General features: G+C 44.2%; 1 protein-coding gene and 1 long non-coding RNA gene across 2 annotated transcripts; both read right to left on the bottom strand.

Moving 5' to 3' along the window:
- Nucleotides 1–24,450: 24,450 nt before the first annotated feature.
- Nucleotides 24,451–85,160, bottom strand: LOC126268140 (serine/threonine-protein phosphatase 6 regulatory ankyrin repeat subunit C-like). Its single transcript, XM_049973671.1, has 3 exons — nt 85,031–85,160; nt 30,670–31,518; nt 24,451–25,501 (listed from the first exon to the last, which is right to left on the bottom strand). The coding sequence occupies exons 2-3, from the start codon at nt 31,509–31,511 to the stop codon at nt 24,979–24,981; spliced, it is 1,365 nt and encodes a 454-aa protein (XP_049829628.1). The 5' UTR covers nt 31,512–31,518; nt 85,031–85,160; the 3' UTR covers nt 24,451–24,978.
- A 16,790-nt stretch (nt 85,161–101,950) lies between these two features.
- On the bottom strand, nt 101,951–137,202 carry LOC126268139 (uncharacterized). The gene is made up of 3 exons (XR_007549100.1): nt 137,115–137,202; nt 118,266–118,368; nt 101,951–102,246 (listed from the first exon to the last, which is right to left on the bottom strand). It is a non-coding gene; the product is annotated as an uncharacterized LOC126268139 (long non-coding RNA).
- Between the last annotated feature and the right edge of the window lie 6,977 nt (nt 137,203–144,179).

The following is a 144,179-nucleotide window of genomic DNA, read 5'->3' as shown; positions in this document are numbered from 1 at the left end:
TTTGCCTGGCCTCTCAACAGATACCCCTCCGTTGTGGTTGCACCTACGGTACGGCTATCTGTATCACAGAGACACGCAAGCCTCCCCATCAACGGCAAGGTCCATGGTTCGTGAGGGGGGGGGGGGGGGGGGTAGGATAGACCGTAAGCGCGCACTTTATGTAGCAAGGGACAGTGCGGAACTAAGTCGAACGCCTTTCGAAAGCCGAGAAATATGGCATCAACTTCGGAGCCGGTATCTAGAGCCTGTTGTATATCATGCACAAAGAAGGCTAGCTGTATCTCGCATGACCGCTGTTTCCTAAAACCGTGCTGGTTTCTGCAGATGAGGTCCTCAGAGTCTAGAAAGGTCATTACGTCTGAACCAAAATATGTTCCATGATTCTACAACAAATCGATGTCAGTGAAATTGGTCGGTAATTATGTGCATCCGATTCTCTATCCTTTGTATGGATTGCAATGACCTGGGCCTTCTTCCAGTCCCGTGGAACTTGATCTCTGATAGATGACGGATAAGAATGGTTATATATTTGTAGCATAGTCAACATAAAATCTTACGGGGATACCGTCTGGGCTAGATGCCTTCCTGGTGTCTAAGGATCTTAACTGTTTTACAATCCCAGATACACTAAACACTATGTCAGCCATCGTTTCGTTTGTTCGATAACTGAAAGGGGTAACGGTGCTGCAGTCCTCTACCGGAAACGAGTTTTTGAAAGCTGGGTTTAGAATTTCGGCCTTCTCTTTATCATCATCAGTTACATTACCCGTACTGTCAGCAAGAGAAGATATTGAATTATTTGTAGCGTTCATAGATTTTACGTACGACCAAAATTTTTTGGGGTTATTTTTAGAATCTGCAGAGAAAATATTGCTTTCAAATTCGTTAAAATAATCTCTCGTTGTCCTTCTGACAGCTGCTGTCATTTCGAATAATTTTTGTTTGTCACCGGGGCAGTGACTACGTTTAAAACGACTGTGCAAAGTTCTCTGCTTTCTCAGCAACTTCCTAATATATCTGTTGTACCAAGGTGGATCCTTACCCTCCCCTTTACTTTTGCTAGGCACATATTTCTCTAGCACATGAATCTTAAATAAAAACATTGGTCCCGTGCGAGCGTGACTGCAGATCTGAAGGTTCTGTCAAAACTTAATTTTGTATATCGACAGATGATCCGTCCCAGGAATTGATAATCTCGACGACTTTGCGTGCTATCGTCATTCATACTAACAAGAAATCTGTCCCGGGAATTCCAAGAATTTCGAGAACGTTTCCATTTCAAGTTGGAAGCCGGATAATTAAAAAAAAATTTTCACGTGCAATAATTAGAAAACAACAACCTTCTGATTTTCTCCTTCACGGGGAGTACAGTCTAGGTTCTCGACTATCAAAACATGTGACATAAAAGGCCATAACTTTTGATTGCATAGACTTAGAAACTTCAATGTTTCATACGACGAAGGAACCGTAAACCTTAGCATGTGACATGAATTTTAACTTGATATGTCTATAAGTTTCTGAGATAAATGGTTTCTAACAGTCGGACAGACAGACAGAGAGGCAGATGGAGAACAATGTGATCCTATAAGGATTCCTTTTCTACTGATTAAAATACGGAATCCTAAAAAAATGACGATCAGTAAATACAAAAACAACTGGTGTCAGAACGTCAGACGTAAAGAAAAGAGTTTGTTCTGAGAAAATGAAGGTGTTTTGGAGAAGATGAAGAAAAAGAGAAATAAATAGTGGCCTTAACGTGGTTCTTAGTCGGCCTATAACGATACAACAAAAATAGAAATAGCAACGTGTGGAGCAACATGGCAAAAATAAATCTCCAGAAACGTACGCATCAACCTACATTTCTCAGAAAAAAATATATCGGAAGTGATAGGTTACACAGTTCAACATTTTGTTATCATACACGAGGGGCAGTCGAATGAAAACAAACACCCGACAGACCACAGAATTATCCCATTCAAAAGAATTCACCACACGCGTTCAGACAACTACTCCATTGGGAGACGAGACGATCAATTCCTATTTTGTAGCACTTGGTCGGCCGCTAACGATCCACAACCGCGCCCGCTCCTGCACTTCCTCCTCCGACTGAAACCGACGTCCGAGCATGTCTTTCATCAGGGCGCCAAAGATGTGAAAATGACACGGCGTGAGATGCAGGCTGTACAAGGATGCTGCCGTATCTCCCAACCAAATCGCTGAAGCGTAGCCATTGCCCGATTGGCAGTGTGGGGGCGGGCGTCATCGTGCAAGAGGATGGTTCCGTCCGAAAGCCAGACGGTAAACGGCAAACCCAACGGTGGAAGCAACCCCGTCTCCCGCGCCAAAGAAACAGAAAGCTCTCCAGTTGAAACATCCGGGCTGACAGGGCGTGGTCGATGTATAAAATTCTCAGCTAACGTTTCGTCTCCATCTGAGGGAGACATGTTCTGAGGTCGTCCAGCTACTGCCACTGAGGCTCCAGGTACTCTCGCATTTATAGAGCGCATAGAGGGCATATATAGCAGTTATTTTTCCGACTGACATAGTGGCTTTATTTAAACACTGCCTGACGACGACTTATTTCCGGTACAACATCGAGTTTTACGAACAGATCGACGGGTTGGCGATGCGAAGCTCTCTCAGCCCAGCTGTTGCCAATTTATTTATGGAGATCTTCGAACAGCGAGCGCTGCAGACTGCCAGTAAAAAGCCTGCTAAATGGTACCGCTATGTTGATGACACATTTGTAGTGTGGACTCATGGTGAAGAAGAGCTGGGTGGTTTCTTGGTGCATCTGAACAGTATTAACCCGAAGATACAGTTTACGATGGAGAAAGAGAGCAACGGTCAACTCAATTCCCTGAAGGTGTCGGCAATTAAACGGGCCGATGGGACGCTGGGCCACAAGGTATACAGAAAGAACACTCACACGGATCGATACCTCCACAAGGATCATCCTAGGCAAAAAAGAGGTGTCATGAAAACCTTGGTGGACAGAGCCAACAAAATCTGCGAGCCGGCTTGCTTACAAGATGAACTAAATCATTTACGTTCAGCCTTCTTGAAAAACGGATATACCAGCAAGGAAATTGATCGAGCCCTCCATCAAAGAAGAAAAGAAGCCAGAAGTCCAGAGCAGCAACTGTCACCTACTTGAAAAGTTTTCCTACCGTTCATTAATAAAGTCACGGACCGTATCGGGAAAGTTCTGGCCAAGTATGGGATCGAAACAATCTTGAGACCCACCAAGAAGATTAAGGAATATTTAAGAACTGCAAAAGACGCCCGACACCCCCTAGCAACACCTGGAGTTGTGGACAAGTATATATTGGAACAACGAAAGGAAGTTTAAACACCCGCTTAGCCAGACATAAAAGAAACTGTCGTTTAGGACACATCGAAAAATCGGCCGTAGGTGAGCATCTTTTTCGAGATAGGAATCACGAAATTAAATTTAATGAGACAAGCGTTCTAGCACGAACATCCCATTACTATCCGCACATGTATAGAGAAGCAATAGAAATTCACAAACAACAATTTCAATAGAAAAGAGGAAGTTTTAAAGTTGGACAAAACATGGATGTCGACGTTGCGCCAGCAGAATGACAATCGATTACTCTTAATCGAGAATGATGACGCCCTCCAAAGATAGGCATACCGTCGACATCAAGTGACGAGTGGTGGTGCCCTCTACGCGCTCTGTAAATGCGAGAGTACCTGGAGCCTCAGTGGCAGTAGCCGGATGACCTCAGGTGTCTCCCGCAGATGGAGACGAAACGTCAGGTAGAAATTTTATACATCGACCGTGGCCTCTGAGCCCGCAAGTTTCAACTGCAGACAACACCGGCCGTGAAAGCCTACATTGCATGATTAAACAGAAAGCTGTTCACAAAGTATCCGGTAAGGTCATGACGACCTCCTTCTGCGACTGCAGGGGCCCTCTGCTCGTCGGGTTCCGCGAGTGTCGGACCACAATTGATGCGCATCGCTATGAAGACACTTTGCAGAAACTGCGACACGGCATACAGTCGAAACGACCAGGTAAGCTGTCGGACGGAACCATCATCTTGCACGATGGCGCCAATCATACTCAGGCTACACTTCAGCGATTTGGTTGGGAAACACCGCAGAGTCATTCGTACAGCCCGCATCTCACGCCGTGTCATTTTCACATCTTTGCCGACCTGAAGAAAGACATGCTTGGTCGTCGGCATTCAGTCGGACGAGGAAGTGCAAAACTTACTGCAGTTGTGGATCCGTTAGTGGGCGACCTTGTTCTACGAAACAGGAACTGATCGTCTCGTCTCCGAGTGGCATAAATGTCTTAATACGTTTGGTGATTAGTTCCGTGGTCCCACTGGGACATGTGTTCACTTTTGAAAAAAAATTGTTCAAATGGCTCTGAGCACTATGGGACTTAACATCTATGGTCATCAGTCGCCTAGAACTTAGAACTACTTAAACCTAACTAACCTAAGGACATTACACAAAACCCAGTCATCACGAGGCAGAGAAAATCCCTGACCTCGCCGGGAATCGAACCAGGGAACCCGGGCGTGGGAAGCGAGAACGCTACCGCACGACCACGAGCTGCGGACTGTTCGATTTTCATTTAGCTGGACCTTACAGTGCAACAGCCACACCACTGTTATTACTGGGCCGGGTTCATTCAGTTTGCAGCAGATATTTAACAAGGAATGCCAAACCACAATAATAAATACACTGGCGGGAAAATATCGTGACACCATAAAACAATTAATCTGGAGTAGTGAAGTTTCGGCGATACACTTGCCTTATCAGTGATTAATACTGCAAGATCACAGGTTAATGTAAGCGCGAGGTAAGCCATTGCAAAAGTGAAATGCTGGTACATTAATACCCGGTATAACTGCCAGAATGTTGAATGAAAGAATGGAAACTTTCGGCGATACAATTGCCTTATCTGTGATTAATACTGCAAGATCACAGGTTAATGTAAGCGTGAGATAAGCCATTGCAAATGTGAAATGCTGGTACATTAATACTCGGTATAACTGCCAGAATGTTGAATGCAAGAATGCAAACGTGCTGCACTGTGTTGTACAGGTACTGGATGTCATTTTGTGGGGTGGAAGAGGAGGTTACGGGCGCTCAACGGCGAGGTTGTTGGGTTTAGCTCTATGCCTGTTGCAGTTGGTCGGTCAGTACAGGGACGATTAATGCTGTTTGCGGATGACGCTACAGTTGTCGTTCTACGGCGTCCCGTATGTGCTTGACTGGAGACAAATGTGGTGATCGAGCAGACCAGGGCAACAGGTAGACAGTCTGTAGGACATGTTGGGCTACAACAGCGCTATGTGGGCGACCGTCATCCCGTTGGAACCCCCCCCCCCCCTCCCCGACCCCTGGAATGCTGTTCATGAATGGCAGCATAACATGTCGAGTCAGCAGATTGACGTACAAATTTGCAATCAGAGTGGGTGAGATAACCACAAGAGACAGTTCCCGCTGTTATATGAAATAGCACTCAGGAGTAGGCCCAGCGTCCCTGACACACAGACAGGTTGGTTGCAGGCCCTCAACTGACCTCCTCCTAAACATGACACGGCCATCCCTGGCACCGAGGCAGAACCAGCTTTCATCGGAAAACACAACTGATCTCCAACCTGCCCCCAAATGAGCTCTCGCTTGATACCTCTGATGTCGCAAACTGTGGTGGTTTGGGGTCAATGGAGCGCACACTTCAGAGCGTCTGGCTCGTGGCTGTCCTTGAAGTAACAGATTTGTAACAGCTAGCTCGTTGTCTCGCTGCCTCAGTTGCAGCACGATGCACCAAAGCGCCACGCCAAACACGGTGGTCGTCCCTCGCGGTCGTGCCACGTGACCGTCTGGAGCCCTGGAGCTCTTCTTGCGACGTATATTCTCGTGACCGCCGTTGCCAGCGATCATATACAGTGGCTACCCTCCTACCAGCCCTTCTGCAGCATCGCAGAACAAATATCCATCTTCTCGTGGCCCTATTACACGACCTTATTCAAACCCAGCGACGTGCTGATAATGGCATCTTTGTAGCGTCGAAGGCATTCTTGACAAACATCAGCTCATCATGGCCAATCTCGAAGTTAACTGACGCGTATGTTTAAAGCCAACCTGATTTACATCCTCATAGTGGCGTTACTGGCGCCGCTCTTGTACGACTCGCGCGAATTTTGAATAGGTGTCATCTGTCAGATGTAGAAACACGGCTGCCAACTTTAATTTATATCGCACAACTCGCAGCATCTCTGTTTGCTGTCCCACCAACGAATAAATGCTGTTAGTACTGGCCCAGCTTGTAACAGCCTTTCATTTTAATTACACGTTTGAGAATCAAGAACACCAGGTAAGTTTAACCTGGATCTCAACTACAACTATGAGGACAACCTTTTGCCATAGCCCGACTCATGTTTCGGCATAATATGATTTTAACAGCGTCAAAGAAATACGCTTACTGTTTTTGCCTTTACAGTTCTCTTTATCGGTATCTTTGGGACTCACCGAAAGTCCATCTCCTTATTCTGGTGTGATCCACATAACAGAAACTTGAAGTACCAGCTCCTGTTGACAGCTCGCTACCCGTCATCCGATTCACGTCATTCCATGTGACGTTTGCAGCGTTTTATTACTGTTTATGAGAAACGTCAATTAACATGTCTACACTGCAGCATCTCTAGTCGTGTCAGTCCACTGATTGTACCTGACAGCGATGTAGAGAAGCCTGAGCCAGTCGTGAAGAGCTCATAACACTTGGAAAAAATAAAACTGCGAATCAGTTCAATCCGTTTATGAACCAGACATCATGTCATACAAAAAACCGCTCATCAAGAAGAACGTCGATACTATTGACTGTGATGCTCGTAAATGACTCCGCCCCCACTGTTTGTGTTTAAATTATACGGCCGTTTCTACGAATCCGTCTTTGTTAAAAATTCGTATTTCATTACCTTCTACTTTGGATACCAGTTGGCATCAAACTTTTTGTTTTCTGTAAGGTACACTAGAGGCGCATGAAGTTCGAAAGTATATTGAGAGCATTGATTCTCCTGAGATGTTATGCTGTGGCAAAGACATTAAAGCTATGCAAGTCTAGCATAATGATAAGGTCTAACGAATTGTGTCACCAACTGTACATACTCAAGTAAGAATGCAGTTTTATGCCTACATCAAGTGTTGAAAACTCACACACAGTTCCACGTACTGGTGTGGAAAACTCATTAAAATATGGGACTGCAGTTTCTTCCTCGGGATTCAGAGTTTGCTGCAACAGTTATAGTAAGTTGATCCATAATATTTCATAGAAGCTATAAACGAAAGGCTGCCAACTCGATATTTGCTCGAGCATGTGTTGTACGACCTAACTACAATACATTAAATGATCGAAGGCATGCTCTTGCATGCGAGTGTATTCTGCTTCATTATAAAGCTTGATTGTTCGTTGGATGTCGCCTGCGCTGATCTTATGATCACCCACAAAAAATGTGAGTGATTCAGTATTTCTGGCAAATATGCCCATAATTGCTATCGAGTTACTTGGGATCACTCTGTAGGGGACAACAGTCTTATAGAGCCACAATAATGCAGAGTTCAAAAAACCTCAGATGATCAGACATTTTTCTAATTCTGAGACTTGTATATTGGCTTGAATTGAAAATGAAATAAGTGTTTAAAACTGAAATGTACTTATGTACTTGAGATGTCTTCGGTAGTGGTTACTCCACAACATCATACAGAAACAAAAAGAACCACTTGGGGTGGGGGGGGGGGGGGGCGGCATGCACAGTCCACATACAAAACTATCCATAGGCACACGACAATACTTACAGGGTGTTTCAAAAATGACCGGTATATTTGAAACGGCAATACAAACTAAACGAGCAGCGATAGAAATACACCGTTTGTTGCAATATGCTTGGGACAACTGTACATTTTCAGGCAGACAAACTTTCGAAATTACAGTAGTTACAATGGTCAACACAGATGGCGCTGCGGTCTGGGAAACTCTATAGTACGATATTTTCCACATATCCACCATGCGTAGCAATAATATGGCGTAGTCTCTGAATGAAATTACCCGAAACCTTTGACAACGTGTCTGGCGGAATGGCTTCACATGCAAATGAGATGTACTGCTTCAGCTGTTCAATTGTTTCTGGATTCTGGCGGTACACCTGGTCTTTCAAGTGTCCCCACAGAAAGAAGTCACAGGGGTTCGTGTCTGGCGAATAGGGAGGCCAATCCACGCCGCCTCCTGTATGTTTCGGATAGCCCAAAGCAATCACACGATCATCGAAATATTTATTCAGGAAATTAAAGACGTCGGCCGTGCGATGTGGCTGGGCACCATCTTGCATAAAACACGAGGTGTTCGCAGTGTCGTCTAAGACAGTTTGTACCGCCACAAATTCACGAAGAATGTCCAGATAGCGTGATGCAGTAATCGTTTCGAATCTGCAAAATGGGCCAATGATTCCTTTGGAAGAAATGGCGGCCCAGACCAGTACTTTTTGAGGATGCAGGGACGAAGGGACTGCAACATGGGGCTTTTCGGTTCCCCATATGCGCCAGTTCTGTTTATTGATGTAGCCGTCCAGGTAAAAATAAGCTTCGTCAGTAAACCAAATGCTGCCCACATGCATATCGCCGTTATCAATCCTGTGCACTATATCTTTAGCGAATGTCTCTCGTGCAGCAATGGTAGCGGCGCTGAGGGGTTGCTGCGTTTGAATTTTGTGTGGATAGAGGTGTAAACTCTGGCGCATAAGACGATGCGTGGACGTTGGCGTCATTTGGACCGCAGCTGCAACACGGCGAACGGAAACCCGAGGCCGCTGTTGGATCACCTGCTGCACTAGCTGTGCGTTGCCCTCTGTGGTTGCCGTACGCGGTCGCCCTACCTTTCCAGCACGTTCATCCGTCACGTTCCCAGTCCGTTTAAATTTTTCAAACAGATCCTTTATTGTATCGCTTTTCGGTCCTGTGGTTACATTAAACCTCCATTGAAAACTTTGTCTTGTTGCAATAACACTATGTTCTAGGCGGTGGAATTCCAACACCAGAAAAAACCTCTGTTCTAAGGAATAAACCATGTTGTCCACAGCACACTTGCGCGTTGTGAACAGCACACGCTTACAGCAGAAAGTCGACGTACAGAATGGCGCACCCACAGACTGCATTGTCTTCTATATCTTTAACATCACTTACGGCGCCATCTGTTGTTGAAAATTGTAACTACTGTGATTTCTAAAGTTTGTCCGCCTGAAAATGTACTGTTGTCCCAAGCATATTGCAACAAACGATGTATTTCTATCGCTGCTCGTTTAGTTTTTATTGCCGTTTCAAATATACCGGTCATTTTTGAAACACCCTGTACATAATGACAATGAAGCTTGATGCCTCATGGTGGCGATGTTAATTATTTGACTGCTGACTGAAATCACCATTTATTGCAAGTATATACACAATTTTTGTAATGCAGTGTGGATAACTTAGTAAAAAAACGCGATACAGTTAGCTGGGGGACTTACGTTTGAATCTACAAAGTGAACCCATTACTGCTATGACTATACCAACTGCACCTCGCCGACCATACACCTTTATGAACACAAATGTGAATGACGGTCTAAGAAGAAGGCCATTAATGTGTGACCGCCATTTTCAAGTTTGTTTATTCTCTCGTTGAGTTTCACCAATTTTGCATCAATGTGTACTTTCTGTATTATATCAGGTTTGCCAACTCTACATATTATAGATGAATCGTCTTGCACTGAGCTCTGCCAAACCTATCCATTGTGTATGGAGTAACGAAACTCTAAATTCTCTGATGCCAGGAAGTATGTCTCCACATTACTAGCGAGTGAATTTTCGTGAGGAATGTAGGCCATCTATAAATACAGCTAGAAGTCCCTACAGGACTCTGTAGGTGAGAAACAGCATATCCAAGTGTGCTACTATATATCGGAGGGATATCTATGGTGTAGGAGGGAAATGTACCAGTAACAGCTCATCTAACAACGTTTTCGAGTTGGTATGTCCTACAGCTTTCTGCCAGAAGAGAGAAAATATGTTTGTGTTACTTATCAATAGTCCAGAATACAGAGAACCACAATAGTCTCAGATCTGCCAGTGATCTGAATCTCATGTGCAAACACCTGTGGATGCTTCAATTCATGTGGATGCTCACGATTATTTGCTACCTAACAGTCGGCACTGGAGCCATTGATGGGACTTGGTACATGGTGATCTATGCTGAGGTATCAACCATTTGTTGGACATCACACAGTGCATGGTGCAAGGGGGGCATGAGGGTGCATTGGTATTGCTCACTGGTACTTGCACCACTGGCGCATACGTAGCAGCCTGCTCTGCTGGCTATGACAGAGTGACTTGTGGCACTCGCTGAATGGCGCAGTGACTTGGTGGGCCTCTATAGCTGGCAGTGCACCTGGGGGTGCATGAGGCGGTGGCCCATGCAGCTGCTCCAACTGCAGAAGGGAGCTCTCCCTCTCATATTTTGTTTAAAGAAAGACAAACATTTATACTCTATTCCTGTGATAAATATTTGAACTTAGTGCAAGGCAGCTCTTAGGTTCCAAATCTAGGGTGGCAGTCACGCAGTATGTGACATTAGAGGGATGAGAGAAAATGTTTGAACACTACATATGAGCACAGCACAAGTGGACTGAGGGGAAAATAATTTTTTTTTTGAATTTTCTGTTGTTTCGCGCTTAGGGCAGGATTCTAGAGTTAGAACTAGTGTCCTGGCAGTCATGCATGCTGTCCTGGTAGCCAAAAATTCCCCATTTTAGGTTTGGACGTCATAGGGCTGACAAAATCTGGTAACCACACAGGCTGCCCCTATACCTCAAATTCGCCACCTTGGATTTTATACTCAGGACAATTGAACTCACAGGGGGTGGGGGAAAACCCAATGTTTCTGTACTTCCCACTATTTTATACACAGAACAGTTGACTTATGATGACAGAGTGATGGCGGAAAAATCTGATAACATTACATTGATGACATCGTCAGAAATCTGGTAACAATGCAGGCTGTCCCAGAACATACACAGCTATACTGCTAGAATATTTTCACAATAGGGTGAGATGTAAAAGAAGACTACTCACTATTTGTAAAGTGTGTCGTGGATAAGGTTCCGTTATTTTCCATTGTTCTGGTATGGCTGTGAGAATTTGTAGTGGTGCACCTTTTCAGAACATTATCCTGGCCCCTGCGAGGATTTCAGTATATATTTGTTGGTGTAGAGTTCATCTGTAATTATGTCACTTATACCCAGTTGTGAAGTGCTCACCAAACTCATGACGCTGCATTCACAAAACACTTTTTAAAGGACATACGACATGTTGACAAAGTAACCTCACGCAGTGGTTGCAGTTTTGGTCAAAATGGTGGCAATCTGTCCTGAAGGGCGATGAATAAAATCAGTCTTGATTTCATGCTATCATCCAATGTCGAACCCAGCTAACTGTAGCATGAAGCATTTAGGAAAGTTTAGCTAGTATATTGCAATAAACACCACAGTTGTTGGGAAGTGTTACTGGGTTACTTTCGGAGTGTAATGAATGACTTGTCCCAATGATCGACTAGGCAGTCCTCCATACAGTCTTAAACCAAATGGCATATGAGAGTTTGTAAATTTTCTGATCACTGGAAATGACAGGCACACAGAGGTTTTGTGATTCATGACTCACCATATCAGAAAATAAACAGCTAGCAGGAATTGTAGGCAGAAGGGACAACTGTGACGATGAGATCTAAAAATAGGCGATATATGAAGCATTGATATCTGTTCAACAAGTGTTTACATATCTAAGCTGAGCAATTTCATGTGAGGAGGGTTGTGTATGAAACTGTAGTTGAGATAGAGACTTTAAGCACAAAGATATAATAACGCTTATACACAAATCAAAAAAATGTTTTGAATCACCCCGGTTCCCAGAACTCCTGAAGATAGACGTTGACTGTGGATATTGTATCAACGACACAGTCCCTGTGACTGTTCAGAGATATCACTAAACCCGCCCAAAGATGTAAACAGCCATGAATGAGCAGCGCCTATTAGACGGAGTGGGTCCGACAGCCGATCAGTTCGAGTCATTCCACCAGGAAGGAGGTAAATGGCTAGTGTTCAACCATGCCTAGACGGTCAATACCGCGGTTCGATCGCGTCCGCATTGTTACTTTGTGCCAAGAAGGGTTCTCAACAATGGAAGTGTCCAGGCATCTCGGAGTGAACGAAAGCGATGTTGTTCGGACATGGGGGAGATACAGAGAAACAGGAACTGTCGATAACATACCTCGCTCAGGCCGCCCAAGGGCTACAACTGCAGTGGATGAGCGCTACCTACGGATTAAGGCTCGGAGGAACCCTGACAGCAACGCCGCCATGTTGAATAATGCTTTTCGTGCACCCACAGGAAGTCTTGTTACGACTCAAACTGTGCGCAATAGTCTGCATGATGAGCAACTTCACTCCTGACATCCATGATGATGTCCATGTTTGCAACCACGACACCATGCAGCGCGGTACAGGTAGGCCCAACCACATACTGGATGGACCTCTCAGGATATGCATCACATTCTCTTCACCAATGAGTGTCACATTGCCTTCAACCAGACAATCGTCGGAGACCTGTTTGGAGCAACCCGGTCAGGATGAACGCCTTAGACACACTGTCCAGCGAGTGCAGCGAGGTGGAAGTTCCCTGATGTTTTGGGGTGGCATTATCTGGGGCCGACGTATGCCGCTGGTATTCAGGGAATGCGAAATTTTCCGACCGATAATGCAACCATATCAGCAGCATATTGGCGAGGAATTCGTCTTCATGGAAGACAATTCGCGACCCCATCATAAACACCTTGTGAACGACATCCTTCAGGATAACGGCATCGCTCGACTAGAGTGGCCAGCGTGTTCTCCAGACATGAACCGTATCGAACATGCCTGGGATAGATTGAAAAGGGCTGTTTATGGACGAAGTGACACACCAGTCACTCTGAGGGATCTACGCCGAATCGCCGTTGAGGAGTGGGACACTGTGGACCAATAGCGCCTTGACGAATTGATGGATAGTATCAGTGCAAGAGAACGTGCAACTGGGTATTAGAGGTACCGGTGTGTGCATCAATCTGGACCACCAGCTCTGAAGGTCTCGCTGTATGGTGGTACAACATGCACTGTGTGGTGTTCATGAGCAATAGAAAGGGCGGAAATTATGTTTATTTTGATCTCTATTCCAATTTTCTGTACATGTTCTGGAACTCTGAGAACAGAGGTGATGCGAAACTTTTTTTGATGTGTATATCATACCGAATCTCAGAATAAAAAAATAAAAAATAAACAGTTTTGTCGATTTTCTGAAAGTGGTTACTTTTGAATTATGAGTGTCACTTAAAGTATCGGTTAGTTTGTATCATTTTTGTCATATCTGTGTTAGAACGTGTATTAGCCAAGACAAATATTGCCCATATTGTGTATAATTGTGCTTGTGTTCTCAGTCCACAGTTTTATTCATACTGTAAATTGATATGCTTGGGAGGTTGAACTTGATATTTTTTTTAGATATGTACATAATGTGTTAATTGATTTCTTCTGTTATATCTGTTTGTGAGTAAAAACACTAAGCGACGATCCAGTGCAAGGATGTAGTCAGCGGTCCGATTTCTTAAAGAGGGCCATAAAAGGTCTCTTGTTTTTATTTATTCTGAAAACAGATTTATTTATTCCTTAATTTCATGTACACAACCTAATTTTGAGACGCCTTCATACAAACTGTCTTTGGTCTCTAAAATTAAGCAAGAAATTTTTTTCTTAAAGAAGTGTAACTTATAGTCTCAACAGTATATACGAGGGTCACTCCAAAAGAAATGCACACTATTTTTTAAAAAATACAGTTTTCATTGTGCATGCGTGAAAGTTTTACTGTGTGTAGATACATCCTTCCACCTTGTTTTCAAACTTAGTTCAACCTGTTCCCGTGAGTGGCGCTGTCACAGCATGTCTTCAAGATAGCTGCTACACTTGACGTTCCTCAGACGCAACGTGCTGTCATAGAATTCCTGTGCTTTGAAAACGAGACAGTGGGAAACATCCACAATAGGTTTAAAAAGGTGTATGGAGATGCTGCCGTCGATCGCAGTACAGTTAGTCGGTGGGCAAACAGGTTACGTGATGAAAGCAGTATTGAGGATTGTCCTTGCAGCGGCAGGCCTCGTACTGCACACACTCCAGACAATGTGCAGAGAGTTAACGAATTGATGACTGTTGACAGACGCATCACAGTGAACGAATTGTCACGCTACGTTGGGATAGGGGAAGGCAGTGTTTGCAGAATACTGAAAGTGTTGGCGTTAAAAATGGTTTGTGCGAGGTGGGTTCCCAGGATGTTGACAGTGGCTGACAAAGAAACAAGAAAAACGTTATGCAGCGAACTTTTTGAATGGTACGAGAATGGTGGAGATGAATTTCTTGGAAGAATTGTGAAAGGTGATGAAACAGGGCTCCATCATTTTTCACCAGAGACGAAGAGGCAATCAATGGAGCGGCATCATGCAAATCCACGCAAGAAAAAAAAAATTCAAAACCACACCTTCTGCTGGAAAAGTTGTGGCTACAGGGATTTTCGATTCCGAAGGACTCTTGCTTGTGGACATTATGCCAAGTGGAACCACCATAAATTCTGATGCATATGTGATGACACTGAAGAAACTTCAAGCTCGACTGTGTCGTGTTCGATCACATCATATCGGCAAAAGCAGGATGTTTTGCTGTTGCACAACAATGCACGGCCACATGTCAGTCAAAAAACCATGGAAGCGATCACAAACCTCGGACGTACAACACTGAAACACCAGCCTTACAGTCCTGACCTGGCTCCATGTGACTATCATCTGTTTTGGAAACGGAAAGACTCTTTTCGTGGAACAAGGTTTGAAGATGATGACTCACTTGTGCACGCTGCCAAACAGTGGCTCCAACAGGTTGGTCCAGAATTATACAGTGCGCTGGTTCCAAGATGGCGTAAGGCAGTTGACAGGGATTGAAATTATGTGGAGAAATGAAAATATTGTTCCTTAACGATGTATCTACACACTGTAAAACTTTCAAACATGTAGAATAAAAAATGGATTTAAAAAAAATAGTGTGCATTTCTTTTGGAGTGACCCTAGTATATTTTCTTATTTGGAAATACGATGACTTCACTTTATTGTCAGACAAATTAAAACTCTAATACAATGTACTGCCTCTTTTCTAAGAGAACATAGCTCTGTCTTCTAGTATAAGCTTCACTATCGCAGAGCAAAAGAATCTTTACGTTGGGCCCAACAGCTTATATTGTTAGACGTTTCAAACATCTTTCGAAAATAGCTGTCTTTCTCCTACTACAATCTTGTGTTTGTATTTCCAACTTTTTCCTTCATCACATCAAAGCATTCCAAGCTCCTCAACTGTCTCAAATTAAATTAATTTCTTCAGTTTCCTTACGTGATCCAGAACTTCTTTTGAAATTATTAACCCAACAGTCAACATGAAATTATAGCGACCAAATTTATTGATAAAAGAAAACGGAATAGAAACATATTATGAGATACAGTTTTGGGATCTTAACATTGATTCACTCATTGCTTTGAACTACACTCCTGGAAATGGAAAATAAGAACACCGTGAATTCATTGTCCCAGGAAGGGGAAACTTTATTGACACATTCCTGGGGTCAGATACATCACATGATCACACTGACAGAACCACAGGCACATAGACACAGGCAACAGAGCATGCACAATGTCGGCAGTAGTACAGTGTATATCCACCTTTCGCAGCAATGCAGGCTGCCATTCTCCCATGGAGACGATCGTAGAGATACTGGATGTAGTCCTGTGGAACGGCTTGCCATGCCATTTCCACCTGGCGCCTCAGTTGGACCAGCGTTCATGCTGGACGTGCAGACCGCGTGAGACGACGCTTCATCCAGTCCCAAACATGCTCAATGGGGGACAGATCCGGAGATCTTGCTGGCCAGGGTAGTTGACTTACACCTTCTAGAGCACGTTGGGTGGCACGGGATACATGCGGACGTGCATTGTCCTGTTGGAACAGCACGTTCCCTTGACGGTCTAGGAATGGTAGAACGATGGGTTCGATGACGGTTTGGATGTACCGTGCACTATTCAGTGTCCCCTCGACGATCACCAGAGGTGTACGGCCAGTGTAGGAGATCGCTCCCCACACCATGATGCCGGGTGTTGGCCCTGTGTGCCTCGGTCGTATGCATTCCTGATTGTGGCGCTTACCTGCACGGCGCCAAACACGCATACGAGCATCATTAGCACCAAGGCAGAAGCGACTCTCATCGCTGAAGACGACACGTCTCCATTCGTCCCTCCATTCACGCCTGTCGCGACACCACTGGAGGCGGGCTGCACGATGTTGGGGCGTGAGCGGAAGACGGCCTAACGGTGTGCGGGACCGTAGCCCAGCTTCATGGAGACGGTTGCGAATGGTCCTCGCCGATACCCCAGGAGCAACAGTGTCCCTAATTTGCTGGGAAGTGGCGGTGCAGTCCCCTACGGCACTGCGTAGGATCCTACGGTCTTGGCGTGCATCCGTGCGTCGCTGCGGTCCAGTCCCAGGTCGACGGGCACGTGCACCTTCCGCCGACCACTGGCGACAACATCGATGTACTGTGGAGACCTCACGCCCCACGTGTTGAGCAATTCGGCGGTACGTCCACCCGGCCTCCCGCATGCCCACTATACGCCCTCGCTCAAAGTCCGTCAACTGCACATACGGTTCACGTCCAGGCTGTCGCGGCATGCTACCAGTGTTAAAGACTGCGATGGAGCTCCGTATGCCACGGCAAACTGGCTGACACTGACGGCGGCGGTGCACAAATGCTGCGCAGCTAGCGCCATTTGATGGCCAACACCGCGGTTCCTGGTGTGTCCGCTGTGCCGTGCGTGTGATTATTGCTTGTACAGCCCTCTCGCAGTGTCCGGAGCAAGTATGGTGGGTCTGACACACCGGTGTCAATGTGTTCTTTTTTCCATTTCCAGGAGTATATATTTGTAATATGTATGCAGTGTCATAAATGAGTTTCCTTTTATTGGTGATAATGCGGTTATACAGAGTGGAGAGAGAGAGAGAGAGAGAGAGAGAGAGAGAGAGAGAGAGAGAGAGAGAGAGAGAGAGAGAGAGAGAGGGAGGGAGAGGGGTGAGGGGGGGGCTTATAGAGCGAGTGAGAGAGAGGGGGAGAGAGAGAGAGAGAGAGAGAGAGAGAGAGAGAGAGGGGGAGAGAGAGAGAGAGAGAGAGAGAGAGAGAGAGAGAGAGAGAGAGAGAGAGAGAGAGAGAGAGAGAGGGGGGGGGTGAGGGGGGGGGCTTATATTCGCTAAACTTCGAGGTTACCAGCGAATGTGGTTATACAGTCTTTGATGCTAATACACTCCTTTTTGATGTACAACATACGGTATCGCTTTTGTAACGTTTGTTTACAAATACGTTAGTGCTGTGACGATTGACCACACTTTTCCTGTGATATTACGAATTAGACGTTTCACAGTAGAATGTCTTTCTTGAAGTAAAACTTGAAGCTACGATATAGTGCCATTCCACAAGTGAACCATTTTTATGCACAAGTACATGACGATCGCTAGCTACCCTCCAATGTAAATATCGCTGAACTATGCATATTGTCGAAATCCTAACCAAAACCACCATTAGAATTAAATACTGTGTGCCCGAGAAGTAAATAAGTATTCCCCAAATCAAGATACTACTGGTATAAAAGTAATGATAAAATATGTTTTAAAAAATTGTTACTACAAACTGAAAACATTATAGTTTGAAAATAGTCATAGATTATCTGAATACGCTTCAGTTATTACAGTGCTACAGGAGTGTAAATAGACTATCGACGAAAGAGTTGTTGGGAGAGGGGAGAGTGGGGGCGGGGATACAGGGTGCACTCGGCTCAGACGAATTCAAGCAGCCCATCAAAAATCATTTAGAAACGAATGAAGTATAGAATAGGCTGTCATCGCATACTCCATCCACAGTCCACAAACCCCTGCCCGTCGTTCCGTATTGGGACTGATTTTCGTAACTGAGTAGCGCCCTGATGACCATATTGGGTGATATTTTGCCATTTGGGCTACTAATGATAGAATTTTGACCAAATTTTTTAAAGAAATGTAATCATCGCTGTTGGGCAATATTTTTGTCGATTAACACGATATTTTGGCAAAACAGGGAAATCCTAATATATTTTTATGCTGTGATTTTAATTTAATGTTATTTGTAGCTATGTTACCACCCTGTGAAATACTGAAATTTTGCAACCCCAAAGTTCTGCCAGTCTCCAAATAACTATTTCAGCTAACATTGTACTGCTACAGATAGGAAATTAGGCTATTATAGCAGCGTGTTTCCTAATTTTTAACTTACCATAACACTAGTTCCTCTTTTTCTCCTCTTTTTTGTTACAAACTTACCAGTAGTTAGAAACTACCGCAACGTAGAACAAAAGCCATAAACGGCAGCTCTTATATTAAATTCAACTGCAAATAAGAAGTGAACTGATTATAAAGAAAAAAAACGCAGTGAGCTCAAGTAAAGCCAACAATGTGCAGTAGTTGGTCTCCGATCAAGTATGGATGGGCGATAGCTGAGAGTCCTGTCATTATATCGATAGTATACATTTATCGATGGCCTTTGTTGACAAACTAAAGTGCTTATACCTTTTCCGTCGTCTGCTTGAAAATCAAATACTTTTCAATTTCAACATACATCAACTAGGTCATGTATGATTTCAATCGGGGTCTGGATTCCCTGCAAACAACCCCCCCCCCTCCCCCCTCCGGCTACGTACTGGCGCTGTAGCACCTTATATAGGGTACATGGTGATTATAAACTTTCACCACTCGAGCCAGTGTAGTTGGAAAACTACCTACTGTATGGGTATCAAACGTCATAGGTGTTATGTTCAGACTGTGTGCTGCACGATTTACATTGTTAATAGTGATAGTGTAATGACTTTGCCGCTAGTTGCCAGCAATGGTAATGGTGCAGCGATGTCACAAGCATCAGAGGGCACTTCAGTTTCAGTCTGTCACCTTGGGTCTGGACATGGTAAGAAGGGCTTTACTCATAAAGCTATTTTATCGAAACAACATCAATACTGTTGCTGCTCTTTGGAGTATAGCTGAATTAAAGGAGTGTGGTGTCGTCGTCTTTCTGCTCTGCGGTTGAACGACCCTATTCGAAAATTCGAATTAACTGGTGATTTACGAATTGCTTCTTGGAGAGGCTGACAGCAACTGCACGACACATTGGTGAAGTTACTGTGGCCATAGATGAGAATGCGGGACACAATGTGTGGTCTTTGGGCGGTGCCCGGGCTGTGTCACTACAGCTGAACATTCCATGGTCCATTATCTGGAAAGTGCTGCGAACAACTGTGAAATGGTATCTCTAGTGAAGTTCCAGGCTGTCATTGACGCAGATCGTCGTGCATTGAGAATTATTTACAATCTGGAAGGTAAACACGGCATGCATGTAACAAATGTTACCCTGTCACATGGAAATTAAAATGTGTTGTTTCTACCAAGTTTCGCTGTCCTACATTCACTCGTTTTTCACAGAGGTCCTCTTAAGCAGCAGAAGTTTAGTTGTATTACCCTGTAGATTGACGCACATGAGTTAAAAATTTACTAGCTCAATGTTTTTTTATTTTTTATAAAATGCATTTTTTATTGTATTGCTCTATACAATGGTTACTCTGATTGTGGACCTGTGATGCCAGAGATAACATAATTTTGTTTGCTTGTGAGCTATTCACAGGCACTGTATTCTAGCACTATAATTCTTGAAAACAGTGATATGGATGTAACGTTGTCAAAGTCATGAGTCATTGTAGATAGGAATGGTATTAGATAGGTTTAACAAGCGGTTGAGAGAGTTGTAGTAGTAGTAGTAGTAGTAGTAGTAGTAGTAGTAGTAGTAGTAGCAGCAGCAGCAGCAGCAGTTCCCACTGGGAAAACTCATCTTGAAAGGTGTATACAGCATGTTGTAGAATAGATATATGTAGTCAGCACTTTGATTGTATGAGTGTGATGATAGAGAATAGGAGTAGTGTTGGTTAACCTCACCTTTGACCTTCACCAATATTTCACATTGCACAATGTGAGGCACTACTTTAAGTATCTTGTCTTTTTCATACGAGTCATACTTATGTAAGAAAGATGGTTAAGACTGAGATAGTGATCTGCTCCTTATGTAAAACTATAATGGAGACTGGTGTAGAAATGACTGTACCTAAAATGGATACATATTTTCTAAAATGTAGTAGGAATGATTGTCTGTAGAACTGTTATGACAATTGTGATGTTGCTGAGAGACTGAAATAAGTGTTAGCAGTTGAGGTGGACTTCCAGAAGCCCTCCTTGCTGCCGTCACTGCCTCAGTTACAGACAGCTGCGCTGAGGTGCCGTCCCTTCTTCTGGCGACACCAGCCCATTTGTCAGAGGGGACACATCACACTGAATATGGCGCTGTCATGAACATCATGCCAGGTATGCTGATAGCTGAGCAGCTGGGCCTACCTACTCTGAGCTCACGTCAAGGCTCAAGCGTTCACCTACCTAAGTGATGTAGAAGGAAGGCGACACACCCCTCACAGTTCTTGGAGAAAGTTAGATCAAACACGCACTGACCCCTGCATGGGGCTATCATGCAGGGTGGCGCCAACCTCCTCACACAACCACTGCCTGTTGCACGTGCCATGATCTCAAATAGTAGCCTGTCATTAAAAGAAATGAGACTATCTGCATGTTTGTCTGGTATCATGCATTACCATGTTGCGCCATTTGCCTGTACACATATCACGAAGCCGTATGGACTGAGCACAAACTCCCAATGCATTCATTATCTTATAACACGAGACAGACAAGTTGGCATTTTTCCCACTACCAACTGATTTTACCTGTGACATCTCATGCACTATATCGAGCTGGAACACACCTACTGCATGTCAACCTCACACTACACGACTCCGTAATGAGACAGAGCCCTGGACACACACTCCAAATGATTGGTCCTGTGATAGAGAATGTAGTGTACTACCCATGCAGCAAGAGGCGGTAAAATGTAGCGACATGCTGAAGGCATCCCTGTAGATCTATGAATCAGTCAGAGGGGAGTGGGACTGCCACTGGAAAACATTATCTCGTCAGTGAGAAATGTTAATGCAGTTTCCCTTCTTAGTAGCACCTCCGAGTGTTTTGGAAGCAAGTTCTTCTCCATGAATGCCCTAGAACATGACCTGTGATCTTGTGCTACGTGCCTAGTATTGAGTGAAATGAAAGCAGTGTTCACAACTGCAACTGCCAAAATGACTTCTTTCGGCAGTAAACCACTATATTTTGTATGTATGGCAGTGAAGGATCACATTTATTTGATCAATGCATTATCGGTGAACAAATTTTGATATTTACTTACTAATGATGATTGTTGAGTGTTGACTTTTATCTAATAATGTTCTTAGGATGTTTTTTATACTGTTTATTTTGTTAATTACATTATTGGAACTACTACTCCAGCGAGATCCTCTTTTGAAATACACTATGATCACAAGTATCCGGACACCCCCAAAGACAAACGTTTTTCATATTAGGTGCATTGTGGTACCACCTGCTGGCAAGTACTCCATATCAACGCCATCGGTAGTCATTAGAGAGAACTGAATTCGGCGCTCTGCGGAATTAAAGGGCTTCGAACGTGGTCAGGTGACAGGCTGTCACTTGCGTCATACGTCTGTACGCGAGATTTCCACACTCCTAAACATCCCTAGGTCCACTGTTTCCGATGTGATAGTAAATTGGAAACGTACAGGGACATGTACAGCACAAAAGCTCACAGGCAGACCTCGTTTGTTGACTGACAGAGACCACCGACAGTTGGAGAGGTTCGTAATGTGTAATAGGCAGACATCTATCCAGACCATCACACAGGAATTCCAAACTGCATCAGGATCCACTGCAAGTACTATGACAGATAGGCGGGAGGTGATAAAACTTTGATTACATGGTCGAGCGCCTGCTCATAAGCCATACATCACGCCAGTAAATGCCCAAGGACACCTCGCTCGGTGTAAGGAGCGTAAACATTGGGCACATTGAACAGTGGAAAAACATTTTGCCGAGTGACGAATCACGATACACAATGTGGCGATCCGATGGCAGGGTGTGAGTATTGTGAATGCCCGGTGAACGTCATCTGCTAGAGTGTGTAGTGCCAACAGTAAAATTCGGAGGCGGTGTTATGGTGTGGTCGTGTTTTTCATGGAGGGGGCTTGCACACCATGTTTTGCGTGGCACTATCACAGCACAGGTTTTAAGTACCTTTTTGTTTCCCACTGTTGAAGAGCAATTCGGTGATGGTGCTTGCATCTTTGAACGCGATATAGTACTTCTTCATAATACATGGGCTATGGCGGAGTGGTTACACGACAATAATATCCCTATAATGGACTGGCCTGAACAAGTTCTTACCTGTATCGTATATAACACGTTTGGGATGTTTTGGACCACCGACTTCGTGCCAGGTCTCACCGACCGACATCGATACCTCTCCTCAGTGCAGCACTCAGTGAAGAATGGTTTGCCATTCCCCAAGGAAGTTTCCAGCACCTGATTGAACTTGTGCCTGCGAGAGTGGAAGCTGTCATCGAGGTAAGGGTGAGCCAACACCATATTGAATTCCAACATTACCGATGGAGGGGCCACGACTTATGAATCATCTTCAGCCAGGTGTCCAGCTACTTTTGATCACACAGCGTATGTATTAGATGTCAAGTTATTGTTACCTATCAGCGATAATTTGTGTGTATAAACAAGTGGATCTTTTTGATTGTATTTGAAATGATCCAAAGAGAATTTATGTTTCTGTACGTTAATGGTATTCCTTCCATAACACAGGCTGATTGTTTTTGGAACCTTGTTGGTACCCGAATGCAAAATCAGTGCACAGATTTTATCACGTTATGTTCCATCTATTGCAATATTAATAAGGATTCCTGAATTTGATCAGTTACGTTAGTTAGATGACCTGTGAAGGACATTTACCGAATTTTATCCAAATGTTATGAACGTGGTTGAAGTATAAAAATCTTACAAATTACAAATACAAAATATTCACAACACAGAGACTGCTGCACACATCATGATGCGAGATTCAGCACCAGAGCAGGCTACAGCATCGCACGCAAGACTCCAGCTGTGGCCACTGGCGGATACACGACATCAGGCACAAGGCTCAGTTACTGCATCTAAACAGACACTGTCGCCATCAATAATAAATCACACCTGGCGGGGCTAAAGTGACGATACAAACGAACAACAATGGTCTCCCAATGCTTAGTCTCACAGAAGTGCAGCCTTTGGGTTGAGACTGGTGACATGTGAAAGTTTGCACCAGTAGTGATCTTGACAAATGGGAAATCCATGTTAGAGTCCCAATCTGGTACCGATTTTCATTTATTACAAGTAGCTGATGCGAATACATTGACAGAAAATAATCACAGCATCAATGAGTAATGAAATTTCTGGAATACATTTGTATAGGTAACATACTTAGGTGATTAACTTTGCAAGATCACAGGTTAATGTAAGTGCGAGATAAGCCATTGCAAATGTGAGATGCTCGTACATTAATAACCGGCGTTAGCTCTGGAATGTTGAAAGCAAGCATCCAAACATGCATGCATTATGCTGTACAGGTGCTGCATGTCAGTTTACGGATGGAGTTCTGTGCCTGTTGCCCTTGGTCAGTCAATGGAGGGACATTTAATGCTGTTTGTGGATGACGTTGGAGTTGTCGTCCGACCATGGCCTATACATACTCGATTGGAGGCAACATGTCGACAATCTGTAGAGCACATGCTGCGTTAATATAGAGGTATGAGTGCGAGCGTTATCCTGTTGGAAAATACCCCTGGAATGTTGTTAGTAAATGGCTGCACAAAAGGTGGGAATCACCAGACTGACGAACAAATTTTCAATCAAGCTGCTTGGAATGACCAGGGGAATGCTCCTGCTGTTGTACGAAAATGTATCCCAGAGCGTAACTCCAAGTGTAGGTCCAGAGCATCTAGTGTGCAGAGAGGTTCTTTACAGGTCCTGACCTGCCCCATTCAACAAACGGCTATCACTGGCGCTGAGACAGAACCAGCTTTTTCAGACATCAGTTAGTGAAAAAGACAAGTTCTCTTGAGGTATCTTCTTCGGTTGAGCATTCAGGTATCTCTGAGTGTGATATTGTAACTCGTGGATGTACTGAACCCATTCCGTGTCAGCTTGGTTATATGAAGAACTCAGCTGTAAACAATTGTGAGGACAATGTGGGAGATCACAAACACTAAAATCATTTGTATGCCTTTATTTGAGCCTGACACACTTGCATGCAGCTTGGAACAGGTATATGCACGACTTAATGAATTCAGTCTAACAGATTCACAGAGGTAGACACAAGGTAGTAATTTAAAACAATACATGGGAGGAAAGTTAAAACATTTTGCAAAGTTGTTCCAGCAGATTTCTCCAATAGGACAGCAACTTCGTTATCACATGGATTTAAAAATTTCTCTCATCGTCTGTTTTAAACTACTCATGGAATCACTAGCAATTTTCAGTTTTCTTTTCCATAAATAAAACAAATGGTACATGGTGGAATGAATAGACAGTTGACCAATTGTTTACGCAGAGCTGCAGAGGATGCATTCCGGAAGGTGCTTGTCCTTTATTTGACAAGAAGAAATGAGTCTTTTTGCCCCTTGCCACTTTTAACATGCTGGCACCTATCTTCTAACTCGTCACCTGCACCAAATGTTCCTTCCCTGGCAACGCAGGTCTGCCGCTCCACACCTGCCACGGCGGCACGACGCAGCACGCATTACTCCGTGTGGTGCACCGGCTCCTCCTCTGCCGAGTAGCAGCGCAGGACGTCCACGACGGCGTCCGCCTTGTAGTAGACAGCGCACGCCAGCGGGGTCCAGCCCAGGAAGTCCCTGACGTCGGTGTCGGCGCCGTGCTGCAGCAAGTTGAGCGCGATGGCGGCGTGGCCGCGCGTCGCAGCCAGGTGCAGCGCCGTCTTGCCGAAGTTGTCGGCGCGCTGGCGGAAGCCGTCGTGGCCGAGCACGACGGCCACCGTCTCCTCGTCGTCGCTGAGCAGCGCCAGCATGAGCGCGTCGCGGCCCTTGTGGTCGGGCGTCCACGCCGAGCCGCCCTCCTCCAGCAGGCGCTTCAGCAGCCGCGGCAAGCCCGCGCGCGCCGCCCAGTGCAGCGCCGTCATGCCCACGCGGTCGGCGGCCCGCTTGTGGCGGCTCGGCGCGTCCAGCAGACAGGTGGCCGTCGCCTCGTTACGGGCCTGCAGCGCCCGCAGCAGCGGTGTCATGCCCGCCATGTCTTGGTGCCACCTGTACGTAGGGGTGGGTGACAGATTACTACTAACCACAATTACTTTGGTCATACATTATAGATATAGCAACGGCCTTGCCGCAGTAGATACACCGGTTCCCGTGAGATCACAGAAGTTAAGCTCTGTTGGATGTGGCTGGCACTTGGATGGGTAACCATCCAGCCACCATGTGCTTTTGCCATTTTTCAGGGTGCGGCAGCCAGCTGGCAACGAAAGTTGTTCGTAGTGGTCCCCTAGAGTGAGAGCGTAACCCACACAATCAGCAACCATCGAACCATCAGCGAAAACAACGCCAGAGCCCTGATACGGGAGGAGGATGGAAAGAAAGTGGTGGTGGAAGGTCTCCAGTGGGACAGAGTCCTTAGGCCCTGTGCCAATTCAAGCCGAATGCAAGGGCAAGGCACCCACCATGGGGGTGTACACAGAGGGGCCTGGAAAGGAGGTGGAAGAGGGAAAACCCCAAGCCCGGAGAGAAGCTCTCTGACACAGACCGTGATTGTACAACCCAACTGGGGCCGACATACAGGGAGCTAGACGACCGACTGCGGGAACAGGAGACGATAATTGGGATGCCCAGGCAAGCTACAAACATGCGTAGCATAAGCAGCCAGTAAAAGTTGGCGCCGTAACCACAGTGGAGGTACACCTGCCTCCAGAAGTATGCTGCCCACAGGGCTGGTACGGAAAGCACCAGTGGCAAGTCGGATCCCACTGTGAAGGATTGGGTCCAGCACCCACAACACAGACAGGGATGCTGAACCATAAGCCAGGCTCCCATAATCCAGATGGGACTGGATTAATGTCTGGTAGAGCCGTAAGAGGGTAGTTGGCCGGCTCCCCAGCTAGTATGGCTCAAGCACTGCAGAGCATTAAGATGCCGCCACCAACACATCTGCTTAAGCTGCCGAATATGTGGGAGCCAAGTCAACCGGGCATCAAAAACTACACCCAAAAACCAATGTGTCTCCACCACAGCAAGAAGTTCGCCAGCAAGATAAAACCGCGGCTAAGGGCGAACTGTTCGTTGCCAGCAGAAATGCACAACGCGGGTTGGAAGCCGAAAACTGGAATCCATGCACTACAGCCCAAGACTGCGCCTTGTGGATAGCGCCCTGCAGCTGACGTTCAGCAGTGGCAATGCCAATGGGGCTATAGGAGAGGCAGAAGTTGTCAGCATACAACGAAGCGGAGACAGATGTTCCTACTGCCGCAGCGAGCCCGTTAATTGCAATTAAAAACAGGCAGACACTTAAGACTGATCCCTGTGGTACCCCACTCTCCTGAACTTGGGAGTAACTATGGGACGCCGCGTCCTGCACGCGAAAGCTAAGATGTGACAGAAAATTTCGTATGAAAATCGGCAGCGGACCCTGAAGACCCCAATCATGAAGTGTACAGAGGGTGTGATGGCGTCATGTCGTCTCATAGACTTTCCGTATGTCAAAAAAAGACAGCGATGTGGTGCTGACGGCGGGTAAAGGCCATACAGATGGGTTACTCTAGGCTCGCCAGGTTGTCGGCAGCAGAGCGGCCTTTACAGAACTCACCCTGAGATGGAGCTAGGAGGCCCCAAGACACGGGTACCAAACTAAGTCGCCGGCTCACCATCCGTTCGAGCAACTTGCAAAGAACGTTGGTGAGGCTAATGGGGCCGTAGATGTCCACCTCCAAAGGGTTCTTGCCAGGTTGCGAAACAGGGATCCGTTTGGTCCTTATTTCCTGTATTTTGCGTTCCTCAGCGAAAACAGGGCAGTCTTGGCTCCAGAATGGGTGGTTCCAAGAGCAGTTGATGCACATTTCTGGAGATGGGTAGTCAGTCCCAGCGCCATGAGCGGTTTTTTTGCACTTCCCATGGATCGCTTCACCTCCGAAACTCCTTGTTGTATGGCCAAAATGCTGGCATTTATAGCACCACATAACATTTGGAATGCAAGGCCGAACATTAACGCAAAGGAACCCTGCAATAATATGTTCAGGCAGCGTCAGAGAATTGAATGTGACTACGAAAGTTGCAATCTTTTCAGTTTCTCCATTATTCCTTCATGTTCGTTGCTTCACATTGACTTTCCCCTGGGATGCCCGTTCTTGCTTCAGTCCCACTATGTCCATGTTCATGATATGTCAGCATGTGACAATGCCGTTACTGGAGTTGACAGAGGTGGTCCATCTTCGTTTGCTTTCGCCTTTTTCCCGCACTTGTTGCAGGGTCGGCGTGTTTACAGTCCGATATGGCATGGTTAGTGTGAAGGGGTAGCCGCATGCCCTTCCTGCCGACAGCCCATACCCACTGCGTTGGAAGCAGTGTATTCCAGCTGACTGTGTCTAGCGTAATTCATGAAATAGTGTGAACATGTTTCAGATGTCTGCGAGACGTGTAACTGAGGCGGGACAAGGTGACCAGCCCAGTATTCACCTAGGGGGGGGGGGATGTGTGAAATCGGCTAAAAACCACATCCAGGCTGGCCAGCACAGCAGCGCTCTTCATTAATCAACTGGGCGGATTCGATCTGTTGCCAAAATCCTACTCGAGTCCAGGAAGCAGCGCATTAGCACTCTCGGCTGACCTGGCGGGTCGAGGTGTGCATCTCAACAATGATATCGTATTCACCAAGTTTCTGCGATTTCTGAAGAAGTTCCACCTGATTTGACCTGTACGTTTCGACCAACAATGAGCCATTACACAGTCATTTTATAGATTTTTAACGTCCCAGCTAGATCTTCCAAACCCTTAAGGACATAGAAAGGGAACGCTTTCTCAAATGTCCCCTCCTTCCTCTTTATTACCAGAAACATTGTTATTCCTGACTCCATGGGCCCTGTTACTCAAGTCCAAAATATTCTTATTACCAGGTGGAGTAGCCCCTCTCGTTCTTTTGGATGAATGGGTGTGGATACTAGGAGGCAGTAGACCCTACCCCTGGGAGGCGATGATGATTTCAAGGGTCTCATATTGGTCCCACGACTAGCTAGGGAAATAAGGGTCCACTCAGACAGAGTCCCACGTGCTTGAGTAAGCGTTATACAATTGAGATGTGGCACGGCCTCAGAGGTTGTCCACTAATGACTGTTCCACATTAATATCCATACACCCCACAAGCGAGTAGCACACCTTGAGATTCAGAGTTATTTGTTATAGATGTTTATTTCGTCCTCGTGATCTGGGCAGTCAAACCAAAACCCCCATTCCCTGTGACACACAATATTCCACAGTCATGCCGCACAGTGGTCGCTGAAGGATGCTCAGAGCTTACGGTGATGAGGTACTGGCAGGGGTTACTAATCCCCAGCTCAAGAACCCCATTTTTGCCAAGTTTGTACACAGAATATCAATGCTGAGCTCCTGAGGGCGATACAATGCAGAAAGCTTTGGGGGAAAGAAGTACGGTTCTGTGTGAAATTGGGAAGGGCTTCCAAGGACAAGGACCGCCTCACAACTGGGAAAAGAAGAGAACAAAGTACCGGGTGATCAAAAAGTCAGTATAAATTTGTAAACTTAATAAACCATGGAATAATGTAGATAGAGGGGTAAAAATTGATACACATGCTTGGAATGACATGGGGTTTTATTATCACAAAAAAAATGAAGTTCACAAAATGTCCGATAGATGGCGCTGGACAGCAAAACGTCAGTGACTGCACATGACAATCGTGTATAAAAGGAGCTGTAATATGAGAGAGAGAGAGAGAGAGAGAGAGAGAGAGAGAGAGAGAGAGAGAGAGAGAGAGAGAGAGAGAGAGAGAGAGAGAGAAAATCAGATGCACCAGCAATCGCAGCATGTTGACGTTACCAGAAAAGGCGCTTTTAGTGAAGCTGTATTATCAGAATGTGGAATGTGCTAGTTCAGCATTGTGATCCTACCGCCATAGAAAGGGGATTCGAACGGGTAAAGGTCCATTGACAAATGCAGCTGTGGCGAGAATGATTTCGAAGATCGAAGCCATGGTTTGTTTAAATGATAAACCCCGTAGTGGCCGACCGAGCACAAGATGTAATGCTGCTGAGACAGTTCAGGAAGAAATGGATACTGTAGCGGGTTCGTCTATGCACGGGGAAGTTAGCGCTCATGCAGTCGCACGTCGCACCGACATTCCATACACTACTGTTTGGTTGGCACTGAGGCGTACCCTCCTATGCTATCTGTACAAAATCCATTGGCATCAAGAATTGTTACCTGGCGATTTAGTGAAGCAGAGGGCATTTGCGGTGTGGGAGTTCCAAAGATGGCGGAAGATGACTGGTTGAGTAACGTGTTGTGGATCGATGGAGCTCATTTCAGACTCCAAGGGTCTGTCAAAGTCCACAACTGCAGAATTTGGGCTACCGAAACTCCTAGGACTATCGCGGTAACTCCATTGCACGACGAGAAAGTCACGGTATGGGTTGGATTTACCACATCTACCGTTATCGGGCCTTTTTTTCTTTGAGGAAATTCGTGTTTCTAGTTTTGTAACTGCTACTGTGACAGGTGAGAGGTACGCCGATATGTTACAGAATCGCATCATCCCCAGCCTGGCTGATAAACACCTGCTGGAATGTACAATGTTTATGAAGGATGGCGCTCCACCCCATATTGCTAGACGCACGGAAGATCTATTGCGTGCATCATTTGGTGATGATCGTGTGCTCAGCCACCACTTTCGTCATGTTTGGCCTCTCAGATCCCCAGACCTCAGTCTGTGCAATTATTGGCTTTGGGGTTACCTGAAGTCGCAAGTGTATCGTGATCGACCGTCATCTCAAGGGATGCTTGAAGACAACATCCGACGACAATGCCTCACCATAACTCTGGACATGCTTTACAGGGCTGTTCAGAACATTGTTCCTCGACTACAGCTATTGTTGAGGAATGATGGTGGACATATTGAATATTTCCTGTAAAGAACATCATCTTTGCTTTCTTACCTTGTTATGCTAATTATTGCTATTCTGATCATATGAAGCGCCATCTGTCGAACATTTTTTGAACTTTTGTATTTTTTGGTTCTAGTCAAACGCCATGTCATTCCAAGCATGTATGTCAATTTGTACCTATCTACATTATTCCGTGATTTATTCAGTTTTCAAATTTATACTGACTTTTTGATCACCCCGTAGATACGATTAATTGATTTGTTTAGCGCAATAGGGCAAGAAATTGACTGTGGCTTATAACCGCCGTTCCCTACCTTGGCGGCCCGAAGCTGAGCAACCGCTGCACGATATCCGCCGTGCCGTTGGCCGCTGCCCAGTGCAGCTCCGTGCGGCCGGTGTTGTCCACGCGCGGGGTGTAGGCGGCCGTGGGCAGCAGCAGCCGCGCCGCGTCCAGCCGCGAGTGGCGCAGTGCGTAGTTGAGCGCCGTGCGGCCCGCCTTGTCGGCGGCTTCCGCCCGCGCGCCGCGCTCCAGCAGCAGCCTCACAATGTCGGCGGTGCCCGCGGCCGCCGCCAGCTGGAGCGCCGTCCTGCCGGCCCTGTCGGCGGCCGCCGCGTCGGCCCCCGCCGCCAGCAGCGCGCGGCACTGCGCCACGTCGTCCCACCTGGCCGCCTTCATCAGCGGCGTCTGGCCGTCGATCTCGCGGCAGTCGACCGTGGCCCCCGCCTGCAGCAGCAGGTGCGTCGCGAACGAGTTGCGCGTCACCGCCGCGTAGTGCAGCGCCGTGAAGCCGTTCACTTCGGCCGCGTCCAGATGCAGCCGCGGGCCGCCCACACCACCGCTGCACCTGCCGAAGGCCAGCAGGCTCTGCAAGACGACGCCCTCCTCCACGAGGACGGCCCAGTGCAGGGGCGTCTTGCCGCCGCCGTTGGGGACGTTCAGCCCGTCCTCCGACTCCACGAGCCGGCGCATCGCCTCGCGGTCGTCCGTCGTCACAGCACGTACCAGTGGCGGCGCGTGCTCCATCAGCGGAGCCGGGACGGAGTCCGTCGCTGACCTGATAGCCGCCACCAGTGCTGCCAACGCCTCAGCCAGAGCCTCGCTGCTCGAGGAGACCGGCGGCTCCCCACTGGACGGAACCGTCACCAGGGAACCCATGTTGCCACTGCAATAGTGCAGCTGTCCTTCAGACTTCTCCAGCTTTTCAGAAGGAAACCTAGGATTTCTAAGCTAATTTATTCAAACTACTGTAAATTTTGGAAACTAGCAACACCAACGGATATTCATATGTCTAGATGAGTATAATCACTTCACTATTCCTTTAAACAAGTACTTTTCTTCCAGTTTCTGAACTGCTTTCTGCTCTTCATAGCACAGGGATGAGAACAGAACACCTGGGGGTGATGTTGTCTACACAAGACTGTATCATGTTTCATAAGCATTTTCAGATAGGCAACTATTTCAACAGTTTAACTGGTTGACTAATGGGCTTGAACAATGTAAACCTACTAACACATGAACTGTATTCATTGTTCCTAATATGGACAACCATCAGCTATATAATGGAACGACAATAAAATTATGTGCGAGACCAGTACTCTAACCCGAATTTTCTGCTTATCACTTACTTTCAATTAAAATGTTTCCCTGTAAGGGAATGGACGTAATGGATATACAATTGCAGGTTCTAGACGTATAGGCTACAACTTGGAAGTTTGGATCTGGCTATGATACATGTTCGCATAGCCTTACAGCAAGGCGACTGCTCATTGGAAGTGGAAAATCCAGGTTGTGTCCCAACCTGGCACAAAGTTTCGTTGTCATTCCATTATATGACTGATCGTTGTCCCTATTCGCAACTGAAAATACATTTAATGTATTTCTTCACAGCTGTAGCCGCCACAGTGCCTGTTCCAGCAGACAAGAATGCATGTATGAAGGAACATTGCATTGTACTTCTGAACAACCCAAGCTCTACAGTATCATATAAGCCTTCCAAACCGCTTAGCCCCTTCAGATCCCTGATACTTAAGAAATATTATCCCTCATATACTCCACTGATGTGTACATAGTAAACCTCCAATTCTTTAAAGAATGTGTAAGGTGGCAGCATGAATGAAGGTTAATTATGCACCTTACACGAGAATTTATACATCATAAATTGTAGATGGATATGTCACCTGATATACTTAAGTGAGCAGATTTGCCTAACAAAATGTACAGTATGCAATGCAAAAAGGTATGACACGCCATTCGACAGTATTAACACACCGAATCCCAATCCTGCGTGTAAATGAGCAAAAGGTGAAAAAAGCTGGAAGAAACGCTTTAGTTTCGGACAGACTCGAGTTGCACAGCCACACCTCACACACAACGAAAGGTTTCTAACAGGGTTCAGTGACCTGTGGTGAAGGAGACAACGAATTGCACCAAGCGATACATCAAAGGGAGCAGGTAATGGCCCACAGCTGCCAGCAATGGAGAAATTCTTTAGAAAACTGTGTTCGGGAATTTCCAGATGGATACAAAGAGGCTGAAAACACAGTAGTAGTAGTAGTAGTAGTAGTAGTAGTAGTAGTAGAGGGGTTTTTGGGGTGCATGACAGCAAGGTCTTTAGTGCCCGTTCAACAACAGAGTGAGACAAGTGTCAAGAAAAAAATTCAGAACAGTTATATAAAATGGAACATAAAACATGGGGAACAATCATTGAAAAATATGTGCTCACCCACATCAAAGCGTGGAATGAAGCAGGGCATCAGCAGTAAAACATGTACAACACAGAAAGAAAGTGGTAGAGGGAGCTAAAACAATGGAGCAGATTGAAGTGGCTGGCTGACTGTCCAAGGAAAAAAGGGAGGAGTCAGCCACTCTGCAATGGACTAAAACCTCCAGCCTAAAAGTTTAGGCCAGAGTCCAGACACTTCACAAAACTTAAAAACCCTAGACACACACATCTCATCGTTAGCTAAAACACAAGCCAGATCCCCAGCAACTTGTGCTTCTGCCCTTGCATAACAGTATAAAATGCAGTCTGTTAAAATGTGGCGGACAGATGTGCACACCACAAGCATCACAAAACGGAGGATCCTCCCACTGTAATAAAAAGCTGTGTGTGAGAGGACAGTGTCCGATGCGAAGACATGTGAGGGCCACCTCTTCCCACCTGAGCAACCAGCAGGAGGAACGCCATGGCCAAGTGGTTGACTTTACCAACCGCAGTTTATTGGCCGTCACCACCAGCCATTCGTCCTCCCACAACTCCATGCACTTCCTGTGGAGAGCAGCGATGACTGACTGCAAGGGGATAGGACACTGGACCACATCCTGCTCTCTGCAGGCCTCCTTGGCAGCCCGATCGGCCTGTTCATTGCACCATATGCCGACATGACCAGGCACCCAGCAGAAGAATACCTCTTTACCCCGCCATTGGAGCAAGTACAGTTGGTGATGTATCAGCCGGACCGTCTCCTCAGTTGGGTACAGGTTCTGCAGTGATTGTAAGGCACTAAGAAAATCGGAGAAGAGAAGAAATCGATCGCCCCGAACACGATTCATCTGCTCCAGTGCCTTCAGGATCGTGTGGAGCACCACTGCGAAAACGGTAAATTCAGCAGGGAGGCCAATCCGGGTAACCTGATCAGGGAACACTACAGAACAGCCAAGAAAATTCTCCTGTGTGGAGCCATCAGTGTAAACGACAGTGAAACCGTGATGCACATCTAAAATGTTAAAAAATAGAGATTGGAATGTAAAATCTGGTGTACTATCTTTCTTAAAATTAGTCAAATCTAAAATAAGTTTGGGTCTCCGGAGGAGTCAAGGTGGGGATCTGCTCCAACCGCGACATAAAACACAAAGACCAGCCATAGATATAGCAGCAAGGAAATCCTGTGCGCGAATCCCATAGGGCTGCGTTGCCGATTATGGAATAACCGTGCCAGAGGAGACTGAGCAACGGTATGGTATGCAGGTGTGAATGGTGTGGACAAAGTTTTATATGCCTGTCGTACTGTAAGTAGCCGTCGCCGCATATTAAGTAGCGGTTCACCAGCCTCTGCAGAAGAGGCTCGGTATGGGGCTAGTTCGGAATGCCCCAGTGGCCAACAAAAGCCCTTCATGGTGCACAACGTCCAACATCTTTAAGTAAGAAGGCCTCGCAGACCCATACACCATGCACCCATAATCGAGCCGAGATCGCACAAACGCCCTGTAAAACTGGAGCAGACAAGTCCTGTCAGCTCCATGTACTGTGGCTAAGACATTTTAAAATACTTAAAGTCTTAAGTGACCGCCGTTTCAGGTCTTTAAAATGAGGTAACCACGTAAGCTTTGAGTCAAAAATGAGCCCCAGAAATCGCACCGTGTCTTTAAAAGTAAGAATAGTGTCCCTCATCCTGAACTCGGGAAAGGTTAAAATCGAACGAGAACGGTTAAAAAGAACACATACAGACTTCTCGGTGGAAAACATAAAACTACTCGCCTGCGCCCATTCATCCAAACGTCTAAGACTAAGTTGCAACTGATGCGTTGTCGTTGCAAGGCTTGAAGACGAGCAAAACAAAGAGAAATCATCCACAAACAAGGAACACTGGACAGGACTTTTCACTATGGACGTAATGCTATTAATAGCGATGGCAAAGAGTCACACTTAAAAAATGCTACCCTGAGGGACACCGTTCTCCTGCTCAAAGCGATCAGACAGGACGTCACCAATTCGGTATCTAAAATATCGTGGCGAGAGGAAAGACTGAATAAAAAGAGGAAGACAACCACGAAAACCCCATTCGTGAAGCTGCTCCAGGATGAGACGCCTCCAAGTGGTATCATAGGCCTTCTCGATGTCGAAAAATACACCTAGAAGGTGATGACGGCGTGGGAAAGCTTGTTGTATAGCCGCCTCCAGAAGGGCAAGGTTATCGAAGGTGGAACGAAACCTCCTGAACACATACTGAAAGCTATTAAGGAGTTGCCCGAATTCTAACATCCAGACAAGGCGGCGGTTGACCATCCGCTCCAAAGTCTTCCCCATGCAACTAGTGAGGGCAGCACTACGGTAGCTACTTGGGCTCGTGCGATCTTTCCCAGGTTTTAAAAAAGGTATTAAAACTGCCTCACGCCACCCATCAGGAAAGTGACCCGATGCCCAAATGGCATTAAAAAGTGCGAGGAGGATTTCTCTGTTGCGCATTGTGATGTGACATGGCATACTGTAATGGATCCTGTTGTGACCAGGGGATGTGTCACGAGCTCCAGACAATGCAGAATCCAGCTCTCACATAGAAAATGGGCAGTTTAAGCTTCATGAGAGGTGGACTGGAAGTCCAGATTACATCTCTCAGCAACCGCTCTATGGCGCTGGAAACCTGGATCCTGACTGGTTGTTGCAGTAACTGTGGCAAAATACGCTGCCATAGTCTGGGCAATGTCTCGCGGATCTGTATGGAGAGTGCCGTTATTCATTACAGCAGCTATGGGGCACCTCCCCCCTCTGCCAGAAAATTCTCCTGGTGGTCTCCCACACAAAGGAACTATTGGTGGAACGCTTAATGGTGTTCAGAAACTTTTGCCACGACCTCTTCTTGCTCTCACGAATAATGCGGCGACATCTTGCCCTCGCCACCCGAAAGGCTGCAAGATTCTCAGCAGTTGGTCGACACTTGAACCGATGCAGAGCTGCACGCCTGGTCCTGATTGCAGAGCGGCATTCGGCACTCCACAAAGGCACAGGTGGTCTCTTCCGGTGGCCTGTGGACTGTGGAATGGATGCTGCAGCGGCATTGTGGACCATTTTGGTAATATGATCCACCCACACCAGAACATTCGCACAGTGTTCGAATTGGGCCAACTGGCTATAAAGTGTCCAGTGAGCTCCAATGAGTACCCATCGTGGTGGTCTCCTTTCAGAGCCCACGCCATCTGGCAGGTGAATCCAGATTGGGAAATGATCACTGCCGTGCAAGTCAGCGACCACTTCCCAGTGAGCACTGGAGGCAAGAGCTGGAGAGCAAAGCGAGTGATCAGTGGCAGAGAACGACTCAGTCGCTGTGCAGAAATGAGTACTCTGTCCTCCATTGAGCAAGTAGGCACAGGATGAGAGGAGAAGCCTCTCAATTGCTCTACCCCTGGGGCAGGTAATTGCAGAGCCCCAAAGCACATTGTGGGCATTAAAATCACCGCAAATAATGAATGGCTGGGGGAGCTGTGTAAGAAGGTCGGTGAGGGCCGCTTCATCAAGAGCATCATGTGGGGGCAAGTAAAGCAAACATACAGACAATGGATGACGCACGTCCACAGACACAGCGACAGCCTGTAAAGTTGTAAGTGAGAGAGGCGAGAAGTGGTAGTCCATCCTGACGAAGATACCTACACCTCCTCTAGCTTTCTCTCCACGCAGGTCGTCCTTTTTGTGGAGTGTATAGCCTCGTAGCTCAGGGGAGTATGAGGGATGGAAATAAGACTTCTGGAGACAGAGTTTCAGTGGTCTACCCTGAGAGAGTAAAAGTTCCTCCACATGCGTCCTGAACCCTTGCAAGTTCCACTGAAGTATGGGAGCCATCTATGATGGGGGCAGCAGCTTCATCCTGTCTCTCCGACAGGGCGGGGAGACTGCAGCCGGTGGAGGGGCAGGCGTGGGGCGCGATGATTTCCCCACACATACATTGGATTCCATCAACTCCGGAGAAGAGTTGAAGCCTCATGTAAAACATCATCTGCATGGTCAGACGGTTTACCACAGGATTTGGCTCGCTGTTGCTGCTGTACAGAAGCATTCTGCGGTTTGGTGGGCTTTGCGGGAGCCAATGTGGCAGTGGTAATGGCCATACTGGACCTTGGAACCGCCTTAGCTGTTGGAGGCGCCAGGGGCTGGCCCAAGTTCACCACTGTACCCTTGTCTGCTGTTCGAGTAGGGGCTACCGGCTCTGAAACACTGGCTGCATTGCAAGTGCACTGACAGCTGCAGGTATTAGTACCAATACTCACCACCTCTGTCTGTGTTGAGGCATCGGCTTTTGGAGAAGTCTGGTGAACCAGGGATGCAAAAGATGTAGCAAATGTGGGAGGCTGCAACGACTTATAGAACTTCTTGGCCTCACCATATGGAATACGCTGGGTTGTTTTTATTTCCTGGACTTTGCGTTCCTCTAAAAATATTCGGCAGTCCCTACTCCAAACAGGGTGGTTTCCAGAGCAATTGATACATCTGGCTGGAGACGAGCAACCAACTCCTTCATGAGCAGCCTTACTATAGTTGCCACAAGTCGCTCCGCCTTTACACTCTAAAGTGGTATGCCCAAAACGCTGGCATTTAAAACAACGCATTGAGGATGGGAAATAAGGCGAAGGAAGCCAGCTTTAATATGTTCTGGAAGTTTCGTGCTACTGAAGGTCAGAATAAAGGAGTCGGATTTCACAAGATTGCCATCAACCCTCTTCATGATGTTTGACATCAACGATACCTTCCGGAGCCCACTCACGTTGCAGTTCGTCTTTGGGAATGTCGACTAGATCCCGGCATGTCACAACACCTTTGCTATAATTCAAGGTGCTGTGCAGTTCTGTGACTATGGCATACTCCCCAAGGCACGTAGCAGCTTGAAGGTTAGTTGCTTGCTGGGAAGTGGAAGTTTCCACGAGCAAGGTCGCATTACACAAACGCTTCACTGATTTTAAGGAGCCACAGATGCCCTCCAAAACCTTTTGTATACAGAAGGGCGAAACTTTCTCAAAACTACCCTCCTTCCGTTTTACAATGAGAAACACGTTCTGATTTCCACAATGCATTCTGTTACTAAAGACCTGACTGGGCAAAGATGTGCTGCAGTCAGGGGGACTGACTGCACGAGCCCTCTTCAGAGACTGGGGAGGAACCTTCCAGCAGCCCACCCTTTCCGCTGGGAGGAGGGAAAGAGGATTTCGAAGGATCCATCTCGGTCCCACGAGCAGCAAAGGAACTAGAAGTCCACCTAGACAGAGCCCCACATGCCTAGGTAAGCCTTATACAACTGGGGTGCGGCAGTTGCCCCAGAGGTAGCCCGCTTGCGACTGTTCCACCCCAACAGCCATGCATCTTATAGGTGCGCAGCACACCGTAAGATTGAGGGTTTTTATAGAGGTTTACCTTCCTCGCAATCCAAGCGGTCAAGCCAAGATTACCATTCCCCGCTGCACACAACATTCCACTGCCGCGCCATGCGGTGGTCGCTGAAGCATGTCCAGGGGTTACAGTGACAGGAGACTGGCGGCGCTGACCAGTCCCCAGCTCAGGACCCCGGGGTCGCCAAGCCCGTGCTCAGCAAACGAAGTATACACGCTGCTCCATCTATGCACCTGTATATCGCCGTATTTTCCAGATTAGGGATGAGTGCATGTTTTCTCGCCTAACGAGACACATAGGGCAGTTTCAGGTGAAAAAATTAGTAAAGATTTTGATTAGCTTTTTATAGGATTTTCAGAGGGCGAGAGCAGCCATGCAGCCGATAACACATCGTAGCTAAAGGTAAAAGCTGGCAGAAGTATAAAATTATTGGATCACCAGCTTGCATCCACTGTGAACGTGAGTAACCTTTAGTAATCTTTTGCATATCTTGTCACAAAAACTAACCATTTTCTGTAGACTTAATTATCATCCTAAATAGTATCCAACTGAGAGCCGTACTTGGATGAATTGACGTAAAATTGGCCACCTCAGTGCTTCCCTTTCTAGACGTACGAAAAATCCTTTATATAACCTATTTAAATTTTAATATTGTTGTGTTCAATATTATATCTGCTAACCAAAACGTAATATGTAATATTTGAAACTGTCATGTCACAATCTGTGTAAACCAGTGTGCTTCATAGACAACAATACAGAAATTAAATTTTGTACCCGTGGTCTAGGGGTAGCGTCTTTGATTCATAATCAAAACGTCTTCGGTCCTGGGTTCGATCCCCGCCATTGCCTAAATTTTGATAAGTAATCAGCATTGGCGGCCAAAGACTTCCGGCATAAGAAGTAAGCCTCATTCTGCCAAAGGCCTTGTCAAAGAGGGCGGAGGAGCGGATAGAGGTTCAGGGCACTCTTGTCCTAGTGGTGGGAAATTGCCCCTAAAGGCGGAAGAATCAGCAATGATCAACAACATGAGGATGCAGAAGGCAATGGAAACCACTGCATTAAAGACACATAACGTGTATCCACAGGACATGTGGCCTGCAGTTGACGAAGTGTCACGATGATCTCTTCATTGGCAAAAGATTCCGGAATAGTCCCCGATTCGAACCTCTGGGAGGGGACTGCCAAGGGGGAGGTTACCATGAGAAAAAAGATTGAATAATCATCGAAAGGATAATGTTCTACGAGTCGGGGTGTGGAATGTCAGAAGCTTGAACGTGATAGGGAAACTACAAAATCTGAAAATTGAAATGCAAAGGCTCAATCTAGATGTAGTAGGGGTCAGTGAAGTGAAGTGGAAGGAAGACAAGGATTTCTGGTCGATTGAGTATCGGGTAGTATCAACAGCAGCAGAAAATGGTATAACAGGTGTAGGATTCGTTATGAATAGGAAGGTAGGGCAGAGGGTGTGTTACTGTGAACAGTTCAGTGACCGGGTTATTCTAATCAGAATCGACAGCAGACCAACACCGACAACGATAGTTCAGGTATACATGCCGACGTCGCAAGCTGAAGATGAACTGATAGAGAAAGTCTATGAGGATATTGAAAGGGTAATGCAGTATGTAAAGGGGGACGAAAATCTAATTGTCATGGGCGACTGGAATGCAGTTGTAGGGGAAGGAGTAGAAGAAAAGGTTACAAGAGAATATGAGCTTGGGACAAGGAATGAAAGAGGAGAAAGACTGAGTTCTGTAACAAGTTTCAGTTAGTAATAGCGAATACCCTGTTCAAGAATCATAAGACGAGGAGGTATGCTTGGAAAAGGCTGGGAGATACGGGAAGATATCAATTAGATTACATCATGGTCAGACAGAGATTCCAGAATCAGATACTGGATTGTAAGGCGTACCCAGGAGCAGATATAGACTCAGATCACAATATAGTAGTGATGAAGAGTAGGCTGAAGTTCAAGACATTAGTCAGGAAGAATCAAAACGCTAAGAAGTGGGATACGGAAGTTCTAAGGAATGACGAGATACGTTTGAAATTCTCTAACGCTATAGATACAGCAAAAAGGAATAGCGCAGTAGACAACACAGTTGAAGAGGAATGGACATCTCTAAAAAGGGCCATCACAGAAGTTGGGAGGAAAACATAGGTACAAAGAAGGTAGCTGCGAAGAAACCATGGGTAACAGAAGAAATACTTCAGTTGATTGATGAAAGGAGGAAGTACAAACATGTTCCGGGAAAATCAGGAATACAGAAATACAAGTCGCTGAGGAATGAAATAAATAGGAAGTGCAGGGAAGCTAAGACGAAATGGCTGCAGGAAAAATGTGAAGACATCGAAAAAGATATGATTGTCCGAAGGACAGACTCAGCATACAGGAAAGTCAAAACAGCCTTTGGTGACATTAAAAGCAACAGTGGTAACATTAAGAGTGCAACGGGAATTTCACTGTTAAATGCAGAGGAGAGAGCAGACAGGTGGAAAGAATACATTGAAAGCCACTATGGGGGTGAAGATTCGTCTCATGTGATAGAAGAAGAAACAGGAGTCGATTTAGAAGAGATAGGGGATCCAGTATTAGAATCGGAATTTGACAGAGCTTTGGAGGACTTACGGTCAAAGAAGGCAGAAGGGATAGACAACATACCATCAGAATTTCTAAAATCATTAGGGGAAGCGGCAACATAACGACTATTCACGTTGGTGTGTAGACTATATGAGTCTGACGACATACCATCTGACTTTCGGAAAAGCATCATCCACATAATTCAGAAGACGGCAAGAGCTGACAAGTGCGAGAATTATCGCACAATCAGCTTAACAGCTCATGCATCGAAGCTGCTTACAAGAATAACATACAAAAGAATGGAAAAGAAAATTGAGAATGCGCTAGGTGACAATCAGTGTGGCTTTAGGAAAAGTAAAGGCACGAGAGAGGCAATTCTGACGTTACAGCTAATAATGGAAGCAAGGCTAAAGAAAAATCAAGACACGTTCATAGGATTTGTCGACCTGGAAAAAGCGTTCGACAATATAAAATGGTGCAAGCTGTTCGAGATTCTGAAAAGAAGTAGGGGTAAGGTATAGGGAGAGACGGGTCATATACAATATGTACAACAACCAAGAGGGAATAATAAGAGTGGACGATCAAGAACGAAGTGCTCGTATTAAGAAGGGAGTAAGACAAGGCTGTAGCCTTTCGCTCCTACTCTTAAATCTGTACATCAAGGAAGCAATGATGGAAATAAAAGAAAGGTTCAGGAGTGGAATTAAAATACAAGGTGAAAGGACATCAATGATACGATTCGCTGATGACATTGCTATCCTGAGTGAAAGTGAAGAAGAATTAAATGATCTGCTGAACGGAATGAACAGTCTAATGAGTACACAGTATGGTTTGAGGGTAAATAGGAGAAAGACGAAGGTAATGAGAAGTAGTAGAAATGAGAACAGCGAGAAACTTATTGATGGTCACGAAGTCAATGAAGTTAAGGAATCCTGCTACCTAGGTAGTAAAATAACCAATGACGGACAGAGCAAGAAAGACATCAAAAGCAGACTCGCTGTAGCAAAAAAGGCATTTCTGGCCAAGAAAAGTCTACTAATATCAAATACTGGCCTTCATTTGAGGAAGAAATTTCTGAGGATGTACGTCTGTAGTACGGCATTGTATGGTAGTGAAACATGGACAGTGGGAAAACCAGAACAGAAGAGAATCGAAGCATTTGAGATGTGGTGCTATAGACGAATGTTGAAAATTAGGTGGACTGATAAGGCAAGGAATGAGGAGGTTCTATGCAGAATTGGAGAGGAAAGGAATATGTGGAAAACACTGATAAGGAGAAGGGACAGGATGATAGGACATCTGCTAAGACATGAGGGAATGACTTCCATGGTACTAGAGGTAGCTGTAGAGGGCGAAAACTGTAGAGGAAGACAGATTGGAATACGTCAAGCAAATAATTGAGGACGTAGGTTGCAAGTGCTACTCTGAGATGAAGAGGTTAGCACAGGAAAGGAATTCGTGGTGGGCCACATCAAACCAGTCAGTAGGCTGACGACCAAAAAAAACAGCTAAACATTAATGTGCTCTGTCGTAGAATAAGGGTCCACTCCTAACCCCAGTAATTTATTCTAGTGACGCTAACGCACTCACAGGGTGGTTATGCTGTTGTCTGACGAATGTGAAAAGGAGTGGAGTGTCAGAAATCCATCTCATACACAAATGGGCTTCAAACTTTTGATTGCAAATGGATTAGTATGTTAAACATTTGATGTTAAACATTTGATGTTAAACATTTGATGTTAAACATTTGATGTTAAAGAAAAAATTTGGGAAAGGTTGGAAATTATGTTTGAAATTTGTTGGAACAATTTAAATGCTCCTTATGAAATACTAGTTGAGTGCTGTCTGGGTACCTTGCGCTCAGTTTTAAGCAAAAACTTAGTGTTTCACCGATCTCAATGTTTATATAATATTTCCTGAACGATGTGCCATACAGTAAATTTTGCATGTACATTTGGTTACATGTGTGGACACTTGCTTCAAGTGTTGCAAATAGAGTTAGTAGTAAGGAAAAAAGTAAAAGTAAGTAAGCAAGTCTGGAACATCATGCCTGATGCAGTAGTTTTATAGTATGAACAGCAAAAATGTAGTAAGCAATGAACTATTTCCTTTCATCATCTTTGTAGAGGGTGGCAGTGTGAGAAATTGTAAAGGTTTGAAATTGTGAAAAGTTTGTTGCATGTCACTAAGTGGTCTCATTCTCAAATACTTGAATGAAATTTAGGTATTTTTAAATGGTATGTTACGCTACCTCTACACGCAAGTTTTCTAGCTAATATCTGTCTTACTGTGCCAAAATTATTAAAATAAAATTATACCTCTGAATGAGCAGAAGATGACAGCATTTCAAACTTTTAAAGTTAGTCAACAATTACATTAAATTATGAAAATTTAATTTCTGTTACCCTAGAAAAATATCAGATAGGCAACCTGCAACATACTATCAACCACAAGCCAGATTAGCTGCATGTGATTTCATTATTCTGTGTGTGTGTGTGTGTGTGTGTGTGTGTGTGTGTGTGTGTGTGTGTGTGTGTGTGTGTGTGTGTGTGTGTGTGTGTGTGTGAAGGAGTTTTTCAGCATATGTGATTCATTTTGCAAAAACCCTCAGCATGGAATTTCCTTAACCTCTAAATGTTTGTGCATAAAGGTAAAAGGATTATGTGGATATTACAGCCTATGTATAGTTCTTAAGATGGCGAATTTGCGCATAACTTCATTCTGACTAACACTGTCTGAATGGAGTAGTAGGTTCGTTGTAATTTACATTTGATAGCTTGTATCTTCTTGGATATAGATTAAAAGCCTACAACTTTATGTATGAAGGGGTCGAACAGAAACAATCCATAAATTCAATATTCATTCACAAACACAATTATGGGGTGGATGTATTAATGAATAATCAAAACTTGTAATAATTATCTCTATTCAAATTTGCATGAAGATTAAATGGAAAAGAATGTCACTCATCTTTCAGTTAAATGACTTCTTTCCCATGTAAAAATTTAGTCTCTCCAAATGTTCAACGATAACTGACAGCTATTTAATACTGTAACTGTGGATCGGAACAGCCACTTTAAGTTACTGGCTGAAAACGCTGACATCAACACTTTCATTACTATTCTTTCTGAAGTCTTCAAGCACGAAATCAAATTGACCTACACTGCCAGTGCTGCGAATTATGCTCTGCAGACATGCTGGCCCCTTCGTGAAGATAGAGTCACCAGCACTTTGAAAGACGTGGCTGACTTACCGTGTTACTACGCCAAGTCAATCAGAACACCAAGGCGTCCCAACCTAAATTCGATTGTACCAGACTGTGCCTCTCTTGCAAAACTTATACCCTCCATATTCCTCGCTATGAAAACGTGCCAGTCGCCAATCGCAAAATTACGAACCACTGGGGTCCAGTCACGCGAGTTTTCTCCAACCGAGAATCTTGGCAAAAATAAAGCGTTCCTTCCAGCCTCCAATGAGATGAAACTCTCCCCTGCTAACAAGAAACATTCATTTCAACGTTGCAGCCTGATGTCACACATGTTCACACCAACTGCACGTTCGCCCACCAATGTTCATAGCCTCTTAACTGGGCTTGAAAAATTCAGTGAGGACCTTTATGAGACCAGAACGTTTCCTGTGTCCTGAGCTTCCTACAAACAGCAGATATTAATCTTAAAAAGAAGTCGGGAAACATCCCCGACTCTTGCACAGGGCGCCATACCTTCGTCCTTGGCCAGACCATAGCCACAAGGAATAGTGTGGGAGAACGAAGCTTGCCGCCCCCTGCAGGTTCCGGGCTGACCTTGCTTCCAAGAACCTTCCACTGCCCAGACCGCAATATATGTCCAACCGTCACCTGACCAGGTTGGGCCAAGCATTTCTTTTGCTGTCTCAAGTCTAATGCTTGTACATTCACATGCACCCTAGAATCATTTTAATACATTAAAAACCGTCAACAATTTGATAAAGAGACACGAAAATGATACAATGAACCCCACTGCCAGTCGTCATGTTTTATGATACAAATAGCTTTTTATACCGTTTTACCTGTTATCAGCCTCGGAAAGATAAATATACTCTAGCTAGCTGTTACCCACTGCCTCACTCGCATAGCAGCAGTTTTGTTATGAGGAGTCGGTTGGATGGATGATTAAAGGAACCAAACTAATAGGTCATCAGTCCCTTTTTCCTCTAACAGACAGGTCTAATACGACTAGATCAGAGCAAGCCTACTGCACAAAACCCAGAAGAAGAAAACCCCAAGTTCTACCAAATGTTAATGAAGCTGAGATAAGGGCAAAAAGAAGAAAGGGAGATAAAGAAAGGCAGGCAGGCAGGCAAACTGCTCCATCTACAGAGCAGCCAGAAGCCTCTGAAAGTAGAGTGAACTGAGGAGAAATACATTCCCCAGCCCCCACCACTTACCAGATGTACTCCACTCAGAGATTGCCTTGGAAGAACTAGCAACACAGACGGGGCAAGAGCAGCACAGAGAGACAAAAGATGAACAAGTCTAACAGACCATATGAGTGGGGGAAGAAGAGTAAAAGATCAGGTAGGGCGAGAAATGGGGTGGATCACCAAGCCCAGACAGCCACAGCCCACACAGGGCAGAGGAGGTGAAAGAGTGTTCTGTCAACTCCTCAATGGACCAACAAGGCTGAGGAACTTTCCCTTAAAGAGAATGATAAAAACGCCCTTCATGAATAAACCATACAACCAGGTCAGTCATTGAGGCATCATCTATCTTCAGCAGTAGCAAGTCACAGACATTAGGAGTCTGCCACAGGGTTGCTAGGTGGCTAGGTTGCGCAAGTCCAGCAATGATCACCATCAAATGGGAACCACAACAGTGAAGTGGGTCCTCAAAGATAATATGACCATTAGTCAGGCAAGTATGGCTGATGCAGAGTCAGCAAGGGACAATAGAGTCCTTGTGAGAGGCCTGTATGGAGGAGTGGCACAGATTTGCAGTCTCCTTTCTCACCCACAGTTAGTTTGGTAAAGTCAGAGTAAGCCATTCCGTATTCCAGTGTCCTAATCCCGTTAGAATGTCTGTTCCCAGAATACCAATCTGAAGAGTCAGTTTACTAGTACCCAGTTTGGCCAGGCTATCAGCGAGATCACTCACTGGGGTCCTGATGTGACATGGGGTCCAGACGAAGGTCGCTGAGATCCACACTGTTGAAGAGAATACAGGTTATTCTGGATAGCAATGACTAAGGGATGGCATGGCTAGCACTTGTCATGAGTTTGAAAACTGCTCAAGGAGCAGGTTGACAATTCTCACATGCTGAGGTTCGAACGTAATGCACAGCAAAATGTTCGGCGACGGCATCTGGGTCAATGAAGACAGTGCCATTCAAGGTAATACCAAATACACCTCCAGGTGTATCTGTGCAGATGCCTGATTTTAGCCCAGATTTTCAAAGGTGAGGTACATGGTCACATGCCTGAAATGTACTGTTCTCAGATTCCTCACTTCTATTTTACTAGTTGTAAATTGGGCAAGAAGCTGCTTAAAGGCAATTAGGTGCTCCATCGATAGGTGCCACGTACGGCGTTGGAGGGCCCATCTACCATCTCGAATGGCATCTACGATTTCTTGTGACCACCAAGTTATGTCACTAGTTGGGATGGGCCTGAAGACCAGATTTCATCAAATCACTTGCCAAAAGAATGGCTGTATTTGTATTCTTGACTCCCTCATTGATATCTCCATGCAGTAGGTATCCATGAGCGACAGCAGAGGCGAAAGACCCCAGCTGACACTGTTTAGAGCCCATCTGGCCAGACCTCCATGGGACATGGGAGTTACACTGAGGGAGGGACAGAAAGATCATGATGAAGTGATCATTACCACAAAGGCCATCGTGGACTCTCCAGTGGATGGATGGGAGAAGACAAGGGCAGCAACTGGAAAGGTCAATGGCTGAGAAATTTCTGTGCACCACACTGAAGTGTGACGGCATACCAGCATTCAAGAGGCAAAGGTAAGGTTTTCGAGGTCTTTACCACATCCAGTGATCGTGGGTCCATCCAACAGACAGTAGTTGGGTATCGGTATCACTCAAGATCAGGAAAGATGGGGGGAGCTGAGAAATCAGTGCAAACAATATATTCTGAGATACATCACCCACAGGAGTGATATAAACACTGAAGACAGTAAAATCCCGCAAGACGCTTACTGAAACAGCCACAGCCCCAAAAGGTGTATGAAGAGGCAAACGTTTGCTGGTTTGCTGTATAGATGGTCCAGAACATATGCTCAAATTCCACCTAACACACTGTCATAGGTAGCACGATTCTTATACCACCAACAGTCTCTGCAAAGAGCTGGGTTCTGTGTTACTGAAATCTAGGTCTCCTGAAGGGTCATGCAGCAGGGAGAGGAAGCGTTATATGTCTTAACTTAGCCAGATATTGGAAAAAAACCACTACAAATCCACTGGAGCATAATGTCGATGTACTATGAGGCTATAAACGTCCCAAGGAAGCAGGGTCACCACCTGCCACTGGTTGCGGATTTATGGCATCAATACATACAGGTTCTAGCTTCCATTGTGTGATGCAAACCAGGGCCTCAGGGGCTGTTGGAGTAGCTGTCTTGGCCACAGGAGTTGAACAGGTGGAATCTGGTGGCTTGGACATCAATAGAATTTTCTTCTTTGATTACGTTTTCTTATCTTTCCTCTCCTGAGAGGATTTCAGTGATTTCAAGGGTTTCTCTGTATCAGTTTCAGGGAAAGGTAATAATCGCAAACCCCTGCAACTAGCAGTCTTCAGCTGCTGACCGGTTACAGATCAGCTGAAATCTTAGAAGGAAGGCCCAAGGGACTCCTTCCTGGTAAGAGAAGCTTGAGGAACGCGATCTGTCTCTGGTTGGGAAGGCATCGATGCCAAAGTATGTGTAGGGGAAGTAGCAAGAGGAGTCCCCAATCATCAGGAGAGCTGCCATAATTGAGCAACCCTGAGGGCCCACTGTAGGAGATGTCATGGGCAGGAATATCGTCGTCATAGGGGTGACATTGTCATAGATGTAGCATATGACATTGTTTGGCATGCTGTGTGCAACTGCTCGTACTACTACTTGGCCTCTTGGTAATTTACTTTGCCCGAAGTGCTTTCGACAGTTGACACATATGGAGCATTCACATGTACTTCTCATACATAATCTCTTCTCGAACTCAAAAACATGCCTTAGAATTTCATAACTTTAAACACCACATGGAGAAGGGGAGGGACACACACACAGTTTCACACGCATTGGTATACCATCACCTTGATATTTTTAGGCAATGACTCACCTTCAGAGGCCAAGATGAATGCACTGGTAGCAACCCCATTGTCCTTTGACACCCTATGTACATGACTGACAAAGTGTACATCCTGCCGCTCAAAGTTGGTGTGTGGCTCATCAGACCGTAAGAGCAGGTCTCTATGGAAAATGACGCTCTGGAACCATATAAAGACTTTTATGATGAGTGACCACCATCAGTGTCACTTAGCTTGTTTCATCTGAGCAGTGCCCATGACTGGTCAGAGGATGCTGTCTTGATCAAAACTGATCAATTCTTCGTGTTAGATATGGCCATAACTTCCCCAATCTTGTCTAAGGTCTCCACAAAGAATGAGGGCTTTGCGGCCAGGAAGGAATCCCCATCAGTCCTTTTGTAAACTAAGTATTGGGGAGGGGGGGCTACTTCCCTGCTTGCCACTTTGCCTTTCTGGAGATTTCTGAACATTGGCGGCAGGTAAACCGAACAATGGGGACCATGTGTTTTTGTTCAATGAAAAGTTGTAGTAAATGCTGGAAATGGAAACTCTAGTTCCAATCAACCCAGGTCCAAGCAGGGTTTACACCAAGAAAACCATATGATGGGGAGGCACAGGGGGAAAGGGATAGTGTAAGCGTAAGTTTGCTTCACAGACAGTAAGTAATGCTGCAAGGGCTGGGGCCCCATGGTAGCCAAGCATAAACTCACAAAGGAGTTGTGAGCCCCCTGGGAGGGTGCAAAATTCTTGTCATTTCTCAATTTTTTTCAGTTAAAGTAGCGCCCGTGACAACTGTTTCGTCTGTTCGTTGCTTTCAATGTGCATGTCATGTCTGGATACATAATTTATGCGAGAATAGCCTGAAGTATACTAATATTAATATTTTATGTATTATAACCTAAACAGCAAGTTACAAAATTATTTACACAATGCCATTCAAAACTGCAGGAGTATATTGGTATCTGAATTAAAGAATAGAAATTCTGGGAAAGATAAACTATAATTAATTTTCTAAACATCTGTAAGTACTAGATATTAGGAATCTAATACTGTAACTTGTACAAGTGGGTGCATAAATTGTATTACTCTAAGAAACTATGTCTCTGAGGTTTAAGATATCTTCTAATCTAAAGAAAATTCCGTATTCTATCGTCACTTGTAGGCATTGCAATATGATTTTTTTCCTCTTTCCTCTAACCCTGCACACTTTGAATGAGTTCATATTTTGCATTTCATGCAGGATGTTCCTTTCTTCCACTAGATCTTCTTCGCACAACTCTGGCTCCAAAACACTTTCTTTTGACAGCTGGAGTGTAGTTCTAGATTTCTTATGTTTTGGTTTACACTGTGTGTGCCTCAGCTCACAGGCTCCTTGGCCAGATCTTTGAAGTTTTGTTTCGAGCTTACATCATTTCCCTCGGATTCGGTGATATTTCTTGGATGGACACTTTCAGCACACTTGCTGGCCGTAGCTTTTTCTCCATTTTCAAATGCACATTTTGTAATGGTCAAATGGCTAAGAGCACTATGGGGCTTAACTTCTATGGTCATCAGTCACCTAGCACTTAGAACTACTTCAACCTAACTAACCTAAGGACATCACACACATCCATGCCCGAGGCAGGATTCGAACCTGCAACACAGCAGTTGCGCGGTTCCAAACTGTAGCGCCTAGAACCGCTCGGCCACCCCAGCCGGCGTTTTGTAATGTATGACTTGCTTAAGCCGAACATCCTTCCAAATGTAAGATTATCATCTTGCACTACACTTTGAACTTCGATGAGAAACACTCAACTGTGGCCCAAATTGTTATATTTTTGAGCACGCCTACTGTTGGCTTACACGCAATTTATATGCATACCCATCTTTGTAAGCCATTATCCATATTTATATATACTGTTACAGCTAGATGGAATTCATTTGTCCTCCATTTTCGACCACCCCCTTATGTTGTCCTACTGTGATACAAAATAAATAACAAAGATAATGAACACAGCAGAAAAATCGCGACATTCCTAGACCTCATGTTGCACTAATAATGCTAATCGCATTTTGTAAAACTCACTGTCCGAGCTCTCCGCTACTAGAATTCCGCTTTCTGACTGCAGGGTTGCTGACTGACCAGTTTTAGATCAGACAATCTGGTTTCTACATAAAAACTTTGGGGTGCGGTTGAACATCCTGACCAGACATCAAAAGTCTGGGTTTTGGGTCCCCATAAATTAGGCTCAATTCACATTTACTAATTTCCTTTTTTTTAGAACTTTTTACAGATGCGAAATAATGGATAATGGGTTTGATTATTCTTTGGTTTCAATATTTTGAATCAAACTGTGTCACAAGCTGGGAGTACTGTAAATTTAATGTAACAACTTGCAGTTTATATTAAAATAAGTTGGCGCATTCATTTTTTCGAGAAGCTACGTCAAAGAGGCTTTGTATTTTTATTGCACCATGGCGCCCAATGTCGTCAAGTCATTCGATGACCACACCAATAAGAATGAACGAGGAAAGACAGGCCAATAATAATTTGTATTTTCTTATCACAACTGTATGTCACTTCCCATTGAACAATAAAGCAGAGTTACAATATTACATAATGTCTATATTTTTGTTTTTCACAGATAATATGTAATGGCAAACAGCAACAAACAAAACAACCCATGACAATTTCGCATTTTCGTTTTATTATCGGTGCTTTCAATAAAGACTTACTAATTTTTAAAGGAATACCACCATATGAAATGCGCCAAGTATACCCACTGTTACGCGCAGCTGATTGATGCAATGTAGTATTTTGTTGTGGCTGTGTTAGATGAACTGCACACGGCATGCCTTTAGTATGAATTTGAAGTATTTAAGAACGACATTGTAGTTTGTTTTGTTTTTTTTTGGGGGGGGGGCGCAAAAACAGCTGGGGTAATACCTGCCCATATCAAAACCGTAGAACATGAACACAAAAAAGGAGTTAAAAACGCATACACGTTAAGCCCAATCGAGGACGACGACGACTGAGGTGAGGGGCACACGGCATCATCGTCATCAGCAACCTGACAAAAAGTCAGCATGAGAATTTCGTGGGTGCGGACGAAGGTTGCTCCACATGCAGAGAGCATTAAAGTCTGCCTCCCTTCCGCCACCAATTTATGGATGAGTTTACAAAATTTCACGACCCTTGTAACACTGGAATCAGTATCTGCAAGGATGGTGGGCAGATCTCCATCGAGACTGAGGACTGCCATAATATCAGTAAATAGGACACTCGTTGCCATAACATGCTGCACTGAAAGTGGAACTCCACAAACTTCACAGAGTGGTGGATCCTCCCACCAGAAAAGGAAGCCATGTGTTAAAGGTCTGTGTCCAATGAGAAGTCTGGTAAGCAGAACCTCCTTCCAGCATTGAGGCTGACATGAAATCAGCCATGCCTTTGTGGTAGATTTGAGTGACCGTAGTTTATTTTCTGTCACCTGCAACCATTCAGTCTCCCACGGATGCATGATGCATCTGTCAGAAATAAGATGGGACATCGATGGATGGTACCGTCCCAACATACTTCCTTGGTGGCTTTGTCAGCCATGTCATTTCCACGTATCCCAATGTGGTCAGGTACCCAGCAAAAGATCACATCCTTGCCTTAGTGATGGAGTCACTGTAAGGAGTCATGGAGGAGCTGAATCAGCTGGTCTACTGGATATATTTGGAGAAGTGCTCGTAGCACACTGAGTCGGAACAGACAAGAAACCTTGTATGATGATGTCTGTGAATCCTCTCAAGTGCCATCAGAATGCCATATAATTCTGCATCGTAATTTGTTGGTTTGTTTGAAAGAGAGGGGGGGGGGGAAAGGGACCAAATTTCAACGTCATCGGTCCCTTCTTCCTAATAAAATAATGCTACAAGTGTGAGAATAAAACGGACGAGACCTATAACACAAAACGGAAAGAAAGGAAAAACCACAAGAATGAGTAGAGGCAACGAACCCTAAAAGGAACAAAAGGGGACAAGAAAACAACAGAGACGCTAGAAACAGAAGAGAGTAAAACAAGAAAGCAGATTACAGTGGGTGGCTGAATACAAGAATAAAAAGGAGAAGCCAGACACTCTGCAACACATTAAAATTTCCACCCTAAAAGCACTAGGGTGGAAGACACAAAGGGTCAAAGTACGTGCGCTAAAACCTACATAGTAGTATAAAACAAACTCTAATGGATAAAAGTTAAAACTAAAGCTGCTGCTGAGACATCGCCGGAAACACCGAAGGCAGGGTGCTGGGAAAGTTAAAAGTCCGCCTAAGAGTGGCTGAAAGTGGGCAGTCAAGCAAGAGGTGGACAACTGTCATTTTGGAGCCACAGCAACACAGATTGGTCCTTGTGACAGAGTAGGTGACAATGTGTTAGCCATGTATGGTCAATGCTGAGCCAGCAGCTGACAACTGATTTCCTGAGAGAGTACCACATGGAAGAGTTCCACACATTCATCGTCTCCTTAATGGTTGCAGTTTTTTGTTTGTACTGTTATGCCATTCCATCTCCCAAAGCCGGAAACCCAGCAGTGTAAGACAGAACACAGGTCAGCTTCTGAAATGGCCATCTCCAGAAGCAGTTTCCTAGTCGCCTGTTTGGCCAACCTGTCAGCAAGTTCGTTGTCTGGGATTCCAACGTGTTCTTGGGTCCACACAAACACCGCTGAATGACAGGTCCATTTCAGGGTATAGAGGGACTCCTGGATGGACGCTACCAGGGGATGGCGATGGTAGCACTGCTCGATAGCTTTTAGGCTACTCAATGAGTCAGTACACAGCAGAAATGACGCGCCAGAACATGCGCGGATGTGCACGAGAGCACGAGATTTAGCCGCCAGCTCTGCAGTAAAAAAATCTGGCAAGGAGTGCTGTTCAGTGAGTCCTCCGTGAGCATACGCAAAGACAACGTAGCTATCGAGCCGACGGTGTAAGCCACGTCAAAGCCCTGGAACACATCAAGACTCAAGAGGAAGTGACAGTGAAGAGTCACATGGTTAACAGAGTCCTTAGGGCCACGTACAAGATCAAGACGAAGCTGCAGCCGAGGTGTACACCAAGGTGGCGTACGTGATCGGACCGCAAGTAGAAATGGTGAAGAGAAGGACTCCACTTCGGAGAGAAGGCACCGCACGTGAATAACAATCGTTAGCCCCAGCCTGGGCCACCGATGCAGGAGGTGGACTGCCGTAGGCGGGTAAAGGAAACGATAATTCGGATTCTGAGGAGAACTATGAATGTGTGCAACGTAACTGGGGAGCAGTTGTGCACGTCTGATCTGCAATGGAGGGACACCAACCTCCACCAGTACGATGGTCACCAGACTCGTCCTAAATGCTCCTGTCGCTAGTCGAACCCCACAGTGGTGTACAGTCGAGTAAATGCAACGCCGAGGGTGCTGCCGAACCATAAACAACACTCCCACAGTCAATGCGAAACTAGACAATGGTTCTGTAGAGGTACATAAGCGTAGAGCGATCTGCACCCCAATTGGTGATTTTCAGGCAACATAGGGCACTGAGGTGCTGCCAGCACTTGCGCTTAAGCTGACGAAGATGAGGAAGTCAACTGAGCATCGAAAACAACAATCTATATGACTCCAGTACAGTGAGTGGATCGTCATGAAGGTAAAGTCTTGGGTCCATATGAATGATACGACACCTACAAAAGTGCACGACACACGACTTTGGGGCTGAAAACGAAGCTGTGGGCTAGAGCCCATGATTGTGCCTTGTGGATAGCTCCCTGTAGGAAACACTCAGCAACAATAGTACTGCAGCAGCAGCACAAAATTCAGAAGACGTCTGCATACAGAGAAGGTGAGACAGAGAGCCCAACTGCTGCTGCTAGACCCTTAATGGCCACTAAAAAAAGAGAGAGACACTCACTCAATACAGAGCCCTGCGGAACTCCATTCTCCTGGATATGGATGGAACTATGGGAAGCACCAACTTTGACACGGAAAGTACGGAGCGACAGGAAGTTTTGGATAAATACAATGTGGCAAGGATATAACGTCTCCAGGTGGTGTCGTATTGTTTACGTAAGTCAAAAAAGATGGCAAACAGATGTTGCCATCTGGAAAAGGCTGTTCGGATGGCAGACACTATGGTCACAAGATTATGAGTGGTAGAGCGACCCTGGCGGAAGCCACCCTGACATGGAGCCAGTAGGCCACGTGACTCCAGGACCCGACCCAACCCAACCACCGACATACCATACGTTCCAGCTGCTTACCAAGAACATTGGTGAGAAACTTCCTGGCAGATTGAAACTGAGTGCCCGACCGACACTCGCACTCAGGACCTTTGCCTCTTGCGGGCAAGTGCTCTACCATCTGAGTTACCGAAGCACGACTCACGCCCGATCCTCACAGCTTTACTTCTGCCAGTATCTCGTCTCCTACCTTCCAAAGGCAAAGGCAACGGTCCCGATTTCGAGTTTCGGTCGGGCACACAGTTTTAATCTGCCAGGAAGTTTCATATCAGCGCACACTCCGCTGCAGAGTGAATATCTCATTCGGGAAATATTGGTGAGGCTCATGGGAAGATAGCTATCCACATAAAGCGGATTATTACAAGGTTTAAGGACCAGAATGATGGTGCTCTCCCTCCACTGCGATGGAAAGACGCCATCGCACCAGACCCAGTTGAAGAGGACGAGGAGTTGTCGCTTGTATTCAGATGAGAGATGTTTAATCATCTGGCTGTGGATACGATCAGGCCCAGAAGCAATGTGCAACGGCACTGAGGAGCTCTCAGTCTGTAAATAGGTCGTCGTAGGATTCACTGTGGCGTGTAGTGAATGAGAGGACGTTACCTTCCGGCCGCCGTTTGAGAGTGCAAAAAGCTGAGGGGTAATTCCCCGACGCAGAGGCTTCAGCAAAGTGCTTGGCAATCGCGTTTGCGTCTGTAGATAAAACGCCATTTATGGTAACACCAGAAACACCTGTTGGGGTCTGGTACCCGAAAAGACATTTGATCATTGTCCAGACTTGGGAAGCTAGCGTATGGCACCCAATGGTCGAACATATCTTTCCCAACACTCCTGCTTCCATCGTTTGATAAGTTGGCGAACGCGGGCACAGAGCTCGCCGACGCTCTTTAATTGCTTCAGCGACTTCCAGCGACCACCAAGAGACTGCCTCACTCCTCGGGCACCCCAAAGAGGGAGGGATCTCATTTTCTGCCGCAGAAACAATTGATTTCCGTGCTCAACCATCACATCGATGTAACTGTGTGGGGAAATACAATGGTGACAGCAGAGGTGAAAGTTTCCCAGTTCGCCTTGTTTAAAGCCCATCTGGGCAGACGTCCATGGGCCTAACGCTGGGGCAGTGACGGGAAGATGGGGAAGTTATCACTACCACACAGGTCGTCATGTGATCTGCAGAGGATAGATGGGCTGCAAATTGATAAATCAATGGCCGAGTAACTACCGTGAGCCACACTGAAATGCATGGCGGCCCCAGTATTTAAGAGGCAGAGGTCGAACTGAAACAGTTTCGACATCTTTCATCTTTGCCTTTGATAGTAAGCAGGGTGCAACCCAACAAGGGGTTATGGGCGTTAAAATCTCCCAAAAGTAGGAAAGGTTTAAGGAGTTGATCAATCAGTGCAGCCACTACATTCAGAGGTACTGCACTATCTGGAGGATGAGATACATTGCAACCAGCTATTTCCTGTGTCGTCGTTTTTCTGACAGCCACAGCTTCAAGAGGTGTTTGAAGGGGCACAGTGTCACTACAGACTGAGTTTAGGACATAAACGCAAACTCTACCTGAAACTCGCTTATAGTCACTACGGTTCCTTTAATATCCCGTATAGCCACGGAAGGAAGGGGTCCACATTGCCGGGAACCAGGTTTCCTGGAGGGCAAAGCAGATAGCTGGTGTAAAGCTCAATAGTTGCTGTAGCTCAACCAGGCAGTGGAATAAAAAGTGCCACAATTCCACTGGAGGATGATGTCACAGTGAGACTGGAAAGGCATGGAACATTCAATGAGATAGTTTACACCTAAGAGTCACCTGCTGCCACTGACTTATTGCCTGAGAATTCTATATCCATTGTGTCTGAGGGTCTGACGAGATCTAAATCCTCAGCAGACGCCAAAATCTCCACCCGATCCTCAGACGCAGAGCTTGTAGGTGGTGCTGGTGTGGGTACCACCGCAATTTCCTTCGTCTTAGGGGTTTTCTTTTTGAATTTCTCATGCTGCTCCTTCGGTTACCCTGCCTGCTGGGTCTCCACTGGTTCAGTCTCCGGGACTGAGGATGAGCATGAAGCCGTATGACCAGCAGCTTTTGGGCTCTTCAGCAACTGGTGGGTTTCATTTTTTCCACTAGCAGAAACCTGGGAAGCAAGAGACCCAAGGGACCACTCCTAGCGAGAGAAGGCGAAGACGACTTACGCTTTTCCAGCTTAGAAATGGGGAAGGATGACCAAGATGGTTGGGGGGGGGGGGTATTGCTCCTGAAGTAGGTGGTGCAGTAACAACAGGGAGGTTTAGTCTTCTGGCTCTGAGGGATGACTGGGGATGGAGGAGCTGATGGTGCCAGAACTGTTGCAGTGGCGGCATAAGACTATGTCTTACACACAGAATGCGACGTTCAAATTTTCTCTTAGCCTCAGTGTAGGTCAGTCAGTACAGGCTCTTGTATTCCATTATTTTCATTTCTTTCTGGAGAATCTTGCAGTCTGATGAACAAGGTGAGTTGTGCTCTCCACAGTTGAAACAGATGGGAGGTGGGGCACATGGAGTATTGTGATGCGATGGGCATCCACAATCTCGACATGTGATGCTGTAAGTACAACGGGAAGATATATGGCTGAACTTCCAGTACTTAAAGCACCGCATTGGGGGAGGGATATAGGGCTTTACATCACAATGGTAGACCATCACCTTGACCTTGTCGGGCAATGTATCAGCCACAAAGGCCAAGATGAAGGCACTGGTGGCAACCTGATTATCCCTCCGACCCCAGTGAACATGCTGGATGAAATGTACACCTTGCTGTTCTAAATTGGCGCTCTCCAAAAGAAGGTCCCTGTGAAGTATGATACCCTGGACCATATTTAAGCTCTTACAGGATGTGATGGTTACAGGAACATCATCACCAGCTTGTCACAAATGAGTAACGCGCCTGAGTGGGCAGAGGATGCTGTTTTGTTCAAGACTGACCCAGATCTCATTTTTGACAAGCCCTCCACCTCCCCAAACTTGTCCTCTAGATGCTTAACAAAAAACTGAGGCTCGTTGTCATGAAAGATTCCCCTATGGCTCTCAAACCTACAAGGTATCGGGGCAAATAAGATCTTCTGCCATCCTTAGCCTGACGTTCCTCCCATCATGTGGCCAGGGAGGAATTGAATTGAGCTCGTGAACACTTAGAGACTGCTGGTGTTTCACAACCAGCAAGAGATGATGGACTAGGCTTCATCGCGTGTCATCCACTCTGACGCCAACAACTCCAACCAGGGGCCCTTCCCATGGGCGGCAGCCACCTGCAGCAAAGGCCACCTGGCAGAAGTCCCGATGCGCCAGGGGGATGGGCATCGACGCCTTGGCATATGTGGGGAGTTAACGGTGCAGACATCAGCAGAACGATCACTGTGTGATCAGGGGGGCTACAACCAAGAGGGTATATGGGGGCCCCACCCCCAACGGACTGGCTACCGTTCTGGATATTGGGTGAAAAGAAGTCCATGGTCATCATCGACATAGAAAGTGACAATGCTTAGTGCTTGGTGTAAAACGCACAGAGAAAGGTGTCCTCGCCCAAGAGATGGAAAATGGGCAGTACTGCAATGCGATGACGAGAAAGTGGGCTAAAGATCTCAATCCATGATGGACACAATGCATCATGTAAGGCACCCTTCCCCAATTGGCTCGCTTTTCAGGAAAATGTTGAAGAATGGAGGTGAAACCCTACAGAGGACCATCACATAAAGGCCGAAACATGTGGAACTCCTTTTAGTCGCCTCATGGGACAGAGCAATACCTCTGTCCTATTTTTACTCCTGGGCCTGCAGGGGGACATAATTTGCAAGTGCTTCCAGAAGACACACTTAAGAAACCCTATCGCAGAAAATAGCAGAACGACCAAGGACATTCTCTTGCTGGGAGCCATCTGTATAAACAACGATCAAAATGTGGTACATACTTAAAATGAACGAAAAAGTTGTAAAAACAATCTGTAGTACAAATTTTCTTGTACTGTGCCAAGTTTAAATCCACTTTGGGTCTCTGAAGATGCCGAGGCTGCAATGCGTTCCATCCCTGGCTGCGTATTCTGATGCCTGATAGATCCAGGACCATCCATAGCATCTATCCCAAATGCCCTGATCGCATGGGGCTGATATTCCTGAAAAGCCATTGAAAGTTGGGTGGGACCACTGAACTAAATGTTAATGACATACATGATGCTGAGGTTTTCAGCGCCTGTTGAGTCAAAAGGCCGAATCCAGAGTGGTTGTTCAGCAGCCTCTACACATAGACATGGTATTGGGCTGGTCCAAAAGGCTCCAGTCGACATCCAAATGTCCTCATGGTGGACAGCATTTAACATTTTGAGGTAGGATGGACAGACCTATCCATAGACCACGCTTCTATAATCTAAACGTGATTGAACAAATGCCCTACAGAAGTGCAGGAGGCAGGACCTGTCAGCTCTCCACGTTTTTCGGTTAAGGAATTTCAAAACTGAGTCAAATAATAAACCCATAAACCTCATGTGAAGAAACCATGGGTAACAGAAGAAATACTTCAGTTGATTGATGAAAGGAGGAAGTACAAACATGTTCCGGGAAAATCAGGAATACAGAAATACAAGTCGCTGAGGAATGAAATAAATAGGAAGTGCAGGGAAGCTAAGACGAAATGGCTGCAGGAAAAATGTGAAGACATCGAAAAAAATAGGATTGTTGGAAGGACAGACTCAGCATACAGGAAAGTCTAAACAACCTTTGGTGACATTAAAAGCAACGGTGGAAACATTAAGAGTGCAATGGGAATTCCACTGTTAAATGCAGAGGAGAGATTGGTTGGTTTGTGGGATTAAAGGGACCAGACTACTATGGTCATCGGTCCCTTGTTCCATAAAAACTAAAACCACCGGAAGAGAATAAAAAACGAACAACAGGAAAGACAGCAGACAAAACAGGACATGAAATACTCTGACAGAGACCAGACAAAACAAATTAAAACACACAGTGTGACGGTGGTTGGCCGACCATAGAGAAAAAAGAGGAAAAGCCAACCACCAAGAACACTTTAAAAACTCAGTTTAAAATCAGAGGCTAAAAGCCAGAATCAACACTAAAAAACTCAGATTAAAGGATAAAAAACCCCTGCCCGAATAAAACACAAAACCAAGTCCACCATGGCAGAGTCATCTGATAAAAGAGCAAAGAGCGTGTCAGGCATTGCAAAAGTCTGCCTGAGCACGGTTAAAAGGGCGCACTCCGACAGAATATGGACCACCGTCAAGGACGCCCCACAACGACGAAGACAGTAAATAACTGTGCGTGAGTCGGGTGTGGCCAATGCAGAGCCGACAAAGGACGACTGAGTCCCTGCGGTTGGCTAGCATGGATGATCGCCACACAGTCGTCGTGTCCTTGACCTCACGGAGTTTGTTAGGGGTGGTCAGACAACGCCATTCAGCATCCCAAAACGAGATAACTTTGCGGCGTAAGACTGCCCGCAAATCAGCCGCCAGGAGGCCAATCTCCAGAGATGGCGCACTGGTGGCCTCTTTCGCCAGGCGTCAACAGTTTCATTGCTGGGTATACCAACATGGCCTGGGGTCCAAACAAAGACCACAGACCTGCCGCTACGGGCGAGAGTATGCAGGGACTCCTGGATAGCCATCACCAGACGAGAACGAGGGAAACACTGGTCGACAGCTCGTAAACCGCTCAGGGAATCGCTACGGGTAACGAAGGACTCACCTGAGCAGGAGCGGATATACTCTAGGGCACGAAAGATGGCGACCAGCTCAGCAGTGTAAACACTGCAGCCAGCCGGCAACGAACGTTGTTCAGAATGGTCCCCTAGAGTTAGTGCATAACCGACTAGACCAGCAACCATCGAACCGTCGGTGTAGACAACGCCAGGGCACTGATACGTGGCCAGGATGGAATAAAAGCGACGTCGGAAGGCCTCCGGAGGGACTGAGTCCTTCGGGCCATGTGCCAAGTCGAGCCGAAGGCAAGGGCGAGGCACACACGACGGGGGTGTACGCAGAGGGGCCCGGAAAGGAGGTGGAACAGGGAAACACCCAAGCCAGGAAAGAAGCTGTTTGACATGTACGGCGATCGGACAACACAACCGGGGCCGACGTTCTGGCAGATGAACGACTGACTGCGGGAAGAGGACACGATAATTTGGATGCCCGGGCAAGCTAAAAACATGGGCAGCATAAGCAGCCAGTAATTGTTGGCGTCGTAACCGCAGTGGAGGGACACCTGCCTCCACAAGTATGCTGCCCACAGGGCTGGTTCGGAAGGCACCAGTGGCAAGGCGTATCCCGCTGTGGAGGATTGGGTCCAACACCCGCAATGCAGATGGGGATGCTGAGCCATAAGCCAGACTCCCGTAGTCCAGACGGGACTGGATTAACGCCTGGCAAAGCTGTAGGAGAGTAGACCGGTCGGCGCCCCACCTGGTGTGGCTCAGGCATCGCATAGCATTTAGATGCCGCCAACACGCCTGTTTAAGGTGCCGAATATGAGGCAGCCAAGTCAGCCGGGCATCAAAAACCATCCCCAAAAACCTATGTGACTCCACCACTGAAAGAAGCTCGCCGTCAAGATAAAGCCGCGGCTCTGGGTGAACAGTGCGTCGCCGGCAGAAATGCATAACCCAGGTCTTGGCTGCCGAAAACTGAAAACCATGCGCTAAAGCCCAAGACTGCGCCTTGCGGATTGCGCCCTGTAGCTGACGTTCAGCAGCTGCAATGCCGATAGAGCTGTAGTAAAGGCAGAACTCGTCAGCATACAGGGAAGCGGAGACAGTATTTCCCACGGCCGCAGCGAGCCCGTTAATAGCTAATAAAAACAGACACACACTGAGAACAGAACCTTGTGGCACACCGTTCTCCTGGACTCTCGAAAAAGACAGCAACCAGATCCTGACGGCGGGCAAAGGCAGTACGGATGGCCGACTCCAGGCTCACCAGATTGTTGGCGGCGGAGCGGCCTTTACGGAACCCACCCTGAGACGGAGCCAGAAGGCCCCCAGACTCCAGTACCCAATTCAAGCGCCGGCTCACCACTCGTTCAAGCAACTTACAAAGAACGTTGGTGAGGCTAATGGGACGGTAGCTGTCCACCTCCAAAGGGTTCTTCCCTGGTTTCAGAATGGGGACAACAAGACTTTCCCGCCATTGCGACGGAAACTCACCCTCGGCCCAAATGCCGTTGTAAAGATCGAGGAGGCGTCGCTGGCAGTCCACTGAAAGATGTTTCAGCATCTGAGAGTGGATGCTATCTGGCCCAGAAGCGGTATCAGGACAAGCGGCGAGGGCACTTCGAAATTCCCACTCACTGAATGGAACATTGTACAATTCAGGATGGTGAGTGCGAAAAGAAAGACTCCGACGTTCTATCCGCTCCTTAATGGAGCGGAAGCCCAAGAGGTAGTTGGCAGAAGCGGAAGTCATAGCAAAGTGCTCTGCCAAGCGTTTTGCAATGATGTCGGAGTCAGTACAAACTGCTCCATTCAGTGAGAGCGCAGGGACACTGACAGGGGTTCGATAGCCATAGAGGCGGCGAATCTTGGCCCAGACCTGCGATAGAGTGACATGGAGGCCAATGGTGGACACACACCGCTCCCAGCATTCCTGCTTGCGTTGGTGGATAATGCAGCGGGCTCACGCACGCAGCCGTTTGAAGGCGATAAGGTGGTCGATTGAGGGATGTCGCTTGTGACGCTGGAGCGCCCGCCGGCGAGCTTTAATCGCTTCAGAGATCTCAGGCGACCACCAAGGCACAGTCCGCCGCCGAAGGGACCCAGAAGAACGGGGAATGGCTCAATAGCGTCAGTGGAAAAGAACAAGTCCCAGTCAGCCTCATTCATAGCCCAACTGCTAGGGCGCCCAGAAGACTGACGCTGTGGCAGGTCGTCATGCACTCTCCATTGGACAGACGGTAAGAGGCTAGGGCTACAGATGGAAAGGTCAATGGCGGAATATGTGCCATGCGCCACACTGAAGTGTGTGAAAGCACCATCATTTAAGATCGAGAGATCGAGCTGCGCCAATAAATGCTCAACGATGGCGCCTCGACCTGTTGCCACTGACCCACCCCACAGATGGTTATGGGCGTTAAAGTCGCCCAGTAACAGGAAAGGTGGAGGCAATTAAGCTATCAGAGCAGCCAGGACACCCAGGACATGCTGCGCGACATCACCATCCGGTGGAAGGTAAAGACTGCAGACGGTAACAGCCTGTGGCGTCCACACCCGAACAGCGACAGCCTCTAAAGGTGTGTGGAGAGGTACAGATTCGCTGTGAAGAGATTTCAGGACATAGATGCAGACGCCACCAGACACCCTTTCATAAGCTGCCCGGTTCTTATAATAACCACGATAGCCACGGAGGGCGGGGTTTCGCATTGCTGGAAACCAAGTTTCCTGCAGAGCAATGCAGAGGAAAGGGTGAAGGCTGATAAGTTGGCGGAGCTCAGCTAGATGGTGGAAGAAACCGCTGCAGTTCCACTGGATGATGGTGTTGTCCATGGCTGAGAAAGGCTTGACGGGACTGGGAAGGGAGATTACGCCCCTGGGTCACCTGCTGCCTCCGATTTAGCACCTGTGATACTGCTTTCCATGGCGTCTGATGGACCGGCGATATCGAGGTGAATGGTGCTCCCCGCAGTTGACACAGATGGGAGGCGGGGCACGTGGAGTATTGGGATGTGATGGGCGTCCGCAATCTCGACATGTGAGGCTTGAAGTGCAGCGAGAAGACATATGGCCGAAATTCCAGCACTTAAAGCACCGCATCGGGGGAGGGATATAGGGCTTAACTTCACATCGGTAGACCATCACCTTGACTTTTTCCGGTAATGTATCCCCTTCGAAGGCCAAGATGAAGGCACCGGTAGCAATCTAAATTTCCTTCAGACCCCGATGAATGCGCCGGACGAAATGTACACCTCGGCGCTCTAAATTGGCGCGCAGCTCTTCATCAGAATGCAAAAGAAGATCCCTGTGGTAAATAGCTCCCTGGACCATATTTAAACTAGTATGGGGTGTGATCGTAACGGCAACATCCCCCAACTTGTCACAAGCGAGTAACCGTCGTGACTGGGCAGAGGATGCCGTTTGTATCAGGACTGACCCAGAGCGCAGTTTTGACAAGCCAACCACCTCCCCAAACTTGTCCTCTAAATGCTCGACGAAGAACTGTGGCTTTGTGGAGAGAAAAGACTCCCCATCAGCCCTCGTACAAACTAAGAAGTGGGGCGAATAACTGCTACTGCCATCCTGAGACTTATGTTCCTCCCACGGTGTGGCCAGGGAGAGGAAGGTTTTCGGATCGTATTTATGAGCGTTAAACTGAGCCCGAGAACGCTTAGAGACTGCTGGCGGCTGGCCACCAGCGAGAGACGATGTACCACGCTTCATTGCGGGTCATCCGCCCTGATGCCACCTACTCCGACCAAGGGCCCTCCCCACGGGCGCCACCCAGCCACGGCAAGAACCACCTGGCAGGATGGCCGTTGCCGGGAGTCCCGATACCCCAGGAGGATAGGCATCTACTCCTTGGCATACGTGAGGAGTTAACGGCACAGGCATCAGTAGAGCGATCCCTGTGTTGTCAGGGGGCTACAACCAACAGGGTACATGGCGGCCCCACCACAATGGACTGGCTACTGTGCAGGTAACATGTGGTCCGTGGTCGCCGTCGGTGCAGAAAGAGGCACTGCACAGTGCAAGGTGTAATCTGCACTCAGAAAAAGAGTCATGCCCAAGAGATGGAGAGCGGACAGGACTGTAGTTCAACGGTGTATAAGCTGGCGAAAGGTGTGATCGCAAGATGGACACAATGCACCAAGTAAGGCGCCCTTCCCCAATCGGCTCGCTCTTCGGAAAATTTTGAGAGATGGAGGTCAAATCCAACAGGGGGCCATCATATAAGGCCGAAAAGTTTGAGACTCCTTTTAGTCGCCTCTTACAACAGGCAGGAATACCACAGGCCTATTCTAACCCCCGAACCCTCAGGGGGCACAGAGGAGAGAGCAGACAGGTGGAAAGAATACATTGAAAGCTTCTATGGGGGATGAAGATTTGTCTCATGTGATAGAAGAAGAAACAGGAGTCGATTTAGAAGAGATAGGGGATCCAGTATTAGAATCGGAATTTGACAGAGCTTTGGAGGACTTACGGTCAAATAAGGCAGAAGGGATAGATAACATTCCATCAGAATTTCTAAGTTCATTAGGGGAAGTGGCAACAAAACGACTATTCACGTTGGTGTGTAGACTATATGAGTCTGACGACATACCATCTGACTTTCGGAAAAGCATCATCCACACAATTCCGAAGACGGCAAGAGCTGACAAGTGCGAGAATTATCGCACAATCAGCTTAACAGCTCATGCATCGAAGCTGCTTACAAGAATAACATACAAAAGAATGGAAAAGAAAATTGAGAATGCGCTAGGTGACGATCAGTTTGGCTTTAGGAAAAGTAAAAGCACGAGAGAGGCAATTCTGACCGTACAGCTAATAATGGAAGCAAGGCTAAAGAAAAATCAAGACACGTTCATAGGATTTGTCGACCTGGAAAAAGCGTTCGACAATATAAAATGGTGCAAGCTGTTCGAGATTCTGAACAAAAGTAGGGGTAAGGTATAGGGAGAGACGGGTCATATACAATATGTACAACAACCAAGAGGGAATAATGAGAGTGGACGATCAAGAACGAAGTGCTCGTATTAAGAAGGGTGTAAGACAAGGCTGTAGCCTTTCGCCCCTACTCTTCAATCTGTACATCGAGGAAGCAATGATGGAAATAAAAGAAAGGTTCAGGAGTGGAATTACAATACAAGGTGAAAGGATATCAATGATACGATTCGCTGATGACATTGCTATCCTGAGTGAAAGTGAAGAAGAATTAAATGATCTGCTGAACGGAATGAACAGTCTAATGAGTACACAGTATGGTTTGAGAGTAAATAGGAGAAAGACGAAGGTAATGAGAAGTAGTAGAAATGAGAACAGCGAGAAACTTATTGATGGTCACGAAGTCAATGAAGTTAAGGAATCCTGCTACCTAGGCAGTAAAATAACCAATGACGGACAGACCAAGAAAGACATCAAAAGAAGACTCGCTGTAGCCAAAAAGGCATTTCTGGCCAAGAGAAGTCTACTAATATCGAATACTGGCCTTCATTTGAGGAAGAAAGTTCTGAGGATGTACGTCTGGAGTACAGCATTGTATGGTAGTGAAACATGGACTGCGGGAAAACTGGAACAGAAGAGAATCGAAGCATTTGAGATGTGGTGCTATAGACGAATGTTGAAAATTAGGTGGACTGATAAGGCAAGGAATGAGGAGGTTCTATGCAGAATTGGAGAGGAAAGGAATATGTGGAAAACACTGATAAGGAGAAGGGACAGGATGATAGGACATCTGCTAAGACATGAGGGAATGACTTCCATGGTACTAGAGGGAGCTGTAGAGGGCAGAATCTGTAGATGAAGGCAGAGATTGGAATACGTCAAGCAAATAATTGAGGACGTAGGTTGCAAGTGCTACTCTGAGATGAAGAGGTTAGCACAGGAAAGGAATTCGTGGCGGGCCACATCAAACCAGTCAGTAGGCTGACGACCAAAAAAAATGTAGACTATACTGTAACCAATTTACCCTTTGTATCATCCACCTGCGTTGTCTCCTGTTGGCCACCGTCCTAATTGACAAACAGATCCACACTGGTAAGTGGTCACTAGAATGTAAATCTGGAGCCAATTCCCACTGAACTGAGTCTGTAATAGCTGAGGAAAGAAAACAAAGGTCAATGGCTGAAAAAGAGCCTAAGGCTGTGGAAAAGTGTGTCATCTGAGCCACATTCAGACGGCAGATATCATCCAACCCCTGGATCAAGTGGTAGCCGAGCCCCACAGCTCATTATGTGCATTGAATTCCCCCCACAAGGAGGAATGGGCGTGGGAGTATCCGGAAGAGTTCCCCAGAGAGTCTGCATGGAAAGCACCGCTAGGGGGAAGGTAATATTAAAGGGTACGACTGCTTTCACAGCAATTGCTGGCACTGTTATGGTAAGAGGGACAGGGGATGAGTGGCATCTGTCATCAATGAAAACAGCCACTCCACCTTTGGTCCTGTCTCCAGTAGTATCATCCCTCCTGTATTAAGATCCATTTCTTGTAAGAAGATTCAGAACGTTTTATCCTGGACTAGTAGCAGCAATTCCAGCAAATGTGACCGATATCCATTCAAACTCTACTGCAACACAGAATCCCCTGTGGAAGCCACTGGTTAGCGATGGTTGTTCTTTCCCCCTCAGAGGCGGTGATTTACCAGAGAGGTCAGGGGGAACATTAGTCGGTCCCTTGCTCTCCAGTTCCTCTGATTGGAAGTCCATATCCTCAAGTCTGCAAGAGCATAGTCCTCATCAGAAAGGGAGAGAGCTCACCGATCAGAAGGTTTAACTACCGCTTTCTTGGACTTTGAACTACTTGTCAAAGCACTTTTTTTTAGTGATGGGAGGAGGTGGTTGCCTGGGTTCTGGGGATGGCGTAGTTGACTTCTGATGTTGGGTAGTGGTAGGTGGCTTAGGTGGTAAGCCTATTGCTGATGACTTCCAAACGACTTCAGTATCAAGTGGCGCGTTTTCCCCCACAGGTACATCGACAAGTGCATGTGCTCGTACTTGAATCTGTGGACTGAACGTGTGTGGAGGCATCACACTTAGCGATTGCCGTCTTAAGGCCTGGTGCAAAAAAGTAGCAAAACTCTGTGGTTGCAGAGCTTCGAAAGCTTTTTTTAGCTTCACCATAAGGTATGTGTCTACTGACTTTCAGCTCCTGAATTTTGCTTTCCTCGCTGTAAACCTCACACTTTCTGCTTCACACTGGGTGATCCCCAGAGCAGTTTACACATTTCGGACGAAGTGTACAAGAATTGCCAGAGTCATGAGTTCAGCCTCCACAATTACCACACATAGCCTTCACATGACAACCTCTAGTGGTTTCGCCAAATCTCTGACATTTGTAGCATCGCAATGGATTAGGAAGAAATGGGTGAACATTAAGAAAGACATAGCCTGCAACGATATGGTCTGGTAATTCAGGAGTACTAAATATGAGAAGAAATGTTGCCGATTTTTCCAATTTGCCATTTGCTCTCCTGATATAGTTCTGCACTTCCGCGACGCCCATATTATCTATTCTTAACAGAACTCCACGGGGTCCACCTCAGTTATATCGGAGCAGGTAACCACATCCTTACTAAAGTTAAGGGTGGTATGCAACCCAGACTCGACTGGGTTGTCATCTAAGGCCTTAGATCCCAGGAGCTTAGAAATTTTGGTTGAATTAGCAGTTTCGTCTAGAAGTGCTCCATTACAAGGTCATTTGAGACATTTTATAGTCCCCATCAATTCCTTCCAATGCCTTGCGAATATAGAAAGGCTATACCTTCTCAAACGTCCCCTGTTCACTTGATTACAATAAAGTTCTGGCACACTAATACCCTGTTACTTTGATTCTGAGACTTCATTTTGGGAGTAGTCTGACGAGACCATCCCATAGGGATCCTATGAGACACTAGGGAAACAACAGTCGACCCAGGCAGAGCTCTTATACAACTGAGGGGCCATAGGTGGCCCAAAGGTTGCCTGCTAGAGACTATTTTACCTCAGGCAGTGAAGGCAAGACCCCCATTTTCCAAAACACACAAACATTCCACCGCCATGCTGCACAGTGATCACTGAAGCAAGCCCAGAGCTTACAGTGGCAGAGAACTTGTCTCGCTTACCAGTCCCCAGCTCAGGAACCCCAGGGACACAAAGCCCTTACTCAGCCAACGAATGCTGAGCCCCTAAGAGGCCTCAGTTGACAGAAGGAAAGACAGCTCAAAAGAGGGAATTTTGACAAGGTCCATTAAATATGCCATAGAGATGGAGGTCCTGAACTAAAGATTAAATGTTCTTCGCCATATTGCTAAGATGTATAAAAAGTAAAACGTGATCGACAGCCCATGCATTGTTCGCTAAAACGACCGATAAACCAGACAGCAAACATAAATGAGAACATTTAAAAAATGGCACTCCGTCACGAAACTGCGAACCCCCCGAAGGTTCAGGGCAATGAGCACAAAGTGGAGGAGGGTCACCTCTTAACAAATGGCGATGGTTAAAAAGACAGTGCCCAATATGCGACCTCAGTAAAATCTCACAGTAAGAGGGCCAAGAGGAGGTCGTCCAAGCCTCTTGGAAAGTTTTAGTTCCCCTGGAGCTTGTTCCCGTGAAGGAAAGGCCAGTATTGATGCCACCTGTTGACAGACGGCAAGACAGAGATCAGAGGGAGCGAAAGAACTAGCAGGCTGATGTTTGAGAATTGCAGCCTTGGCAGCAGCGTAAGTGGCCTCATCCCCCACCAGATCGACGTGACCAGACCCCACAGAAACATCACAGATGCTCCATCAAGAGTGAGCAAGTGACAGCCTTCCTGGACCCGTTGCACTAACAGATGGACAGTTCACAGCACACAGAGGCTTTGAAAGGCGTTGAGAGAGTCTGACCAGATGACGAAATTGAAAAGCTTGTTTCGGCAGATGCATTGCGTGGCTTTATACAGACAGGACAAAGAGCTCCACTGGAAATATTGAGCAGTTTTCCAGAAGCTGATACCGAAAATCGTCGGTGCCATTAAAAATGGCACACCCGACACCAGTCAGTCCGACAGCCACCAGTGTACACATAGGTACTATCACGAAGTTCCATGCGAAGGTCAAGAAATTTTTAGCAATAGAGCGAGGCTAGAGTTGTCCTTAGGAAGTGAATGAAGTCCAAGATGAACACATGCTGCTGCATAAAGACAAGATGGTAACGGGCTCACACCCATCAGTAAAGTGACAGGTAGTATGGAGTTGAGCTGATGGAGCAATAGCGAGAAGCAAACTCCAGGAGGTAACAGAAGACGGACACGCCCCATACTGGTGTTCAAAGGAGTTATCGAAGGAGGAGGCACAGGATGGGTAGCTATGCGAGGCAGACAAATAGCATACGTGCCCACTGAGGAGAACATCATGATGACATGACACCAGTAGTTTGACAAATTCTGCATACACTCAAATGGGATAGCGTAAAAGGCGTCAGTGGCCAAAAGGAGCTACGATGGTGGATTGTATTGAGAAGGTGTAAGATGGATGAACGTGCAGATACATAAACGAAACACCCGTACTCTAGTTTTGAACAGAGACGGACCAGTAAAAACTGTAGGAGGGTAGTCTGATCAGGTCCCCAGAAGTACCGCTGAGGACATGTAGGATATTGACGAAACATGCACAGTGGGTGGCCTGGCATGGGCCACAGAAGCTTCGTAGCTTTAATGAACGTAAGAGCAACAGGCTCAAGATATAAAGACACTGCAGAAACTAACTATGCCGCCAGAAATTCACACAAACGGTTTTGTCAGTGGAAAAACGCAAGGCATTGTCGATGCTCCACCAGTAAAGACGATCGATACAACGCTGGAAACGCCACTCAAGGTGAACAGCAACACAGGGCAAAATCGTGAACGAAAATGGAGCCGAAGACGCCTGGTAGGAGTGAGGCCATAATAGGGTTAACGGATGGTAAAGAGGACATGGCTCAGAACGGAACCCAGAGGCACACCGTTTACATGGATAACGGTGTCCGACAAGGCAGAACCGACATATACACTACTGGCCATTACAATTCCTGCACCAAGAAGAAATGCAGATCATAAACGGGTATTCATTGGACAAATATATTATACTAAAACAAACATGTGATTACTTTTCACGCAATTTGGGTGCATAGACCCTGAGAAATCAGAACAAACACCTCTGGTCGTAATAACGGCCTTGATACGCCTGGACATTGAGGCAAACCGAGCTTGGATGGCGTGTACAGGTACAGCTGCCCATGCAGCTTCAACACGATACCACAGTTCATTAAGAGTAGTGACCGGCGTATTGTTACGAGCCAGTTGCTTGGCCTCCATCCACCATTGACCAGACGTTTTCAATTGGTGAGAGATCTGTAGAGTGTGCTGGCCAGGGTAGCAGTCGAACATTTCCTGTATCCAGATTGGCCTATACAGGACCTGCAACACGCGGTAGTGCATTATCCTGCTGCAATGAAGGGTTTCGCAGGGATTGAATGAAGGGTAGATCCACAGGTCGTAACACATGTGAAATGTAACGTCCACTGTTCAAAGTGCTGTCATTGCAAACAAAGTGACCGAGACGTGTAACCAATGGCACCCTATACCATCACGCCAGGCAGTACGGCGATGACGAATACACGCTTCCAATGTGCGTTCACCGCGATGTCGCCAAACACGGATGCGACCATCATGATGCTGCAAACACAACCTGGATTCATCCGAAAAAATGACGTTTTGTCATTCGTGCAGGTTCGTCGATGAGTACTCCATCGCAGGCGCTCCTGTCTCTGATGCAGCGTCATGGATAACCGCAGCCATGGTCTCAGAGCTGATAGTCCATGCTGCTGCAAACGTCGTCGAACTGTTCGTGCAGATGGTTGTTGTCTTGCAAACGTCCCGATCTGTTGACTCAGGGATCGAGACGTGGCTGCACGATCCGCTACAGCCATGCTGATAAAATGCCTGTCATCTCGATTGCTAGTGATACGAGGCCGTTGTGATCCAGCTCGGGGTTCCGTATTACCCTCCTGAACCCACCGATTCCATATTCCGCTAACAGTCATTGGATCTCGACCAACGCGAGCAGCAATGTCGCGATACGATAAACCGCAATCGCGATAGGCTACAACCCGACCTTTATCAAAGTCGGTAACGTGATGTTACGCATTTCTCCTCCTTACACGAGGCATCACAACAACGTATCACCAGTCGACGCCGGTCAACTGCTGTTTGTGTATGAGAAATCGGTTGGAAACTTTCCTCATGTCAGCATGTTGTATGTGTCGCCACCGGCGCCAACCTCGTGTGGATGCCCTGAAAAGCTAATCATTTGCATATCACAGCATCTTCTTCCTGTCGGTTAAATTTCACGTCTGTAGCCATTTTAATGCCCAGTAGTGTATCTTGAAAACTCTTTCAAAAACTCCTGAAGGAAACAGGGCATGCGTCATCGTAAGCCTCACGTGTAGAGAGCACAGCGGATACCAGTCTTCCAGCACTCTTCGATTTCCACAGAAAAGCATTGATGCCATTGGTTGACAAAGTAACGAGATGGCCAACTGCAGAACAACGCTCTCGAAATTCACACTATGCAGTGGTTAGTAAATTGTGAGACTCAGTCCATCATACTAGCCGGGAATGAATCACCCTCCATCATCTTGCAAACACAGCTGATGGGAGAAAAGAGGCAGTAGCTAGAAGGAAGATGTTTGTGCTGAAACGTCTCTGTGGATTCGTTTCATAGACGCTTGTCTCACTGGATTCTGTGCATCCTATTCTGTCCACCGGCTGATTGCGGTTTCATTTATTAGCTCTCCCAGAAAGATTGAGCAGTCAAAGTAAGGCTTATTAAATGATATGATTTTTCTGTGTTCCATACGAAATCATGACCTGTATTTATTACGTTTTTCCCTTCATCCTACCCTACGTGTGCGTAAATGTGACAGTGTTTTTATGAGTAGTTTCGGGTTTCTTTTGTGGGGTACGCTGAGTTGGTTGTAGTCTGCTAGGTGCAGGTGATGTTTGCTTTTCGTTTGGAGGGTAGTACAGGATGACCAACTTAGGATCCCAATACCTGGACGGAGAGGTTTACTCCTTTTAGTCAGGTTGGTTGGTTTGTTTGTCTGTGTCTGTCAAGTTGGTGGCAGATTCTACCCCTCTGGTAGCTTCCGTTGCACCGGTAGTTAGGCGAAGCTCGGTGGAGAAAGGACACACTGCAGCTAGCGGTGGGTAAGTACAGTTCGTAGCTCCTAAAGAGAATTTTCTGCCTTGCCTAGTTAATTTTATTTCGTGACAGCAAAATTGTTCTGCTATTGCACTATTAAAATCGCACTTTGTTTAATGTCTAATTTCTGAACAGTTAACGCGTAATTAAGTTTACCACGTGCTGAAGTTCGGCCGTTCGTAAGCTGCAGGAGCGGATCCCATGTCGTTTATCTACTGTACAAACCTTGCGAAACGGATAAATCTCTTTCCAAGCTAGTGAATGAGCATAACGGTGATAGGTATCTCTGAACTATTTCTGTCGTGGGTATGTAGATGGAATGACTGAATTATTGTGTTCCATTTCCCTATTGTTTTTTTTCCTTTTTAATTGCGCTATTCTACAATTTTTTGGCGAATTATTTAGTTAAATTTTCATCCAGGCACCAGTCATGTGTATTCATAGGATGTGCATCAAATTCAGCAATGAAATAAATGTGCTACGTAAAAGATAAACTCTGCGTCCTTTATCTTTCTCATTGATCCCAGTTTTCAAATTAATTTTCTATTCCCTGATTTTTTAAATTAATCTGCTTGCTTCTAGTGAACAAAAATGGGAGAAAAAATCAATTTAATTGAACAAGCTCCTTGATATACGACATACAACGCTGTTCATCTTGTTAGTGTCTTTAAAGAAATTGCAGTCTTATAACGAAATTCTTAATTTAATTGAACTGATAATTTCCAGTTCGGTCTTTTCTTTATTGTTAGCAAGGGCTTGGGCTGGTGGCGACCCTGTAATTTTTAAGTTTATAACTGTTCATGTGAGGTGGCTTAACCAGAAATTGCGCACAAGGGCTACACCTCCATCATTCTTGGTACATAACGTATGTCGAGCCTCGGCTAGGATCTGTTTACAGTTCTACACGCATACTTTACAGTGCTTACTGGGCTTAGGTATGGGAATGACAGTGGCGTCTCGCAAGCCTCTGGGAAATGTGCTCTCTGTCCAGATGCGATTGTGCATATGAAGGAGAAAGTGCTTGCCCGCAAGACAAAGATTGTGCAACATCTGAATGTGGACATCGTCTGGCCCTAGGCGAAGAGGATCGGCATGAATTGAGTGCGTGGTCTAGTTCTCTCATAGTAAAGGTGGCACTCTAACATTCACCATTCTGAGAGAAGAAGGGTATCGTTCGAACCGCCTCCACTAGTTTCCTACGGAGGAATGTGGGGTGATAGTGGGTGGAGCTCGAAATCCCGCAAAAATAACGGCCCAAGTTTTTGGATATAGCAACAGAGTGCACATTACAATCTGTTACGGTCAGACCGGAAACTGGTGAATCGGTATTGGTCCCAGAGAACCGTCAGAGGTTGGCCCATACGATGAAAGGAGAGGGGGAGAGAGAGAGAGGTGGGGGGGGGGGGGAACTGTTAAAAGAATTAGTGAATGAAATCTACTTAGTTTTTTGCTATCCCACGCAACTGTTTATAATGAATGCTGTTTGCCATCATAGGATAATGATTAAAAGAGGGTAGAGAACGACTACGTGCATGAATTGCGTCACGGCACGCCTCGGTCCACCAAGGGACAGGGAAACGGCGCGATAAACAGGAAGTGTTGTTGGTCAAGGAGGAGTAAAGCCTGCAGTCAACCTCAGAAGGCTGCCAACTGGGTTTATATGTAGGTGGGGTAGGAGTCAGCAAACGGATATCAAATGGGAAGTGGCCTCTAGAGTATGTGTCAGACAGAGAATATATGAGCAGACTGCATCCAACAGCATCCAGAGGCCATGATGGAGCCAAGGAAGCAGGTTATGCCGTAAGGCCAGCCGCTGCCACTAACTGAGGCGTTATGGCATCAATGCATCTGAAGTTCCGGGATCCCTTGTGTTGGGTAAACTGGGTCCTCAGAGGCCGCCCCCAATTTCAGCCTGGGGAACAAGAGTGGAACATGCAGATCTGGTGGTGTAGGCGCCAACGGAATTTCCTTCTTAGGAGACTATTTTATCTTTTATGAATGCAAAGACCTCTCTGAATCAGGTAAGGATGGTGGTCCAGCAGTCTGTGGCTCTTTCAACCACTGGCCAGTGTCCAGCTGTAGAGCGTCTGAAACCTTTGAAGAAAATGTTCTCAGGGACCCCCCGCCCCCTCCCTCCATGGAGACAGAAGTTGATTTGGCTCTGACAGAGGTGAGGGCCAGTGTTCCTGGTGGGTGGGAGGTCAACAATCCTGAAGTAGATGTGGAGAATGTAGCAAGAGGGGGCCCCCCAACCATCAGGGCGCAGGCATGGGTGAGCAGTGCTGAGCGCTCACAGTAAGCGGTTTAACAGGCAGGAGTACCATCTTCAAAGTGGGCAACATTATCATAGCTGTAGCATATGACACTGTTATACATGCTGGGTGCAACTGTTCATATTTCTTCTTGGTCTCTTCATTGGCTAGTTTGTACAAAGTATTGTATTCTTGGATTCTCTTCTCTCTGGAAAGTAGTGCAATTTGGTAAGCGGGGATAATGTTGCTTTCCACAGGTGACATAGATGGGGGAGGGGCACAAGTAGTGTTCACATGCAGACTCTGCGGCAGCTACCTGACCAGTAATATGTTGCTCGGAGTCACTGTGTCCCAGTCGCAATGGGCGCATACTCCTTGACATACATGGGGAGTTTTCAGCTTAGTGCGAGTCCTGAGTGGTCAGGAGGCTACCACTATGCTAGTACTTGACGACCCCCCCCTCCCCCCGCCACACACACACACACACACACACACACACACACACACACACACACACACACACACACACACACACACACACACACACACACACACACACACACACACACACGAAATCAGCTGATTACCAAGAAGGGTTTAGGAGGATTACCATATTTAAGGGAAGGGAAGGATGTAAAGATGGAAAGAGACAAACGTGGAGCACCTACCACATGGGCAACCTTCCCTGCACGATCCATACTTCTGTAGAATTTTGATAACTGGTGGCAGGTCAGACAACAATGGGTACCAAATGTTTATTTGATGAGAAGTTGTAGGGAACGCTAGAAGTGGGAACTTGAGTCCCAGTCAGGAACCAGGTCCAAGCAGGGTCTGTATCAATGAAACCATCCGATGGAGAGGCAGAGGGAGAAAGTAATAGTGCAAGTATAAGCCTGCAGAGGCTAAGGCTCCGTGGTAGCCAAGCACGTTATCACAAAAGAATTATGTGACCTATGGAGTGGAAGGGTGTCAGGTAACACACAGAACTGACCACTTCTATATTACATGGTTTTCCTAGTACTTGCAATAAACATGTAAGTGAAGTTAAGTGAAAGACGTAAACTGTTCAATAAATAACTACACATGTATGAAAATATGTGACGTATTCATGCTGTACCCATTTGATGTGTAGTTGGAGAATACAATGTACCACCAAACATTTGCGTAATGAAGGAGATAAAAGGCGTCAGAAGTCAAACAGAATATGTACGGATGGGCGACTTTCTGGGATGATATCTACTGTGCAATGCTATCATCTAATATCGTTTTTGAGATAGCATGAAGCACTTGCTTTTAAAAATTGGTAATTCGGAGGTTCATTGTGAAATATTAACTTCTGTAGTTTCAAATATAATGAAAATATTGTGTCATTGGATGCGCCTTATTTTTATGAGATCACAAATAGATTCGGATTTGTTTAATACTCGACTGCTAATTACTGTAGGAACTCAAAGAGGTGTAAGAAGCCGTCTTTCAGTTTGTCTAAGCCTACCATTGCTAGTCATTGTGCATTCTGGTAAGCAAGGCAACCGTCGTCGAAATTACCAGCGTTGGGATTCTCCGCACGTCCGGCCCTTTGTTGACGCCCTTGCACCTGCCCCGCAGGGGCGGCCACGTCGCGCCCTAAGCCCCAGGTCCCCTGCAAGCAAATTCGCCTCAGGTACCTCCTACTAACTCAAGGCGGCCAAATCGCTCGCCTACATACGCGTGACATTGAGGTGGGTATAGCTGTCAACCACTACTTGGCCACTAGTTGCGTGTAACCGATGGCCGGTCGAGGATGCTACGAAAGCCGAAGAGAAGGATTATCTGCTACCGCCGCCGAAAATAAATTTGATCTCACTTGTTACGTAATTATTGCCGCAATTTTCTAACAGCACCTAGGATGCTTGTTAACTGAATTTTATCATTGACCTTCATAGCTATTCAGGGATAGGTTGGCACAAACTAAAGTTACTTACGAGAAAATATGTTTGTTGTTGTGGTCTTCAGTCCTGAGACTGGTTTGATGCACCTCTCCATGCTACTCTATCCTGTGCAAGCTTCTTCATCTCCCAGTGCCTACTGCAACCTACATCCTTCTGAATCTGCTTAGTGTATTCATCTCTTTGTCTCCCTCTACGATTTTTACCCTTCACGCTGCCCTCCAATGCTAAATTTGTGATCCCTTGATGCCTCAGAACATGTCCTACCAACCGGTCCCTTCTTATTGTCAAGTTGTGCCACAAACTCCTCTTCTCCCCAATTCTATTCAATACCTCCTCATTAGTATGAGAAAATATAGGAGGGTTATTAACTACTGTTGGATGTGATTCAGTAGTTAGTTTTGATTGAATGAATGAGCAGCGTGAGGTGTTACCTGAGGATTTTTTGGTGATGCTCTGCTGAATTTAATTATGACAATTATTAGTTCGCGAGTTATATCTAATTTATTCTGTGGGAGTTTATTATTCCTTGACTGTTGTGAATTTTTCTCACATGATGTTAAAATAGGAAGGTTTTACAATTGACTTCTAGTAACTAGTCAAAGTGAACGTGAAGTCAGGGCCTTAGCAAAAAATCTTATGTGCAGGGGATTATATTTTTGTAGTTTAGCCCCTGGTTTGTGTCGTTTCCCCCGAGACAGCAATTACAGCTATTGTCCCACTTGTTCCAAGTTAAGTGGGACGTTGCACAGAAGAATTCCTGAGGAAACTAAGGTCGCCTGATAAGAGAATCGCCACACAGAACATTGTCGACCGATTGTGTACGGTCCCGGGGAGTGTTTTTTTTTTTGTTGTTACATGCGATCGTGCAGATCGATAATACGACACGGAAATCAGAGTCGTCCAAATCTCAAACCTTTTAACTACACCAGCAGTTTAGAGAATGTGGGAGGCTCACTGAAAAGATCTCGTGCAGTATCACGTTAACAGCCGGTGTAAAAACAAAACTATAGTTTAAAACCATTCGAGGGGAATCTTCTAGTACTCTCGTCCATAGCGAACTTTCTTCCTGGAGGATCTAGTATTCTATAAGTGAAAATGCGATCCTAATCTTTACTGCTAAACCAGATATTTAATATTAACACCTCTAGAGACTTCGACGGGTATATCAGGTCTTAAACTCGTAAAGTGACAATAATACTGTAAAACAAGGCAGTATATTGCACGAGGGCATTCAACGCCCTTTCAGTCAGCAGAATAGCCACGCAGGGTGGTGAGAGTTTTGAACACTTTTGTAGATTTGGCAAGATTATAACCAAAAACATTAACAACAGCTGCAGTCCTACAATACAAAGCTACGCAACAAACAAGCGTAGTACTTGCAGGAAGCCAGAAAGCGTCACACTACAATGTAGCGAGAGACGGGAATTGTTTCAAAGCTTACAGCAAAGTCTAGAACATCTGCAGACAGTTATGTAAGTCATCGTCCTAGACGAAAAGAGATGCTAATATGTTAACTAATTCACAAAATCATAACATTATTTAAGAAAGAGTGTGAATAGAGCAACGAAAGAAAAAGGAGAATATAAACCCATTGGATGCCGTAAGTGAAACTATGGAAACACCTAGAATGATTGTGTTTGACGGTCATCAGCGCAGATAAAGATGTGCCGTGCTGGACTGTGCATCTTCAATATAGACTAGGCAGGCATCAATGCAGGTTGTTTGCGCGTAGTGCACACTTCGTATTTGCATTCAGAGACCGAGGTCGGCGTGCAGTGAAAGACCTAACAGCGTTCCAAAGAGGACAGATTGTGGGGGCCAGATTAGCTGGAGCATCAGTAACCAAGACAGCCAAGTTGTTGAACGTTTAAAGAGCAGCTGTTTTAACAGTCATGACAGCCTACAGAAACGTAATAGTGGGTACAAATAGAAACTAAACGACAGAGATAGTCGTACGCTAACACGACTTGTGTGAAAACAACACAAAACTACGCCGGATAATGTAACTGCAGAGCTCAATAGCCATCTTCGTTACCCAGTATTTATACACTGTCCGCCGAGAACACAGAAAAGCGAATATTCATGGACTAGCTGCTATACCGAAACCATTAGTGACGACAACCAACGCAAAGAAACTTAAAGCATGGTGTCAGGGGCATGAATTCTGGACAGCTGATAAGGGGAAATACGTCATATGGTCCGACGAGTCAACGTTTTCGTTATTTCGAATGTCGGTTACCTCTGTTACCTCTGGAGAACGCCAAAAGAAGCCTTCAATCCTGATTGCTTCATCCCAAGCGTTATGCTTGGAGGTGGAAGTGTGAGGGTGTGGGCAACTGTATCATGGTATTCCGTTGGTCCCATCATTACTCTCAAACACCGTGCTACAGCCGATGATTATGTAAACATTTCAGGTGATCAGATGCACCCCATTTTTCAAATGTTGTTCCCAACAATTATGCCATATTTCAGGACGATAATGCACACATTCACACAGCCAGGACAGGCTGGAACAGGCAAGTGAACTGCAACGTCTTCCCTGTCCAGTACAGTCCACGGACCCGAACATTATCAGATCCTTGGAGGCGGTATTCGAGCGCAGACTCCAGAGCAGGTTTCCGCCTCCCTCGTCACTGCAGGAGTTAGAAGAGGTTCTGATCGAAGAGTGGCATAACATTACACTGGAGGCTATGCAATAATGGGGTCCAACCTTTTATTAATAAGCCATTCCCAAGTAAGTACAAGCGTTCACAGTATCTTGCGTATCCCCTGTATATGAGCAACTATAAAAGTGAACCTTGCATTGCATGGGAGCAACTGTAAATTTGAGATTACGACTTCAAATTCAAAATTAGAAATAAAAAGATGGGGGAAAAATAGTACCATCGGAAACGGTTTTCAATGATGACCTTTTATCTAAAAGCTTTAGCGTTTTGTCTTTTCGAAGATTTCACCAGAAAACTGACGAAGCATCGCAACCTGCGTGAGTCTTAACAGATGAGAGTGGAAACTGGTTTAGCAGATTACCAACTGCTGCTTGCCCGAACACGTTCCATGTACCGAATACGAGTTTTAATTGCTTGACTATTCGTACCACCATAGCTTTATTTTGCTGCAGTTAGTGCACATTTATTATTTTCAATACACTGAGTATTCCGTGATTACTTTCCCAACAGCATTTTACACAGCTGCATCAAACCAATGATACGAAACACGTGGGTCTGCTACTGTGGGGGTGTGCGTAGGTCGCGTTATCCTCCATCCTTATGGTATCAACACTGCCCCTGTTATTAACTATTAGCCAGTTATGTACTGGTAACCCCAGAGCTGGATAAGTATGTCTCTCATAATTCTACACGAAGACCAAAATCACAATTCCGAAAGACAGGCCGGATTTGCGAGAATGGCTGATGAACTGTATGTATGATTTCTCACGCTGATAGTGATCTCAAGTTTGGAGATTAAACCTCACAAAGTAGGCAGGTTCCACTTTGCGTTATTTTCTGGTAAGCAACTTAAATCTGCTCAAATCTGCATTGTGTCTCTACCAGAACCTGACATTGGACTTGCGTTCAGCTGTTACAATGTAAGGCACATGTGCAACGCTATTTCATAGATATTTCTATAGCGTGATGCCTAAGCGATAACCATGTCAAATTACACGTAAATGACAGTGAATATGAATCTGGTGGAAAATTTCCGCCTTACCAGTTTTACAAAACGGCAATAGTGTGGTGACGTCACTGGCTAAGGCGGAGTCACAGTATCAAGATCTTCAGACATGCGTTTGAAATTAAATGCACAGCAACGCAGTAATACACACATTCAAAATCTAGACCGTATTTCCTTCCTTCAGTTCAGATATCCTCTTATCTCAGACAGAATTGTCGGAAAAAAAGGGAGACTAGCATTTGGCGTCGAGTGGACGGCCTGAACGCAGGAGAATGACGAAGTTTGCTCGACAGAAGCGTCCGATCCCACGCGTCGGCTTTGACCCGTGACGTCATGACGGCGCGGAGTTTGGTTTGTGAGTGTGGCGTGTTTGTAGATGACGTCGTGATGTGGTTTGTTGTGGTTTCTGGTGGTATGTTCAGGATTTTCGATTGTGTGGTGTAATGGGCTCAGTTTCCTTTTGCTCATTATCCAGAATTGTTCGAGTGTCGGCTGTGTTTGTAGTGGAATTCGTTTCAGTGAGTTAACGATTTTGTGTGAAGGTTAATTTAGTGTTGTTCGCTGTACCATCGTGTGGTAATTTTAGTAAAATTAATTGATTGTTGTTTTTGTTCAGGAATGGATATGACGGATAAAATTAACAGTGCGCTGGTCAAGGGAAGTGTGTCTGTGTATGTTGATATTGGTATCGGGAGATGTTTTTGAGCTATATAGGCCAAGCGAAGTGTTTAATCCTAATCTATGGGATCGGGCGCTGCTGTCAAGGGAAGGGAAGTGTCCGATTCCAGATGATATTGTGTTTAGTGGTATTTGGGGAGTTTTGTGAAGTCGGTTTTTAGTCGTTTTGTGTGGTCTTGTATGGGGGTGGGTGTCTAAATTTGTTTATATTTAGTTTGCCCCCACCCAAAAACACCCCATTTTCCGCCCTTGTCCCGTTAGTGTCATTAAGTTTTCTGTGGAAAGTGTGTTTGTTTTTGATGTTTTTTCGTCCTTATAACGTGTACGTACCGACTTTATGTGCGCCATATTGGAATCGTGGTTTATGGTCGTTTCCGCCATATTTGTGACGTCATGGGTCAAAGCAGACGCGTGGGATCGGACGCTTCCGTATTTCCACGAAGTTTGTCCCGGGATTCGTCTGAATTCGATTCAGTAAAACCACGGGAAACTTATCTGGATGGCCAGTCGGTGACTTAGCCACTGCTGTGCAGTTATCAGTTTGTTTCGTTAGCAGAGGAGTCTCTCACGTCACAGGATAAATATTTTGAAGACCATTCGTCTTTAAACGTAGGTTTTGCATCGAGTGAATACATGGCCAGTTTCACTCCACAATTATTTCGATCGCTTGCTTAGATGACGCATTAAAAGCCTAAGCCCACCACCAGAAGCAGAGTTCCTAAAACCGCTTTTCCGAAACTCGTTCACCGAAGACGAAGGACATACTCCAGAATTCGAATCAAGAACAGCTGCCAACGTAGCTTAGAAACAGTTATCCTCGGGGTAGCGAAGCAATTTCAGTTAATGGAATTACGTCTTCCGCTCGAGATTACACCCCAGTTAGGCTCCTTCCACAGTATGATGTAATAGCTCCATACTTAGTGGTCGTGCGAAACTCTCGCTTGATAAAAGATCCGCACCTAAAGACTGGAAAGTTTCATACATCACACAATACACAACAAAGGAAACAGAAGTAATACATTAAATTACATATCGGTATCACTGACGTCGATGCAGCAGGGTTTTGCAACAGTGTTCGAACATAATAAATTATAAATAAGAAATCGAAGTAGTGACTGAATTCGACAGGGGGTGTCAAACTGATTCCATATTTCTAGATTTTAGAAGGCTTTTGACACAGTTCCTCGCAACTGGTTTCTAATCAAATAGCATGAAAATGGAGTATGGATGGTATTACACTATCAAATTTTATTGATAAAAGTAGTTTGTCAAACATTTGACATAGTGTAATCGGAAATTTTTGTTAAGTGATGCCCTTCGTCAGATTTATTTGGCCAAATCTAGCCTTGGATTTAATTCCAGAAAGCGATCGTCTTCTGTTTACCGAAGTGGCTGGCATGTATAAACACACTGCGAAACGATTGCATTGTCTGTAGAATGGAGCAGCACATTCAGAATGCAAAGGTGGTCCTATTTCGGACCTTATTGTGCCACTACAAATATGGAAAGACGTTTTGCAATCTGGAATGAAACAAGATATTTCCTGTTTTAGGCAGGGAGCTGGAAACCCAGTCTTTCTTCGAACCTAACTAGAATAGTCCACATTGACACTTGTATAATAAATCAAAACTAGGAAAAAAAGTAAGACAAGATCATTGTCACCAATGATATTTCTTCGTTCACTGAAAAGCGATTTAAAGAACTCTTGTTTTTCAAGTGGCGGATAATTATTACAATACTATTCATTGATGATTCAGAAGTGGTAGCTAGAAGTGAATAAGAATTGAGTTTTGTGCTAAAGGTAGTGGAACATGGGCTGGTTCTTCACAGGCGGAAGTATTAGATGACTAATAGTTTAAGCTGGGAAACAAGCTTGATAGATAGTCTCAAGGCATAGGAGTAAGGACAAGACCAAAATGTCTTCCTCATCATTAAATAACAGCTAATACCAAAGAATGTGCCTAGTTTTGAATGTATTAAAATGTGTCAAACCCGTAAAGAAATTCGAGAAACCAACTACAATCGCTTAAAGCATGAGAAAGTGCTTGGCTAGCACGAGGATATACTCACAATCAGTTCATTTCGAACTGACACGGACCGCGTCACAATCCTTTTCTCATGTTTGACGACTTTCGATGATACGATTACCATTCTGTTACATTACATTGCACTGCACTCGTTTTATTGTTATTTGCAAACTTTAACAGGAGAGATAGGGGGAGGGGGGTACGTTTGTTTAATTACAAATCGTAATTGTGTTTCATAACTCACTGCCTCGTTTAGCTTCTGTGAAATACGAATATAACAACGCTAAAAATAGCAGTTTCTCAGCTAATATGACGCGGTTCTTCTGTTACCACATGGCAGCAGTCATTGTGAAGGGACTATGAAAAAATATTTGAAGACATAATACTGCTTTTGCGCCACGCGAAAGCTCTTTATCAAAGAAATATGAATACCTGATAAAATTTCTTTGGCGAAGAATTTTGATGGTGTAATATCTGCCTATGATCTCAGTTGTACGACTGGATTCGTGATTTGCAACCAGAAAGGTCACAGCTCGTAGTACTTGACGGAAAGTCATCGCGTAAAACAGTAGTGACGTCTACCGCTCCCAAAGGAGGCGTTACAGGCCATCTGTTTTTCCTACTCAGAAGATGAATTGCAAAATGATTTGCACAACATTTCATGTATAAGAGGCGAAAAGTGGTAATGGACTCTACCTAATGATAAGTGTGAAGTCATCCACATGTGTACTAAAAGGACTCAAATTTCGTTTACATGACAAATTACAAATATAAGAGCTTCCATTTCCACTGAATTTCTGGGGATAATTACGAAAAACAGACTGGAATGACCATAAAGATAATTTTGTGGGGCGTTGTTTTGGCAGACCACTTAGAAGATACAACAGGCCGCCTACACTACCGCTTGTCCGTACTATTTCTCGATTATTGCTGGACGGTGTAGGATTCTTAAGAGACCATCTCTTAAGAATCCTACACCGTCCAGCAATAATCGAGAAATAGTACGGAGGAGATCGAAAAAGCTCTAAGAACTACATCTCGTTTTCTATTATCGTGAAATATGGGAGTGTGAGTCACAGCTATGGTACGCCAGTTGGGCTGGCAATAATGGAAATAACGGCGTCTTCTTTGCGGCTAGATGTTTCCACGAAATTTCATTCACCCCCGAATGCGAGAATATTCTGTTGACTTCTACGTACATGGGGCAAAATAACTAGTATGATAAAATCATAATCAGAACTCGCACGGAGAATGTTATTCATAAGTGCTATTCGCGACTGTAACCGTAAGGAAATAGTTTGAAGGCGGTTCGATAAACTCGACCATGCACTTAAGTGAGAACTGCAAAATAAAGGTAGATGTAGAACGGCTGGCAACATGTTTTACACAGCATGCAACATGGGAACTATTACACTTATGAGCTGCCCGGATATAAAGAAATGTTATACACGAGTCATCGGCTTTGACCAGTGGCGTGGGAAACTTTGAACAAACGCCGTCAACAATATAGCGACTATAACGTGATGTTATTAGCGATGTTTTTCGAGAAGGCTAAGCTACAGATCAGTCCTTCACCACTGCTACGGTTTATCATCACATTCATTGCCTACACCAGCTTTAAAACCTAACCTTCGGCTAAGCTACTGAGCAGTCCGTCACCACGACCAACTTTTTCTTGTCGTCCTTTCGTTCATATTCGTTGGCTTAGCCAACTCAACAAAACTGTGAATACATGCACGGAAAGGTGACGTGACAGCAGCCATTACCAATACGTCACTGGCCAAAGCATGACCGACGGCCTCGCAGTTTGGTCCCCTCCCCCAAATCAAACAATCAGCTGTCCAAAACCGACGAGTCTTATCGAACATTCCCCTCGACACACCTTGCCCAACTATTGTTGCCTTTCTGTATTGTTAAGTGAAATTACTTCGTGCTTTCCTGTCGAGCAGGGTAGAGACTACAAAATATGTTCTGCCGCGGCAGAGGCGTTAAACGTTCCACCCCTACGGTATTTAACAAGACACGCTGCAGGCTTCGCTGTTACCTTTGCAGGTCCTCTGCGACGCGACGGTCAAACCGGCGACAAACGGCGCAACGCGGTGGAGTCACAAGGCGACAGCAAGCATCCCCCCGCCGGCACAACACGGCTATCGCCAGTTATCGCTGGAAACTTTGGCCCATCTCCGTCAGATGGCGCGTCCACGGCGGTCACAAAGTGTTTCGTTTCACTTTCGGCAATTACTTGTCTCGATTGGAGTGTTACTTTATGCTCTTAACAGGATTTATAGGTATTTCAATTAGGGCATTATGGTGAAAATATTTATTGCGGATAATAAACGTCAGACAGGAAACATATCTTGAAAAAATTGTTCGTGAATTTTATTTTTCACTCAGATTTAACAGCTATAGGCACCTACACACGCACCAACTTATCGGACGAACGACCGACCAACCGACCAATTTCATGGCAGCCTACACACGTCCCGACCGACTAAACACAGCGATTACAGCGCCGCCCTGTTGTTGAGATTTGTTTATCTTTGAGTTCATAGAGTTTATGTTAGACAAGATACCGCTTGGTGTTAGACAGAAACAAAAACGGGAGTGTGCGTTGCCTGTTTTAGAGGCAAGTAAAAAAAAAAAAAAAAGGCTGAGAGAAAGCTGTGAGCCAAGAAGTGGCTAATGCAAGGAAAGAAATCCAGCCACATTATGTTATTTAAGCTTCTGGAAGCCGGTGCCGATGAGCCGGCCGGTATGGCTGAACGGTTCTAGGCGCTTCAGTCTGGAACCGCGCGACCGCTACGGTCGGAGGTTCGAATCCTGCCTCAGGCATGGATGTGTGTAATGTCCGTAGGTTAGTTAGGTTTAAGTAGTGGCTGATGACCTCAGATGTTCCCATAGTGCTCAGAGCCATTTGAACCATTTTTGAAGCCGATGAGTTTCCTATTTATCTAAGAAAGGGCGAATCGTGCATTTCGGAGTTGTTGAACATGATCAAACCATTATTAACGAAAAAGAATGCAGCCGTGAGAGAGGCTGTAAGGTGCGAGGAGGTACTGTTGGCTTCATTACGATTTCTAGCCATTGGCAGAAGTTAAGATAACCTCAGATTCAGTGCAGTTGTATCCCTACAATTCTTAGCTACAGTAATTCCTTAAATGCACGGGATCAGCCGAGCGGTCTATGGCGCTGCAGTCATGGACTGTGCGGCTGGCCCCGGCGGAATTTCGAATCCTCCCTCGGGCATGGGTGTGTATGTTTGTCCTTAGGATACATTAGGTTAAGTAGTGTGTAAGCTTAGGGACTGATTACCTTAGCAGTTAAGTCCCGTAAGATTTCACACATAATTCCTTAAATCTGCGACGAGATTTATAGTTGACCGAGGAAACACATCATGGCACAGCAGAATAAATGAAACAAAAGAGGTTTGTACAAACGTTAATAATTTACGTATGTAGTAGCATTAAAGGTGGCCTGTAAGATTAAGAATCTCGTATCAAATTTGAAGATGACAGACTACACACGGTGCACGTCGTCTAATAAACGCAACAACATATACTTAATAAATGAACATTTAGCAACAGGTAGAAATGTAAAAAAAAAAGAAAGGTCCCACACTTTCCTCTTCATACCAGAGGACTTGGATATAAGTTGGAAGTTCTTGACACTTATAACAATAAGCAAGTATATTTTATGAATTAATGACAATTGAATCTTGAAATTTCCGTCTCCAGATTTCATTTCCGATAAGTATCGGAAATAAAACCTAAAAAAAAAGAGATACCGAAGGTCGACTGACTTTTATTCTCTCTATGTGCCACATGAAACTATTATGGATTCGTTAAAAATCTGTATTGCTACCTCGCACGACGTGTCTCCGTGTCAAATTTCTGAAGAAACTCTGTCCCTAAGGTTTCGTCCGCTTCGCACCTTATCGTGTGTATTAGAACAAAATATTGTAATTCTATGCACTGTGACAAAAGACAAACTGTATGTTAGGCGGTTGCCAGACAGCGCTACCCGTAGCACAGCTGTGTGGAGTCCTGGGTGGTTTAGCCAAAATCCCGCCAAACATCCTTACAAGGAAAATTCGTTGGTAGGTCGGCCAAAACACATACACACGTAGAATTTGTCGGTCTGTCGTTTAGTCGTGCCTAGTGCACTCAAAGGTGCGTTTATACTCTTGCGCCTTCTGGCTAACACACACACAATACAGCCATCTGTCCAGTCTTTCTAACACACAGGGTAATGCCTACCTAGACCAAACATGTTTTTAATGGTGTAATATCGCAGATAAGTGACTGAGTTCTCTGATTTCACACGCTGTGCTGAGTCATCATACACTGTTGTAATTGAGAGAGCTATAGCAGTACAGGTAATGTTTGATGAGGTACGAGCTTGATAGCGCTCGGTGGTCACCTGATGATTGATACAGGCTTCAGCGTGGTCCATTTCATCCTATTCGTGCTCAGTAAAATGCACTTTAACATTTTTTTTTGTTTTTCAATTTCTAATAACACACACCAGTCATTGGCTGCTACAGTTGCTAGTATACCGATATTTAAACGTAGATGTTAAATTGTACGTTGAAGTGAAAAGCATTAGAGCGCTAGGTGGAACTCTCTCCTACAATATCTGCAGTTTGCTCTTCTTGCAGTGTCATCAGAATTCTCTGGGATGGCTCGTATGTTGGTAGCCAGTACTGGCCTGTACCATGTGGAGTACGACCACCTGCACACGTGTGCAGGGAGAGGTTGGGTGTATTCAGCGCTGTGTGTATAGACAGCATGCTCACCAGGTGCGCAACAAGAGCCGATAATGTTAATGCTAATGTTTGTCCTGACACATCAGATGTCATTGCTGGCCCAGACAAGCTGGTGGTCATTGCTGCTGCTGGTCTGGACACGTCAGATATCACCGCTGAACAAAGAAGAAGAAGAAGAAGCAATAAGCATCGGCACATACAAAGAAAATGGAGTTGAACGAAGAAAAAAATGTACCTGCAGTGAAGCTAATTGTATATATATTTGTACTTGCTTTTACAGTTCCTCCTTTTCTACAGTTGCGGTGTGCCACAGAATCTCCACTGCTGCTGGTGATGCTTCAGGGTTCTTTTTCTTCCAGAGACTGACTACGAAGGCTGGCGGGCTACCACATCTGCCCTATATTCCCAGTGTACTGAGCATATGATCAGATGTAGTTTTCCTGCACTCTTATTGGTCCCCACTAATTTTCAGGTGGTGGTGGAGGGGATGGCAAAACCTATTTCGAGAGACCTCTAGTGATAGTTTTCTGAACTTCTTCACTCGGCCTGGGTTGTTGCACAAATTCGTCTCTTAGTCATACTTACGAGGCATTTCGAAAAAGGGTCGAATGGTTCAAATGGCTCTGAGCACTATGGGACTTAACTTCTGAGGTCATCAATCCCCTAGAATTAGAACTACGTAAACCTAACTAACCTAAGGAAATCACACACAGCCATGCCTGAGGCAGGATTCGAACCTGCTGTAGCACCTAGAACCGTTCGGCCACCCCCGGCCAGCTCCATGTGTTTGTCCAGTATCATCGCTTTCCAAGCATTGTGTAGTTAGCTATGGACACAACCCTTACCTGCATGATTACAGCTAATAGTTCCAGCACAAGGAGTAAGCTCTATGAGTTGCAAAATGCATCTTCACTGCATTACCAGCACTTGATGAAAAGTATTCTTCTTCTTAAGCTCATCCATTATCTTTCCTTTCCAATCCTCGTGCAGGTAGCTACGGGCGCAGTCCTCAGCTGCGTGCTTGCATGTAGTACACTTACTAAAATCATCCCTGCTTGTCACCAGCATCTCCTCAACTGTACACATAGATGCTTGCATCAGAGCAGAAGAGCATCTGGCCTCTTGTGTTACAAGACTCACTAAACTTTTCTTGAATGGTCTACAGTTCCAACATAATCATTTATCAGCATACGTGGCTCAGCTCCATCCTGCTTCATTTTCATTATTTCGTGAAGTGAATTTGTCTTCTTCATGTGTTTGTCCAGTGTCATCGCTTTCCAAGCATTGTGTAGGTAACTATGGACACAACCCTTACCTGCATGATTACAGCTAATACAGCTGTTAAACTCTTCCTTGTCTGACACCGGCATCTCGTCCATTGAACACATTGTACAAACTAAAGTGTTACACCCATCCTATCCAGCACCTCAGTGAAGTGAATTTGTCTTCTTCATATGTTTGTCCAGTGTCATCGCTTTCCAAGCATTGTGTAGGTAACTATGGACACAACCCTTACCTGCATGATTACAGCTAATACAGCTGTTAAACTCTTCCTTGTCTGACACCGGCATCTCGTCCATTGAACACATTGTACAAACTAAAGTGTTACACCCATCCTATCCAGCACCTCAGTGAAGTGAATTTGTCTTCTTCATATGTTTGTCCAGTGTCATCGCTTTCCAAGCATTGTGTAGGTAACTATGGACACAACCCTTACCTGCATGATTACAGCTAATACAGCTGTTAAACTCTTCCTTGTCTGACACCGGCATCTCGTCCATTGAACACATTGTACAAACTAAAGTGTTACACCCATCCTATCCAGCACCTCAGTGAAGTGAATTTGTCTTCTTCATATGTTTGTCCAGTGTCATCGCTTTCCAAGCATTGTGTAGGTAACTATGGACACAACCCTTACCTGCATGATTACAGCTAATACAGCTGTTAAACTCTTCCTTGTCTGACACCGGCATCTCGTCCATTGAACACATTGTACAAACTAAAGTGTTACACCCATCCTATCCAGCACCTCAGCTCAGACTGAAGCTCCCCCACAAGTCCAGGAGGAGAGGGGGAGTGGGGTAAGTGGGAGGAGTGGGGGGAGGTGGGGGGGGGGACCAACAGCGCCCTCTGGTGGTGATCTTGTGAACTAGGTCAGTTAGTTTCCGAACCTCAGGGTGAACCCACAAAATTTGATATTCCTGCTAATAGATTTGAATTTCCTACCATTTCCATGAGTGAGTGTGGTGGTGGGGAGGGGAGGGAAGGGAGGGAGGGGAACGAGGTAGCGCAGTCGCTCTATTTTCCTACCAAATGAAGTCAAATGGCAAACATCAATAATACGTTAATGCTGGCTCCAGAAATTGGCGCTCGCAGTATGCTCCATGCCTAATACAATGGGCAAGATCCGTAGCAGTTCGGTCACCAAAAGAAGCCGCCACACGCTATTGTCCACTCTCCCCCTCCTCCCCCATACTCACAGGAAAGCCGGCCCGACCCGACCACACGTTTTTCTGACACAATCAACACAGGTGGCCCCTCGTCCAGCCCCATCTCATCCACACAATGCAAGAACAGCAAGTGTCCCAAAGCTGCTTGAAGTATCATGTATAAGAATCAGGGTCCTCATTACTGGTTTCATTTACAACAATGACATTTCTCGGGCTATTCCACTGACACTAATTAACAAAGTGATACCAAATCAAAGAAAATTGAGAAAAATGAGAGACCAAAGGAGACTTGTAACCTAGCAGTAGTTGTACTCATGTTCTAAGCTGGTGCCATCTGATACGTCCATGAGCCTCACATCACATTGTTGTTTGCAGTGATGGCTTTTAGTATCGCATCCTGCCTATCTATTCCAATCTAATAATCGAGTGCATTTAAAAACGAAGGTCCATGATGTCTGTAAGACAGTTTAGGGCATGGCTGCCTTCGCAAATGCCCTGGCCTCATCACCCCATACCATGGTGATGATGAAGGACAGGACTGTGATGGTGTTAGGTGGCGGCTACAAACCAAGTTGGGGTGATGAACATATCGCCATCGTGTCGCACCGTGGAATAATTGCTGCAGATAACACCCTGAATCTGCTCATATCCATCACATCTGCAAGATAAATCCAGCTGTAACAATAAAATCATCTAAAATACATACCTGTAGGATCACTGGAGTCTAATTGAGATACCATGTTAGCCCCTGGTGAACCATTATTTCCGTTATGACGTTTCCTCTCTGCTGATTCTGTTGGTGTTGTTGATTTTGCTGCTAGCAGGTCTCAGAGTAGAACGATTTCTCGCACCAAAAAGACTCATCTTTATAGCCGAAAACCACATTCCTTTGCTTATTTCATCCATTAGGGAACGACTCTTCTTATTTCTAGTCAAGTGGCTTTAGGATGGATGACACCTGCTTATGGCTGTGCGTAGGCAAGACTACCTTAACTGCTTCCGCTGGTGCTGTTATATATAGAATTACATTTCAGTGTAGGTCCACTGCATGTTGATGGAACATTCTCTATTGGAAGAAAAGAATAATTTACCAATGCCTTGAGACTTGCAGCAAGCGGTGGTTGGTATGTGCAGAATGCTACCCACACACCAGACACCTCTGTTAGCTCTGTTCAAAGAATGCCATACATAATATACTAAATTATTCATTTGTATGGCCATATTGTCCGTAGTTATTTTAGAATTCTTGATGGTATTTTAGTTCTGTCATTGCAACTACAAAAAATGCATGGTTTTCACCAGATGCGTTTAAATTTATTGAGGTAAAGCATCATCAGTGGCCTGTAATTTACATTTTGATTTGCTTGAAGACCGAAAAACGGTTTGTTAACAGTATGTTGGTTTTTACTTACCATGATTTTCTCTTAATTTTTTGCCTACATGCACATCGTTGACGTTTTTATTTCTTAGGCAGTGATAGTTGTAGCCTAATTTTTAGTTGCTCTGCAGAACTATGCATATTTCATGTTTTACACATCACACTTTTTCGCACACCCCTGTTTTCTGTTTGTTTTTGTACTTCTAAGTACGTATTATGGTTTGTGTTTTGTAATATTGACAACGTAACACTGCCACTAGTTTACTTTTGATCTATACTCTTTTTTTAAATTTATTGTAGTTGTGTACTTCTATTTAATTATACAGCTGTTTATTTATATACTTTATAAGAGTAATGAAGAAATAGTTATGTAGTTTTTTTGTTGAGGAAGGGAGAAGCCTTGATGAGTGTATATCAGTACATAGTGGTGTGATGGAGTGTGACTTGGAGGAGGTGAGAAGCAATAAGCCAAATGAAATTGAGAGGGGAAAGTTAGATGGGAGATTGGGAGAGGTGAAGGATGGAAAAGGCTCCTTTCTTTTTCATGTAATTTCATCAATTATTTTATATAGAGTCTGGTTTCCAATATCTATTTGGTCATTCAGCAACTGTTTATTTTGTGTTAATGCTTTGTATATGTGGAAATTTTCTTAGAAATTGAGGAGGTGTCTGTCCTTACTGATTAGTAGGTGTTCATATCTTTTCAGTATTGCTTGGTCTATGGTGTTCTTGTTTTAGATAATCTGCAAATGTTGAATGGTTTGTATGGTATTTAAATGCTCTGATGTGTTCTTTATATCTTGTGTGGAACGTACTGCCAGTCATTCCAATGTACATGTTTTCACAATCTCTGCAACTGAGTCGATAGATACGAGATTGTTGTTAACTGTCTGATTTTGATTTCAGTTTTTGGATGTGCTTTTGTATTGAGTTCTTTGTTTTGTAAGCAATGTTTGTGCCTTGTTGTTTGTATCTGCTACCTGTGACTTTGTTGTGGTAGGTAATTGTACGCCATTTTTTTTTGTAGTCATGCAGGTTGTATGTGTTGGAATGGTTTGGTTAGTTTTTGTCATTATTTGTGTCTTCATTTTTCTGTTTAGTTTGTCTACTGTTGTTTCTGTGTGTCCATTTTTAATGCTATTTGTTTTATAATGTCTAGCTCTTCCTGGTAATCTGATTTGCTTAGGGGGATTCTGTCCAGTTTTTTTTTTTTTTTAACATGGGTCTGATTGCAGCCTATATGTGAATCTGTGGTTGGTTTAAGGTTCCATTTAAGATAGTGTCACTTATGAGTTTTCTGTATATGTCAAGTGTGTGTTTGTTAGTGTCTTTTCTTTTGGTTATGTCTAGAAAGTTGAGAGATTTTTCTTGTTCTTCTTTTGTTGTGAACTTTATGTTTTTTTGTACAGTATTCATGTCTTTGTATAGCTGCTGTATTCTATTTTCAGGTAATATAGTAATGCACCCTTTTCACACATTTACTAGCAGAGAAGTCATTGATGTAAGCATCAGGTTATTATTCAGAGTCTGATGGCTATGAGGTTACGTGTCCCTTCCAAAATAACAACAGTAATAATAAAGAAATGAAAGGTAGTGAAAATAATTTGTACAATTGCAGTGAGGACCCACAGGAGCTTTGCAGAATGTCTAGTAGGATCAGGCACCCACTAACACTCAGAGCCTGCCAATACTCCTATCAAAATGTTACTAACATGTTAACCTAAGATGTTAAAAAATATGATAAAACCTGAATGGTTTTTACCAATTGCACTCTGTGAGGTGTGTTTATAAATATTTCTGTGATATTTTTTATGAGCACATCAACAGCACAAGTTAGAGTAATTGATTTCCACATTAAATAACGATGATTATAGACCGATAGATAATATTTTGTGTTAGATCAGCACAAGTCAAACACACTTTAGACCATTATTTGTATTGTCAGAAGAAACACATCTGAGTAAAGACACAACATGACAGCACTTTCAGTCATACACTCTAAGTGTGGATGTAATTACATACTATTGTGTGTGTGTGTGTGTGTGTGTGTGTGTGTGTGTGTGTGTGTGTGTGTGTGTGTGTTTGTGTGTGTGTGTGTGTGTGTGTGTGTGTGTGTGTATGCTGCCATGTTGATGGCCAGAGCCATGGGTATGGTGGATGTTATTTTTTTTTCGGTATGCATGGTGCTACTCTAAACACATACTAATGAAGGAAATCCATGTTAAATTCTCTGAGGCCCTCTTTATATCAAGAGTATAATTTCTTATTTAAATAATAATAATATGTGACAATGAAACATTAAACATTAAAACCATATGATGGCGACAGGAACTAGCAGGCTGGTAGATGGAGTTATCGAATAACCCTGCTGAATCAGCACTGTGAGGTATAGGTTTCTACACAGCACCAGTGAGATATGGGTAGTATCTGCAGTGACTGCTTCACTGACTGTCTCTCTCCAACAAGCTTTCAGTCAACGGTATATGTTCGAAAGCAGTAAATTTCCAACTGATGCTGCCAGAGAGGACAATCGAAATAGTTTTAAAAAAATTAAATACTGTGTAATAGCATTAGGTGCTACTCTAACTGATGTAGATAAAATATATGGCATCTATGATCAGTAAACTTCTCGTGATTTCATCTATACTAATTCATCCTGCTGTCGATATGTATCGCTTTTCAATTCTAGAATCATACCACTTTACACTGCATCCAAATATTTTTATGATTCCAGATACATTTGGTATGCAACTCTCATGTATTGGTAGAGAACACCACAGCATTCAGAATCCAAATATAAATAACTACCATTTCATCACACACACACACACACACACACACACACACACACACACACACACACACACACACACACACACACACACAGAGCTAGGGATGTATGACAGTTTCGTCTTGTCAGCATGTCTCTCTTGAATGCACCATCTTTCCACTGTTAAAGTATATGTGGTGTCAGTCCCTCTGTTGCAGTTACACTGAGGTGACAAAAGTCATGGGATAATAGGGTATCAGCAACTCGATGTGTAATGGACTCACGTCGATGGAAGTTCCCTGTAGAAATACTGATCTTTGCTGCCTCTGTGGCTGTCCATAATTGGGAAGTTGTTGCCAGTGCAGGATTTTGAGCATGAACTGACCTCTCGATTGTGTCCCACAGATGTTCGATGGAATCCATGATGGGCGATTTGGATGGCCAAACCACATGCTCGAATTGTCCAGAATGTTCTTCAAACCAACTGTGGACAGTTGTGGCCCAGTGACATGGAGCATTATCATCAATAAAAATTCCATAATTGCTTGGGTACATTAAGTGCATGAATTCCAATGACTGTCTCTAAGTAGAAAAACATAACCATTTCCGGTCAATGATAGGTTTAATTGGACCAGACGATTCTTTTCATTCCATTTAAACACAACCCATAGCATTAGTAAGACACCATCAGTTTTCACAGTGCCTTGTTGACACCGTGGGTCCATGGCTTTGTGGGATCTGAGCCATGCTCGAACCTTACCACCAGCTCTTACCAAATAAAATTGGGACACACACGACCAAGCCACGGTTATTCAGTCTTCTTGAGTCCCACCGATATGGTCAAGAGCCCACAAGAGGCGCTGGAGGCGCTGGAGGACTGATGACTTTTGCTTTTAGCAAAGGCACTCGCGCCCTTCGCCTGCTGCCAAAGCCCATTAACGCCAAATTTCGCCGCACTGTTCTAATGGATGCATTCATCATACGTCCCTCATTGATTTCTGCCGTTATTTCACATAGTGTTGCATGGCATTTAGCACTGGCAGCTCTATGCAAACGCCGCTGCTCTCGGTCGTTAAGTGAATTCCGTCGGCCACTACGTCGTCTAAAGCGAGGGGTAATGCCTAAAATTTGGTATTCTCGGCACACTCTTGACAATGTTTGTCTTGGAATGTTGGATTCCTTAATGATTTCCGAAATGGAATGTCCTATGCGCCTAGCTATAACAACCGTTCTGCATTCGAAGTCTGTTAATTTTGTCATGAGACCGTAATCGCGTCAGAAACCTTTTCACAGGAGTCACCTGCGTGCAAATGACAGGTCTGCCGCCTGCCGAGGTGACCGAGCGGTTCTAGGCGCTACAGTCTGGAACCGCGCGACCGCTACGGTCGAGGTTCGAATCCTTCCTCAGGCATGGATGTGTGTAATGTCCTTAGGTTGGTTAGTTTAAGTAGTTCTAAGTTCTAGAGGACTGATGACCTCAGAAGTTAAGTCCCATAGTGCTCACAGCCATTTGAACAGCTCTGCCAATGCAGTGCCTTTTGATACCTTGTGTAAGCAATATTACTGCCACCTGTACATACATATTATACATATGTGTATATCCCTATCCTATGAATTTTGTCACTTCACTGACTATTAACATTAAGGACATAAAGCCCCTTTCTACTGATTACTCCATCTGTATAATGCTTTCTTTTTATTTATAAGCGTCTGTGTGACATCACATCTACCCCTTCCTTTGTATAAATGACAAACTCCATATAATTTTCCCAGGGTCCTGTGAGCTTTCTCAGGCTTCAATACAGATCTCTCAGTCATTTCAAGGACAGATGGTGCTGAGATTATAATAGTTCTCTTCCTTGGCAAAAGACGTAACTTTCTAAGAAAGTACACAAGAGAACTCCAGTCATTTTGACTTCTGCTCTGTATGAACACAGATATCCTGTATGGCCATGTCGTGTCTGGATTTTACTGCAATTTTGACATTCTTTATTGTTTTCCTATTTTTTTCGTATATTTCCATATTTTGTACATAAATGTACAAGTGTAGACTTGCTCTCGTTGCGTACATTTCCAGGTGTGGGTTGCTATTTTTTTCCATCCAGCTCTCGTGCAGAGTTCCAACATGCCAGGGTATCTATAAACTACACTTCTTTCAAATTTCCATAGATATAACACCAGATGCCAAAGCCAACCACCCCACTCTAAAACAGACGCACATACGTGGTCTGCTGTGGGGGCTGTGTTGATGTTACTGTGTTGTAAACACTTGAATAGCTCAGTTACGCTATTTTGTGTGTTGACGCCCCATGGGGCCCTTATCCTATCTCCCAGATCTACTGTGTGTGGATCCATTTCTGACCACTACCCTGGATCACACATGAATGGATCCATACTGAACATTATTCTGGAATATTCTGCAGCTAAGTCTACCTTGGACATTATGGGACATGTGTGTTATGAATCCATCATCAGCAACATAGCATACCTGTCCTGAGTGGATACAACTTTTGGGCACTCATTTGAACCAACTGTAGATAATCTTGGATGTGGAATTCACTGGGTTATTTCTTTGTGTATTTGAAAAAAATTAGCTGTGGCTTCATGACTTCAATCACATACACATTTGGCACATATATTGCACACATCATCCCCTATCTCTCTCTCTGTCCACCCCTTCCTCATCTCATCACTGTGTCCATCTCAACCTCTCATCTCCTTCCATATTCTCTCATCTCTTTGCCCATCTCCTTCTGCTTGGCTCCTCCTATGCCCTCTCTCCCTTCCAATCTCCTCCTCCAACCTCACTCCATGTCTGGCTCCACCTTCCCCCTCACTCCTTGTTCATATCCTTTTCCTCCTTCTCTCTGTTGACCTTTTTCTCCCTTCATCTCTCTGGAAACCTTGTCCTCCTATATCTACCTCTACATCTCCTCCTCCCGACTCTCTCTCTGTCACATTCCCTGTCTTTGTTCGCCTCCTCCATCCTGTCTCCCAACATATTTTCCCCCCTCTATACATATTCCTGTTTCCTGTCCATATCCTACACCCCCTCTTCCTGCCCATTATCCTCTTGCACCAACCTCATAGCTTCTGCATCTTCCCCTTCTCCCCATAACTCTGTACATCTCTTTCTTCAACTTTCTTTTTCTGTCCTCTCCTTGCCCCTCTCTCTCTCTCTCCATTTCCTCTGCTCTCTTCTGTGTGTGCATCTCCTCCTCAGACTCTCTCTGTTCATCTACTCTTCCTCTCTCTCTTTCTCCATCTCCTAGTCCCCCCTTTCTCTGTTCATCTGATCCTCTCCCTCTCTCCCTATCCACCTCCTCCTGCTTTTTCTCTATCCATATCCTTCTGTCCCCTCTTGCTATCCATTCTCTCTTATTAATCCCCTCACTCTGTCCCAACACTCCTTTGTCCCTTTCTCCCTATCCATCCCTTCATGCCCAATCCCCCTTATACATCCTCTCTTGCCCCCTCTCCCTGTTGATGTCCTTTTCCCTTCTTTTTGTTATCCATCCCCTCATCCCTTCCCTTTTCTTATCCCCCTCTGATGCCTCCCCTGTGTCCATTCCCTCAGATACCCATCTCAACACTCACCCAGCCACATTCATCCACATGTGTTCCTCTGCAAAGCCTGTCGATAAAGCAGCCTGTACTAATCCCACAATATGACTGTCATGCAGGACAGAATAAACATCAGGTTAAAATTTTTAATTAAAACTGACTGCTAAAATAATTTATTTTTATATTGAAAGGTGACTAGTTTCGATATGTGTGAGATTCTTCATATGGCTGTTTGAGACAGAAGTTGATCTTCACACCTTCCCAGGGAAGTTTCTACTCCATGCCATGCTTGATTTTTCATTATAATTTTAGTAGTGCTTTTCAAACACTGTTATTTCCGTGAACAATGTTTCAAAAAATTTTATCTGCACATTTAGGGCTTTAAAACAGTTTTTCGCACCTGAACCATAGGCTGACCTGTAAAGCAGGTCGATACTATTCCCATACAATACATTTGTCATGCATCACAGCCTATATGGCAGGGGCAGAAAAAATAATTTTGCTGTATCTTTGCTCCTACTTCTGATAGTTGTGAAGTTTTCTGTTTGTGTGGCAAATTCAGTTGACATTGATCCAGGCATTTGGGAGGAGATGCCCATTACATACATACATATATAGACCAGCTTCTTCCCTGTGGCTTTGAACATGTATGGACTCAACACATATATTGCACACAATTTGTCCAGGTATGGTTTTGACATGTGTATTGCACACATATCGTCCTCCCACATGCTGTGTTCACCTCTTCCTCCTCCCCATCTCTCTGTAGGAGGTGGATGAAGAGATATAGGAAGAGGACTTGGATAGAGAGAGTGTGAGGATGAGAGGGACAGAGAGAGGGGCAAAGAGGGGACAGACAGAGGTGGAGGAGGAAATTTCAGTGAGAACTGGGAGGAGAGAGAGAGCAGTAGGCAGGTGGAAGTTATAGTGGAGTAGTGGGCATGTAGAGAAGGAAGAGGGGTAGGGAGAAGGACAGGAAATGAGGGAGTAGTATATGGTCAGAGGGAGGTGGAGTAAGTTAGAGAAAGGGCACTGAGGAGATGGACAAAGAGAGGAAGGAGGAGATCATGGAGAGTGGGGAGGAGGAGATGAAGAGGTAGATTTAGTAGGAGGACTTTGTCATATAGAGGGGGAAAGAGGTGAAGAGAAAGAAGAGGGAGGAGATGGATAAGGAATGAAGGGGGAGGTGGAGATCGACAAGGAGAGAGGGTGGAGGAGGTGATGGACAGTGAGAGAGCGTGGAGAAGACAGGCAGAGAGATAGGGAAGGAGGATATGGACAGAGAGAGAGAGGGAGGATAAGTAGGTGGACAGAGAGGGTGGAAGGAAATGGACAGATAGAGGTGGGAGGATGAGGTGGGCAGAGGGATGAGGTGAGGAGGAGGTGGACACAGAGAGAGAGAGTAGGTGATGTGTGCAGCATATGCATCAAATGTGTATATGAGCGAAGCTGAAGTTACATATCAGCACACGCTTTGCTGCAGAGTCAAAAATTCGTTCCAGTTGATACTTAGTTTGAACAGTCTTTTTCTTTTGAAAGACATGGCACATACAGTGCCTGGTAGGAATGATGATTATTGTCCACAAAGAAATTCTCAGATGGCATGAAATTTCTCAAGTATCTTGCGAAACGGAAAAGACTGGATTCTTGTTGAAATCTTCCTTTAATCTGACCTGGTGTGGATCCCATACATTCAAGCAGTACTCAAGAATAGACCCCACCAACATGCTTTACGTAATACTGGAATGTAGCATGTATCCCTGTTATTTAAGTAGTATTTCATAAATTTAAGTAAATGGCATGCAATCGTTGGTATATTAAGGGACTACAGACTCTGTACCTGAATGAAGAAATATTTTGATTGTTAAACCTACTCTAAATCCATGGTGTGATGAGACTGAGGCTGTGGTGAAAATATTTAAAATCAACTGCCTTTGTTCACAGTAGTGGACTGCTTCTCACAATTACTGACACAGGAATGAAAGAACAAATGTTCCAGAATCCTTGCATAAACATTACATTAGTATTATTCATTATTGTCCAAAAAAATCGGTAGAAGCTAGTCAGGTCACTTGTACTATTAATGCAATTCTCGGCACTAATAACTAAAATTTTGTGGAGAATACTGCTCTGTGCCAGACTCATTATGGCGCATTTGTACTATGCAAACATCTCAACACATGTGATACTCTGAGGATTATTTCTGCAAACTGCAGTTGGAGAAGATGGGTGATACCTCACCACACAGCCATAGTGATTTAGGTCTGACATAAAGTTCTCACACAAGTTTATTTGAATTCTTGGATGCTAAACAGGTCGACAAATCAGGAGGATAATTCTCTCACAATATGCAATCTAGTAGAGCACTGTGCAAGATAGGGAGAAAGAAACTGTTTTTTGCACCTGACATGTAGGCTGCCCCACAAAGCAGATCGATGAAGCCATCTGATACTACTCCAAGGATGCAGTAGAGTGCAGATTACGCACTGGGGTTGAAAAACTGTTTCTTACCACTGACTTGTAGGCTGCCTTGCGAAGCAGGTAGCTGAGGCAGGCCAAAACTACCCCAACTCAACAAGCCTATCATGCAGGACAGTTTACACTTCAGACACGGATTAATTTTTTGCCCTCATCTTCCTTCCAATGGAACCTAGCAGATTCTAACTCCACACGGATGACACTTGTGAAGTGTGCTATTTCTGTGCCAAATTAGGTTGAAATCGATCCTTGAATTTAGCGGGAGATCCCAGAACTCTGATCCTGTTCTTACTTTAGTCTTCCTAATGTCAACAAAAGTTCCGCATGATTAGCTTTAGTATAAAGTCCGCAAACCTCAAATACATAATTTTACTAAGGCAGAGACACAATCTTGTATATGAGACTGAGCTGCGTAAAAATCAAACGTCAGTGCCTAGAAACTTAACGTGACTGACATATAGTAGGCTTCTCAGTCGCAAACCAATTTTCAAGTAAATTTCCGAAAATCTTCAATATTATTGTGATTTTCTCTTAACAACTTCTTACAGAAACCATTACACTATAGTAATATTGCCAGGTATTCAACATTAATAACTTATACATAGAAATTCCACCTGTTTGTCGATAAATCTGAACATGAACTGATTACATATTTTATTAAAATGTACAATTTTTAAATCTTTTTGGTTCAGTTATTCATGTAGGGTCGGGTGAATCGCTTCTGGAGGTCTTCTTTGGTAACTGGCTGCCCTTTTAACGTCAATGTTGAACCAGCAAAGAGCGCAGCCTGACGATGGAAAGACTGATCCTTCTGCTACCGCCATGCCGTCCACTTGAGCCATGAACCAAAAAACAGAACAAACATCTCTTACAGTATCACATTTTAAATACAATAGACATTTTTTTTCATTTCTACATAGTTAGAGAACTTAGACCGTTTACAGTCCATGTGTTGAGTGACGAATATTGCTCGATGGTTCAGGGTACTAATCACTGTATCATCACAGAAGTTGTTAATTGTGGTGTCGAGCGGGTAACAATTGCATTGTCATCTTTCACAGCATAAAGAAACCTCTTACTAATGGAGATTAGTTTCAACGTTCATTTCAGTACACCACACATGAAGGAAATTATCTGTTTCTGCGTTTGTTTCTGCAGCAAAAATACAACTGGCCCCTTTAACCATGTATCTTGCCATCCTTGGGATGGCTTGTGTGCCTCAGTGATACAGATAGCCGTACCGCAGGTGCAACCACAGATATTTGTTGAGAGGCCACACAAACGTGTGGCTCCTGAAGAGGGCAGCAGCAACCTTTTCAGACGTTTCAGGGGCAACAGTCTGGATGACTGACTGATCTGGTCTTGTAACATCAACCAAAATGGCGTTTCTGTGTCGACTGCTGTGGGAGTCTGCAAACAAGGAAGGAGAGATGATGCGATGACTGGTGGCAGGAATCCAAGATGATCTGTACATATCACATGCTGACCGATATAACACTTTATTTCTAAAACAAAGAGAACCATAACTTAACTTGATCCCTGTGCTTCCTACACACAGGTACTTTATTCCCTATTACTACACACAGAATGTAGGATAAGAAACGTCTTTCCATTACTCAGTACTGATGTTCTCGAAATCCGCAAGCGAGCTGAGCTGACCAGCAATGGGTAGGTGGGTAAGTCAGCACCGACAGCGGGCGCTGAACTCTGTCTTTCTGGAGGTGTGGTGACGCACGCTCTTTCCACTGGCCTGCAGGTCCACGTCTTCTTGATGCTGTTTAGCGGCGTTGCGCTGGTCGGTGTGCAGTCGATGCTTCAGGAGTGCACAGCGCTGCTGCGCTGGTAATGCAAACGGCTGAAAGCAAGGGAAAACTACAGCTGTAATTTTTCCCGAGGGCATGCAGCTCTGCTGTATGGTTACTTGATGATGGCACTTTCTTGGGTAAAATATTACGTAGGTAAAATAAACCTATATCGGATATCCAGGCAAGAACTGCTCAGGAGGATGTCGTCATTAGAGGAAACAAAACTGGCGTCCTACGGATCATGGAATATTAGATCCCTTAATTGGGCAGGTGAGACAGAAAATGTGCAAAGGGTAATAGATACAATGGGGATTAGCCACGTTCGGTTGCAGGAGTGACAGGACTCATGGCCAGGTGAATACAGGGCTATAAATAAAAAATTAAATAGTGGTAATGCAGTTACGGGTTTTATAATTAATAACAAAATAGGAAGCCATGTAAGCTACTATGAACAGCGTAGTGAATGCATTATCGTAGCCAAGATAGACACAAAGCCCACGTCTACTACAGTTTTATATTCCAACTAGCTCCACGGATGATGAAGAAATTGAAGAAATTTATGCTGAAATAAAGGAAATTATTCAGATAGTTAAGGGAGACGAAAATTTAACTGGGAGACGAAAATTTAACTGTGATAGGGGACTGGAAATCGATAGTACGAAAAGGACGAGAGGGGAAAATATTAGATAAATATAGGCTCGAGAAAAGCCGTGAAACAGAAAGCTGCCTGGTAGAATTTTGCACACAGCATAATTTAATCATCGCTAACACTTGGTGTGAGGATCATAAAAGAAGGCTGTGTACGTGAGAGAGACCTGGAGACCCCAGAATGTTTCAGATTGACTATATAATTGTAAGATAGAGGTTTCGGAAACAGATTCTAAATTGCAAGAGATTTCCCGGGATACATGCGGACTGACTACAACCTATTGCTTTAGATTAAAACTGAAGAAATCGGGAAAAGTAAGAAATTTAAGAGATGAGACCTGGATAAGCTGAAAGAACCAGTGGTTGCTAAGAGTTTCAAGGGAAGCAATAGGCAACGCTCGTCTAAAAAAGGGGAAAGAAGTATAGTAGAAGATGAGTGGTAGCTTTAAGAGATGAAATAATGAAGGTAATATGAATCAAACAGGCAAAGAAACAAGGCCAAGTACAAATCTTTGGGTAACACAAGAGATATTGAATTTAATTGATGCAAGGAAAAAATGTAAAAATGTAACAAATGAAGCAGGCGAAAGGGAATATAAACGTTTAAAAAATCCGATTGACAGAAAATACAAAATGGCTAAGCAGGAATGGCCAGAGTCTAAGGATTTAGCACACTATTTCGCTAGGAAAAAGGTAGATATCTCCCATAGAGAAATGAAAGAAGCCTTTAGGGAAAAGAGAAGCAATTGTATGAATATCAAGAGCTCAGGTGGGAAAGCCGTAGTAATAAAAGAAGGGAAAGCTGAAAGGTGGAAGGAGCATGTAGGCAGTCTATACAAGGGACATAAACTAGAAGGCAAAATTATAGAAATGGAAGAGTACGTAGATCAAGATGAGATGGAAGATATAATACTGGGAGAACACTGAACACTGAAAGACCTAAAACGAAACAAGGCCCCGTGAGCAGATTACAATCCGTCCCGTCAAAACTACAGATAGCCTTGGGAGAGCCATTCATGACAAAACTCTTCCAACTGGTCTGCAAGATGTATGAGACAGGCGAAATACCCTCAGACTTCAACAAGAATCAAATAACTCCAATGCCAAAGAAATCAGTTGCTGACATGTGCGAAAAACCCCAAATCTGTTTAGTAAATCGTGGTTCCAAAATACTAACACGAATTCTTAACAAAAGGATGGAAAAATTGGTAGAAGCCGACGTCGGGTAAGATTGGTTTGGTTTCTGGAGAAATGTAGGAGCACGCGAGACAAAATGACCCTATGACTTATCTTAGAAGACAGGTTAAGGAAAGGCAAACATACGTTTACAGCATTTGTAGACTTAGAGAAAGTCGACTGGAATATTCTCTTTGAAATTCTAAAGGTAGCAGGGGTACAATACAGGGAGCGAAATGCTATTTACAACTTGTACAGAACTCAGGTAGCACTTATGAGAATCGAGACGTGTTTGAGAAGGAAGTTTATAGCCTATTATGGGTTGTAGCCTATCCCTGACGTTATTCAATACGTATATTGAAAAACTAGAAAAGGGAAAGCAAAGAAAAATTTTGAGTAGGAATTAAGTTTCAGGGAGAAGAAATAAAGACTTTGACGTTCGTCGATGACATTGTAATTCTGTAAGAGACAGGAAACGAAAGAGTAGTTGAATGGAATGGACGGTGCTTTGAAAGTAGAATACAAGAAGAACATCAATGAAAGCAAAACAAGGCTAGTGAAATATAGTCGAATTAAATCAGGTGATGCTGAGGGGATTAGATTAGTTCTGCTATTTGAGAAAATAACTGATGATGGTCAAAGTAGGGAAGATATAAAATTTAGACTAGCAATGGCAAGAAAAACTTTTCTGAAGAAGAGAAATTTGTTAACATCGAATATGGAATTAAGTGCTATAAAATCTTTGCCGAAGTGTAGCGAAGTATGGAAGTGAAACATGGACGATAAACAATTTACAGAAAAGGAGAATAGAAGCTTTCGAAACGTGGTGCTATAGAAGAATGCTGAAGATTATATGGGTATATCACGTAACTAATGAAGACGTACTGAATATAATTGGGGTGACAAGAAATTTGCGGCACAACTTGACCAAAACAAGGGATCAGTTGACAGGACATAGTCTGAGACCTCAAGGAATCACCAGTTCAGTACTGGAGTGAAGTGTGGGGGGTAAAAATCGTCAAGGGAGACCAAGAGAGGAATACAGTAAGTCGACTGAGAAGGATGTTGGTTGCAGCAGTTATTCGGAGATGAAGACGTTCGCACAGGGTAGAGTAACGTGGAGAGCTGCAACAAACCAGTTTTCGGACTCAAGATCATAGCAACACAACAAATTCAACTGGCGTGGATCCAGTAACTCATGTTGAAAGATATCGTCACTGGTTAAGGATACATATTTGTGAACCTTCAACATCGCAGTGCGTCAGCAATCGTTGGTTAATATATTAAAAAACTAAAAACCCGCCTCGATTGCGAAAAAAGCACCTAGTGTTACGTGTTATTGTTGTTCTGAAGAAGGTGTAGTTATCTACGCCGAAAACTGGGTTAACACTTAACACTAGGTGCTTTTTTCGCAATCGAGGCGGGTTTTTAGTTTTTTAATATAGTTTTTTAAAATATATTTGTAGCTCCTCAACCTTCCATTCTGACAGGATACAACAAGCACGTGGGTGAACTGATCGAATGGATCAAAATGTAAATCAATACAGGATAAATGTCTGTAACGAAGATAGTCCCATGCTCTTTTCGATTGGTTGTTTGATGTCACTGTACACAATGTGTGGAAATTCTGTCGCACAAATAGAAATACAATGTCTTATGTAAGTTTTCAAAAAGAAGTTATGAAAGCATACATGTGGACGAATACGACACCAGTGAAAGGGCCTGGACGAAACCTGCACCCCAGTACCGACACAGGTGAGCTCCGATTTGATGCAACGAAACAACTGATAGCGGAAACACACGACCCAAAAGAAGACGATGTGTTGTAACAATATAAAACATCAGATCATAAGCAGTGCAACAAATGTAATATGGGACTGTGCGCTGTTTGTTTTACTGATTGTAACACCAAGTAGGCCTTAGTTGTTTAAATTTTAATTTATTTTTTTACGCGTGTTCAATTTTTTTCTTTGAGCACAAAATTCTGAAATCCCATTAGACAAATGTATGTTTTGCTCTCAGTAGCTCTTAGCATTACATGTATGGTACAGTACGCAGGGTGTATCAGAAAGAATCATACGATTTGTCACGACTGTATTTGTGAAACTAATAAACATATACAATGAATTTAGTTTTTTTTGAATGGGAAACTAAGAAAGTTTTTTTTCATACCTTTTGATATGTGTTCAATATGCCGCTCTTGAGATGCATGGCATGTCTCAATGCGGTATTCAAATTATTCCTACACTGCAGCTAGCATGTCTTGAGTTACAGCTTCCACAGCTGCTGTTACGCGATGTCTCAGTTCATTCATTGTTGTTGGTAACGGAGGCACATAAACGGAGTCTTTTATAAACCCCGACAAGAAATAATCACATACAATCAGGTCTGGTGACCTGGGAGGCCAGTAATGTAAGGCTGAATCATTTGGTCCATTGTGACCTATCCAACGTTCAGTAATGGTTAATGGCTCTGAGCACTATGGGACTTAACTGCTGAGGTCATCAGTCCCCTAGAACTTAGAACTTCTTAAACCTAACTAAGCGAAGGACATCACACACATCCATGCCCGAGGCAGGATTCGAACCTGCGGCCAGACTGTAGCGCCCAGAACCGCTCGGCCACAACGGCCGGCTAACGTTCAGTAATCCTTTGATTTAAAAATTCTCGCACTTCCAGATGCTATTGGGTCGGTGCCCCATACTGTTGGTAAATGAAGGCATTCGAATCAGTCTCCAACTGCGGGAAAAGAAAGTTCTTAAGCATGTCGCGATATGTGCTTCCTGTAACAGTGTCCTCGGGATAGGAAAATGAAGTGTATACCTTTTCCCCTGGAACTGAAAAAACACATTACGTTTTGGAGAGTTCCTCTCATGTTTTACAACTTAATGTTGTTGTTCCGTACCCTGTATTCTCACATTATGACGGTTCACCTTTCCATTTAAATGGAGTGTTACCACGTCACTAAACAGTAAGCGAGGAAGAATACTGTCATTCTCCATCTTGCCGAGGACAAAATTATAGAACTCCACGGGTTGTTGTTTGTCACCTTCACGACGAGCTTGCAGCATCTGAATTTTGTATGGTTTCATGTGTAAACGACGACGCAACACACGCCCGACGGGCGCCGGGGGCATCTTGAGCTGCCGAGCTGCACGGCGAACGGATTTCTGCGGACTGCATGTGAAACTATGGTTGATGTTTCGGACACTCGGCGACACCCCGGCGATTTGGCTTTACACAAACAACCTGTTTCTTGGAATTGTTCATGCCATCGCCTAATGCTCTGTGCCGTAGGAAAACCCACATCATACCTAGTTTGAACGTCTCGGTGAACAGTTATTACTGCCCAGCACTGCGCAGTACGTAGGGCAGAAAACGCTTTCTGTTGTCCCAACACAAGTTTTACTACAACTGAAGTGGGCGCACACGGCTGCTACCTGGCGGGAACCGTGTAAAACTCGAGAGTTTGCTCTTTCCAACAGTACGTCGTTCATGCACGTATCTCAAACAACATAATAGCTATCTTTTTTTTTTAATCGGATGATTCTTTTTGATACGTCCTATATTATATTAAAACTGTGTGGGTAAAAATGGCTTCTCACTTTAAACACTCGTTTTCTATTGTACCAACGAGGGTAAAAGTAATAAATGTTGAAAAAATTAAAAAGCAATTCGGGCAGTAATGGGCTGTAAAACCCGCCCTCGCTATTAAAGAGAGTGAGCACTGATGCCGGTTAGTTACTTATGTAGATATCTTCCCCAGCGGAGCACGCTAGTTAAACTTTGTGGAGTGGAGTCAATAAACGCTCATTTTCGGCCCAGCAATGGGTCAATAGGTGGGGGTAATTATATAGCTTCCTTAATTATTGGCAGGGATGATCAGCTATGAAATGAATTTCAAAGTCGCAACACTTCCTGAGTTTATTACCACAAGTTGATTTGGTTAGAAGTTACTCCGGATGCGACGACAGTAATAATAATCATAAGACAACAAAAAATTGAAGCTGGCAAAGTTCAGGACGGGAAGTACTGTGATGGTAAGATCAGGTCTGTAACACAGTAAGTTTTAGGAGACTCAAATTGACGACTCGACAGCAGCGCTTGGAGTATAAGTGACGTTGCTGCGCAACTTCGGCAGCCCCAGTGGACAGGCAGAGCCTAACTGCGAAATTATTGGCTGTTATCAGATTCAACGCGGCCTGTACCGCCGGTGCTGCCCGTGAATCTCACCAACGCCGGAGTCTGAATGCGCTGGCTGCTGGAGGCGGCAGTGGCTCGCTATGCGCGGCTCTGTGGGAGCGGCCGCTAGCCACGCCTGCGCCGGTAGTGTTGCGACGGCAAAGCGCCTCAGCTGCGTGCCAAACCGAAAGCGTCTCTGCGGAGTGTAAGACGCGAACTGATCCTGCTCCAAAGAGAGCACAAAGTGCCCCCGCTGCAAGGAGAGCCTCAAATCATTCTACTCATAGAATTTCCAGGGTGAAGTTAAAAGTGTAGAGCGCGTCAGGTCTGCGAACGTTTCCGTGCCTCAAGCAGCAACTATTAATCAGAAAGTGACATATCTGTTCCACCAATGAAAACATTGGGGAGACGCCTCTGTAATCCCACGCACACAGGAAAAGTGCGGGGCTTCGATTCAAGTGTACTCAACCCTTCTTCCAGAAACGTGCGTCTAAAAATCAATCCAGCCAATCCAGGGTGGTTCAATGATCGTGACCGGGCGAAATATCTAACGAAATAAGCATCAAACGAAAAAACTACAAAGAACGAAACTTGCCTAGCTTGAAGGGGGAAACCAGATGGCGCTATGGTTGGTCCGCTAGATGGCGCTGCCATTGGTCAATCGGATATCAACAGCGTTTTTTAAAAATAGCAACCCCCATTTTTTATTACATACTGGTGTAGTATGTAAAGAAATATGAATGTTTTAGTTGGACCACTTTTTTAGCTTTGTGATAGGTGGCGCTGTAATAGTCACAAACATATGCCTCACAATTTTAGACGAACAGTTGATAACAGGTAGGTTTTTCAAATTAAAATACCGAACGTTGGTACCTTTGAACATTTTATTCCTGTTTTTCCTATGTGATAATACATGTACCTTTGAAAACTTACCTTTTCTGAGAACGCATGCTGCTACAGCGTGATTACCTGTAAATACCACATTAATGCAATAAATGCTCAAAACGATGTCCGTCAACCTCAAAGCATTTGGCAATAGGTGTAACGACATTCCTCTCAGCAGCGAGTAGTTCGCCTTCCGTGATGTTCGCACATGCATCGACAATGCGCTGACGCGTGTTGTCAGGCGTTGTCGGTGGATCACGGTAGCAAATATCCATCAACTTTCCCCAAATACATCGCCATTCTGTCATGCAGTGAAACATCTTGCAGTAACATCGGTAGAACATTACGTAGGAAATCCGCATACATTGCACCATTTAGATTGCCATCGATAAAATGAGGTCCAATTATCCTTCCTCACATAATGCCGCACCATACATTAACCCGCCAAGGTCGCTGAGGTTCCACTTGTCGCAGCCATCGTGGATTTTCCGTTGCCCAATAATGCAAATTATGCCGGTTTACCTTATTGCTGTTCGTGAATGACGCTTCGTCGCTAAATAGAACGCGTGTAAAAAATCTGTCATCGTCCCGTAATTTCTCTTGTGCCCAGTTGCAGAACTGTAGACGATGTTCAAAGTCTTCGCCATGCAATTCCTGTTGCATAGAAATATGGTACGGGTGCAACTGATGTTCACGTAGCATTCCCAACACCGACGTTTTTGAGATTCCCGATTCTCGCGCAATTTGTCTGCCACTGATGTGCGGATAAGCCGCTACAGCAGCTAAAACACCTACTTTGACATCATTTGTTGCAGGTCGTGGTTGCCGTTTCACATCTGGCTGAAGAATTGCTGTTTCCTTAAATAACGTCACAATCCGGAGAACGGTCCGGACACTTGGGTGATGTCGTCCAGGATACCGAGCAGCATACATAGCACACGCCCGTTGAGCAATTTGATCACAATAGCCATGCATCAACACGATATCGACCTTTTCCGCAATTGGTAAACGGTCCATTTTAACACAGGTAATGTATCACGAAGCAAATACCGTCCTCACTAGCGGAATGTTACGTGATACCGCGTACATATACGTTCGTGACTATTACAGCGCCATCTATCACAAACTGAAAAAAGTGGTCCAACTAAAACATTCATGTTTCTTTATGTACTACACTAATATGTACTAAAAATGGGGGTTCTTATTTTAAAAAGCGCAGTTGATATCCGTTTGACCTATGGCAGCGCCATCTAGCGGGCCAACCATAGCGCCATCTGGTTTCCCCCTTCAAGCTAGACGAGTTCCGTTCTTTGTAAATTTTTCGTTTCATCGTTATTTCGTAAGATATTTGGCCAGGTCACTATCAATGGACCACCCTATATATGGCGCCCTTTGCGCACTATTTCGTACTGTGGGACCATAATATGAGAAAAAAGAAAAGAAAAGGGAAGAATGTGGGGTTGGACGCCGAAAAGGCCTCCGAAGCGGGTGACCGTCATTCCCACGCCCGCCCTCGTATTTTAGAAAGCTTTCAAGACCGACATATCTCCTACAAAGTTTTAATAATGGCTTAAATACTGTCGATGTTATTTACCAAATCCTCCTGCTATAATAGAAAATTTTTGCGAACGTTCGTAGCGGAAAAGTCTTTCCAGAAAGCCGATAGAGCACAATGCACTGCTGTCTGCACCGTCCCTCCTGCCCCTCCGTGAGACCGACGCACACCAGCGTCGACTGGAACGAATTTTCTATTGGACTGTCCTCGCTCCTCTGCAGCTGATGCAGCACGCAGAAATTGTCTTGGTCTACGTCTAGTATACGCAGTGGAGTATCCACAAGAGTCTAGATGGAAGAAAACAAGGAAAACATCAACGTAGTCAGAGTTGTTGTATTGCAATTGAAAATAAACCTCTGTTTCCCCACTCTCGCATATTTTGATCCAGCACCCGTCGGCCATCTCGTTTGCCAGTCGTGTACTGTCCACGTGCATAATTGTTTCCAGCGTCCTCGCTGGCAGCTTTGCTTGGGAAGAAGTTCGAGGGCGCTGGCGTGCTGAAAAGTAATGCCTACGAATTTGTGTGTGGAACCTCTGAAAGCTTCTTAAATAAAACGAACATTATAAACATTCTACCTCATTTTACACCATGCCTACATATCTGCAGCCCTCTGCCGCTAGAGGGCTCCGGTTTGTAGCGTGCAAGGTTGTGATGAGTACCGTTATCGCGTCGGTGCGTGAGAAACAGCGTGCTGCAATCATGTTTCGAATTCGAAGAGCTCGTCCGTACATGGGCCACCCTATGCTTCACCATGACAATGCCAGAGCACACACGAGTGCTGCGACGCCTCTAACAACCCGACGACTTGGATTCTCTGTCATCGACCATCTTCCATACACGCTCGACTTGGCCCCATCGCATTTCCATCTGTTTTCAGAACTTAAACAACCCGTTTGAGGACTTCACTTTGACAGGGACGAATAGGTGAAGTTGTGCCTCTGTCAACAAAGCCAAACATTCTACAGTGTGAGATGTTCCATGGCCTCTTTTATTTGTCACCTCTCATTTTCATCCATTTTATTAATGTTTTATGTCATTGTACAGTGGTAACAGGACGCATAAGGTTATTCTAATGAGAGTATTTGTACTAAGAGCTCAAAATACTTTTCACTTGATTCCCATGCATGTTGGGTTACTTCCCTGGGTGGCCTGACGTCTTTGGAGTGTAGCGTGACAGCAATTTTTCCTTTGGAGTGCAGGGTGGAACCACTTCGAACCGAAATTTGAACATGGTCCGAAGCAGCAAACTTTCTACTTTTTCAGCCCTCCTCTTTAACGCCCTCTGGTGGCATGATTATGGGAGAGGTGTAACATTAACACGAGCGTGTATAAGACGCCAAGCGTTCCTCCAACCCCCCCCCCCCCCCCTCGCACCCTCCGGCCCTCCCCACTCCCGTCTCAGTTCAGCAACACCCTCGGTTCCAACCACACAACGAATGAATCTGTCTGAAATTTTGACACCAGTTCAGCATCGCGACTGTTGTAGCGCCTGAGTGTCAGGCAGCACCTTCAACAGTCCTTCTAGTATTACAGGTGATTCAAAAATATTTCTGTTTGCTGATGACACCAGCTTGGTTGTGAAGGATCTTGTGTGTAATATTGAAACACTATCAAATAATGTAGTTCATGAAATAAGTTCGTGGCTTGTGGAAAATAATTGATGCTAAATCACAGTAAGACTCTGTTTTTAAAGGTTCCAACTCACAACTCAACAAGAACCGATATTTTGATCAGACAGAATGGTCATATTATAAGCGAGACGGAACAGTTCAAGTTCCTAGGCGTTCGGATAGATAGTAAGCTGTTGTGCAAAGCCCATGTTCAGGATCTCGTTCAGAAACTAAATGCTGCTTTATACACCATTAGAACAGTATCTGAAATAAGTGACAGTTCAACACGAACGCATATTTTCATACGCTTATGTCATATGATATTATTCTTTGGGGTAATTCTTCTGATTCGAAAAGGATATTTTTGGCTCAAAAACGGGTTGTTTGAGCTATGTGTGGTGTAAGTTCGAGAACCTCTTGTCGACCCCTATTCAATAGTCTGGGAATTCTGACATTGCCCTCATAGTATATATTTTCTTTAATGTCGTTTGTTGTTAGCAATATTAGCTTATTTCCAAAAGTTAGCAGCTTTCACTCAATTAAGACTAGGCAGAAATCAAATCTGCATGTGGAATGCACTTCCTTGACTCTTTTACGGAAAGGAGTGCAGTATTGTGCTGCATTCATTTTCAATAAACTACCACAAGAACTCAAAAATCTTAGCAGTAGCCCAAACATTTTTATGTCTAAACTAAAGAGTTTCCTCATGGCTCACTCAGCGCTGAAAAATTAAGCAAATTCCAGTGTTACATTGTTGATTTTCTTTATTTAAACTTACGAATTGTCGCCTGAATATGTTACCTATATATTTCATTTTATGTGTTTCTACTATCGTATTATAATTTCATGTATTGACTCGTTCCATGACCATGGAGACTTCTCCTTAATTTGGTCCCACGGAAGAATAAATAAATAAATAAAATAAATAAATAAATTAGGTGGGATCTGCCTCGCTTCATGTGCCAAAGATGCCGAAAGCAACAAAGATGGGTGGGTCTTGCCGAAATGGGGGTGGTGCGGTGGGGATCTTAGAGGAGTCCTCTTCGTCTTATTCACGCACTTGTTAATTACGTCACGTGAGGGCGCTAAGGAGGAGGCCTGAAAAAGTGGGAACACAGTTTGCTAATTCGGTCCATGTCCAAATTTCGGTTCCTAGTGAATCCACCCAGTACACCACAGCAAAAATTGCGGTCACACTAAAGACGTCAGATGACGTTCGATGGAGTTGCAGTGCCACGGCGTCCTTAGTGTAGGGTTGAAATGCCCACGGGTGGCAGCAGGTCGATCGCGGCCGAGAACGTCGTCCTGATGCTCGTAGCACTGCGAAGTATCATTTTCGATGGCGAAATGTAGAGAAACCAACGCCCCAAGGGAAGCAGTGATTTGATTGACGCCCTTTATGCCACCCACTGAGGCAATGTCGTGTCGATTCGGAGCGGTGTGTTGTGTATGAAATGTTTTCCTCTGCCACCCATAAGAAAACTGCACGGCTTCAACGCGGTTCTGACGTCCATCGCAGAGGCATCAGAAGATGGGGTGAAATTTGGGTAAGACGGGGTGTGGCGACCTTTCTATCGAGTGACACGTCCAAGGTGGCTTTGGGCAGAATTATGGTAAAATCTGGTTCCAATGAACCATCATTAACCCAACTCACAACTCACATGAACTTCTGAGCTGTGGCCTATTTTTCGCATGTGTCGAAACATTGCTAACAGAAGAATCGGTGAGCCCGAGGGTGGCGTGCTTTGCAACATTACAGAGAGATTTTGTTGGTACCTTCGAGCCAAATTTCAAACTTCTACGTCGCAATAGCAGGCAGTTACGGGGTTGCGAGAAAGGGATACTTTAATTTTGTTGCACAATGTAGTTTTAAAAACACACCGAATTATTCCCACAATAAGCTCTGTAACTGAAGAACTAACAATATCGTCCGACGGCGTTCGCATTTTATACAAAACTCAAAGATGTAGAACCCGCACGCAGTACGAAATCTGCACAAAACACAAATCCATGTCTCATAACAGCAAAAACAGTAGAAAACGAGAGAAACTGCTTAAGGCTGTTTCTGTTGTACGTTCTTTTATGTGCTCCTAAATTTAATTACTAGATAGAAACACTCATCATAGGTTCCTTGGTACATTATGCCCTGTATTTTGATGTAGACTCCCTTTTACTGTCAAAGTTTTCCAAATGTAGCTTTTGTAAAATTGTAAGCAATAAGTATTCGATAAATTTCTTGAAAATAAATTTCACGCTCTTGAAAACCCTCAAACCCTCCCCCATACCTTCCGCTACTGTACCCTCCCCTCCCCAGCCCCCCACCCCACCCCACCCCCTCCATGAACCGTGAACCTTGCCGTTTGTGGGGAGATTTGCGTGCCTCAGTGATACAGATAGCCGTGTCCTACGTGCAACCACAACGGAGGGGTCGCCGGACAATTGTTTGGTTCCTGAAGTGGAGTAGCAACCTTTTCAGTAGTTGCAGCGACAATAGAACACGCGATCTAGTGTTCTGATCTTGTAACATCAATCAAAACGGCATTGATGTGCTGGTACTGCGAATGGCTGAAAGCAAGCGGAAACTAGAGCCGTAGTTTTTTCCGAGGGCATGCAGCTCGTCCATGTGGTTAAATGATCATGGCGTTCTCTTGGATAAAATATTTCAAAAGTAAAGCAGTCTCCCATTCGGATATCCTGGCGCCAACTACTCAGGAGAATGTCGTCATCAGAAGAATGGTGTCATATGGGTCGTCAGATGTTAGATCGCTTAATCGGGCAGGTAGGTTACAAAATTTATAAAGCGAAATGGATAGGTCGAAGTTAGATACAATGTGAATTTGTCGAGTTCGACAGCAGGAGGAATAGGACTTCTGATCAGGTGAATACAGGTTTATAAATATATAATCAAATAAAGATAACGAGGGAGTAGGTTTAAAAATGAATAAGAAAACAGAAATGTGTGTAAGCTATTATGGACAGTATAGTGAATGCATTATCGTCGCCAAGGTAGGAACGAAGCCTACGCCTACCACAGCAGTACAACTTTATATACCAACTAGCTCTGTAGATTATGAAGAGATTGCAGAAATGTACGATGAGATAAAAGAAATTATTCAAATACTTAAGGGAGATGAAAATTTAATAGCCATAGGGGACTGGAATTCGACAATAGGAAAAAGAAGAGGAGGCAAAGTAGTAGGTGAACATGAACTCGGGAAAAGGAATGAAAGAAGAAGCCGCGTGGTAGAATTTTCCACAGAGCATAATTTAATCATTGCTAACACTTAGTTGAAGCATCATAAAAGAAGGTTGTGTACGTGGAAGAGACCTGTACACACTGGATGGTTTCAGATTGATTATATGATGCCAAGACAGAAATTTAGGAATCAGATTTTAAATTACAACAGACTACAACTCTTTGGTTACAAAATGTACATTAAAACTGAAGAAATCTGGAAAGGTAGGACATTAGAGAGATGCGACCTGAATAAGTTAAAATAACCAAAGGTTGCTGAGAGTTTCAAAGGAAGCAGTAGGCAAAGGGTGACTAGAAAAGGGGGAAGGAATATAGTAGAAGACGAATAGGTATCTTAAGAGATTAAATAGTGAAGGCAGCAGAGGATGGAATAGGCAAAAAGACAAGGCCCAGTAGCAATCTTCTGATAACGCAGGACATATTGAATTTAATTGATGAAAAGAGAAAATACAATAGTATAGCAAATGAAGCAGACGGAAGAGAATACAAACGGTTAAACAACCTGACTGACAGGAAGTGCAAAATTTCTAAGTAAGAATGGCTAGAGAACAAAATTAAGGATTTCGCAGCATATTTCATTAGTAGAAACATAGATACTGCCTACTGGAAAATTATAGAGGCCTTTGGGGAAAAGAGAAACAGCAGTATGAACACCAAGAGCTCAGATGTAAAACCAGTCCTAATAAGTGAAGGAAAAGCTCAAAGGTGGAAGGAGTATATAGAGCGTCCATACAGGGGAGATGAACTTGACGGAAATATTATAGAAAGGGAAGTGGACGTAGATGAAGATGAGATGGGAGATATGATACTGCGAGAAGAATTCGACAGAGAACTGAAAGTCGAAACAAGGTCCCGGGAGTAGACGATATTCCGTCAGAACTGTAGATAGCCTTGGGAGAGCCAGCCATGACAAAACTCTTCCAGCTAGTCTGCAAGATGCATGAGACAGGCGAAATGTCGTCAGACTGCAAGAAATATGTACTAATTCTAATTCCAAAGTAAGCAGTTGCTGACAGGTGTGAAAATTTACGAACTATCACTTTATTAATTCATGGTTGCAAAACACTAACACGAATTCTTTACACAGGAATGGAAAAATTGGTGGAAGCCGAACGTCGGGGGAGATCAGTTTGGATTCTGGAGAAATGAAGGAACCCACGAGGCAGTACTGACCCTACGATTTATCTTAGAAAGGAGAGAAAACCTACGTTTAGCATTTGTAGACTTAAAGGAAGCTTTTGACAATGTTGTCTGGAATACCCTGTTTCAAATTCTGAAAGCAACAGGGATAAAATACAGAGAGCGAAGAGTTATTTACAGTTTGTACAGAAATCAGATGACAGTTGTAAGAGTCGGGTGGCATGAAAGGGAAGCTCTGGTGAGAAGGGAGTGAGACGTGGGTGTACCATATCAGCAATGTTATTCAGTCTGTACATTGAACAACCCGTAAAGGAAACTAAGAACAAATTTTGAGTTGGAGTATAGTTCAGGGAGAAGAAATGAAGAGTTTTAGGTTTACCGATGATATTGTAATTCTGTCAGAGATAGCAACGGACTTCGAAGAGAATTTGAACGGAATGGGCGGTGTCTTGAAAGGAGGATATAACGCGAACATCAACAAAAACAAAACATAGGTAATGAAAAGCAATCGAATTAAATCCGGTGATGCTAAGGGAATTAGATTGGAAAACAAGACACTTGAGTTAGTGGATGAGTGTAACTAATTTGGCAACAAAATAACTGATGATGGCAGAAGTATAGAGGATATAAAATGTCGATTGGCAATGGCAAGAAAAACATTTCTAAAGAACCCTAATTTGTAACATCGAATATAGATTTATGTGTTAGGAAGTCATTTCGAAAGATATTTGTATGGAGTGTAGCCATGGATGAAAGTGTAATATGGACGATGAAAAGCTTAGACGAATACAGAATAGTAGCTTTCTAAATGTGGTTCTATATAAGAATATCGAAGATTAGATGGGTGTATCACGTAACCAATGAAGACATACTGAATAGAACTGAGGAGACAATTTGTGGCAACCTGACCAAAACAAAGGATCGGTTGACAGGAGTCATTCTGAGACATCAGGGTATCAGCAGCTTAGTAGTTGGAGGGCAACGTGGAGGGTAAAAACCGTATAGGGAGACCAAGAGATGAAAACAGGAAGCAGATAGAGCAGGATGTAGTTGCAGTAATTACTCGGAGATGAAGAGACTCGTACACGGTAGAGTAGCATGGAGAGCTGCTGCAAACAAGTTTTCGGACTGAAGACCACAACAACAATAACGGCAACATTCAGGTGTTTTTTTACGAATCTAAAGAACCGTATATACGTCTAAAAGACCTGCCTCTATGTCACGTATGAGGGTGTTGCAGCAGTGCATATGCAAGTGCGAGTCCGTTGTGGCTATGTAAGTACCGACACGTAGGCAAGGCCTTAGTGTGGTATTTGTCTCTTTCCAACGTGTGTGCGGTAAATGCGAAAACGTGATGAAGACGTTACTATCAAGTGTGTCCAAACAGGATCAACGTGCTGTTATTCTTTTCTTGGCTGCTGAAAGACAAACACAGGTAAGCATGAAGAATGTGCATGAGGCAACATATGTGCCGAAAATTACCGTTGTGAAATGGTGCGTCAAGTTCCTTCCCCATATCGTAAATGTCGTAACGCAGAACTTACGCCCTATAGTCCACAGCACTGATCTCTCCCCATGCGATTATGATGCACACATGAACACATTGAATAACACACCTGGAAAGTGTAACACATGACCACACGACCACCTGCCAACACCATATCCGTCACAACTAATCTTGCAACCAGTTCCTTCTTCGAGCAGGTTACTGCACTGGGCCTGAAACAGAGAAAACAGAAAGCCAATAGCAGAAGCATTCTTGTGCAAGGACAAATACGGCAAAGATGGTACATCTGTTAACAGATTAAAAAACACGCAAGTAAAGGTAGACATAGTGTTCATGTAAGCTGTGTAAGGTGTCGGGCAAATCCAACACCTTCCATGAAAACCCTGACATGATAAGCAAATCCAGTAGTATGTCAATAGCTCCGAATGAATCGTGACATTAAATTAACCAAAGTAATACGAGTAACGAGTGAGCAAATGGAATACCACAGACTAACACAAGAATGCCTAAATACATATCATACTTTCATAACGTGAGAGAGACGCAGTTCCGAGGGGAGAAACGAGAACAGAAGCCGAGAGCAGAACCGTGTTAAGCTAGAAGGCCCTACGTTCAGGGACGGACACCCACGTCTCCAGCTAACCGTTAGGACCACCCCCCAGCCCATGTTAAAAACTAGAGCCTTAGCATGAGACTTTCTCGCGTCTCTGTTACATCAGGACCACCCCCATCCCATGTTAAAAGCTAGAGCCCTCCAGAAGAACAGTATAGATCTTACAATAACACAAAAAGGGCCACAACACCCGCAAGTCTTAGTGGGAGACTTTTTCGCGTCTCTGTTACGTTAGGACCACCCCCCATCCCATGTTAAAAGATAGAGCCCTCCAAAAGAACAGTATAGATCTTACGATAACGCTAAAAGGACCACACCAGCTGCAAGTTTTAGCGTGAGACTTTTTTGCGTCTCTGTTATGTTGCAAACTTTAAAAAATTTGCCCCACCACGAAAAGTATTACGTTTCTCATTAGATAGACAGAATTTTTGTAGGCGGAGCTTAAGGTTAACATTGAGACCCTGATTGGTCAGATGAAAACACAGCCAGACAGTTTTTTTTAACCAGTTTCGGTAAATTGTAGTAAGGAGAAGTTAGGAGAGAGTTGCTTCCGAGACAGCGAGGTGAGCGGAGCTGTGCTGCCCGGCCCCTCCTGACGAACACCGACAAGGTAATGAACGCACGTGATGCCGCATAACAGTGCATAAAGCTTCACTCAGAACTGCAGAAGTCTCATCTGTTACACCACCTTTTTGCGTAATACTAGTGTCGATCGTCAATTAAAGCTCATGGTGTTCACGTTTGCCACTTGAAGTAAAAATCTGAAACACGCTGATTTTTCTGTTATATAGTTATTGAGGAGCCACATCAGCCACTGTAATTTACGACAAGTTACATAAGTAATTAAAGATAATTGAGGGTCACTGTAGACCATTTTGATAGTTTTCTCTTTTGTGAAACTTAATTTAAACCTAGATTATAGATGTGATATGGCATTGTAGAACTTGGAAACCCATTCAGGGAATATTCGTTCATATTTTTGTTGAACACAGTTGGTTTTTACCATCCTGTATTAAAACATTTCCTTTTTCAACAGGGCAATTTATAAACGATGTTTTTTGAGTAGAATAAAATCTTCAATGGTAAACTTAACTGCTTTTTCGACGTTATTTTACCAGCCAACTAAAAATAGGAAAGCCTTGAACCCCTTCCACTAAATTTAGTCAGTATTAAGATTCTTTTACAGGGAGTGCAGTGGAGCTGACGCTTAAATCATTAAGTATTTGGTTATATCATCGCTAGCGTCACTGAACTCTTCTGAATTCTACATGTCATGTGTGGTCTTAGGTCTCCTTACCAGCAACAGGTCCCAGGTTCAAACTAGTCAATTCCCTAAAAAAACACGCTCAGAGCGTCGTTGCGCGAAAGTGGTAGGGAGACACGATATAGAACAAACAGACACCACCCAGAATGTTAGAAAATAGCGACCCTGCCAGGATGGTAAAATACCATGATTAAAGCTCGACCACATGCCTAACTAGGCCAGGAAAATATCTTGTTGAAAAATATTTGTAAAAAAATTTTTTTTACGTTATACATAGTCGAAAACAGTAGCTGCAGCGATAGATGGTAAAAGTATTCAAGAAAAAGTAAGACATTCTGGCAGAGACAATAGCATAATTAAGTTATGAAGTTAGAAAATTGTTAGAATTTTCTCCTCAATGCAAGCGCACAGGTGGCGGATACATTGTTGACAAGATAGTTCTTACCCAACAAGTAAGTGAATGGTTTGTCAAATCGTGTGTGCAAAAAGTTTATGAAACGTGTGAGATCGTATGAGCGCATGTTGACGCGAAGTAGGGCGCGTGAATTGCTTTTAAAACAGAAAATAAGGGATTCGGAAAGATTAGCAATGGCAGATCGCGACCTTGACCAAATTGAGGTAGAGACCCACCATGAAAATGGACAGAGAATAGAGGACAGTACAACAGACGATGCAGTATCGCGAGAAATAGGACATATAACGCACCATAACGAGGATAATGTACGTCAAGGTATAGAAAACGTAAGTCAGCATACGACAGAGGAGCAGGAAAGTAGAGAGACAGTGGATGAGGATTCTAACTTGCGTCTTGAATACGTAGAACCTATAGTACAAGTAATCAGAGCTCTCTCACAACAGAGTACAAGGAATGCGAGCAGGAACGTGTCACGGCACAGGTGAATGCAATCGGTTGCGAACCAACACTTGGGCGAAAACACAGAGCGTAGGACGTCGGAAGAAAATGCAATAGGACCCACCAATCGGGCAGAATTATTACAGCAAATTACGGAAACCACGACAAGGCAAAATAAAGAAATTGCGAACCAAATTAAAATTCAGAATGCAGAATTGACGAAACAAAATGCAGAAACCACGAGACAAATGCGTGAGATTAAAGAACAAAACAAAAAAAAATCAGTTACACCTAAGTCATATTGAAGACGAGGCAAAAGAATCTCGACAAGTGATAGGAAACTTAATAACAGGTCACAATCAATTGACAACAGACATTGACAAGGTACAACAGGACGTACAAACATTCCGTAATGACATTCAGGACGAGATCAAAACATTACGTAACAACACCCAGGGAGAAGTCAAGAAACTAGAGAAACAGGTAAACTTAATTACTAGACAAGCAGCAGGTACAGGGCGTGAAATTGTTGAAAACAGTGAGTTACACAAACGTATCACAAAAGCAGGGCTGAAAAGATATGATAACCGCATAGTCAAAATAGAAGAGCAAACGAAGCGACAATTTCAGAAATTGCGAACAGAGTTGTTGCAAACCATTGAAGAGCGTAGTGAACAGGATCGAACAAGCACAGAGTCTGCAACCACAACCGTATCTGTAACAGCTCCGGAAAAACAAGCAATTAACGAACATATTACGCATTTGCGATTCCAGTCACAGGCGGAAAGTAACATACGTGAAATCAGACAGCCTGCACTGCGGGTACGCGAAAGTTACAATGGACAATATCCAATGGATTTACCACAACCGGAAAGAACGGCTGGAGAAATGATCAGAAACAAAAGTGGCGAAGAATTGCGAATTTCATATGGAACTATGACGAAGTGCGACAACGATCACTTCCTCACAGTCAGAAAATTTCAACACTTTCGAGAAGGAAACTCATTACATCCACGAACTTTTATTGATCAATTGCGAGTAGGATTACCAGAACACTGGACGCTAGCACACAAATTAGACTTTATATGTGCACACATGTCAGGAACAGTCGCAGAAATCATGCAGAATGTTGCAGCGACATGCCAATCGTACGAAGATTTTAGAGAAGTTTCTTTCACGATATTGGTCCAGCGAAGCACAGAACAGAGTGAAGTACAAATTATTACAGAACCCATATTTTTAAAATTCAGGAGAGAAGAGTCCCATGAAATTTTTCGAATTAATGGCAAAGATAAATCAATGCTTAGATGTACCATACAGTGACGGAGAGTTGATTAAATTATGCGCTATAAAGCTACCATTGAAATACCAGCAATCATTAGTAGGTAGCGGAGGCAATGACGTCGAAGCATTTAAAGGTATTCTAAGGGAACTAGAGTTCATATTTTCGGAAGATGATGCAAGAAAAAGACGATGCGCACGTGAAAACGAAAGCAAAAAGCAGTGGAATCCACAAGACACAGTACGAAGAAACAATAATTATGAACCATGTGATAACTTCGCACCAAGAAATGACAATAGATTTCAACAAAAAACCAGTTATGGATTTAGAAGAGAATATGGCAATAACTATAATTCACCCAGAAACGGCAACAACTATTACAGAGGGAATAACGACAACCGGAACGGGTACTGGAGAACCAATAGACCGACAAATTATCAACAAAAAAATCACTATCAACAATCTGAACAAGAAAAGAGAATACATATAGAAGAGGTGGAGGTAAGACCACCAAACCCTGATAAACGTTGGAATTGACAGCTAAGCGCCCATGCCAAAGAGAATGACGCACCGATCCAAGACAATTGCAGCACCTTGAACAGAGAAGTAAAAATCTTATCACGAGAAGAGAAGAAGGAAAAAAGAAATCCGCAAGGACCAGATGGAAACGAAGACAAGAAAATAACAATATCGTGTTGGGACGAAATTAATTGGGAGAATACTGACGAGGAAGATGAATTACCAGAGGCATGCACAACGAATGTAGGAGGAAAGGAAGAAGTAATGAGTATTGCAGAGCTATTTGAGATGGAAACCAGGGAAAGCGAATTCAATGAGGATAATGCGCAGTCGACAGAAGTTGAAAATAAGTTACGAGTGGGCACACAACCCAACGTATATAATGAAGGGAGTTATGAAGCGATAATTAGAGCATTTAGATGCGATTATGTGGAAGTAGCGAAGAAGAAGGAGAAGATAGACGAGGATGAGGAAAAAGTAGAGGATGTAGAAGAAAGCGTAAATGAAGGAAGAAATATGGAAGAGGAAATAAAAGAGAGAGAAGTAGCAGTCGAAGCTTATCCTCCAGAAAGTTCGAATTCACAAGGGAAATTCCTAAAAAGACTCATGTATGATTCAGTGGAGGATTCGTTGATGCAAGAAGAAGAAGAACAGAACCAACCCTTTTAAATTCAACCAATTGTGAAAGCCATGGTAAAGCATATCCCAGTCAATATTGTAATTGATAGCGGAAGTGAACTGACTGCGACCTCAGAAAATTTATTCATGCATTGTAATGCCAATGAGGAATTGCCAGTTCTGAAAACACGTAAGATTAAAGTAAGAGGTCCTATTAGAAACAATGCTGTGGAAGTTACGAGACAAACAAGATTAACTCTTTCGTGCCACGGTCAAAAGATCGAAGCCAACTCCATGATTGTACCAAAACTAACTGTAGATTTGATTATAGGTGCAGATTTTTAAAATGAGAAACGAGCGATAGGTACTTTTACCTAAGACTGGCAGTATTAAACACTTTCAGTACAAGTTTGAAGTAAAACAGCACAAACCATTTAGAGTGCCACCCTATACAATCCCATTAAGCTACAGGAATAAAGTATTCCAGGAGATATCTAAAATGTTAGATGACGATATTATTGAACCAGCTACCTCCACATATAACAGCCCGCTCCATATTGTGCTAAAACGAGATGGGAGCATCAGGTTAGTGCTTGATTCCAGACAGATCAACACAATTATAATCACTGAGACAGATCGCCCAGAAAAATTAGAGGAATTGATACAAAACTTCCACAGTGCTAGGATACTTTCTTGAATTGATTTACGGAGTAGTTTCTGGCAAATAGAATTGGCTCCAGAATGTAGAAAAATTACAGCATTTATCGTATTCGATAGGTGTTACCAGTTTAAACGATTGCCATTTGGTTTAAACATATCATCAGCAGCGTTTATTAGTGGATTTAATACTATACTAGTGTCTGCAATTTTACAAAAAAATACTTGTTATGTTGATCATGTGATTATAGCAGAACACTCTTGGGAACATCACAACGGCACATTAAATCAGTTTTTACATATCATGAAAGAGCATGGGGTCCCAGTAAATATAACAAAATCCAAATTTGGAAGGCGAGAGGTCAAATTTCCAGGACACATAATTTCCGAGAAAGGGGTAATGCCCGACTCAGAAAAACTAACGGCAATCAAAGAATTCTGTACTCCATATAATAAGAAATTTAGATTTCTAGGTCTCACCCGATTCTATAAAAAAATTATTTGGATCGACTCTCTCGCAACACCACGCCTATGTGCATTGACGAAAAAACAAACCATTGGTATGGGATCAACAAGCCAAGGAAGAATTTTTAAAAGTGAAAAACGCACTAACAACAGCACCGATTTTAGCACATCCTGATATAACACAAAATTTTTGTATGGCCACCGATAGCGCGAAAACAGGTTTAGGAGTTGTTTTATTCCAAGAATACGAACAGGCAGGGCTAAGATCATATAGAACAATTGCATTTGCCAGTCGGGTACTCACAAAAAGCGAGAAAAACTATTCAGTCACGGGGCTGGAAGCATTGGCCTTTGTATGGGGCTTCCAACGTTTTCGATACTTCCTATTCGGAAGAAAAACAAAAGTATACACTGACCACAAAGCATTAGAATTTCTGTTATCCGCCAAACTAACTCATGGGAGGTTAGCCAGATGGATGTTAAGACTACAAGAATTTGACTTCACTATTACACACATCCCAGGACCAGCGAATGTATTAGCAGATGCTTTATCACGATGTCCACAGGGTGCATCCAATAACATAGGTTTGGAAGCAGCAGAAGACCAGTTTACAATGTACTATATGAAACATGTACCTTTCGAAAACTACATTATGACAGCATTGAAAAACATAGGCAAAGAACAGGACAAGGATCCCGAAATACTAGGAATCAAACACAAGTGGAGAAGTAAGGATTTTCCAGACATTCGGCAGCACTATCTCGTAAAAAACATTGTTTTATTTTTTAGACGAAATGTTGCAACGAATGAATGGTTCATTTATATCCCAGATGAACTAATTAATAAGTACATGTGGTATACACATTTAAGTAATGGCCACTTTGGACCAAAGAAATTCTTTTTAAAAATAAAACAAACAAGCCATTTTCCTAATAGGGAAAGACGAATTAGAACAGTATTAGTCAAATGCAAAAAATGTATGAGGGCTAAACACGTCACTTTCCAAACTAAACCACCTATGTTTCCAACAATGCCTAAAAGATTAAAAGAAATAGCTGCAACAGATTTGATGGGGCCTCTCCCACGCACAAAAATGGATATATTTTCATATTTGTCGTTTTGGAACTTACTTCTAAATATGTTACCTTGACACCATTAAAACGGGCAACAGGTCTTACTATAAGTAAAACATTTAGACAAGATTTTCGCAGACAAGTAGGTCGAGTGGAACGAATAATTTCGGATAATGGCCCACTATACAAATCAGTGCAATGGCAGAACACGTTAAAACAACACAAAATAAAACCCATCTTCATATCTAAGTACAAACCTAGCGTAAATCTAGCAGAACGATCTATGAAGGACATAGGCACTTTATGCCGATTATATACAGGCAAAAGACACAACACTTGGGATATATACCTTAAAGATTTTCAAGTAGTAATAAATGAAATGCCACATAGCACTACACTACTACCTCCAGTTACTGTACTTAAAAATATTGGACCCCCATACATAACCAGAGAAAATATTAGATTTCCTATTGTACCACGTACACAGCACAAACAAGTCATAGCAACAGCACACTCCAACATCAGAAAGGCAGCCATTAAAAGAAAAGAAAGAGGAGATAGAACCAATTAAAAGAAGATTCTCAATAGGCCAGAAAGTGCCCCAAATGAACGGAGCGAGCAAAAAACGGCCCGAGGAGAAGACGGCTTGGGCAAGCCACCACAAGCAAAAAATATGTGTAAAAGTCACACTACTACTATTAAACAGCACGCTGATGCACGAAACTGAAGAAAACTTCCACAAAGTAAAAATGACACGCCCAAACAATTTATCAAACTGTTACTAAGAGGAGAACTTCAAAGCGACTAGTTATCAATAAATATTTCCATATCCTGCCCAGAGAAGAACCAAGAAGCAAGTAAGAAGCAGAGAAAAAGCAGAAAGAACAGAAGTTGAAGATTCGCAAGATTGAGACCAAGAAAGAAGATGGGTGAAGAATAGACGACATACCTTCCCAAAGATTCTTTTACAGGGAGTGCAGTGGAGCTGATGCTGAAATCATTAAGTATTTGGTTATATCATCGCTAGCGTCACTGAACTCTTCTGAATTCTACAAAGATCGAGATCTGGCGTCTCCTTACCAGCACCAGGTCCCAGGTTCAAACTAGTCAATTCCCTAAAAAACACGCTCAGAGCGTCGTTGCGCGAAAGTGGTAGGAAGACACGATATAGAACAAACAGACACAATATAGAATGTACTATGTACGAATAATGCAAGAGGGTCCCACAACGCAACTTTTATCAAATTTAGATTGTGAGAGAGAATATTTTGCATGTCAGATGCACTGTTTTCGATGAAGTATGAGAAATGGCGTGTGAAAGGAAGAATTTAGGAGTAATTCCGCCGTAAACATAAATTACAACTCCAGTTTTCCTTAGCCTTAGTCTGAAACTTCACACATGTTTCAGTTGATGCTTTACAAAGGTGTACTCACGTACACACTTCGACGTCACAGTCAGCTCAGCAAACAATACATAGATTCACCATTTGTGCGGCAACAGGGCATGGGAACCAGCACGCCCACAAAACGACACAGCAGTTGGTGGACCGCCTATGCAGTCGATGTCAAGCTGCGCAGACTGATTACGTTGACCGAAGCGAAATACACTGGAGTCCAAAATTGAAGCAACAAACCGCTATCCGCTATTTGCCCGTCCTGTGTCTAATTCAAGGTATAATCATACAAAATGATCTGTACGGAAGATTGCATTCCGATCAACAGACAACCACGCCAACAATGACGTCAGGGCACCTATCAAGCGAGGAAGTTACGGTATATTGATAATCTTTACTTTATGGACCGTCTGACAGCAAATGAATAAAACACAGTTTTAGTGCCATATGCGTTTCGCCTTTTTCTGCAAGGCACCTTCAATGGCCTGGAGTATGTACATATGTTTGCTATATTCTTTACATTTTGGCCACTCTAACTACAGGTTATAAACAGTTCTGATGGTTGGTATTTCCTATTAAGTAGTAATATCTTGAACTCTACTTACAGGCTGCGTGGACGATTTCCTACATATTACGCTCCTGTTGCATTTTTGGTGTTGTTTTTGTTCTGCTAAAAGCCAATTTGCTGTTTTTCCCCACATTTCACAGCACTATGAACTTGACACTTCTTTGGATGCAATGGTTTGGTTTGTGTTACCGACTGTCAGATGTTATTGCCAAAGATCGAATGTTATTGGCAAACTTTCCAGTGTAATTGTTGAAGTATCTGTGATCTGTTTGTGTATGCATTTGTGTGTGTGTGTGTGTGTGTGTGTGTGTGTCCGTCGAGAAGGCGAAGGGGGGAAGAGAGGGACGATTTTTTAAATCTTATTTCTTTTATTAAGTGTAGTGGGAAGCCTGTGCCGATGTTTCTTCATTTATCACATGTTTGTTTTCAGCGATGATTTTATGAATGAAGAAGTTTTCTTGCATTTGTATAAGATGTTTGTCATGGTTGTTTATTCTCATTATTTTCATTTCTTGTTCTATGTTTGTAGGATGATGGTTATGGTGTTTTAAATGTTCTGCAAATGTGGAATGGTTTGTTTCGTACTTCCAACATCTGATATGCTCTTTGTATCGTGTTTTAAAATTCCTGCATGTAATTCCTATGTATACTGCATCACAACTTTGACATTCAAGTTTATATATTCCTGAGTGTTGGAATTTGTCCCTCTTGGTAGCTGGTTGGCTTAGGTGTGATTGGAGGGTTTGTCCAGACTTATATACTATTTGGAAGCCATGTCTCTTTAGGATGTTTGCAACTCTGTGTGTTAGTTTATGTGTATAGGTCATGGTGTAGCTTCTGGTTCTTTTCTGTGTGGTGTTGTCATTGTGTGTGTTTGTTGAGTGTGTTTGTAAGTTTTCAGCCTGTGAGTTCTCTTGTATTCTGGAAAACTTGTGTTTGTTTAGTATTTGTGTTTTTATTTTTTGATTGAGTCTGTGTACTACATGTGTGTCATACCCATTGTTCCTAGCTATTTGTATGATGGTACTCATTTCTTTTCCATAGTTTCTCTTGTTGAGTGGGAGTCTGTTTAATCTATGTAACATATGTCTTATTGGCTGGCTCTGAGCACTAAGGGACTTAACATCTGTGGTCATCAGTCCCCTAGAACTTAGAACTACTTAACCCTTACTAAGCTAAGGACATCACACACATCCATGCCCAAGGCAGGATTCGAACCTGCGACCGTAGCGGTCACGCGGTTCCCGACTGAAGCGCCTAGAACCGCACGGCCACACCGGCCGGCCATTTGTCTTATTGCTGCAAGTTTCTGGCTGTGGGGTTGGTTAGACGTGGAATGTATTATGGTGCCTGTGACTGTTGGTTTTCTAAACATGTTCAATGTATGTCTGCCATTTTCTTTTTTTATTGTAATGTTAAGAAAATTTATTGGAGTTTATTTATTTTTTCACTTTTCTCATCTACCAGACAAATAATGTCATTCACGTATCTGTACGAATACATGATTTTGAAGCTTTCATTAGTGGTTATTTTTTCAAATATCTTATTTTCTCGATTACTGATAAAAATGTTTGCTAATGTTCCTGATATTGGGGATCCCGTGGGCAGTCTATCACTTTGTAGATAATATTCATTTTCAGACTGAAAGTAGTTTTGTTCAGTTGTCAGTCTGAGCATATTTGTTATTTCTTTTATTGCTTCTGTGGTGAGGTTGCTGTGGGATGAGAGATTTTGTTATATGAATTCCATTGCTTCTGTGATAGGGATGGAGGTATACATATTTTCTATGTCGAATAAAATCAGTGATGTTGTGTGTGGTACCTGTACGCCGTAATATTACACGCAACTGAGGAAGACAGGACTACAAAAGTTGAAGATGTCAGTACAGCTATGTCGAGCGGGGAAGTGTTTGCAGGGCAGCCCCACATGCACAATTGCTGTGTGCACAATCACAGACGGCGCAGTATCCCACAGAGACGACTCTTTGCTGTGGAAGGCCATAGGAAGAATGGAAGCAGGGCAGTCGCAAACTTGACAAATAAGTTGATGTTTTAAATAGTAGGGGTTAAATATGTAAAACCGTCGTGGTTCAACACGCAAAACCTATTTATGTTGATTTATTAGTTACGCATTATTCATCCATAGACTAACGAAAAAGTCAAAACCACATGAACAGCGAACATTTAATAAGTGATAAACTGTTTCCGTTGCATAGTACTTGTAGGACAGTAAGCGAGAGAGAGTTCAGAAGACTGTTGAAGTTATGTGCAAATTTTGTTGGAAGTCACTATGTGCCCTCGTTGCCTAGCACTGGATGAGTGTAGCCTGAGTAATTTGCACTCTGTACTAATAAAAGCAAGCTTTTTACGCAAATCGATGTTTATGACGTCATATCTCATTAACTACGTGTCGTACTGTGAAATAATGTTGCAGATACATTCCGCGGTATGTGTCGATACTGTCTGCAAAATGTGTTACGGAATGAGTTAGTAGTAAGGAAGTACAAAGACCGAAAATCAAATTTTTGTTTGCCCTGGAAGCCATTATGTAGGTAACATGGAATTGGATGGTTTAGCCGTTTGGTACAGAGTTGTAAAACTACCGCAGGCTGCCGTCGATTGCAGTAAATAAGTGTAGACTAAGGTAGTTTTCCTGGTAGCTTTGGTCAGTAAAGGTCATACCCGCGTTATCTGTCTTATGGGTGCGTTGTGTACCTATTGGATGTTTCTAATAACGATCACTTTCTTTACGAATCTGATCAGTGTCGTAGTTTGAGTTTCTGGAGCGTTTCAGCAGTGTGGGCGGCAGTACGCGGACGGGCATTGTCGTGCAACAATACAACGCCCTCTGACAGCAATCCTCGCCGTTTGCTTCGAATTGCAGGCTTTAGCCTGGCAGTGAGCATCTCACTGTAACGTACACTGTTTATTGTTGTCCCCCTTTCCCCATAATATTCCAATACTGAATGTCGTGCGTGTCAAAAAACCGTAAGCATCAGTTGGGTCTTGAACTTTTCCCGCACGGCGAATTTCGATGTTTTCATACTCTGCTGTATACCCTCCGGCTCGTAATGATGGATCCATGTTTCGTCACCAGTAATGATCCTGTCTAAGAAGTTGTCCCCTTGGTCGCCTAAGCGACCCAAATGTTTTTTGCAGATGTCCAAGAGGGTTTGTTCATGCAACTATGTGAGTTGTTTTGGGACCAATCTTGCACAAACTTTATGAAACCCAAGTCTATTGTGGATGATATCGTAGGCAGAACCATGACTAATTTGCAGACGATGTGCCACTTTGTAAATAGATAATCGTCTGTCTAAGAGAATCATTTCATGGGTTTTCATTTATGGCGGTAAACGGTCGTCCGGCTCCTTCATCGTGCGACCATTTCCAAGTTTTTCGATCCATTCGTAGACACTCCGCTGTGACCGAGAGGTTCTAGGCACTTCAGTCCGGAACCCCGCGGCTGCTACGGTCGTAGATTCGAATCCTGCCTCGGTCATGGATGTGTGTGATGTCCTTCGGTTAGTTAGGTTTAAGTAGTTCTAAGTCTAGGGGGACTGATGACCTCAGGTGTTGTCCCGTAGTGCTTAGAGCCATTTGAACCAAAACAGTGTTCCCGAACTGTACCGATAGTCTTCGATGAATTTCGGCCCCTGAAACGCCTTCCGACCACAAAAAACGGATCACAGAACGTTGCTCTTCTTTCGTGCAAATAGACAGCGGAGCAGCCATGATTAACAGCACGGCAGCGATAACGAAACTAACCTAGCAGCTTGAAAATTACAGAGTTATAACAACAAATAAACAAAGCATGCGTCATCAACGTAAAACGACAGTAGTACGAAAATAATCAAAAATATAACTAAATTGCGGATAATAATTGAGCTACCCTCGTAGATTTTTCTAAAAACTGGTAGTAGTCCACTGTCTAGAAACTGAGTGAGGATATACAAAGCGCCAGGCAATCTACGGGATATCTTTGTTCTCCATAGTTATCCTCTTGTTACTTCAGAATAAACAGTACTTATAGCAAACCAAAAATTGTTAATGTTTAATCGAAAATTGTTGATATGTAACGTGAATCGAAGGGCTGTTGTAGTAAAAATAATGAAAACAATACAGATTTATCATATAGCGCTAGAAAACGCAACTTCCCCAACAAAACGGTGAAATTTTAAAAGTTGCAGAACAAAAATATATCAAACATCGCTTTACAAGTTCGTGGAACTTTTACAAATGTTCGAACAACCACGGGTATACTGCCGATTCATAGTGTCCTGGGCCCGTTGGACACTATGAATCGGCAGTATACCCGTGGACTGTTCGAGCAACAAATGAGCCGGGAGAAAGTGAAGAATCACATCTTTTACAAATGTGTTTCCGTTATTCACAAGCAACTTTCGCAGCTATCATTGATAACAGGAAACTCTTGCCTTTGACCGCGATGAATAACGTTCTATTGCCTACAAATAACAACAGTATTATGTACAATGTTTGTGTGTGTAAACTGTAGTTGCATCGAAAGTAATTGCTATGGTTACATAAAAGCGCAGAAGTTACGTGATGAACTAATTTTTATTACTGGTAAAACACACTTTATATTGTTTAAAGATGTAAAACACACATTGGACTATGACTGATAGACGTGCAGTTCTAATTATGTTCGAAACAAACAAAGAAAAAGAGAAACATTCGGCTCCCATTTTCTCTCTTACGCACTCATTTATGTTTGTTTCCCTGCCAGTTCTGCCAGTAATACCGGCATTCCTACCATTTACTACGTCGTTTATCTAGTATATAAAAACTACAGAACCACAGTTTTTGTAGAACGCAGCTCTCGTTAAGTGAAACAGATATTCCATGTTTTGTATCGCGGACTCTATGTCATGGCTCCACCGCAGCGTTCGGTACCGGGCTGAACAAAGTGACGTTCCGTCTAGTGTGAAGACACCATCATTTGAGTGTGACGTCACCTGCCGTTCGGCTACGTTATGTTCCCGTCCGATGGGAATCGGAACCCACTGGGCGCTTCCTCGAGGTTTTCTGAGTTGCAGAATTCGTGTTCGTCCCGAAAACCTCTGTAGTCCGGCTGTGTGTCGCTTAAAGTGTTGGATTCGAAAGTTGAGCGTTGACAGTGTCGAGTTTCTGACGTCATAGCATGTAAATATAAGTGTGCTCTTTCTGAGGAGTGAGTTTCTTCGACTGGTTTGATCTACGACGCAGCCTGCGCTATTGGCAGTAAGATATTTTGCACCTTCTTGTTTTAAGTTTTATATTTCACATGTTTTAAAGACTCTGCTGCTGAACAGGAATGGTGATAAAGTAAGAATGACCTTAAGATTTTACAAAAAAGTGAGACTGATGAAACAATTATCACCTCATGTGGAGAAATATTGTAAATGTGTAACGCAACTGTTTGCAACTGAACTTTTAGAAGCCGATGTCCTCACTGAATCGACATAGTACTTTTGCTTTTAGCTTGTACACTACTGGCCATCAAAATTGCTACACCTCGAAGATGATGTGCTACATACGTGAAATTTAACCGACAGGAAGAAGATGCAAATGATTAGCTTTTCAGAGCATTCACAGAAGGCTGGCGCCGGTGGCGACACCTACAACGTGCTGGCATGAGGAAAGTTTCCAACCGATTTCTCATACACAAACAGCTGATGACCGGCGTTGCCTGGTGAAACGTTGTTGTGATGCCTCGTGTAAGGAGGAGAAAAGCGTACCATCACGTTTCCGACATTGATGAATGTCTGATTGTAGCCCATCGCGATTGCGGTTTATCGTATCGCGACACTGCTGCTCGCGTTGGACGAGATCCAATGACTGTTAGCAGAATATGGAATCGGTGGGTTCAGGAGGGTAGTATGGAACGCCGCGTTGCATCCCAACGGCCTCGTATCACTAGCACTCGAAATGACAGGCATCTTATCCCCTTGGCTGTAACGGATTGTGCAGCCACGTCTCGATCCCTGAGTCAACAGATGAGGACGTTTGCAAGACAACAACCATCTGCACGAACAGTTCGACGACGTTTGCAGCAGCATGGACTATCAACTCGGAGACCGTGGCTGCGGTTACCCTTGACGCTGCATCACACACAGGAGCGCCTGCGATGGTGTACTCAACGACGAACCTGGGTGCACGAATGGCAAAACTTCATTTTTTCGGATGAATCCAGGTTGTGTTTACAGCATCATGATGGTCGCATCCGTGTTTGGCGACTTCACGGTGAACGCACATTGGAAGCGTGTTTTCGTTATCACCATACTGGCGTATCACCCGGCGTGATGGTGGGGTGTGCCATTTGTTACACGTCTCGGTCACCTCTTGTTCGCATTGACAGCACTTTGAACAGTGGACGTTACATTTCAGATGTGTTACGACCCGTGGCTCTACCCTTCATTCGATCCTTGCGAAACCCTACATTTCAGCAGGATAATGCACGACCGCATGATGCAGATCTTGTACGGGCCTTTCTGGATACAGAAACTGTTCGACTTCTGCCCTGGCCAGTATATTCTCCAGATGTCTCACCAATTGAAAACGTCTGGTCAATGATGGCCGAGCAACTGGCTCGTCACAATACGCCAGTCACTACTCTTGATGAACTGTGGTATCGTGTTGAAGCTGCATGGGCAGCTATACCTGTGCACGCCATCCATGTTCTGTTTGACTCTATGCCCAGGCATATCAAGGCCGTTATTACGGCCAGAGGTGGTTGTTCTGGGTACTGATTTCTCAGGATCTATGCACCCAAATTGCGTGAAAACGTAATGACATGTCAGTTCAGGGATAATATCTTTGTCCAATGAATACCCGTTTATCAACTGCATTTCTTCTTGGTGTAGCAATTTTAATGGCCAGTAGTGTTTTTATTTATGTATACTACAGACAGAACAACGTGAGTTAGCATATGGACAATGGAGAAAATGTGTGTTTAATAGGTCTAACGTAGGAATTTTACGTCCGTTCATTTCGTAAATACTGTGATTTGCAAGCCAGACTAGGTGACAATTGCCGCTGGAGCGCGCTGCGATAGCGTATACCATGATGTTAACCCTTTCGCGGACCTTAGAGGATGACTTCCCACTGAACTTATTTGTCAAGGGCGTTTAAGGGAATATATGTTCCCACTTCTGTACGCTGCTGGCGTCTAGTGGCAGTCCGATGCACCCGATGTAGTTTCTGTTTGTGATGGTATGTTACCTCGAGGACTGTGGGTAGTACATATTGCACCAAACAACGGTGTTTTAATGGTTGCTGGGAAGTATGGTTACGACCATTGTAGTTTCTGGAAGGGGCCTGGGAAGTACTTTTACCACAAAATTAATCTGTCATTTGAGGTCCTTATTAACACCAACTTACAGAACAGAAATCTTTTGGATATACGTTTTACCACCTCTGTTTACATCTGACATCGTGTGGCAGTACACTGCACCATGTGTATGAAAACTGCCACAACAATCAGTTTTTGTTTGCCGTGGGATGAATAGTGTCAAATGTTCAAATGTGTGTGAAATCTTATGGGACTTATCTGCTAAGGTCATCAGTCCCTAAGCTTACACACTACTTAACTTAAATCACCCTAAGGACAAACATACACACCCATGCCCGAGGGAGGACTCGAACCTCCGCTGGGACCAGCCGATCACTAGTGTCGTCACAGCATAGTGCTTCGTTCCTGCAGTATACATTATAGTGGCCTGTATCAGCTCGTACCATTATTGCGTGATAAATATTCAAGGACTGTTTTCGTACTGTAAACTTTAGTGTCGGCAACAGATATTTTTTACATAAAGTAAACTAGAACCTAAAACAAAAACGGAAAACACTGTTCATTTTTTTTTTACGAGTAATGGCAACACATTAACAGCACACAAAAAGAAAGTAGGAAAACCATTTACCACCAGTTTTAGTACCACCATAGTTTTTGGTCCTAAATTACAAAAATAAATTATCAAAAAATAAATATGGGCACATACATTTCGGACCGTGATTCAAAATGTGGAAGGATTTCAAGTCGAAAGAACTAAGAAGACTCAAGCAACAGCACAGTGTCTATATGAAGAAGTATTGGAGAAAGAGGAAACTTCAGACAGAGAAGAAATGAAATTGTAGCGTGATCAATTCGAAAAAAAGAGTAGTCGATAACATTTCTATTAGGACAGCAAAAACGTTATATTCGCTGAGTTGCTACAAAAAAGCGCCCGCGAATGGGTTAGGGCACACATACTGAACGCCTAAGTCACATATCTACATCTACATCCATACTCCGGAAGCCACCTGACAGTGTGTGGCGGAGGGTACTTTGAGTACCTCTATAGGTTCTCCCTTCTATTCCAGTCTCGTATTGTTCGTGGAAAGAAGGATTGTCGGTATGCCTCTGTGTGGGCTCTAAGCTCTCAGATTTTATCCTCATGGTCTCTTTGCGAGATATACGTAGGAGGGAGTAATATACCCCTTGACTCCTCGGCAAAGGTATGTTCTCGCAACTTCGACAAAAGCCCGTACCTAGCTACTGAGCGTCTCTCTTGCAGAGTCTTCCACTGGAGTTTATCTATCATCTCCGTAACGCTTTCGGGATTAGTAAATGATGCTGTAACGAAGCGCGCTGATCTCCGTTGCATCTTCTCTATCTCTTCTGTCAACCCTATCTGGTACGGATCACACACTGCTGAGCAGTATTCAAGCAGTGGGCGAACAAGCGTACTGTAACCAACTTCCTTTGTTTTCGGATTGCATTTCCTTAGGATTCTTCCAATGAATCTCAGTCTGGCATCTGCTTTACCGACCATCAACTTTATATGATCATTCCATTTTAAATCACTCCTAATGCGTACTCCCAGATAATTTATGGAATTAACTGCTTCCAGTTGCTGACCTGCTATACTGTAGCTAAATGATAAGGAATCTTTCTTTCTATGTATTCGCAGCACATTACACTTGTCTACATTGAAATTCAATTGCCATTCCCTGCACCATGTGTCAATTCGATGCAGATCCTCCTGCATTTCAGTACAATTTTCCATTGTTACAACCTCTCGACATACCACAGCATCATCCGCAAAAAGCCTCAGTGAACTTCCGATGTCATCCCTAAGGTCATTTATGTATATTGTGAATAGCAACGGTCCAACAACACTCCCCTGCGGCACACCGGAAGACTTCTCTCCATCGAGAATGACATGATCTGTTATCTAGGAACTCTTCAATCCAGTCACACAATTGGTCTGATAGTCCATATGCTCTTACTTTGTTCATAGTTCCTGAGCGTTCACCAGCACGTTGAACTCGGTACGCTTACCGTTGACTTTCGACACCACGGGCTGTGTACTGACGGCTTTAGCATATGCTGCGTAGATATGGAAAACGATCTGTCTCGATTCGATTCTAGGGATTACGTCTGTGACATTTGTAACAAATCCTCGGAAACCCCGCGTGTACAGTCGTAGCTAGCAGACACTGTATTTCACCGACGACGTGAAACCGCTGCCGCCATCGGACCTGTTACCTTTCTTTCTACCTGCTGCAGCGACGCTGGGATGCGTGCTGCGTGCGGCGTGAGTCACGGGCCGCTTGGCGCCAAATTCCGCCGCGGGCTGGCGCATGCGCAGTGGAAGCGGGCGCGCTGACTCACCGCTCCGTGTGACAGGTTGTGCGTACTCCGGCGCGGCCGCGCTCTCTTCTCTTCTGTTCTGTTCCGTGGGCGGGATCCCCGATCCCCGCTCATCCGCCTGCCGGCCTGCTGCGGCTACCTGCGAGCGCTGACTCACGCCGTGGCGCTCGCCACGCCGCGCTACCATATAATAGCAGCCCTCCACCTGCTGTGTGGCCTGCACGTGGGCTGTGCGCCTTCAAAGTCACCACACAAACGCACCTGTTTACCAGGGCCGGCTCCAGCGATTTGAACCACAATCTACCTCAGGCCGGGATCCAGGGGTGGCGGCCAGCTGGGGTATCTGCCCTGGGCGTAATTTCAGCGACGCCAAATTCATATTATTGATAAAAAACCTTGTTTTTTGACAAGGCGCACAGCACCCAGAGCACTTTGACCTGTTGTTGTTGTTGTGGTCTTCAGTCCTGAGACTGGTTTGATGCAGCTCTCCATGCTACTCTATCCTGTGCAAGCTTCTTCATCTCCCAGTACCTACTACAGCCTACATCCTTCTGAATCTGCCTACTGTATTCATCTCTTGGTCTACCTCTACGATTTTTACCCTCCACGCTGCCCTCCAATACTAAACTGGTGATCCCTTGATGTCTCAGAACATGTCCTACCAACCGATACCTTCTTCTAGTCAATTTGTGCCACTAATTCCTCTTCTCCCCACTCCTATTCAATACCTCCTCATTAGTTATGTGATCTACCCATCTAATCTTCAGCATTCTTCTGTAGCACCACATTTCAAAAGCTTCTATTCTCTTCTTGTCCAAACTATGTATCATGCATGTTTCACTTCCATACATGCTTACACCCCATACAAATACTTCCAGAAACGACTTCCTGACACTTAAATCTATACTCGATGTTAACAAATTTCTCTTCTTCAGGAACACTTTCCTTGCCAATGCCAGTCTACATTTTATATACTCTCTACTTCGACGATCATCAGTTATTTTGCTCCCCAAATAGAGAAACTCCTTTACTACTTTAAGTGTCTCATTTCCTAGTCTAATTCCCTCAGCATCACCTGACTTCATTTTCCATTATCCTCGTTTTGCTTTTGTTGATGTTCATCTTAGATCCTCCTTTCATGACACTGTCCATTCCGTTCAACTCCTCTTCCAAGTCCTTTGCTGTCTCTGACAGAATTACAATGTCATCGGCGTATCTCAAGGTTTTTATTTCTTCTCCATGGATTTTAATACCTGCTCCGAATTTTTCTTTTGTTTCCTTTACTGCTTGCTCAATATAGAGATTGAATAACATCAGGGAGAGGCTACAACCCAGTCTCACTCCCTTCCCTACCACTGCTCCCCTTTCATGTCCCTCAACTCTTATAACTGCCATCTGCTCTCTGCACAAATTGTAAATAGCCTTTCGCTCCCTGTATTTTATCCCTGCCACCTTTAGAATTTGAAAGAGAGTATTCTAGTCAACTTAGTCAAAAACTTTCTCTAAGTCTATAAATGCTAGAAATGTAGGTTTGCCTTTCCTACAGATTTCGATTATTCATACAATTTTGAAACGCATCCTTGTTCGTTCCTGAACATTTTTGAACACATTCTAACTTGATATCTGAACGAATCATAACTTGATTTTTGAATGTGAGCTTAGTATACGTGATGCCTCTGCCAGGGGAATCCCTGTCGCACCTAGAAATGAAAAGCTTTCTCGCAGACATAAGGCGACAGGCCTAAACAAGCTGAGTCGAATAACCCGAACCGATGAATGCCAACCGCTACTTGTTTATGTGGTTGACTGGGCGTCCGAATCATTAGCGTTGTTGCAATTACTAGCGAAATCCGTAGATTCAGTCTACTGTAGTGGAAGTAAGCAACTAACAAGAGCAACAAGTAAGTGAGATTACATATTAATCTTCTCAGGGTATCCAAGGAAATGAAATTATGACAGAAAATTGTTGCCAGATGGCTACACCACTGAGAGCAAGTCCCCGGGTAGCAGCCGCTTAATTCTGTTCTCGGAAAAGCGCGGAAAATTCGTTCTACGATCACGTAATGGAGAATGGTTCAAAAATGATTCAAATGGTTCTGAGCACTTAAAATCTGAGGTCATCAGTCCCCTAGAACTTAGAACTACTTAAACCTAACTAACCTAGAACCTGCGACCGTAGCAGTCGCGCGGTTCCGGACTGAAGCACCTAGAACCGCTTTGCCACAGCGGCCGGCTTTACTGGAGAATAAACACGGGATAACTGAACTGGCAGTTCTGGCAGGTTTGGCGAAGTTAACCGCAGAACAAGTTTTGAAAATGGTAGGAATAGTCACAGGATTTTTTATGACAAGATTGTTGGTTAGAACGAGGAAGGAGAAGAAACGGAGACATCAAACAAATTACATGGAAGAATATGACGAGTCCAAATTTATATAAAAATTTGCTTTTCGGTCTCGAGCATGAGAAACTGGAGCATATGAACGAAATGTGAAACTATTCCCTAACATGAAACTTTTTGCTTGCAGTAGGCATCGGGTAATAAGCATTATTGGTACTTCGTGAATTATATTCTGTCGTGTTATTTATGTAAATGAGGTAGCTAAAAATGATCATTTGTGACCAAACAGTCTCGCTTGTTTGGCGTGTGTTACAACTGCTGAAATATTAGGAAGGTCTGTTTCGTTTCGTTTCATCTAGCAGACAGTGACAAAATAGAGGTAATCCAAACCGAGAAACCACACCAGTCTTGGCTACTATTCGTATTAACACTTCTTCAGTATTAGAAAACAACTTTTTGATTTTTCGTGCAGCTAAACGTTTGACGAACCTCGTTGGGGTAATAGATTCTTTCGCAGAAAGGAAAGCACGCAGTGTAATGCCGTAGCAAGTTTAGGGACCTAACGATTTAAGAAATGTCCACCGTCTTGTTTGCCTCTGGTCTTTGCTGGTTTTATGTTTCCTATATTTAATTTTACGTCACACAAAAGACAAAGTTATTAGCTAATAGGCAACAAAGATTGCAAATTTGCTGAAGAGTTCTTATTCTCCCCGTCACAAACCATCCCACCCAGCATTGTCAGTTTTTTTTTTTTTTTTTTTTTTTTTTTTTTTACGTGGTAGAATATCACACCGTCAAACTGGGAGCAAGAGAGATACCACAGGACATTTTAACCTCCACTGCTCTGAATGTAGATTTCATGGCTTCCGATGGCCGCCAGCCGGAGTGGCCGAGCGGTTCTAGGCGCTACAGTCTGGAGCCGCGTGACTGCTACGGTCGCAGGTTCGAATCCTGCCTCGGGCATGGATGTGTGTGATGTCTTAAGGTTAGTTAGGTTTAAGTAGTTCTAAGTTCTAGGGGACTGATGACCGCTGAGGTTAAGTCGCATAGTGCTCAGAGCCATTTTTTTCCGATGGCTTCCATTACAAAATACACACTTTGTAATTCCACAGAGCGACAGAAGATATATGTTTTATATATCAAACTCTTCAGAAAGATGCGCGCTTCAAGATGAAGATATTTTGGAAAAATCGATTTTTTTAAAATTCTGACGTCCTACCTCAAACGCGAGAGGGGGAGGAAGGGGCCTCTATCAAGTTCGGAAACTTTTTAGATCTGGGGCTGACTACTCTCCCAAGCGTGCCCTCTCCAGGCATTGACAGACACAGCCAACGTTTTCCACAACGTAATTTATCCATGACGTCCTATTTTCACGTATCACACTTACTCATACACATTTTCTGCGGAATTTGTCTATAAGACAAGAACCAGGTCCAGGGCATCAGACAGGGAAACGTTTGCAGCGTAACACATTCTGAGCTACAACTCTGAAATTAATTATGCAACCAAAATTAAATATACTCGCTGAGTGAACAGGATGTTCAATTTGTTTGAAGACACTGAAATATCTCGAAAACATTTCATCATATCCAAAATAATTATAATTATAATTTGTAGGTCTGGAGGGGGACATCCAATGATACCAAACTCAAACCCCCACCCCACCCCATGTGTGGAGGCGCTGGAGGGGGGGGGGGGGGGTGGTAAATTTGAAATCTTAAATTGGAATCCCCACTTTTATTTGCAGATCCGAATTATAAGGAAAAAAATATGTGAATAAAGTCTGAAACATTTTTTTCGCTACGTTATAGATGGCACTGTAATAGGATAAATCGAGACGAGTAGAAAATCGTGTTTCAAAATGCCCTCTCACCTCCACCCTGCGAGGGTACGACAGGCAATTATTTCAAAACTTTCAACGACACAGCACTGCCTCTTACAACCAGCCGTAGTTCGCCGCACGGCCACCGTGGCGTATCGAGTAGCCCCCTTTTCGTTTTGTTTGAGGGATACAACGTTGAAAACGGGGTTTCCCGTTCAAAGTTGTCAGGTGAATGAGACAGCCAACCAGTTGCAATCAATGGCGGTACCGAATTAACTTTAACCATGGTTTCGACAGGTTGTCTTCAGAAGGACAAGAAACAAACTTCACAGTAGCAGTCAGTATAATCGACCTAGTAGATAGTGTAGGAAGTTCCTTGCGGCTTTTCGCGGATGATGCTGTAGTATACAGAGAAGTTGCAGCATCGGAAAATTGCAGTGAAATGCAGGAAGATCTGCAGCGGATAGGCACTTGGTGCAGGGAGTGGCAACTGACACTTAACATAGACAAATGTAATGTATTGCGAATACATAGAAAGAAGGATCCCTTATTGTATGATTATATGATAGCGGAACAAACACTGGTAGCAGTTGCTTCTGTAAAATATCTGGCAGTATGCATGCGGAACGGTTTGAAGTGGAATGATAATATAAAATTAATTGTTGGTAAGGCGGGTGCCAGGTCGAGGTTCATTGGGAGAGTCCTTAGAAAATGTAGTCCATCAACAAAGGAGATGGCTTACAAAACACTCGTTCGACCTATACTTGAGTATTGCTCATCAGTGTGGGATCCGTACCAGGTCGGGTTGACAGAGGAGATAGAGAAGATCCAAAGAAGAGAGGCGCGTTTCGTCACAGGGTTATTTGGTAAGCGTGATAGCGTTACGGAAATGTTTAGCAAACTCAAGTGGCAGACTCTGCAAGAGAGGCGCTCTGTATCGCAGTGTAGCTTGCTGTCCAGGTTTCGAGAGGGTGCGTTTCTGGATGAGGTATCGAATATATTGTTTGCTCCTACTTATACCTCCCGAGGAGATGACGAATTAGAGAGATTCGAGCGCTCACGGAGGCTTTCCGGCAGTCGTTCTTACCGCGAACCATACGCGACTGGAACAGGAAAGGGAGGTAATGACAGTGGCACGTAAAGTGCCCTGCGCCACACACCGTTGGGTGGCTTGCGGAGTATAAATGTAGATTTAGATGTAGACGTAGATGTAGTTAGTAAAGCGATCTAACATCTCCGCATGAAACGTGCCGGTAACGATGTGTACATCCACGTTTAAAAGTTAAGGCCCCTGAAATGAAGGGCTCGTCACATCAGTAAAATCGTCACATAATATACCGGACCGTGTTAACAGCTACATGCCGACATAGCCCTTGATTTTAGTGGTCCCAGCTTTTACAGCTGGAGATCGTTGCCGACACATTCCATGTGGAGATGTTAGGTCGCTTTACTAACTTAATGTTTGCTAATGTGAAGTTTAGGGGTTTAATCCTGTTGAAACCACCGTTAAGGTTAACCGAATACGACCATTTATTGCAACTGGTTGGCTATCTTATTCACCTGCTATTCTATAATTGTTACTAAAGTGCTGCCACGTTCAAAATACGAAAAGTTATTAAACAACTGTCTGTCCTACCCTCGCACCGTGGAGGTGGGCGAATAAATCAAGTGTCGTTGGGTGGATTTTGAAACATACGATTTTTTACCAATTTTGATTTTTCCGATTACAGCGCCATCTGTCAGGAAGCGAAAAAAAGTTTCAGACAAAATTTATATATTTTTTTCCGTAGAATCTGAATCTGCAAGAAAAAGTGGGGGTTTCTCTTTAAGATTTCAAAGTGGGGTCCCCGCACCCAGACACGGTGTGGAATGGGGGGCGGAGGGGGGCTCCAGTTTGAGATCATTTTATGTCCCTCGGCGAGACGAACAAATTTTAATAATTATAAGTTGTTTGGACTTCGCGTGTATTTTTCGAGATAGTTCAATGTCTTCAGATAAATTGAACATCCCATATAACATTTTCTCGTTCCTGAAGAGAGGTGGGCTTGTTGGCGAAACCTGTAGCAACCAGCACGGCTGAGTAATGCCCGGTCGACGGAATCGTTGTCTCTTCAGCTGTACAAACATACATACATACATACATACATATGTACATTAATACTTGTTCCACACTTCATAGGCACGACGTTTCGTAACTATGTGGAACGAGTCACTTTAACGTAAGTCTTATTTGCACAAACTTTTTTTTTTTTTTTAGTTACTACTTCATCTCTAAAAATTCATCTACTGAGAAGAAAGAGTTGTCATTCAGAAATTCTTCTAATTTGTTTTTAAATGTTGTTTGGCTATCTGTAAGACTTTTAATGGTGTTTGGAAAATGACCAAACATGTTTGTGGGAGAATAAGTCACCCCTTTCTGTGCCAAAGTCAGATTTATCCAAGAATAGTGAAGATCAAATCTTCTTCTAGTGTTGTAGCTATGCACTTCGCTGTTGTTTTTGAACTGGGATGGGTTATTTGTAACAAATTTCATAAGTGAATGTATGTTTTGCGAAGGTTCTCCGAATAACGTAAATTCCTTAAATAAATGTCTGCGAGGTGATCTTGGTTGGGCTCCAGCTATTATTCTGATAAGACGCTTTTGCGCAATAAATACTTTTGACCTTAATAATGAAATACCCCAAAATATGATGCCATCTGAAACACAGTAGGCTACTTTACTGGTATGTTTATGATCAAAATTTGCAATTACCCAGTAGCATAAGTAGCTAAATCTAACCGTTTCAGCAGATCACCGATGTGTTTCTTCTAATTAAATTTCCCATCAACGTGATCAGAAATTTTGAATGTTCTGCCTTAGCAACAGACTTCTCTTCATAGTATATATGGTTAAACGGTGTGTGGGAAACTAGAAAAGAATCATCAT

The sequence above is a fragment of the Schistocerca gregaria genome, chromosome 4, assembly GCF_023897955.1.
Source record: "Schistocerca gregaria isolate iqSchGreg1 chromosome 4, iqSchGreg1.2, whole genome shotgun sequence".
Classification (NCBI taxonomy): domain Eukaryota; kingdom Metazoa; phylum Arthropoda; class Insecta; order Orthoptera; family Acrididae; genus Schistocerca; species Schistocerca gregaria.
Note: the sequence above shows the minus strand (reverse complement) of the source record. Positions and strands in the feature narration are given on the sequence as shown.

Excerpts from the sequence above, each read along its gene's own strand:
- LOC126268140 (XM_049973671.1), bottom strand. The coding sequence starts at position 31,511 with ATGGGTTCCCTGGTGACGGTTCCGTCCAGTGGGGAGCCGCCGGTCTCC. Across the intron at positions 25,502-30,669 it reads CTCAGCTTCGGGCCGCCAAG|GTGGCACCAAGACATGGCGG; the intron begins GTAGGGAACGGC and ends CCCTACGTACAG.